The sequence below is a fragment of the Eumetopias jubatus genome, unplaced genomic scaffold (assembly GCF_037043125.1).
Source record: "Eumetopias jubatus isolate StellerSeaLion01/CBP00866 unplaced genomic scaffold, mEumJub1_p1.0 scaffold_1, whole genome shotgun sequence".
NCBI classification, from domain to species: Eukaryota; Metazoa; Chordata; class Mammalia; order Carnivora; family Otariidae; genus Eumetopias; species Eumetopias jubatus.
In genome coordinates this window covers 125,607,199-125,751,377 of record NW_028274807.1, presented here as the reverse complement: position 1 = coordinate 125,751,377, position 144,179 = coordinate 125,607,199, and the positions used below count along the sequence as shown (strand labels likewise).

The window sequence follows — 144,179 nt, the reverse complement described above, 5'->3', positions numbered from 1 at the left end:
GCATGGCCAGACATCTTAGATTCACTTGGACCGTGAGGCCTAAGCCTCCTTCTCCATTCAGATGTTTTCAAAATGGCTTGCCCTAGAGGGTCTCAGGTACTTGTCTAGAGGTTTCTCAGGACTCTTTTGGTAGTAAGTGACAAAGACAAACAAAAACCTGACTCATGGGGCTTAAGTAATCCAAGGGACTTTATTATATATTAACCCAAAATGTTGAGGGGCAGGACTGGCCCTAGAACTAGGGGAGAGCACTGGGACAGGGGGAGGGAGCATAGAAAGGGGGATGGAGATTGAGTGAAGAATACACCTGGAATCTTTCTGAACACACCTAAAGACAGAGACTATCAGAGTGCACAGAATAGGGGACTGGGGACAGACACCCAGGGCTCCAGCACTAGCTGTAGCTCACCAGCTTGGTGACCTCAGCCTCTCTTTGCCTTGCCTCCCACCATTTCCTATAAGTACCTGGACCCACCTCCTGTTCCATCCCTCATTTGCTGTGCCCTCTGCCTAAACATTTTCCTGCCCATCTTCCTTTTCTCCTGTGACACTATATCACCCTTTAAGGTCCTGCTCACAGCCCTCCTGGATCCCTGAGGGAGGGACTGGGGCTCAGTCTGCCCACGCTCCTATCCTCCACCACCATCCCTCTACTCCCAGCATCACCTGCCGTCTGTATTAGCCCTGATCACTCCTGTGGACCTTTGACGGTCTGCCTCCCTCACCACACCTAGCTCCTACAGACAGCCAGGATGCTCAATTCATCCCTGAACACTAAGGCTTAGCACATAATGAGGCACACAGTAGGCATGCATAGTGAATGGACAAGGTGTGCATCAAATCACAATTCTCTAATCAATAAAATGGATACACTGATATTTCCCTATCTCACAGGGTTGTTTCAATAAGCGGGAGACAGTATTTGTGAGTGCACAGTGTAGATTGGAAGGCATTTTTAATGATGACTAAATATGGGTGGGAGTGGCTTTACAGCCACTCCATGTTGGTTTCTGGTCCAAGGCCTCCTTTCATCTCCCCCAAATGCCCACACTCTTCCTTCCAGTCCGACTCTTGATTACTTAACACGCAAAGGGTGTTTCAAAGATCACAAGTCAAAGTCCTGGCTCTGTAACACATGAGGTCTAGAGCTGTAGAAGGAAGCGAAGATAGGAAAGAAAGTACAAACAGTATTTTTTATCCTAATTATACAGATTAATCAAATTCAAGCAATAAGCATGTGATGAAACCCATATTGTTACAGGGTCATCAACTATCAAAAACAATCAAGATGGGAGATGGCACTCTGACCATTCTTTACTTTTACATTAGCAAAACTCTTGAAACATCTTTGCTCACCCCCCAGTCCCAAGCTCAGAGGGCAGTCATTGTTCTGGCCAATAAATCTGGCTGAAGCAAATGTGGTAGAGTCAAATTAAGTGTGTGTGTGTGTGTGTGTGTGTGTGTGTGTGTGTACACGCGCATAACAGAGACAGAGAGACACAGAGACAGAAACAGAGTTTTCGGGGTAGAGACAAAGAAATTGAAGCAGACTCAAGGTAGCTATGTAGCAGGACACATTTGGAGAGATAGCATGATCTGGGACAGAGACAGAAATAGGGATAGAGATAGGTGAGAAAGATACACACACACAGCTCTTTACTAGGTTAATGTCAAAGACCACCAGGAACATACCGCTAGTTGAACAAAGTTATTGGTCTGTTGCAACAACAGAGACTACACCCTGATATGTGGTCTGTTGTGGAGCATGGGGAACCTTTGAGGCACTGGCCTTATTGCAACAAGTACGAATAAACACAACTTTGACCACAAAAGTGTTTCTGGCGGTCTTTGGTTGGTAGGAATCAATAACTGTGATGAGTTCTCAATAATCACAATAAATGTAATAGGGATAAATTCACCTATTTTAAAAAGCCTGTCAGATTATACTTTAAAAAAATGACACTCTTTTAAAAAATATAGCACACTAAAACATTGCAGGAAGTAGAAGTATGGGTAAAGATGTATCATGCAAATGCTTGTAAGAAGAAAGTAGGTATAGAGTATCAGTATCAGTCAAAACAGAATTCAAAGTAAAAATCACAAACTGGGACAGAGAAGCATATTTGATAAGAGGTATGATATGAGGATAATACCTCTTATTAGAAAGAAAACATGGCAGTCATGAACTCAACTGTAAGCACTAAACAATATGTTTTGCCATATATGAAATAAAAACTGGTCAATACAAAAGGCCCAGAAATATTCATTGGTTTCTCTCAAATTTCTTAGAAAGTGGCAGATCATGTGGCTTAAAATAAAAAGCAATGACATAGAGAGGTCAAAACGAAAACAGAGAATTTGTTTCTCTGTTTTCTCTGTTTTCAAAATGGCTTGCCCTAGAGGGTCTCAGGTACTTGTCTAGAGGTTTCTCAGGACTCTTTTGGTAGTAAGTGACAAAGAGAGTGGGGAGCGTGCAGCCAAAGTTGACCTTGAAGACCAATGAATATTCTGAGTTCTGACCAGTCAGAATGATAAGTCTGTCTCTTCTTGAAGGGCTAATAATTAGGGAGGAGAGGGAGAGGGTTAAAATCAATTCCACCTGATAACAAGAGAACGTACATTCTTCTCAAGTGCATGTGGAACATGCTCCACAAGAGACCACATATCAGGCCACAAAACAAGCCTTAACAAATTCAAGATTGAAATTATACAAATATCTTTTCCAATCGCAAATAGAATGAAACTAAAAATCAAGAGTAAAAGGAAACTGAAAACTTCAAAAATGTGTGGAAATTAACCCAATCTTAAACTACCAAAGAATAAGCCACAAGAGAAATCAGAAAATACCTTGACATAAATAAAAATGCAAACACAACATAACAAAATGTACAGGATACAGTGAAAGCACTGCTAAGGGGGAAGTTATATGGTTTTAAATGTTAAATGTGTACATTATGAAAGATTTCACTTCAAATCCTAAATTTATACCTAAAGAAAGCAAGCAAACAAAAAAACCCCACAACTAAACCCAAAGCTAGCAGAAGCAAGGAAATACTAAAGATTAGAGAAGAGATAAATGAAATAGAGAAAAGTAATTAAAAAAATAAATGAAATTAAGAGTTGGTTCTTTGAAAGATTAACAAAATTGACAAAATCTTAGCTGGGTTAACCAAGAAAAAAAGAGAGAAGACTCAAATAAGTAAACCAAGAAATGAAAAGGGGATATTAAAAATGATGCCACAGAAACAAAAAGGATTATAAAAAAATACTATGAACAATCATATACCAATGAACTGGATAACTTAGAAGAAATAGATTAATTCCCAGGAACACACAATGTATCAAGTCTGAATCATGAAGAAACAGAAAATCTGAGCAGAACAATAATAGGTAAAAAGATTAAATCAGTAATCAAAAACCTTCTCAAAAAGAAAAGCCAAGCACCAGATGGCTCACTGAAGAATTCTACCAAATATTTATGGAAAAATAACACCAATTCTCCTGAAACGCTTCCAAACAACTGAATAGGAGGGAACACTTCCAAGTTCATTCTATGAAGCCAGCATTACCCTGATACCAAAGCCAGACAAACCCACTATAAGAAAAGTACAGACTACTATCCCTGATCAACAAAATACTAGTAAACTGAATTCAAAGGCACATTAAGAGCATTATACACCATGACCAAATGGGATTTATGCCTTAAAGGCAAGGAGGATGGTTCAACATACAAAAATCAATCAATGTAATACATCACATTAACAAAATGAAGGACAAAAACAACTAAACCCAAAGCTAGCAGAAGCAAAGTATCCGTTGGTATCTCAACTGATACACAAAAAACACTGGACAAGCTTGACACCTTTTCATGATAAAAAAATATGCAACAAACTAGGAATAGAAAGAAATTACTGAAACATAACAAAGGCCATTTATTATAAGCCCACAGCAAACATCGTACTCAATGGTGAAAAACTTAAAGTTTTTCCTCTAAGATCAGGAATAAAGCAAGCATGCCCACTCTGACCACATTTGTTCAACACTGTATTGGAAGTCTTAGGCAGACCAATTAGTCAAGAAAAAGAAATAAGAGGCATCGAAATTGGAAAGAAAGAAGTAAAATTATCTTTGTTCTCAGATGATATGTATGTTTTTATGTGTAGAAACCCTAAACGTTCCATACACATTGCCCCCAAAAGTTAGAACTAATAAACAAATTCAGCAAAGTTGCAGAATACAAACCCAGCACACAAAAATCAGCTGCATTTCTATATACTAATGAACTATCCGAAAAGAAATTTAAAAAACAATTCCTTTTACAATAGCATCAAGAAGAATAAAATATCTAGTAATAAACCTAACCAAGGAGGTGAAAGACTTGTATACTGTAAACTACAAAACACTGCTGAAAAAGTTAAACATGACATAAACAAATTCATGTTCATGAATTAGAAAACTTAAGATGTTCATACTACCCAAAGCAATCTATAGATTCAATGTATCCTTACCAAAATCCCAGCAGCGTTTTTGGAGAAATAGAAAAATACATCCTAAAACTCATATGTAATCTCAAGAGACTATGAATAGCTTAACAATTCTGAAAAAAGAAAAAGCTGGAGCTCTCACAATTCTGATTTCAAAACATATTATAAAACAAAAGTGTGATACTGGCATAAAGTCAGACACATAAATTAATGAACAGAGAAGCCAGAAATAAATGCTCATATATATGGTCAAGTGATCTTAGACAAGGGTGCCAAGACCAGACAGTGGGGAAGGGGCAGTTTATTCAACAAATGGTGGTGGAAAAACTGAATCTCCACATGCAAAAAAATAAAGTTGAACCCTTATCTTATGTCAGATAAAAAATTAACTCAAAATGGTTTAAATACCTAAATACCTAAATACCTAAAACTAAAAAAATTCTAGAAGGAAACATTAGGGAAAAGCTTCATTACATTGGACTCAGCAATGATTTCTTAAATATGACATCAAAAGAACAGGCAACAAAAGGAAAAATAGACAAATGGGATTACCTCCAAGTTTAAAACTTTTGTGCATCAAAGGACATAATCAACAGAATGAAAAGACAACCTACAGAATGGAAGAAATATTTGCAAATCATATTATCTGATAAGGGTCTAGTATCCAGAATATATAAAGAACTCCTATAACTCAACATGAAAAAAAATCAAATAACCCAATTTAAAAATGGGCAAAGAACTTGAATAGACATTTCTCTAGCGATAATGCACAATGGCCAACAAACATATGAAAAGATGTTTAACATCATTAATCATCAGAGAAATACAAATCAAAACCACAGTGAGATATCACCTCATAGGCATTAGAATGCTGACTATCAAAAAAAGAGGAAAAAACCAACAGAAAATAACAAGTATTGGTGAAGATGTGGAATACATAAAGAACTCCTACAACCCAATACCCCAGAAACAAATAATCTAATTAAAAAATAGGCAGAAGACATGAAATGAACATTTCTCCAAAGAAGACATACAGATGGCCATTAGACATATGAAAAGATGCTCAACATCACTCATCATCAGGGAAATGCAAATCAAGACCACCTCACACCTGTCAGAATGGCTAAAATCAGAAGCATAAATGTTGGCAAGGATGAGAAGAAAAAGGAATCCTCATGCACTGTTGGTGGGAATGCAAACTGGTGCAGCCACCATGGATAACAGTATAGAAGTTGCTCAAAAAATTAAAAATTGAATTATCACATGATCCACTAATTCCACTACTGGCTATTTACCCAAAGAATACAAAAACACTAATTCAAAAAGATGTATGAACTCCTGTGTTTATTGCAGCATTATTTACAATAGCCAAATTATAGGAACAGCCCAAGTGTCCACTGACAGATGACCAGATAAAGAAGATGTGGTATATATATACACACAATGGAATATTACTTAGCCATAAAAAAGAATAAAATCTTGCCATTTGCAACAACATGGATGGATATAGAGAGTATAATGCTAAGCAAAATAAGTCAATCAGAGAAAAAGACCATACGATTTTACTCATATGTGGAATTTAAGAGACAAAACAAATGAACAAAGAAAAAAAGAGACAAAGCAAAAAAATAGACTGTTAACTATAGAGAACAAACTGATAGTTACCAGAGGGAAGGGGGGGTGGGGGGTGGCTGAAATAAGTGATAAGGATTAAGAGTACACTTCTCATGATGAGCACTGAGTAATGTATAGAATTGATGAAATCACTATATTGTACACCTGAAACTAACATGATACTGTATGTTAACTAAACTGGAATTAAGATTTTTTAAATAAAATAAATAAAATTAAAAAGATAAAGTAATGGCAAAAAGAAAGATAATAACAGGATGTGAAGAAACTGGAACCCTCATATATTGCTAGTGGGAATGTAACATGATGGAGTCACTTCAGAAAACAGTTTGGAAGTTCTCCAAAATGCTGACCAAAGAGTTACTACATGGCCCAGCAATTCTCCTCCTTGTGTATCTACCCAAGAGAAATAAAATGCCCACAGAAAAACTTGTACACAAATGCTTGTGGCAACACTATTTCAATATCCAAAAGTGCAAATGTCCACCAAAAGATGACTGAATAAACAAAATGTCATATATCCATAGAATAAAATATTATTCAGCTATAAAAAGGAATGAAATACTGATACATGATACAACATGTATGAACCTTGAAAACATGTTATGTGACAAAAGCCAGTCACAAAAGACCACATGTTGTATCATCCCATTTATATGAAATGTCAAGAAGAGACAAATCTGTAGAGACAAAAGTAAATGAGTGGTTGCCTATGTGGGCAGGAGAAAGAATGGGGAATGACTGGTAAGGGATATAAGGTTTCTTTCTGGAACTATGAATATGTTCTAAAATTAGATTATGGTAATGGCTGCACAAAATCATTGAACTGTTACAATGTTCATTATTTATTTATTTTTATTTATTTTTTTTAAAGATTTTATTTATTTATTTGAGAGAGAGAGAGAATGAGAGATAGAAAGCACGAGAGGCAAGAGGGTCAGACGGAGAAGCAGACTCCCTGCTGAGCAGGAAGTCCAATGCAGGACTTGATCCTGGGACGCCAGGATCATGACCTGAGCCGAAGGCAGTCGCTTAACCAGCTGAGCCACCCAGGCGCCCATGTTCATTATTTAAACAGATGAATATTATGTTATACAAATATCTCAATAAAGTTGTTTAAAAAATCAGTATTTATATCAGCAATAGTTAGCAAATTAAATTTTAAGAGAAGATACATTTACAATAACATGAACAAATATCAAGTGCCTAGGAATAAATCTAACAGAGTATTTGCAAGACCTCTCCATAAAAAATGACAAAAATTTGTTAAGAGAGTATCAAAAGACCTAAAAAGAAATGTCATGATGACTGGCTAAAAACTTCTATTGAAAGGATGGACTTCCAGTTTCTGGTTTGGCAGAAAGTTTAGAAGTTATCACCCCCATCTTCACACAAGAAAAAAGTTGAACAAGCTGAAAATCAACAACTGTTCTTAGATCCACAGAGAATTGAGGTCATAGGATGAATGGCTGCCCTGAAAAATGGAGAAACAGATACAGAGAACCATAGCCTCCCAGAAGAATCCCAGCAGCAAAAGTCCATAGCTGGATCCAGGACTGGTAGGAACACTTAAACAATAATTGACAAATTCCTGGAAGCTCGGCACTGACAAGCTGGAGAGTTAAGAACTCTAGAGGGGGCAGTTTTGGTATCCCCACACAGCACTTTCATGAGCTTTACCCTTAGGAGCTTATCAGGCTCTCACTAGGAACATTGGAGAAGGGTCCCCTTGTGCTTCTGGCAGTGCGGAGGGGAAAAGCAACCATTCTGGAATATGCCCAGAGTTCTCTGTTCTCCTTAAAATGGTCTGCCCTCAAGGGAAACTATTTTGCTAGAGCCTAATGACTTGAGTTTTGCCAAAGCCTAACTGACGTGGGGAAAGGGAAATACCCAAAGCCAGTCCCTCTACCCTTCCTGTCTCACTTAAGGTGTAAGGGAGCTAAGATGCACTTGTGAAGCCCAGGACCACAGACCTACTAAAAGACTGAGAACGAATCATAGGACCACAAGGGTTCTCCCTTTCCCCACACCTTACCACTGCATCAACAGAACCCCTATACAGTAAGAGGATTACAGCTAAAAGACTGCAAGCCTCAGATCCTCTTGAAGGAATCTCTAGGGAAACCCAAAGACAACAGGGGAGACAAAAACAAGAACACTAGAAGAAATTTTATCCTCTGACACCGCAAGTACAGCAAGCAGTAAATACAGCCTAACTCTTGGCCATATCAACATAACACCTCATTCTAATGCCCTATCATTTCCTTTTACACAATGCATCACGTCCGGCTTTCAAAAACAATTCTAAGTCATGGTACAAGGCAAAAAACACAGTTTGAAAAGACAAAGAAAACATCCTAACCAGACTCAGATATGGTAGAGATTTTGAGATTATCAGACTGGAAATTTAAAATAACAACGATTACTATGCCTAAGGCTCTAATGGAAAAAAAGGATAACAGGTAAGAAAAGATGGGTAATGTAAGCAGAGAGATGGAAACTCTTAAGAATCAAAAGGAAATGCAAGAAATCAAAAACATTCTAACATCAGTAGACTGGACATGACCAAGGAAAGAATCAGTGAGCTTGAAAATATGTTAATAGAAACTTCCGACACTAAAAAGCAAGAAGTAAAAAGAATAAAAAACAAAGCACCCGAGAATATCCAAGAATTGTGGGGCACTCATGAAGGGCATAACATACGTGTAACGAGAATACCAGAAGGAGAAGAAACAGAAGAAATATCTGAAGTAAAAGGATGCCATTCTCTCTAATTTGATCTCTAGATTCATGTATCCCAATCAAAACGTACAATATGTTTTTAATTTTCTTTGTGGAACTTGATAAATTGACTCTAAAATATATAGAGAAATACAAAGGTCTAAGAGCCAAGATCTCTTAAAGTGGAAAAGCTTGCCCTATCAGATATTAAGATGCTAAAAAGCAATTGTAGTACAGAGAGTGTGAACACACAACTCATTAACACTTATAAGATAATAGTCACCCTGAAGAACAATGAGAACGAATGGCCTTTTTGATAAATTATTGTGGAACTATAAAATACCTATATGAAATTCCACTCCTGCATCAAAACATGCACGGAAGTCAATTCCAGGTGGACTATGGACCTAAATGTTAAACTTGAAATGAAGATTTTAGAGGATTATATAGAAAGAATATCTTTTAACTGAAGGATAAAGATTTTATTTTAAAATAAGGCAATAAAGGGGCATCTGGGTGGCTCAGTCAGTTAAGCATCTACCTTTGGCTCAGGTCATGATCTCAGGGTCCCGGGATACAGCCTCACACTGGACTTCCTGCTCATACTCTCAAACTCTCTCATATAAATAAATAAAATCTTAGAAAAAAATAAGGCATAAAACCACTACCACAAAGGCAAAGATTGATACACTTGACTACATTAAGGAAAATAATTTGTTCATCAAAAGATGCCTTATCAAGGCAGTGAAGAGGCAAGCACAAAGTATGAGAAACTATTTGTAAAATATGTAACTGACAAAGAGCTTTATATCTGATATATAAAGTATTCTTAAAATTCATAAAGAAAAAGGCAGATAAATAATAGAAAAATGAGCATAAGGGTTGAACAGGTATTTAGAAGAGGATACCCAAATGACCAATAGTTAAAAAGGTGTTCAACCTCATTAGTAATCACCACAATAAGATACCACTATACTCCCATCTGACTGGTTGAAATATAAGTTTCACAAGACCAGTGAGATAGAAAGATCACCAGTGTACAGCAGAATATGAAAAGGTCAAGTTGCAGAGCAGAATACATATTAAACAAATAAACAGTAATAACCTATGATGGGAAATATCAAGGCCATGCCGGAATAACTCATTGGCTTATAGCCAGTCTGCCTAACAACTGCAGAGAGCCAGTTATCCCACGTGAATGCAAATTCAAATGTAAACAGCACTTCGAGGAATTGGTCTAGTTCTTGGGAACAACATCTGAAGGCTAAGGTGAAGAGCCTGAAATTCCCTCCCATTGATTCAGCCTCCATGAAGAGTATAAAAAGTGCCCCTGACATGGGCACCAGAGAAGTTTTCCTCCTTTGCCCCAGGCACTGAGATGGGCCTTTCACAGGGGAAGGCAGATAGGACAAGGTAGCCTTTTACGACTGTGAAAACCAGTTAATAAAGACTCCTGCTCAATATGTGTGATGAATTAATGATTGTTGCTAATTGAAATATGAGAGAAGGGCTGGCTATGGTTCCTTTAGTTATGCCAAAGCAATCTGTAAAGAAACTAGTGGAACCAGTTTTTTTGCATTTTAATCCAAATAAACAACTTGTCATGCATTTGGAACATTCTTATCTCTTCCTAAAAGTGGGGGGAAACAAATACTCTGAGAGATTTCCTACTTTTGGAAGGGCCAAATGTGGGCTTCCCGGCAAGGATTTGGACCAATAGGAGGCCCAGAATTCTAGAACAGGTAAGAGAACAGAGAAATGCCAACTGAGGCATTGGTTAGAGAGGGCTTCCCACAGCATGGGATGTAATGAGCAGTGATAATGATGGCACCGTGGTCCCGAGGATGGGGGTAGTGTGGTGGGTGGTAGTAGAACTGATAATGGTGATGGTTCATGGTGCTAGTGGAGGAGACAACATTGATGACAAAGATGGTCGGGGAGTGGAGCAGGTTAGGGGAGTGGAGGCCAGTGAGGGTAGGTGGTTGGTGATGGTGGTGGCGGTAGCACTGATGGTGATGAAAAGTCCTTGATCCTCTATGGAAAGAATGTAGCGGGGCCCATCAAGGCTATGACAGCTGGGACAAAGAAGCCCAGAAAGACCTATGATACCCTGCCACAGCCAGGGAGCCAAGCACAGGACGGGAAATTTGGTTCCAAGTAAAGGCACAAGTTGTACACTGCAAAGTTAATTATTCTCATCAGGTTTTAAAAGAACATGAAAGTGGGATTAATGTGCAACATCCTCAGGATTACTATGAAAACCCTCTGGGCAAGAGTGGATGAGCAAGAGAGGTTTTCCAACACTAGCCCTCTTTCCTCCCTCATCCAATCCACCCCACACCCTGCAGGTGTTCCTTCCTCATGCCTTCTCCTGTCTCACTTCAGGCTCCATCACTGCTCACACTGGTACCCGGCTCCCCGTGGCAACCCTCCACTTACGTGGTCCAATGTCCTCCAATCTGCAGTTTTCTGCAGCTAGAAACCCAGCTCTCTTAGCCAGAAGGGAGCTTCTGGAGAGGGAAAGGAACTCTTTGCACTGAGATCTTAGGTACTTGCCTGGGGAAGAAACATGAATACCTCGTGCCTCTTCTGTGTCCCACCACGAGTCACAGACCTCATAGCCCACAGGGCCTGGGAAGAAGCCAGGTGGAGATTCTAGGGTCTGGCTAGGCCCTGCCCCACACGGCCATTACCCCTTGGGGCAAATATACCTTGTGGTAACTCAAATCAGCCTCCATGCATGGCTCCCAGGAACCTAACTCAGCCTTCCTAGGCCACACAGAGCCAGCCTGCCTCTCTCACATGAGCACACCACTGCAGCTGAAAGGAACAGCATGAGTTTGGTCCCAGGGCTTGGTGGCTGGCAGATGCGACAACATTCTCATCACCAGGAAATGAAACTGCCAAATTGCTCCGCAGGCCCAGTACAGGGAGGCCATGTCAGCCCTAGGAGGGCTGGGAATCCTGGGTGGGCAGAAAAGGAGATCTGTACCATCCCCTAAGGTCTGGCCATACCTCTCTAGGAAGCCTAACTGATCCACCCAACTGGGCACCTGTTCCGCTTTCGCAGGGAACCCTGGTAAGTCTCTCACTCTCACACCTTCTCTCTTTTGGGCTGTAGCAATAAACCCGTCGGCCAAAGGCATCTGGTGTTTTGTGGCTTACCAAGCAAGGCTCTCCCATCGCTCAGCTTCCTAGACTGAGCTGCCCATCCCCCAGGGCCCTGTGCCCCTGCTCCATCTCTGTGCCCAGGGCATTCTGACATCAGTTTTTGCTCAGAGATTTGAGAGGGGGCAAAATTAGGTAATACAATTTTTTTAATGTTAAGCACAGATGTAATATAAAGCAAAAGCAAACTTCCTTGAATTTAGATAGAGCAGGAGACTGTCCCATGCTTTCCAGGGACCCTCACTCCACGGGGTACTCAGGTGCTCCCATGGAAGAGTGCAGGAGTGTTGTTAGACATCATCACACTGAAGTCTATCAAAGCCCCAGACCCACTATATTAGCACCACTATACCCACTCAGGCAGACACTTGGGGTGGCCATGGGATTTTCCCAAAGTTCCAGAGCTATCAGGAATCATGAGTGTGTGTGGCTCCCAGCCCAGCCTCCTTCCAGCAGAGCAGGCCCCAGTGCCACCCACAGTCAGGTCCCACATCTGGCTCATTAGCTGGCCCATCCGCTATTCTGGCATCTCCTTTCCAGGTCACGGATGAGCCATGGCAGGCCTCAAGTTCCTCACATCCACAAACCGTCCCAATCCACCCAAACAGAGACAATCATATGACAATGGAGGTTTTCTCAGTATTTTGTATGGTAGGACTCCAAACGCCTTTAGAAAACTTGGGCTATTTTGTGGACCTGTGAGATCAAGGAAAGTAAAGGGCATCTGCTCTGTGAACCCAGTTTCACTACAAGTGCCCCGGTTCCCTTCACCCAGAATGTAGCCCCCAGATATTCTGGCACTGACTTGGGTGGGGTGTCTCTAAGCTTTGCATACAATGCTCTCTCTGGCCTGAAAACTCCTCCCAAATCCCCTTCCCCTGACCAACTCTGCTCTTCACCTCACAACTTAGCTCCTGGGAAGCCCTCTGGGCACCTCTGTGCTGAATTTGGAGTCCATCCTTTAGGCTGTTCTCTCTTGGAGCTTGACCACACCGTTTGTGCTGGTGTGTCCTTCTTGTCCCCTGAGATCCACCATCACACTCTGTAGTGCTGTTTGTTGAAAAAAGCAGAAAGAGAAAAGAATGTAATGGTCCTTTATAAATGGCCATGAGAATTTACCAATGTGAGGTTGGCATTATCTGTAGTAAGAAACAGAGGGGAGAGGCAAGGAATGCAAGCTGGAAATGGAAGAGGCGGGGTGGGAGAGAAAGGGAGAGTGGCGATCTGGAGACAGCAGGTTTGTGGAGGACAGAAGGTGAAGGGCAAGCTCCCCAGATCCATAGCCTTCCCATGAGAGAATGCAGAGTGGCTGGGGGTCAGCTGCTTCCTGGGGCTCCTACTGACAGTAGGAGGAAAAAAGAGGGAGTAGGGTTAGAAGGCTGATCAGCTTCTCTTTTTCTGCTCCTCACTTTCCCTCTTGCGCACTGTGGCCCTGGTCCTTCTAGGGCTGGCCTATAGGCAAGTGGGTTAGGATTCTGAATAAGACTATCTCCAAAGAAACTCTCTCAAATGCTGTCTTCCTTTTTCTTCCCTCATATTCTTGAAATGGAACACTCCCTGCACATTTTCTTTATAAACTCTGCATGTGGTGGTCTTTATAAACTCTGTATTCCTAGTCTTGCTAGGAATCTATCATACCGGTGATTTGCTCAAACTGAATGAGACAAGAAGAGTCCCATTTTAACACTGACCACACTAGTTTAAAAATGGCAAAAGGAAATAAAAATCACAGCGCTAAGCATGGGAGAGGGGGCCACCAGCAGAGTCTGAATACAATCAGATGGAACTATCCTGATGGGCAAAGAAGAGCAGAGGAGGTAGCCATAGAGGCAGATACCTAGGAGGTGAGTGCCACTGCTCATGGTGGGTCTGGGGAGACTCTGTGGTCAGAAGGTACAGGCACAGAGGGCAAGAGACGGTAGGAAGAAATGAGGGGGAGTCCTAGCTCTACCTAGAAAGAGCTATGTCCAAGAGCACATCCATCATATGCTTTCCTCCCTTGTGTAGGCAGAACAATAGGCCAAGATGGTATCCACCCCAGCCTGAACCAGAGGGTACCCTCTAAAAGAAAGTAGACAGGATCTCTGGGAAGGCTGAGGGCCCTAGTGCTTGTGTTGGCATCACAAGAAAAGGCTTTCTCATTTTATCAGGGCAAGGGGTAGATGGTATCCTGGCCATGACCCCTAAATGGCATCCTGCCAGTCAACACGCCTACGGCTCCCACTTGGAGGAGAGGACTGTTGAAGAAACAGAGCCACATGATGGTACTGAAGACCAGCACCAACCACTTATGTTAAACTATAAATCCTTCATTCACAGACATAAATGGATAGCCAATGATTCCTAGATCTTTGAGTAGAAGAGCCCACAAAGGAACCAAGATAAACAGAACAATAAACCCAGGAGAAACAGAGATAGTTTGGAGAGTAGGAAATAACTTAAAAAAATCTACTTAGTATTCTCAGTGAGATTCTAGGTTTTTCTTCCATAGACAAAAAAGAAAAAAAGGTCACTGGAAAAGAGAAAATAGAAAATGTTCTTGGAAATTAAGAAATGTAACTGTCAAACAAAAAAAGATGCAAATAAATGAAAGAAGTACCTGAGAACAGTGGTTCTCAAAATGTGATCACCAACCAGCAACATTAGCATTCCCTGGGAACTTTTTAAAGTGGGAATTTCTGGGTTCCAGCCTGAAATTACTAAATCTTAAATTAGGGGGTGGGGCCCAGCAATCTGCATTTTCACAAGCCTTCTAGGAAGACTGGGATGCACCTGAAGTGTGAGAACCACTGACCTAAAACATAAAACAAAAATACAAAGAGGTGAGAAACATGAGAAAAAAATTTAAGGACCTAGAGAACCAGCTGAGGAAGAGCTATGGAAAGGGAAGACAGAGACTTATGGGGAGTACATAATCAAATAAGTAATTTCAGAAAATGTCCTTCAACTTAAGAAAAAAACCTTTAGATTGAGGAGCCTTTTTTTTTTTTTTTTTAAAGATTTTATTTATTTATTTGACAGAGAGAGACACAGCAAGAGAGGGAACACAAGCAGGGGGAGTGGGAGAGGGAGAAGCAGCCTTCCTGCTGAGCAGGGAGCCTGATGTGGGGCTTGAGCCCAGGACCCTGGGACCATGATCTGAGCCGAAGGCAGACACTTAACACGACTGAGCCACCCAGGTGCCCTGAGGAGCCTCAGTTTTATCCCCTCAGAATTGCTGGGCCAATTCGAGCTAATAGATGTAAAAAATCTCTCAGGGCCTAAGGCAAGCACTCAGTAACTGTTATTACCCTCATCACTGTTTTGTTTGGCATGTATCCTTCCAGACCTTTCTCTACACCTGTATAAATACAGTCTTGTTTGTGGTTTTTGTCATAAAGTTAATCTTACTGTACATAGTGTTTTGCAACTTACTTTTTGTATTTAAAAGGAAATTCTCCCGTCATTTTCTCTATTTGCTTAAATTACTACATAGTATCCATACTTCACCTGCCTCTGTTGATGGCTTTTTTTAAAATTATAAATAATGCTATACTAAGTTTCAGTCCTACCAACAGTGTGTGAAGATACCAATTTCCCTCATCAATAGTTGATATTATGAGTTTAATTCTTGATAAATGTTAGTAAAAATAAAAGAGCCCTTTTGCTACATTTCACTGCTTCTGACTTCAGGTGGGGTGTCTTCTTTCTTGTGTTTGTTGACCATTTATATGTTCTCTTCTGTAAGTTTTCTGTTCCTATCCTTGGACATTTTGGTTATTATTAGTTTTTTGGAAGGCTAGTGATTTTGTAAGTTTTTCTGTACTAGGCCTCTTTCCTTTGTTTTTTGCCTGTTTTTGCTTTTTCATTAATTCTAAGTTTGTCTACAAGTTTTATTAATTCTGTCACTGAATCGCCTGTACTTTCTAGGTACATTATGATATCCTCTGAAAATAATTATAATCTTTGCCCCCCAATATTATTTTTTATTCATGTCTTACTGTCCCATGGGATTTTGACAAAGAAGGCCAAGCAGAACATGAGATCACAACCCAAACTTACAGACCACATGAAAACAGAAGACACTATAAATGAGAGTTGGTAAAGGACTAGCAGCTTTAGACTGCCAAGAACTTCAAGAAGTGGAACTAATGGCCTAGATTATTAAAAAGGCATGTGTATAATGGTTAAAGAAACAAAAGATACAATAAAAAATATAAGCAACTACTTAGGTAAAAAGAGATCTATTCTTTTATAAGAGAAAAGAAAGATTTTAGAAATAAAAAAATACATCCATTGAACTTTAAAACCCAAATCCATTAAGTAGCAGAACCACAACTAAAGAAGTCAGTGAATCAGAAGGGAGGTTAAAAAAATTATCCATAATGCAGTATGGAAAATTAAAATAAAGGAAAAAAGTATAAAGAGATTAAGAGACATGGAAGATGGAACAGGAAGAGGCAACATTAGCCCTCAAAAAGATCATTTTTCAGGGCACCTGGGTGGTGCAGTTGGCTAAGTGTCCGACTCTTGATTTTTGGCTCAGGTCATGATCTCAGGGTCATGAGATCAAGCTCTGCATCGGGGCCCCATGCTCAGCAGGGAGTCTGCTTAAGACTCTCTCCCTCAGGGCGCCTGGGTGTCTCAGTTGGTTAAGCGACTGCCTTCGGCTCAGGTCATGATCCCAGAGTCCTGGGATCGAGCCCCACATCAGGCTCCCTGCTCGGCCAGAAGCCTGCTTCTCCCCCTCCCACTCCCCCTACTTGTGTTCCCTCTCTCTCTCTCTCTCTCTCTGTCAATTAAATAAATAAATAAAAATCTAAAAAAACAAAAACAAAAACTCTCTCCCTCTCCCTCTGCCCTCCCCTGCCCCACGCACTCTTTCCCTCTCTAAAATAAATCAATCAATCTTTAAACAAACAAACTGCTTTTCCTTCCTCTTATTTTAGGGTTTAATTAACCCAACTACAAACTAGTCCTATACCCATCACTTGGCATTTTCTCAGACAACAGGAAGCTAATCAAATGCTTACTATATAGCAAATATACTTGTTATAAAAATGTATTTTCCTTAGATCTGCAAAAATAATTTCAAGGCCATTTGCTAGTGTCCTGTGCCTAAATGAGAAAGTGTATTTGTAACAAAAGTACTGCGTACTTTCTAATTCCACTGCATAACAATTTAAAAAAAAGATCAAGGAACTGAATTCCTGGGACAGGAAGGAGTGAGGGAAGGCCATATGTCATAAAGTCACCACGGCAGTTACCGGGGCCTCCCTTTCACGGTAGGCCAGCCAACGGTGTCAACTCTTCAGAATGAGATTCTAGGTGATGTTTGTGCTGGTGAATTAGAGCAGAGAGTTGGTGATGCTAGGTCATGGGTCATTTCCTTAGTGGCTCACAGCCACAGGCTGCAGCCCAAACCCGGTAGGCGCCCTGTGGTCTCAGGTCTGGGTCTAGAGGTCAGGTCCATTGGGCCAAAGTTGTTACCATTGCTGAAAGTAACTCCAGGGACTTTAGCTGGATCATGTACATGCATAAATGTAGGTTGACTGTATACATGAACATATGAGCTAGACACTAAGCAATACCATGGGGACATAGCTGTGGGAAAGGCAGCCCATCAGTGAGGTTCATGTAAAAACTCCCTACACGTGGCCATCTTACCCTGAAGACCAACATTAACAATTAAGTCCACCTCTCTCTGTTTCTTTCAGGAATGTGTGTCTTAGAAAGTAACCTTGTCTTTGGCATAACTTTCTCCAAGCCTTTTGAATACATTTAGGTTTTTTTTGCCAGGAGGATCTTTTCGAATAATGAATTCCATATGTGTGTATTTTTCAGCGGAAGATGGAAGGATTACCTTTATTTGTCAGTAAAATTACTCTTTGCTCTAAGAAATCATTTTATTTAATAAAGCCTAAGTGCTATAAGAAGTTACAAAAGAGGGGGTGGAATGGTCCTTCTTTCTTTGGGGGGCTTACAATGGAACAGATAAGAAAAATACACATCTTTCATATTCACATGATTCTATGCATCCAAACATGTTAAAGGAAAATATTTCTCCTAACAATTTTTCAATGTCTGCAATAAATGTTTGAGTGATTTTCAAAAAAGAAGGTATCTCTGGCAGCCAGTATCACTGGGAAGAAAATGGGGGCAGGAGGCCCAAACGGGATGTTATTGCCAAAGTCGGAGGGAAGGCATGGAGGGGATAGGAGGGTCTGGCCCAGCCTTACCCTGCAGACACTCTCAGGGGGATGGGGGACTGGGGAAGCCTTGTCAAAGTTCTTCCCCTAGATAACTCAGTACCAGTAGGGGTGAAGATGGCTCCCTGGGGAGGCCCTGGGAGAAGGGCTGAGAAGGGCTGAGTTCTGTGTTGGTTATGTTGGGGTTGAGATGGCTGTAAGATATGCTGGTGGGGGATATCCAGAAAGAGATAGGCAAAAAGGCCTGGACCAGAGATCTAGGTATGTGCGTGCTGGGCACAGAGCAGTTAGTTATCTGAGCATAGATGGAATCACTGAGGGGCAAGACGGAGAAAGAAGGCTGGGATAGGAACCTTAGGAATTCCTCAATTTGGGGGAATGGGAGAGAGGTGTAAGCCTGTGTAGAAGGTAAGAGCAAGAAAAGGTCCAGGAGAGAAGTGTTGATAGAAGAGGCTTTCAAGCAAGGTGACGTGGCTGGTAGGGTCAGGAGAATGAGGACTCAGAAAAGGCCACTGAATCTGGCAGCCCTGGGAGTCTTAGGACCTGCACAGGGAGCAGCCCCAGAAAGTAGAGTAAATACACAAAATACAGAAGGAATGCTGGTCCAAGACTAGGGAGGGCTGACACTCTGGGCAAGCCAAGATGGACCAGGGAAGGTCGAACCATCAGCTCTTCCAGGAAGTATGATGGCACCAGGCAGGGGAGAGAGTGAATGGAGAGAAGAGGGAAGTCATTGTCCAGTTCAAATAGAGGAGGAAGCCACCAAAGATGGGAAAATCAGAGGGAAAGAAGGCCATAAGCAGAACACAGCGCCTAGGGGATCCAGGGTGGGAGGGAATAGCAGTGTTGGCAAGAGGGACAGTAAGATGAGAAAGCTCCTCTGAAAGAGGGGACGATTGTTCCAGGAGCCCAGGATGCACTTGAGAAAGAAAGAGGAGCTGCTGAATAGGGCTGAGTCAGGAAAGGGCTAAAGATAAGGAAGAAGGGGACAGGAGGGTCAGAGTGAGACAGAGGACAGTGAAGACAGTCTGTGGGATACCAACTGGCCAGGCCACAGCACAAAGTCAACTTGGGACAAGCAAACAGCATTGCTTCTGAGAGGGCCCCTGGCCTAGTCTGCTGCAGAGAAAATAAGCCCGAGGCTATGTTGGGGTCGGTCCTCCTCTTTCCTGAGCCCCAGGGACCTCAAGGTCCCCAGGGGGACCACCCCACCAGCGGTGGCTTCTCTTCTGGGAACATTATCTACATCCCCAGCCTAGAAGTCCTTCTGTCTGGCATAACCACTTTGGCCTTGGTTTGTTTCTAGAGGTTTCCTCCCCTCACCCACAGCTTCCAGGGGAGGGAGGCGATGCTTCCAGTGCAATTCCTTCTGAAATTCCTGTCCAGGCTTATAGGGTTTCCAGCTGTTCTGGAAAATCAATCCATGCCACACTTGTCCACTATGAGGATGCAGACAGGCCCCTGGGTGGGAGGAGTTCTCCGTCACAGGATGGCTCAGGCAGCTGTGAGGATGGACTGAGGAGGCTAGAAGGCAGCCCCATTAGGAGGGGTCATAGTCGTCCAGGAGGAGTGATGGAAGCCTGGACGAGAGGGGTGGTGATGGAGGAAAGTGAAGTGGGGGGTGCAGGGACACATTTAGAAGGAGTGGGTAGAGTATGGGGTGAGGAACAGAGGAACCAAGGCTGGTCTCATACTGAGCGGCACTGAATGTTCTCCTCTGAACAGCAGACTTCCAAGTATACCACTTCCTGAGTTCCTGAGAGAAGTGTACCATTTTCCTGAGAGGGGGTGGAGGGTGGGCAGGGCCTCTGGACAGGAGCATGAGAGTGCCAATTCTCATGGCCTGCATCTACAGGGACTTCCCTGAAAGATCCAGAGCCAAAGTCTCTGAGCCAGCTCTGGGAAGGCAGTGGGAAGTCCAGTCTGATAGGACCACCTCAGATCTGACCCCCCAACCTCCCTCACCTCCTAGCCTGGGCACCGTCATGGCAGTCTGGGCCTGAGGGTCTGGCCAGACTCTTTTCATGAACCTGAGAAGAGGAATCACCTTTGATATAAAATGATATAGCTTTCCACAAGATGGGCATTTTGTTTTTTACCTCTGGGAAATAGAGTATTTGTTTTCCAAAAACACCAGATTCTTGGGTAGAAAGAAGGCGTGAGGGGTAGACAGAGCTAGGGGCCAGATGGTGAAGGGTACTGTGTGCTAAGTTGGGAAGTCTGAGCACTGTGCAGGGAACACCAAACATACTCTGTGAAACCTCCATCTCACCCTGTCAACCTCCCAAACCCCTGGCTCTACCATAGGTCCATCATCTCCCAGAACTAAGCGACCTTTAGACCCAAACCCAGATCCCATTCTAACCAGACCATGAACTCCTATTCGAACCACTCTCCATTAGTCTCACATCTATTCTGCAACCTCCTAGACTCTTGGACTCCAGGCCCTCAATATACTGGCCTAAATACCTTGCCGAGCTAGAGCTCAAATGGCCACCTGAACTACATCTCATTAACACCCTGAAGTCTCTCGCACTGCTATTCCCCTACCTGTCCAGAAAAACTCCAATTCCCTTATCAACCTCACACTCAGCATTCTCTTATCTGGCCCCCTATATTGGTTCTCTTCTTCCACAGTAACAGAGTTTTAGCTGAGAACATGGCTGCCCAGCTAGACCCATTTCCCAGACTTTCTGGCAGTGCCTAAGTTCTCACCAATAGAATGAGAGCAGAAGTAATGTGCACAACTTCTCTTTCACTTACCTAAAAATAAATGATTGCTTTCCACTTCTGCTCTTAGCCCCTTTCAGGAGTTGGAACACTGAAGTGACAGAGACCTAGCTTTGGCCATGCAGCCATACCAGCACAGCCTATAGAATGGCAGAACAAGACAGAAGGGATCTAGAACACTGAGTGGATCTAGAAAATGAGCCACTGCACTAACTTGGGCCACTTTCCTCCCTTTGGACTGTAATATGAGAGAGAAACAAACATTTATTTAATCCACTTCTTGTTAGAGCAGATTCTACTCTAGTCAAGTATGTGGAGAAAAATGCCATCCCCATTCAGGACAGGACCGTCATAAATCCCTTGTCTCCCAACCGCAGCCAAGTTCCACTTTCACTTGATATTGGTCAGTAACCTTGCAAATTCACACAGTGAAGGCTACACACACTCATGATATTTACCAGGCCTCTGTCCAACCTCTCACTTTCAACCAATAATACTGTCTCTTACAGCACTACAGACGCTAAGCCCACCAAACAGGGTCTCCCCCCATGTCTCAAGCACTCCTGCAACCCTCTGCTCTTACCCCAATGGTAGAGGCACCCTCCTCCCTGTGCTCTGGTCAGACTCCCTGGATTAAAATCACAGCTCCACTATATACTATCTGTGCGACCTAGCTCAGTCTCCCTTTCTTCAGCAGTAAAATGGAGATGATGACAATACGACCTGACAAGATGGTGAAGAGTAAATGAAATAATGCATATAAAGGAACTAGCACAATGCCTGGTATACAGTAAGCAATGACCACCTGGCCAATACTGCTAAAACAAAGGTGACCACATCACTACCTCATGGAAGCCCTTCAATCTCCATCACCCACAGAACAAAATCCAAATCTCTGTGAGGCCCTTCATGTAACATCAGCCATTTACCCCTTGAATCTTTTTTTTTTTTTTAAGAGAGAGAGTGAGCGGGGGCTGGGGATGGGGGGAGCAGTGGAAAAGAGAGAATTTCAAGCAGACTTCAGACCCAGCGTGCAGCCCAATGTGGGGCTTGATCTCACAACCCTAAGATCATGAAATGAGCCGAAATCAAGAGTTGGGCGCTCAACCAACTGAGCCACCCAGGTACTCCTACTCTCTGTCTTGAACACTATGCTCCAATACCAAACTGCCCACAGGTCTAAAAAATAAAATCAAATCAATGTTTACTCATTTGACAGATATATATATATATATATACATTTTTTTTTTTTTTTTGCCAAGATATATATATATATATTTTAAAAATGCCCACCTCTAGGGGTGCCTGGGTGGCTCAGTTGGTTAAGCAACTGCCTTCGGCTCAGGTCACGGTCCCAGGATCCTGGGATCAAGCCCCGCATCAGGCTCCCTGCTCGGTGGGAAGCCTGCTTTCTCCCTCTCCCACTCCTCCCGCTTGTGTTCCCTCTCTCACTGTCTCTCTCTGTCAATTAAATAAATAAAACTAAAAAAAAAAAAAAATAAAATGCCCACCTCTGCAGTAGCAATGACTACTCTAATAAATTCCCCTTCCTGAAAAAGAACACCCACTCCCTAAAAATCACCAACATGAGAAAGAGTCTATTTTTTATCTTGTGTCTGCGAAATGATACTAAATTCAGTTTCCTTCCTTGTAAAATAATATAGTTAGGTTACCTCCTTTTAGCTCTAAAATGTGATGCTATCCTAAAATGGTTGTGGGAAAAAAGCAATCTTTACATCTATTTTTAAATCTTATTATATTGTTTAAATGCACTTGAAATGTTGTATCCTGTGGAAAGGGAATGAGACTCTTTTGAGAAGGACAGATGATACATGAGCCAGATGGTGAGGCTGGCAACAAAGGGATGCTGAAAATGGAAAGAGGTCCAAAGTGGCCAGAGAGGACAGTAGAGACAGGGGAAGGTCCTCAGGGAGGAGCCAGTCCCAGGTTTGCACAAAGCCTGGCAGCACTGGGCTGCAGCCTCCTGTCTCTTCCTTTTCCTGCCTTCCCAGAAGAACAAGAAGAACCCTAGGGAGTACTTATCACAAGAGTCTGCTTAGCTGACCAAAAAGGAACGCTTGTCAGGTCAAATAAAGCTGCCCTTCCTTCAGCTAAGTCATCTGTAGGTATTTCTGCGGGAACAAAAAGAGCAAAGGCCAGAGGGGCACTGCCTAGAGATTCCAACACAAAACTTAAAACACAGGTCTATCAAGACATTGTATTTCCTGATGAAGAGATTTTGGGTAAGTCAAACCCATTCTGAGCAAAGTCAGAGTTAAAGGAACTTTATTCAAAATACTAAATCTGGTGCTTTTCTGGAGCCAGGACCTATGACCAATTCCTCAAGTCTATCACAGTATCCAGAGTATCCTGTTCCCTGACTTATAAAAACAACTTCTAGGGCATTCTTTAGGTGTATACTAAGTAACGCGGTGGCCAAATTAACTTCAAAAATTAACAAACCTTATATGAATGCAAATATACTAAATAAAGGCATAGAAAATATAGTTCAATAGATTCAGGTGATATAGCATTAAATAAATAAATGTTTATTTAAGCTCTTTTAATAAGACTTTTTATGGAAACATATAGCCAATCTCTGGCTTACTTCCAAAGGCCCTAGGTAATCAGACCATGAAGCTAGAGGAAAGGCACTTGGTAGGAGATACTGAGGAGAAATAAATATCCTTGCAAGCTCAAATCTATAACGTGGTGGCAGAATTATGGACTGATGAAAAACAGTAGGGCCAGAGACCAAAGTAACAGCAATCACCAGGGAATAGTAGGTTTTCGGGACACAGACTTAGAGGCTAAAATTTAGGTAATAATCCCTATCAGGCTTTCTCCTCAAACACGGCAGTCCTCGCCAACCTTAAAAGAAGCTGACTGGGCATTCCCTCCATTCATTAAAACTTCACAATCACTGCACTTCCTCTCATACTTGACAGAACTTCTGAAGCATTAATGATATTGCTACAGGAGACCAGACTCCAGTCCATTACTCCATTTCTGCACAGAGGCAGACATTGCTGGCTGCCCATCAGCAGCTAGATGGTACTTCCTTACTAATGCAAACCCACTCAGTTTTGCTCAGGGTAAGAATATGCTCAACAAAAAAAACAATTTCCTCAAATATTCATAAACTCACGAATGAATAGTATATATCCATACAATGGAGTATTATTTGGCAATAAAAAGGAATGAAGTACTGATACATGCTGTGACATGTTTTTGAACACTATGTTAAGTAAAAGAAGTTACACATAAAAGGCCACATATTTTATGATTCCATTTAGATAAGAGGTCCAGAATAGGCAAATGTAGAAATAGAAAGTAGATTAGTAGTTGCCTAGGACTGGGAGTGGGAAATGCTAATGGATATGGGGTTTCTGTTTGGAATGCTAAAAATGAATTCGATTGTGGGTATAGTGAAAATCGTTAAATTGTACACTTTAAATGTGTGATATGTGAATTATATCTCAATAAAGCTGTTGAAAAAAAGCCCAATAAAATCTAATTTCCCACAATGCCTAACTGCTGCCCATGTGCCATAGTTGTGGCCAGTAAAATGTTGGTGGAAATACACTATGAGAAAGCTAATAGTCTCATAAAAAGGACTCAGCTAACTCATGCCTTCTGCTTTTCATCCTTTTCCCCTCTTCCCAGGCCTAGGCCTTGAGGGGTTCGCTGAAAGCAAACACATGCTAAAGATGGCAGAGCAGCAAAAATGGAGGAGACCAGGTAATGGATGATACCCTGGAATCACTATACCAGCCCTGATTTACCTCTTTCTGGATTTGTAATGGGAGAGAAATTAACCTCTTATTTGGTTAAGTGACTACAGTTAGATTTCTATCACTTCTAGCCAAATGCTATCCCTCATGATGCATGCCTAATATTAGCCTGTGCTTATTCTTGAAGCCAAGAAGGCAAAAAGCAAAAAAGTATACTCAGAAGGATGCAAAAAAGTTGATTCCAAATGTAACATTCAGGCACCACGAAGTCAGCTTTCTTTTTTTTTTAAAGGTAAACGGTTATTTTATTTTCAAACTATACATGTTTTCCTCAAGCTTGATATATCCCCACGGGAGTGCTTAATCCCTCTCTAAAAATAAATCACTAAGAAATGCTTTAGTTTTGAAATGTGGGATAAACCAAGTATGAACAAATGGCATACTATCATTTGCTCAAAGAATAATTTCAAATATCAATTTCCATTTCTTTTTTTTCTAAATAAGTTTCTAACACCTGTTCTTTGAAGGCTTAAGAGACACTTCCCATTAAGCTCTTAAAGAACAGCACTCAGAGAGCAGAGGCCTGCAGATTCAGTTTACTTATATATAAAATGTATGTACTCAATACACTTATGTACGATGTTCATGTGTCCCAAAGAATTAAGTTCAATGCTGTTCTAAAACGTTATTCTAAGCACAAAAATGAACGTAGAAACAAAAATTATTAACTTCATAAGCAAGTATCTGTATTTTTCCTTTCTAGCCCCATAAATTTTATCACCACCTTTTTATTCTATGAGGTGAGGGTAAGGGGCAAACCTGGAAAACATTCTCCCATTAAAGTCAATGAATTACTTCATTTGGGGTAATTATTTTCATATACAACTCCTAATAAAGCTGACCTTGTGGACCTGTAAAACAATATGCCACTGGGTTAATTATTCCTGTGACCAAAGACAAAGCAGGGAAAATGAAGTGAAAAGGTGGCCAAGGGATTGGGGAGGAGGGTGCTTTTAAGCCACCACCGGGGTGGGATATAGTCTTCCCTATCAATCGGTCTCTTTATTTCATGCTGTATTGGTTTATATGACATAAAACTTAAACTCTTCAAAGTTGAACATAAACATCACATTGATAACATAACACAGTATTTTAAATAAGAGATAATGCTTTTAAAGAATCAGCAGGCTTTTTCTTAAGCCAAATTGTTCTTGTGCAAATAGATATTTTTACTCAATTCATTAAATATTCAACCATGCCAAATGTCAAGCACTAATTAGGTAAATGAGATTCAGACATGAATGACATGCAAATTGCTATCCTCAAGGAATGCACAGCCAAGTAGTAAAAATAAGCCTGCATCTTACCTTTGCCAGAGTGCAAACCCAGGAACAAGGCTGAAAAGCAACTACAAAGCCTGGAGGAGCAGAGTAAGGTGTCAGATCAGTCTCCTGGGCGATCTGGACTGGAGTGTGGCACTCTGAGAGGAGCAGCACATTCAAAGGAAAGGACACATGAAATGACACAACACATGCAGGCAGGAAGCTGTGAGTTGGTGAAGAAGCAAGAGGTGAAACTGCAGAGCAGAGCGGTTGACTTTGTGTACCTGGGAATTGGGAACTCTATCCTGAAGGCTTTGGGAAAGTGTTAAGGGTCTAAGCAGGGACAGCAGCTCTATGCTAGGAAGCATTACTCTAGCAGAGACTGCTGGCTGGGTGGGTTAAGGGCCAAGGCCAGTCCAGAAGTTATGGAGGCGATGGGGCAAAAGATGATGGTGGCAAGCAAGATGACCATGCTGGGTCTGAAGTCCTAAGGAAGTGAACTCAACAGAAGCTGATTTTCAAATAATGGAAACATTTAAAGTTCTGTGTACTACTTCCCCGCCCCTTCACATCCCCCCCCCCGCCACAAAATACAGCCTTTACCACAACCAAAGAGACTGGGGGCTGGAGTAGATAGTCTTTCATGCTTGTAGATCAAATGACAAGGAAAGTGTCCCATACCCCAAAGGGATTTCTTCCCTTTATTGGATCATTCCCATTAGCCTGTGGAACATTTTGCAGTACTGTATCTTTACCTGGAAAACAAACATGCACTCCTCCCAGTCCTCCAACCCACACCCCAATACTTCTTTGATCTCCTGTAGTTAACTGCTCCATTTCCCTTCACAGCAGAACTCTTCAATAGTGCTGACTATAGCAGGGTCTCCACTTTCCCACATTGTATTCATACTTCAGCGTGCTCCAATCCCTACTGCTTTTGTCAATAACCTCCATAATGCCAAATCCCATAGAGGCTTCTTTCTCCATTTTGAAATACTTACTTTCCTGGGCTCCCACGACACCTCATTTTCCTGTTTTTGTTGTTGCTGTTTCCAACTACAGTGGCTTCTTCTCAGTCCTTTTTTTGGTTATCTCTTCTTCCTTCACTAGAGTGTTAAATGTTGAGAGAGTGTAAGACTCGGTCCTAAAACCTCCTTCCATCTAAACTCTCTCCAGAGGTAAGTTTATCCAATACCATGACTCTAAATATATAGTCTACATGGCACACTCCCACATTAGTATGTTCAATGAGAACTCTTCCCTGAGCTGCAGACTCTCATCTGTCTACTCAGATAACCAACTGGCACCTCAAACATGGTCTACAACATGGCCTATAACTGATTCATTCCATCTGCCAAGCAAAATCATGTTCCTTCTAAAGTTTTTCCATTTCCATATATAGTTTGGCCATACAACCAGACGCCCAAGCCCCAAACGAACTAGTTATCCCTGACTACTCTCATTCTCTACCCAACCCTCCAACATCCAAAGGATCTAGGTCCTGTCTGTGACCTTCAAAACATGTCTCCAATCTGCCCCTTCCAATCGCCCATACTACCCAAATTGGTCCAAAACCACTGTCTCTTCTTTCCTAAACTAAGCAACAGTTTCTTAAAGAGTCTTATTACTTTCCCCCTTGCCTCCCTAAAATTCAATCTTTACAAAAGACCTGGCATAATATTTTTTAAATGACAAGTCAGATCATATCACTCCCTTAATTAAAAAAATCCTTGAATGAAAAATTCCATTTTATTTAGAATAAAGTATGTGCCCCCAAGGGTTACAAGGCCCTGCTGCTCTCTGTTCCTGTGTCTCCCAGACCTCATCTGGTACCCTTCCATCCCTAACTATATCCTAGCCACACTGGCCTCTGTCTTCTTCTTCAGCAGCAATAGCTGGAAGATGTGCAGGTAGGGCCAAGTCTAGAGGGCAGCTCATTTCTGCTTTAAGGTCTCTGCAATTGTGTCCCTTCAGCCTAGATCTTCTCATAGCTGGCCTTTTGTCATTCAGATCTCAGCTCAAATGCCACCTGCTCAGAGAAGCCTGGCTAAATATTACACCTAAAGTTCTTCTCTATGATATTGTTCTTGTTTTTCACAGCACTTACCAAATCTTACTTATGTTCATTATCTGCTTCTCCCAACCAGAGTGTAAAACCTAGAAAGGGAGGAACCTCATCTGTCCTATTCCCTGCATACTTGAGCGCCAGACATACAGTGGGCACTCAATAAGTACATATGTATTGAATGAATAACCCAATCTTCCTTACTTCTACAAATACAATTTCTCACAATGGGGGTGTTATAAGAAAGGACAGACTGTAATAGGGCTCTAGGTCATTAGAGCCAGCTTATAATACCACATCAGTGCCTTGTTAATTTGCTTCTTTCCTATAAAAAGTATATTTTCTGCAAAATCTCTTCAGTAACACTCACACCCTACAACAAAACAGTTGGAAGAAGACCAGCCACAGAAATCTTGTAACTGCCCTTTTCATCGAAGTCAATGACTCCAAGTAGCTCAGCAAGAAAAATCTATTGAAAGTCTTAAACCACCTACTAAAACAAATGCACATACATAAAATAAAACAGCTTACAAACACAAAAAGATAAGGTTAAAGGCATCACACATCCCAGCAAACTGAGAGCACCTCCGAGAGCAACTGCTAATTTGGGATCAAAGATGTCAGCACTTTTTCTTTTGAACTGATCTTATACAAAGAACTGTGATTTCTCAACAATGCAATAACCTGAACACAAAATAGAATGCACTGAATGCTGGAAGGGATGCTAGAGTTGAACCATTCTATGTGCATAATACATATAAGACCTAATAAATATTTGTTGATTGAATGCCTTCTAAGATTACAGGTTGTGAACAAAAACACTTGTAATTTACAAAGAGTTCAAAGAACTTTTAGAAAACTGGACATTCAGGGGGCTGAGTATTTCATAAAACCAAAGAACCAGTGTTATTAATGGTATCAGAAAAATCATGTTCTTGGCTTGCTTTTGACAGAGCATGTGTTGTGTGAGCTATTTTTCCAAATGTGCTGATTCACAAAACTTCTTTAATAATGGCAAAAGCCTCCAACTGCTATGCATTCTTCCTAATACACCTATGAGCATGGGAGTAGAGGCAGGCATCTGTAGGCCTAACTATTTAGGAGGCTCATTCAACTCTGCCTTAGGTCAACTACAACCAAGCATAAACACATACATATCCCTCATTTAATGGCTCTGGAGAAAATTTTCAAAGTTGTAGTATTTCCTTGTAATAATGATCCCAAATTATTAGAACTCAGAGGTTGAGCAGAGTCAGCTGTAACTGTGTTAGGGCTTAGGAGCCTGATTACATGGGTATCTATCTAGATGGCACATGTTCAAAGACTTATCAAACACAACCAATCATTCATTATGAACAATATTTTCAATACTATTAGAAAACAAATCCTTTAATTTTTCAAGTGTTTTAAGAAACAACTTTATACTTAAGTCAGCCTTGAAGCACAAAATTTACCAGTTTAGTTTTTTGTTTGTTTTTTACACTATCCAGAACAACTGAAGCACCGCCTCTGTGCATAGCACTATTCTAGGTGCAGTAAAAGGGATTCTTAACCCTAGAAACATGATTTCACTTTCTGGAATAGTATTATCTCCTTTCCCAGAGAGTAAAAAATAAATAAAATCGCCATTGTTTACTACTGACTAACCTGCCCGAAGCCTACTTCTGGTCATGGAAAATTTAAGTGTTTCAATGAATTTAGCTTCTACTTCCCCCAAAATAAGAAAGCAGAAATAATTTTCATTAAAAAAATAAAAAAGAAACAGTTTCCCACAAAAGGATAGTTTCTGTTTCTAAGGGTTTTTTAAAATTTTTGTCCCCTAGCTTTTAAGTTTTCTTCCTCCAATATTGCCTTTTTCTATACAAGGCAAATCAGACATCTTTTTATGCTGTTTTCCTTTTCCTAAGAAAAAGTAATGTATTTTGAAGACAAACCATTCCCAAGATTAGTGAAAAATATTAAAAAAAAAAAAAACAACTTTAAAGGTGAATCACCTACATTACCTTGATGAAGTAAAAAAATAAAAAAGCAGTTGGCACTAAAAGAGCTATTCCAAATATCTATGTTTAAACAATTTTTAAAACTGTTTATTTTGTAAGAATGTTCCCCTAGTCCAAAGTAACTATGTTTTAAAAAATTTGGGGCCAGAAAATTTACAAAAACCTTTTCAGTTCAACCTAATAAAAATGATATCTAGAAAATATTCCACATTATTAAGTCTGTCTTTAAAAGAGTTCAGATTCTAAAGCATTCCTAAGGCACGGTGTTCCGGAAGACATATGTGCTTCTGCTGGTGTTGCGTGACGTACAAAGCATCCATGACTGGTTCCAAGGGAGCCCCGACAAGCACTGTGCTCCTGATGCCATGGGACTATGAGAGGAGAGTCAGACATAGGCCCCCAGGGCTGCGTGGAACTCCGTGAGACACTGTACCAGCTGCTGGAACTTGGGCCTCTCCTCCGGGTCTAAGGCCCAGCAACAAGCCATCACAGCAAATCTGCAGTGACAAAAATGGGAAATTGGGCTAATGATGCTACAGTACTCCTAATCTTTTGCTCAATTCGATGCCAGTTGTTTTCTGTCTAAAGGTGGGCATATGGGGAGAATGACATATTAAAAATCAATGAATATTACTATATGTTGGCAGTTCTAAAATGAAAAGAAACTAAAACACATCTGAATTTTAAGTGTGGGTTTCAATTCTTCATGATATCATATCAAAATACATCAGCAAATATAGAGACTTCATGTAAATCCCTAAAACACAGACAAAATAACAACCTGTGTTTTCTGGAGAAAGAACTTGGAGGAAGAGGAAGATTAAGCTAAGCTCTAAGCACACTGGATCTACAGTAAAATCAGTGCAAAAGTTGCCACCTCACCATGGTATAGAAACCTTCAGGGGATTCAGAAAGCAAGACCACAGTCATCTGTGCACTCAATCACCCCTGAATAGCCTCCTGCCCACCCTACTCCCTTTATATGGGAAGATTACCTACATGAGGAAGGCAGGAAATAGGAACTATCTCAGCCTGGAACATTTTCCTTACATATCAGTTGACACCAAATGGCAAGGCAAGATGACAATGAGAAAAGCTTTCTATAACTAAGGCTGTATCAATAAAAGTCGGATACACACTCTACATAGAATAACTAACACAGTATTCAGTATTTTCTTACTATGTACATTACTAGTCTCTCAGATTAGACTAAGCACTACAAATATAAGAACCAAAAAATGTTCTAATGTCAAATGTATTAAAGAGTGAATGAGTCTGGCTGACTCTGTGGTTCTCTATGAGTCTAATTCAAGTCCAAAGAATCATTACTCTCCAAAGGAAAGTCTCTGTATGAATACAGACACCGGCTCTTCTAGTATCATAAATGGAATGAAACCCATGTCTTCAAGCTCAGAGAAACTCACAGCTCATCAGGACAGTTGATTGGCTGGGCTATTCGGTAACCATCTTTCAGGTACGCGGCCATCTCAAAGGGATCAATGTCCACATAGGGCGTCTGGCCCAGAGTCATGAGCTCCCACAGCGTCACTCCGAAGGCCCACTGAGGAGAGAAGGAGAAACACAATGAGGGAAGGGATCAGGTATGGATCAAAAATAGCACCCAACTCTTAAGGAAAGCAAAATATTATCTACAAAAAGAAGTCTACCATAGCTAGTTAGTTTCTCTTGCTGGGACAGAAAGAGCCTTTTAATGAATGCACCCCTTAATAGGAATATAATTATTATATATTCTAAAGTAATTAGATCCCTTGGAAAGAATGGTTTTTACTGTTGATTACAAGACCAACCAACCCAAACAGCTAATTAGGTCTAATATTTTCCTAATATGAAAAATCTGTTACCTTAAATAACTATAGCTAGTCTGTATAACTGAGAAGTGGAAAATGATTATAACTTTAGCCTAACTGGAAGGAAGAGCACTCTGAATAAGTTAAATATGTAAACTGTGTAAAATATAAGATGTCATGAATTTTTACTATATTCAAATAATTTAAATTAACAGATGAAAGCATCCTGAAAAAATATCTTCTAACCTTGCTTGAGTGAAAGATCAGATTTATTTAAAATCAACAATGTGAACTATTGGTAGGAACAGAAATCACAAGCAGTGACAGGAGTGTTCGTTCATGGTCCAAGGAGAGCTCCCGATTTTGGCCCAGCTGTGGTTATACTGGCTCGTAGGGATTGTGCAGAGGGCAGGCAACGTATCTACACAGAATTACTGCCTTGCAGCCAGAAAGGACTCAGAGTAGGGACTCCTGCTGATCCGCTGCCACACATGAACACTGAGGTGAGAACAGCTGAAGCTGGATGAGGAGGAAGGTATCATTTTTATGAGTCCCTTCTGTTCTAGACATTTTGAATCCTTTATCTCCATCTGATTTTCACAACAAACCTGGTAGCCCAATTTTACAGGTAAGAAAACTGAGGCTCAGAGAAGTAATCGGCCCAAAAAACAAAATTTTTTAATGAATGAAGGAGAAAGAAATAGAAAAGGAAAAAACACAAGTCAAAAACAAATCTGTTTACAAGATCTGAGCATAGTGCATTAAATTTTAAGTAATTATTTTTCAGTAATAAAATCCAGAAATACTCCCTAAAATAAACAGGTTGTTTTTTTAAAAAACTTGTATTAGTGAACAATGCTTTTATTTCTTATTATAATCTATGAAAACAAAACAAAACAAAAAACCCAGTGGACAGACATTTTTAGGATATTTAAAAAATTATCAATGGAGAATTCTATACCAAACCAAAATATACTTCAAAAATGAAGGCAAAAATACAGATTTTTTAGACAAATAGAAGCTGACATTTGGATCTACAAAGAAAATGAATTGTATTAAAAACATGAGTGACAATTAGATATTTTTTCTTATTTTCAAGTTTCTTTAATAGATTGTTTAAAGCAAAAATAGTAACAATGTACTGTATGATTTATAATGTATACAGTAGGTAAAATGTATGCCCACAATAGCATAAAGGATGGAAGAAGATGATAAATGGAAATATTTTAAGTGCTTATATTAAACACGAATGGTATAATATTATTTGAAAGTAGGGGGTATATCATAAACTCTAGGACAGGTTTCTCAACCTCAGCACCATGTATATTGTGGGCTGCATAATTCTTTGTTGTGAGAGGCTATCCCATACCTTGTGGGATGTTTAGCAATATCCCTGGTCTCTACTCACTAGATGCCCCAAGTGTAAAAACTGAAAATACCTCCAGGTATTACCAAATTACCCCGGTGGGGAGGACAAAATTGCCCCCAGTTGAGAACAACAAATTGCCCCCAGTTGAGAACCACTAAGCTAGATTAATCAAAGAAAATAAAGGACACAAATTACTGATATCAGAAATGAAAGAGGGACCATCCTTACATCAAAAAATACAAACCTGACTTTACAACATTAAGTTCAGTAATTTAGATGAAATGAACAAATTCCTCAAAAGACATAAATTACCAATAGACGTAAGAATAAATAGAAAACTTATGTAGCTTATATCTATTAAAAAATTGAATTCAGGGCGCCTGGGTGGCTCAGTCAGTTGAGCGTCTGCCTTTGGTCAGGTCATGATTTGGGGTCCCGGGATGGAGAGCTGCTCAGTGGGGAACCTGCTTCTCCTTCTCTCAAATAAATAAATATTAAAAAAAAAAAAAGAAAAGAAATTGAATTGTAGTTAAAAATCTTTTCACAAAGAAAACTGCATCCTGTTTCACTGTGAATTCCATCAAACTTGAAAGAAAAAAATAGGACAAATTTATATGAGTTTCCTTAGGGCTGCCATAACGAAGTACCACAAACTAGGGAGCTTAAACAACAATATGTATTATCCTACAGTTCTGGAATCTAGAAGTTCAAAATCAAGGTGTCGCCAAGGCTTTGCACCCTCTAAAACTCAAGAGGAAGGATCCTTCCTTGCTCACGCCCAGCTTCTGGTGGTAGCCAGAAGTCCTTAGTGCTCCTTGGCTTGTAGATGCAGCCCTTCACGCTCTGCCTCCGTGTTCACGGACATTCTCCCCTCACATGTCTGTATCTCTTCTTATAAGGGATACTAGTCATGCTGGATTAAGGTCCACCCTAACTGAGTATGACCTCATCTTAATATTATATCTGCAAAGACTTTTTTCCCAAACAATGTCACATTCTAAGGTACTGGGGATTAGGACTTCAACCTATTTTTTCAGGGGACACAATTCAACCTACAACATAATCTTACACAAACTCTTTCAAAAAACAGAATAAGGGGAGTATTTCCCAACTCATTTTGAAGCCAGTATCCCCTTAAATACCAAACCAAAAAGTTAAATCTTTGGAACTTAGTATCTTTTTCATTAACAGTTCATTAGGGTGGAGCAATGCCCATCCCAGAGGTCTGTGTTTTTGAAGGGGGTAGGGGGAGGAGAGGAAGGCAGGAACAGATGGGTACGGATGTATAGTTTTAAAATCTCCCTAGAGGGGCGCCTGGGTGACAAAGTCGGTGAAGCGTCTGACTCTTCATTTTGGCTCAGGTTGTGATCTCAGGGTCATGGGAGCCCATCAGGCTCTGCACTCAGCGCAGAATCTGCTTGGGGTTCTCTCTCCCTCTGCCCCTCCTGCTTGTGTTCTTGATCTCTCTCTGAGATAAATAAATAATTTTTTTTAAAAAATCTCCATACAGACAGAGCCTACTGGAATTTTCCTTAAAACTACTGGTTTAAGGGGCGCTTGGGTGACTCAGTCGGTTAAGCATCTGCCTTCTGCTCAGGTCATGATCCCACGGTCCTGGGGTTGAGCCCCGCGTCGGGCTCCCTGCTCAGTGGGGAGCCTGCTTCTCCCTCTCCCTCTGCCACTCCCCCAGCTTATGCTCCCTCTCTCTGTCAAATAAAAAAAAAATAAATCTTAAACAAACTACTTGTTTAAAAATGGAAAAATGATTTCAAATTAATAAAAGTTAAAGGAAGGTGCCTGCATACCTCCAGGTATCTGTCTATCTTAAAAGCATACTCTAGGTAAACTTTTAATAATGACAATGATTAGTAATGCTTAATTTTACAAATCGTGTCTAATTTCCATACGGAAGGTAGTTCACTACTCTGATGGAACAGAGCCCAAAAAAGTAAAATTGGTTGGGCGTTCCCATCCCTTTTTCATGAAATGAGATGGATCTGTTCTTGTTCACCAATTGTGGCAGGAGCTGTGAAAAAGGAATAATCAATCCAAACTAGATTTTGGAGGAAGAAACAATGGGAATTAGTAACAAATGGATACTGCCATTTTGGACACAAGGACTAACCCCTGGTTAGTGGACCAGTGGACCACTAACCAGTGTCAGTGGACTAATCCACTGACAAGGGAGGTACACTCTAACAACTTCCAACTGTAAGGGACCTTCACTTCACAGTAATGCTGCTGATATCTGAGATATGGAAGGTACAAAGGTACGAAAACAGTATAATCTGTATAAGCTGATTTAAAAAAAATTGCTTCTTTCACATTGTTTTGTTCAATTAACGCTAAGCATCCACCTAAGGTTCTCGTATTACATTGCAACACTAAAAAACACCAAAATGAAGAACAATAAAGCCAAAGGGTACACTGCAGTTTCATTTCCTTAAAAGCCAACAAAAGTGATTAATTACATGTTGGCTCACCAACTCTTTAAAAAAAAATCAAGACCAAATAGCACAAGGATGATTTGTGGAAAAACTGCTCTCTAAAGTCTTCCGATAACTAAGCCATTTAAAATTTAGACAGACTTATTCTATAATTTCCTTTTGTTTGACGTCGTTGGAAAGGGGGCAATAAGGTCAAGCTGTTTTTTCCAGAGTTTTACGAAAGGCTGCTGCTACATCCGTTTAAAGAACATTTAGAGAACAACAATGTTCTTTTATTCATCTTATTCCTCTTCTCCCAGTTTGTTATTTTATAGCTTCTATATAAGATATGAAACTTTTTTTCACTAACAACATATACTGGTGTGAGCTGTCAAAGTATATAAATAAGATTCTTTTTTACTCTTTAATGTAATATTAACTAATGCTGGGGCTATTAAGAGATTTCCATTCTGTTACTTCAGGAATTTATAAGGCAAGGCTGACCTCAGTATATTACAGACTGCTGAGAAAAGAATTCTGTCCATTTCTAAAGGGTCTCATCTGACCACAATAAATGCAGCACCATCAGGCGTCTCTGACTAGCCCTTCTGTTAATACTAGAAACCTAACGCTCCCTTCTCACACACGGAAATGGTATTCAGATGACCAAAGTGCAATTAATTTAATCTGAGTCAAGTGCTGTCCAAGCCTGACTAATGAGAAGAATCGTCTAGAGGATCCGTTACACGGACAGATTCCTCAGTCCTATCCTCGTAATTCTGAAGCCTGGAACTCAGTATTTTAGAGAAGGGTCTTTGTTCAGTCTTAAGTTCTAGCAAATTTAGAAATTAATCTTGGATGTGTTAGCAGTAGTGGTCAGATAACAAAGATAGTTTTTATTTTTATTTTCGTATGGCTGACATTCAATAAAATGCACATAAAGTGCTCAATTTGGTAAGTTCTGATATATGTATACACTCCTGCAACCAGTGCCACAATCAGGACAATGAACATATCCATCACCTCCAAAAGATTCTTCCTGCTCTAGAATCCTTTCCTCCTGTCCTCCCACCCCACCCCTACGGTTCCCAAGGAACCATTAATCTGCTTTCTGTCACTAGGTCACATTTTCTAGAATTTTATATAAATGGAATCATTCAAACAGTACTTCTTTGCCTAGCTTCTTTCACTTAGAATAATGATTCTGACATTCATCTATGACACAGCATGCATTGACAGTCCATCCCCTTCACTGTTGAATAGTAGTCTATTATATGAATATAGCAGCTTATTTATCCAAATGATGGACATCTGATTACTTCCAGGTTTAGTCACTGAAAGCTGTTATAAACATCTGTGTACAAAGTATTGGTATGGATATATGCTTTCATTTATCTAGGAGCAAAATGACTGAATATGGTAGATATATTTAACTTTTGGGGGCGGGGAGGGGAAGGGAGAGAGAGAATCTTAAGTAGGCTCCATGCCGGGCCTCACAACCTTGAGATCATGACCTTAGCCGAAATCAAGAGTTGGACGTTTAGCTGACTGAGACAGCCAAGTGCTCTGGATGTTTAACTTAAGAAACTGCCAAACTGTTTTCCAAAGTGAATGTACCTAGGTATTAGATTTCCCGCAGCAGGTAAGAAAGCTACAGTTCCTCCATATCCTTGCAAACACTTGTCTTTAATTTTAGCCATACATATGGGTGTGTAATGCTGTCTCACTGTAGTTTTACTTTGTGTTCTCCTAATGACTAATGAATTTGATATTTTCATGTGCTTGTCATTTGTGTATCTTCATTGGTGAAGCATCTCTTCAAATATTTTGCCCATTTTTGTTACTGAGTTTTAAAAAATTCTTTATATATTTTGTATGTATTTACCAGATGTATATGGTTTGCAAATATTTTCTCTGAGTGTGACTTGTCTTTTCATTCTCTGAATACTGTATTTCAAAGAGCACAAGTTTTTAAATTTTGACAGCCTGTTTTGTTCTTCCAGAGATCTTGATTTGGTGTCCTAAGAAATCTTTGCTTAACACAAATTTCCAAAGGATCTTCTTTGTTCTCTCCTAAAAGTGCTATGGTTTTAGATTTTACATTCAAATCTTTGATCTATTTTGAGTTAATTTTTGTATATGTGTAGCAAGGTTTGGATCAAAGTTCATTTTTTTGTAGCTGGATATCCAACTGCTCTCGGACTGTTTAAAAGATAATCCTTTCTCCACCAAATTGCCTTTGCACTTTTTTGCAAAATAATTGTCCACACATATGTGAGTCAACTTTTAGGTATTCTGTTCTGTTTAACTAGTCTACCTTCATGCCAACATTACACTGTCTTGATTAGTGTAATTTTTAATCAGACCTCCAACTTCTTTTTTCTCAAAGCTGTTTTGGCTATTATAGGTCCTCTGCATTTCCGTATCAATTTTAGAATCAATCTGTCAATTTCTACTCCAAAAATTAAAAGCCTGCAAATATTTTCTTTGGGACTATGTTAAAATCTATAGATCAACTTGGAGAAAACTAACATCTTAATATTAAGATTTCTGATCAATAAATAACAGTATAGCTCTCCATTTATACAGGTCTTTAATTTCTTTCAATAATGTGTTATAGTTTTCATTATGTAGATATTTCACATTTTTGTCAGATATAGTCCTAAGAATTTCATATTTTTGGATGCTTTTATGTTTTTATTTTTTTAATAAATATTTTATTTATTTATTTGACAGAGAGAGACAAAGCAAGGGAAGGAAAATAAGCAGGGGGAGTGGGAGAAGGAGAAGCAGGCTCCCCGCTGAGCAGGGAGCCCGATGCGGGGCTCCATCCCAGGACCCTGGGATCATGACCTGAGCCAAAGGCAGACGTGTAATGACTGAGCCACCGAGGTGCCCACTTTTATGTTTTTAAAAAACTTAGGGAAAGAAAACAATATGGAGGTTCCTCAAAAAATTAAAAATAGACCTACATACGATCTGGTAATTCCACTACTAGGTATACCCCAAAGAAATGAAAACAGTATTTTGAAGAGACAGGTGCATCTGCACCCCTATGTTGACTGCAGCATTATTCACAATAGCCAAGATACAGAAACAACCTAAATGCCCATCTACCGATTAATGCATAACAAAGACGCGGTATATGCATAACGGAATATTATTCAGTCATGAGGAAGGATGTCCTGCCATCTGCAACAGGATGGATGGACCTTGAATATATTATGCTAAGTGAGATAAGTCAGACAGAGAAAGACAAGTAATATATGGTATCATTTATATGTGGAATCTAAAAAAGTCAAACTCACGAAAAATAGAGAGTAAAATCGTGGTTACCAGGGGATGAGGGGTAAGAGGGTAAAACTGATGTTTAAGGGTACAAACTTGCAATGAGTAATAAATAAGCCGTAGTGATCTAATGCATAGTATAATAAATATAGACAATAATATTGTACTATAATTACATAACATGATACTACTACAACAGCAATCATTACAATATATAAATGTATCCAAGTAACATGCTGTAACCTTAAATTTACAAGGTTATATGTCAAATATATGCAAAAAGAATGATCCCAAATCTTTTAATTTCTGATTTTTCATTATTTGTATACAGAAATACAGCTGATTTTTATACATTGATCTAGTATCCTATAATCTTTTTAAACTCACTTATTAGTTTTAGTAACTATGTTGTATATCACACCGGATTTTCTTCATAGATGATCATGTCCACAAATACTTACTTTTTCCTATCCAATCTTTCCTTGTTTTTTTTTTTTTCTTTTTTTTCCCTTTTCTTGCCTTAGTGCACTGGCTAGAACCCCAAGTACAACACTGAGGAGAAGTGATAGAGAGTGGGCATCCTTGTCTTGTTCCTTTTATTAGGTAAAATAATTCAGTCTTTCAGCATTAAGTATAATGTTAGCAATAGGTGTTTTTGGTTTTGGTAGATGCCCTTTATCAGATTGAGAAAGTTCTCTTCTATTCCTATATTGCTGAGAATTTTAATTAGGAATGAATTGAGGATTTTTTCCCAATACTTCTTCTGCATCTACTGAGATGATCATATAATTTTTCTTTTTTAGTATATTAATACAGTATATTGCACTGCTTGATTTTCAAATTGTAAAACAAAATTGTATTCTTGGAATAAAGCCTATGTGGCCATAACATGATTTTTAAAACTATACTTTGGATTCTATTTGCTAAACTTTTGTTCAGAATTTTTGCATCTATGATCATGAGGAATAACGATCTATAGTTTTCTTTTCCTCTTCTCTCCGTCTGGTGCTACTTCAAAGTAGTGCTGACCTCACAGAATGAATCAGAAAGTATTCTCCTCAATTTTCTGAAAAAGAGTGTATAGAATTTGTATTATTTCTTCCTTAAATGTTTGGAATGCGAGTGCCCTAAAACTCACTCTGGACCCAGAGTTTTCTCTTTTAGGCAGGTTTTTAACTAAACATTCCATTTCTTTAATAGATACAGGGCTATTCAGATCATCTTCTTGAATGAGCTCTGAAAGTTATTTTGCAAAGAATTTGTCCATTTCACCTAAGTGTCTGAATTTACTGGGAAAAAGTTGTTCATAATCTTCTTATTACCAAATACCTGTGAGAATCTGTAACGCTATCAACCTTTCTCATTCATTACATTGTTAATTTGCAACATATTTCTTTTTTCCTGATTAGTCTGGTGAGAGATTTATCATAAATAGTATTCTCACAATTAAGCACTGGTTTCACTGATTGTCTCTATTGTTTTTCTATTTCATATTTCACTGACTTCTGTCTATATTATTTCTTCTCATCTACCTACTTGCAGTTTAATTTGCTCTTTTTCTAGTTTCTTAAGATAAAAACTAGGTCACTGATTTGAGACTTTTCTAATATTGATGTTTAATAATATATATATTCCCCTTTGAGCATCATCCCCCAAACTTCGAAATACTGTTATTTTTTTCATTCAATTCTAAATACTTCGTAATTTCTCTTTTGATTTCTTCTTTGGCACATGGGTTATTTGGAAGTCTATTATTTAGCTTCTAAATATTTGGGAATTTTCTAGATTCCTATTTTTGATTTCTAAGTTAATTTCACTGTGTTCACAAAACCCTATTTTGTATGAATTGAATCTTTTTATATTCACTGACTTGCTTTATGGCCCAGAAAATGGTCTATCTTAGTAAATATTCCATGTACATTTGAAAAGAATATGGATTCTGCTGTTGCTGGGTGGAGTGTTCTGAGTTATTTAGATCAATTTGGTTGATACTGTCATTCAAGTCTAAATCCTTAATGATTTTCTATTTTATCAATGAGGGGGCACTAAAATGTATTCAATTATCTTTTAAAGAGATTTAAATAGTAAGAAAAAAACATATTTATGCATATAGTTACCGTTTCTGGTGCTCTCTGTTCCTTCGTACAGATCCATATTTCCATCTAGTATCGTTGGTTCCTAAAGGACTTTTTTTTAACATTTTTTGTAATATGGGTTTGCTGATGACAATTATTTCAGCTTTGGTATTTCTAAAAAAGTCTTTATTTCCCCTTCATTTTTGAAAGATACCTTCCCTGGGTATAGAATTCTATGTTCACAGGATTTTTTCTTACAGTACTTTAAAAATGTTTAACTGTTCTCGCCCTGGCAGTGCTTCCAATGCGAAATTTGTTGCCATCCTTTTCTTGGTTCCTTTCTGTATTACCATGTTTTTGTGTTTTTCCCCCCCCGGCTGCTTTTAAGATTTTCTCTGTATCACTAATTTGAGCAATTTGATTATAATGCACTATGGTTTAGTTTCTTCTTGCTTCTTGGATTTGGGGTTTGTTCAGTTCTTAGATCTGTGGATTTAGAGTTTTCACCAAATGTGGAAACATTTCAGTCTGTATTTCTTACTCTTTCTGTCCCTCCCTTTCACTCTGTGAACCCCAATTACACATATATTCAGCAACATGAAGTTGTCCCAATGAGAGATCCTTCTTCAAGAATTTCCAGTATTGGGCACCTGGGTGGCTCAGTTGGTTCGGCAACTGCCTTCGGCTCAGGTCATGATCCTGGAGTCCGGGGATCGAGTCCTGCATCAGGCTTCCTGCTCAGCGGGGAGTCTGCTTCTCCCTCTGACTCTCCCCCATCTCATGTGCTCGCTCTCTCTCTCTCTCTCTCTCTCTCGCTTTCTCAAATAAATAAAATCTTAAAAAAAAAAAGAATTTCCACTATCTTCTCTCTCCTTCTATCTCTATCTTTACTCCCATCTCAGAAGAAAGGTATTCCTCCTCCCATGCCTTTAACCTTTAACCTGGCCTCCTGAGCCCATTCACCTATCATCTCTTGTACCTCCCCTCCAAAAACCACATGTCCAATCTCTTTCTCCCTGGCCTAAAAACAAAACCAAACGGACCCAATTAAAAAAAAAAAAAAAGGCAAAGTGGAAAAGTAACAAAATAAAGCCTCTCTTCATCCTGCCATCCTATCAAACTAAGATCATTTCACTTTTTCATAGCTGTACTTCTTTGAAGTGTAATATACATATTGCCCCCCCCACTTAACATCTCCCACAGAGCCCACAACAATCACATCTACCTTTAATGATTTACTAAATCCACTCATTCAAATGCCCTCTATGATTTCCTAATCCTTTCTGACCACTGCAGCAGGTATGTTTATAGACTAAAGTCTCCTTGAAACCATTTCTTTCCTTGGCTTCTATGACACAACATTCAATTTGTTTTCTTTGTTCATCTTTCTTTTCTCACTAACTGAAACTACATATTCCCTATATTCTTCCCTTGGCTTTCTTCTCTCTCTATATTCACTACCTCTGGGATCAAACCCTCCTGTTCATTCAATCCCCACTTTAATGAAGGTGATGTCCAATTTCGAATATCCTGCTTCTATGTTCTTCCAGAATTCTGGACCCACATTCCATCCATTAGCATCTTGAATTCAACATGCCTCATATCAAATAAATCATGTTTTCCCCAAACCAGATATTCTACCTGTTGTCTTCAATTGTGTTATATCTTCACACTGACTTAAAATTTACTCCAACAGCAGAACTAAAGAAAAGTACAGATCAAAGACTGCACTGAAGTTTTCAGAAACAGGGCCCCAGGTAGGAAGGCAGAGCAGACATCTATGCAATATATCTGATGGTTAAGAGGGGAGCCTTGGTGCACAAAGGTCAATTAATAAAGGTACTCATAAATAACAACTGTAGTCAAAAGAGATGGAATCTCTGAAGTAAAGTCTGAGAGTGAGACAGAAAAATGTGAGACTGGAAATGAAGAGGACAAGAGGTCTATGTGAGCCCTTCAGGATTCTTTTACACATTCAAGTACACAGCTCTCCAGGGATAAGATTAACATAGGTGGCTGTGAATGTTCTTAAAATAAATGACCCAAAATGTATACATACGTACATCCATTTCAATTCTGGAACTATGGACCACCTGTTAAAGGAAAATAAGTAAAGCAGAGCTTCCATTGCCCATTCTGGGAAGAATGACTTATACATAAAAATATAAGGCAGCAGTGGTAGGTGCCATTAGGTAAGTACAAAATTCTCTGGGACTACAAAGAAGACCAAATCAAAGGGCATAAAAGTATCTTGTGTCTTTGGATCCAACAGGAATTCCAGATTGGATGAAATGCAAAATATAAGGAAATGTACAATGGAAAATATAAAACTAAAAAGGGAAGATAAGGCAAGAAGCAAAGGCTCTGAAAACCAGGGGAAGGAGTATGGGTCTTTCTTTACCAACTCCCTGTAATTAAAAGTTCACTTTGAAAATTAACAACTCAGGAAACAACAGATGTTGGCAAGGATGCAGAGAAAGGGGAACGCTCTTACACTGTTGGTGAGAATGCAAACTAGTGCAATCACTCTGGAAAACAGTATGGAGGTTCCTCAAAAAGTTAAAAATAGAGCTACCCTATGACCCAGCAACTGCACTACTAGGTATTTATCCAAAGGATACAAACATAGTGACTTGAAGGGGCACATGCACCCCAATGTTTATAGCAGCAATGTCCACAATAGCCAAAATTGTGGGAAAGAACCCAGATGTACATTGACAGATGAATGGATAAAGAAGACGTGATATATATATATAATGGGATATTAGTCAGCCATCAAAAGGAATGAAATCTTTCCACTTGCAACAATGTGGATGGAACTATAGAGTATTATGCTAAACAAAATGAGTCAGTCAAAGACAAATAACCATATGATTTCACTCATATGTAGAATTTAAGAAACAAAACAGATGAAATAGGGGAAGGGAAGGAAGAATAAAATAAGATGAAAACAGAAAGGGAGACAAATCCTAAGAGACTCTTAACTATAGGAAACAAACTGAGGGTTGCTGGAGGAGAGGGTGGGTGAGGAGATGGGGTAATTGGGTGATGGGCATTAAGGAGGACACCTGATATAATGAGCACTGGGTGTTGTACGCAACTGATGAATCACTAAATTCTACCTCTGAACCTAGTAATACAGTAAATGTTTACTAAATTGAAACTTTTTAGAAGATTTTATTTATTTGAGAGAGTGAGTGAGAGAGAGAGTGCACAAGCTGGGGGGAGGAGCAGAAGGAGACAGAGAAGCAAACTCCCTGCTGAGCAAGGAGCCTGACTCCGTGCTTGATCCCAGGATCCTGGGTTCATGACCTGAGCTGAAAGCAGACACTTAAACCGACTGAGCCACCCAGGCACCCCTTAAATTTGAATTTTTTTGAAAAAACAGTTCAATTTGAAGATCAAAATATCATGGAGGAATATTCCTAGCAGTGAAAGCTTGAGACCACTTAAATTACTGACATTAATTGATTTTCACAAGTTTTCAAAACTGACATCTACTGTGCACAAGGTACAGGCTTTATTAGTATATATCCCTTCCTAAATATCCGATTTTTGAAGCTTTGATTATCTTATGAATTTTAAATTTTCAGACATAGTTTCTAGGCCTTTTCAATAACCATAACTGAAATATACATCTATAGGAAGGAGTATATTACTCTAAAAAAGCTCTACTACTTAAAATTTAAGGTATCATTAATAGATTTATATAAGTAACCCTTAAAGTGCACCATTCAGCAATTCTTCAAGGTTAACTATCACCTAAAAATCTTAATACTCCTGCAGATTTATCACTGTAGCAAATATTTTTTTATCCCAGCTTCAAATGATCCCCAATATATAATGACTATACATAAAATGCACTGACTATATCAGGTGTCAAATTTAGTACATGTTGCTAACTCAACCTCAAAAATCAGCAATCTTTAGGCACAGAATATCATACATGATTGAAAAGAGACCACTTCTGCTACGAATCTGCCCTAGAATCTGTGATCAGGAAAGGGAGAAGAACCAATATGGGATACCTACCAGGCCATCACATATATCTGCTATTTATAAGACTTTCCTCTACTGCACTAGATGCTTAGTTAGACATTGCTCCATCAGAACACAGGCTATTTGAAGGTAATGTTAAATAGAATGGTAAGGACAAGGAAGGAAAGGGAAAGGGATATTCACAAGATCTCCTGAGGAAAATATCTATTCTTAGGGAGAGCCTAATACAGAAAACACATCAAGGGCAATACCTGATCACAAGACAGCAACCGGCCACCTCTGAAAATATAACAACTATTCCTAAAGTAAATCCATTTATTCCTCTTTTCCAGAAAATACTAGGACTATTAAAATAATAATATTAAATACAACTAAAAAATACTTTCTTAATGTTAATAATATTAAACTTTCAATCTTTATTTCCTAATATCTGAAGATCCTTTCACCTCTCCAGGTTTTCTTTAATGTCTTTATATCAATTCCTCTTAATGCTAATTTTTATTTATTTAGTTATTTTTTATTGAAGTATAGTTGCCACACAATGTTACATTAGTTTCAGGTGTACCACACAGTGATTCAACAAGTTTATACATTATGCTCTGCTCACAAGTGTTAGCTACAATTTGTCACCATACAATGCTATTCCTCTTAAAATGTGAATTTTAGGTTTAAATAAGTCTAAGGTTGTTGATGTGTAAAATTTACAACCATAATGGAAAGGAATAAATACTGGGAACCTAAGCATTATTCTAAATTAACAATAAAGAAACAACATAAAACAAAATTTTCCGTAAGCATTCTCTGAAAACTATACCTTTCTCTTTGATACCACAGTAGTTCAGAAGACCACTCTTCATGGGTATATTATGAATGTTTCTCCTGCTCAAGTCTGCTCAGGGTGTGGCAATGACTTTCCATGACACTGGGCAAACAAGAGCAGTAAGAAGCACTCTGCCGTAGATACAGTATCTGGATAACTTTGCAGATTTCCTTTCTTCTTCTAGGTCATCTTTAATGTTCACAAAATAAATATTGTAAAGGCACAGGAACACATTTTAATTTACTCTACACCCTGAAAACTGTTCAAGTACCTTAAAGAGTCTCCTCATTGCTATAAGCCATGCTGATAAGATTAGCATGGAAATCATTTCCTTAACTTGTTTTTCCCAAGAAAATGTTTTTTAAACACAATATAATACTGTAAAGACAAAAAAGCACCAAGAAAGAAACTTAATTGTGCATTCCTGATTGCATTTAGTCTCTTAGTAGGATGTAGTCTCTTAACAGCGGAATTATGTTAGCTACAATAATTACCTAAATAATTGAAAGAAGAAATAAATCAAGAAATCTATTTTCAAATAAAGGAAAAGAAAGTTACAGGAAAAAAATCTATGGTGGTATCTACATCTGATGAAAACAATATCCAGAAATTCTTAAGACTGCCTAAGATGATGTCATAGCTTGGAATAATAAAAGAGATTTATAACTAGTCAAAATCTAGTTGTGCATATTTCCTAAGTTCAACAGTTAAAAGCTGATATTAACATTATAAGAATCTTGACATACTGAAGTACTGAATCCTTCCAGTAAAAACTGTGAAAACACAAGCAAGAGATGCAATGTATTATTTTTAAGATGGAAAACATTAATGTATTTCCAAACAAATCACATAGAACTTTCAACTATTAAAAAAATGCAAAAATGTTAAGGATCTTTTAAAGGACAAAGAAAATGCCCTCTCCAAGGCAGTAATACCATTTCTTAAGTGTTACATTTAAACCTGAAATATGTATTTTACATGTGTAGAGACTGGTGAGAGTGACTTTACATTACTTATTTTGCATATGACTATGTATAAACTTTCCCAGCCCCAAAGTAGCATATTAAGTGTAGTTTTTGAACCCCCAACTCCATCTATAAAGGAAAAACAGGAACAGAGAATAATGATTATATGTACATATTTTCAATACAAATGTTAAAAAACAATCTTTAACATTTGTGTTTTAATATAAGAATTCAAAAAGTAGGGGCGCCTGGGTGGCTCAGTCAGTTAAGCATCTGCCTTCGGCTCAGGTCATGGTCTCAGGGTCCTGGGATCGAGCCCCGAGCCCCGTGTAGGGCTCTCTGCACAGTGGGGAGTCTGCTTCTCCCTCTCAGTCTCCCTCTGTGCTCTCTCTCAAATAAAATAAAATAAAATAAAATAAAGAATTCAAAAATATTCAATCCCAGAAAACTGAAAAATGGATTTTTACACTAATATTTGTATGACAGTCATAGGAAACAGAACAGTGTTCCTATTCCTTTTAATCTTAATTATCCAAGGCAAAAGATATTAGGGGGAAGAAATACACACACACACACACACACACACACTTACTTTAAAATAAATGAATTACTGGGGCGCCTGGGTGGCTCAGTTGGATAAGCGACTGCCTTCGGCTCAGGTCATGATCCTGGAGTCCCTGGATCGAGTCCCGCATCGGGCTCCCTGCTCGGCAGGGAGTCTGTTTCTCCCTCTGACCCTCCCCCCCCATGTGCGCTCTCTCTCTCTCATTCTCTCTGTCTCAAATAAATAAATAAAATCTTTAAAAAAAATAATAAAATAAAATAAAATAAATGAATTACTAAGAATCTAAAGAAGAAAAATCTGAACATTTTAGGGGTTAACCATGCTAAATGTAAATCAATGGGTACTCTCACCATCACATTTTAAGTACAGCCAGAAGAATTTGGGTCACACAGACATTTCAAGTAAGTTTATGCCAAGACACACTAAAAGTAATTATGATTTTAAAGTAAGTCTCCTGTTAAGTTGCTCACCATTAAGTTCACAGAGATTTTTTTAAAAATAAAGCTGTCAAGTGCTCAAGCAGCAACAAGATATCTAGTACAACTACATTCTGACAGAAAACAAGTTCTTACATAAAATATGTGAACTCCTGCAATATTTCTAAAATACCATAACCATAAAAGTAACTAATTCTAAGTATAATTTTGAAATATTTGCTTAACTAAATCATGTATCCTCAACTAAGATTTTATCAGCTAATATAGGACAGTGTACCTGGCTGAAAAGATGTAGATCATATTACTGAGGGATGTATTATTAACTATAGTCTCACTGGTCGAAACTGTATTATCTAATTTAATTTTCACTTAGGTGTTCCTGTGAAATATTTAATCATAAATGTTGTAAAACACAATTCCTATTACTGCTTAAATATACAATGGAATGCCTACACAGAAATATACAAATACATTAAATTAAGCAATGCATACTTTGGGGGCTTCCATGTGCAAGCAAACAGCACTACCGGCCATCTCGTATACCCCCTTGAAATATGACCTATCAATCAATATTCCTTTTTCTAAGAGAATAATCATTTTTTCTGAGAATAATCAAACAATCCCCAATCTTTTGAAGTTACATGGCATACTTGTCATTTAAGAAACATCTATTTCCCGTCCATTAGACTAGTTTTGGGTTCAACACAATTGCCCCTTCATTTCTGCTAAGGCAATTATGCTATATTTCAATGAGTAACAAAATCATAAATTTCAAAAATCAACCACTGAAAAAAATATAAAGATCCCAAAGAGATGAGTGACTTAATATTTTAAATCAATAATGGAGTAAGATTAAAAAAAAATACCGAACAAAGTTTCTTTTACTTTTCTGCATTCAAAAACATTCAGATGTAGCCTTTCTACTAAAGGGGTAGATTTGAAAACCATATAGTTCTAGTTTAACTGATACTATGTTTGAAAGCTGTGTGCTAAAACCAAATTTTAAACTCATTTGTACCCCCGTGAAAACAGCTTTGCTTAATATAGAAGCTGGCAAAGAATTCCAGCTATAATTCAGAACTTCTAAAAAAAGATCTGGCAACGCCCAAAACTAGTATCATATCAATAAGAGTAAAATTGGTCCTTAATGATATTCAGTACAGCAGCTGTGTGGTAGCCTAAAATCAAACTCTGCTTTCTTTTTTCATATTATATGAGAAAACTCAAAATCAAAAACAAAATGCAACCCTTTCCTCCTCTCAAAAAAGCTTATCCTACATTATATAGGTGGGTCCTAAATGCAATCACACTTATCTTCATAAGGGAGAGGCAGGAGTTTAAGAAACAGACATACACAGAGAAGAAGGTGATGCGAACATGAAGCAGAGAGATGCAGCCATGAAGGATGCTAACAGCCACCCGAAGCCGGAAGAAGCAAGGAAGGTTTCCCCCTTAGGACCTCTGGAGGGAGCATGGCCCTGCCTACACCCTGATATCAGACATTTGACCTCCAGAACTCAATTGTGAGAATAAATCTCTGTTGTTTTACCACCAAAGTTGCAATAATTTGCTACAGCATCCAGAGGACACTAATACACTGGGGAAATGAGTAATATTAAGAGTAATCCTTAAAGCATACAAACTTGGAAGTAAAAGGGTAACCCTATACTATAAATAAAGCATATTGATGAGACACAAGATACAATAATATAGTAAGCCCGATTTTTACAACTGAAACTTTGAAGCAAACAATCTATAAGATTTTATATGTAACACTAACATTGTTGAGTGGTCATAGAGTGGGACCTTATAAGCAGAAGTTTCACCTAATCTCTAGCTATTCAGCTACAATAATAAACTGCAATAAGCAAGAGACAGGAAAATAAATCCATCTTTCAAATCAGACTAAAAAGTGAGAAATTAAAAGCAACTTAAGGGGTGCCTGGGTGGCTGTTAGTTAAGTGTCTGCCTTCGGCTCGGGTTATGATCCCGGAGTCCCGGGATCAAGCCCGGCATCGGGCTCCTTGCTCAGCAGGGAGCCTGCTTCTCCCTCTCCCTCTGCCTCCTACTCCACCTGCTTGTGCTCTCTCTCTGTCAAATAAATAAATAAATGAATAATCAAAAATAAATAAATAAAAAATGAGAGCAACTTAAAATATCTGCAAAATACCCACAAGTAAACACAGCTTCTGAAACTATTCATCACTAAGTATAAAGGATCCCACTCTATGATCTGCTCTGGTGGGCAGAACTACTCAGAAACCAACAAAAGGGAAGAGAGTGACATCTGGGGAATTATAAATTACACAGATCATAATGTTGGAAGAGGCTGTTTGAAAAGAAGAAAACAATAAATCTTTATGATCTGGCAACCAGTTGGTCATTCTGAGACTTAAATAAGAAAAGAAAAATAATCAGCTATGGAAACCTCTCTAAGGCTTGATATCCACCTTTAAAATTGGGATATTAGTGTCCAGCTACTTCATAGTGTTAACAGCCCCCTCACAGGGCTACTCTGAGGATGAAATGTGATTACGCACAGTAACAGATCATGGTTTGGGTCACAGCTTCTTTCCAGAAACTGAATGGAGCTTACTACGCTTGCTCTCTCATTGAAACATTTCAGGGAACAATTACTAGATTTAAAAAAACAGAAAAAAAAATTAAAACATAAAGCCTGCTGATATCCGGGAATCCCAGAACTTACCACATCACTAGCACTGGAGAACTCATTATTAACCAGACTTTCCAGAGCCATCCACCGAACTGGCCTGTTTTCGTTGTCCCCCAGACAGTGATAGTCCATGGGGAACAAGTCTCTGGAGAGGGCATTGTCTGTGATCTTAACTTGGAGTGTGTCATCAATGCTGAAAAGTAGAGACATGAACATCAAATACAATTGGCGTATTTAAAACATATGGATCACAGTTACTCTTCAATACCATACGATGCCCACTGTGACTCCTGGGGAGAGCCCCCAGTCCACTGAAATGACATGGTGAGCTCATGGCACCTACACACAGTTCCTAGCAGCCAGGTCTTTGTGGATAACTTCCCTTCTGGCCAGATAGCTCATTCCACAGGCAATCTGAATAGCCATGTGTACCAGGTCTTGTTGAGAAATTGCCTGTGGTTAGAAAAAAAAAAAAAAATGACGTTTGCAGTTAGCACAAAAATAATGATGGCAGTCAGCTGCTTATTTTATTCCACAGTCCTACTCCATCCCAAAATACTTCTTTACACCTACATATGGAGTTTTAAAAAGCTACTTCTTGGCCAAGAATATGTTCCCATAGCTCCCTAATATTTATATCTACTACAGCCTTACCATTCTGTAATGTAACTTACCATTTACTTTACCGCCTCTCTCTATGTCAGGTATAGCTCCCCAACATCCAGCACATGTAGGAGCTACTCAATAATTATCTGTCCCATGACTGCCAGACTCTCAAGGTAAAATGTCCAGTGCTTTTTACTCAATAACCTGTTCTCTTCTTTAGAACTCATAGTTTTTATTAGATGATCTCTGGGGACCATTTTCTAGCTAACAGAAGTCTACAGCTCTCACTACTGATGTGCTCCTCTTAGAGCCAGGATGCCAGTCTTGTGGGCTGAGGAATGAAATTCTTCCTCACGTGATGCTGATGGGCTACAGCCTGCAACAACTTGTTGGAACCCTGGCTTTAATCCTGTCAATTTATATATTAAGTCAAATACTCAGTGCAGCCTTTGAATCCACTTTCTCCTGATAACCGTAGTACATACATTATTATAAACCCTAAAACAAACTTAATGTGGCTACAAGTTACAATAGGCAACAAAACAACAGCTAGGCTTTACGACAACTACCATCATGCATCTGGAACGTAGCCAAATGCTTCATAGCTATGGGCACAAGCAGTGAAGAGAAGGAAACTCTTAGATGACTGACATCTTATAGCCAAGCATATTAAAAATAGATCCAATTATCTCCATAATCCAGACTTCCAGTCACCACCAGCTTTTGGTACAATATGGACCAAATGACTCAGTCAAGTGTGTTTCCATTCCTAGAACGGAGATCTAGTACCAGTGCCTTCAAAGAGTTATCAGGAAAATGATGGAGATGGTGTTAAGAGTTGAGGTGATTATAAATAAACACACAATGGAGAAAAAGGAAAAACTTCAGCATCAGTAAAGTGCAACCTTCAAGACAGGAATCACAAACCATCTTCCTCTAAATCAACAGGTTATAATTATCTTCTGGCTCATTTTCAGTTTCTTTTTGCAGGCTTTTACACAGTTTATATATAAGAAGGTTAACATCTACTTTCAAAAATACTATCAGAAGTTCCTGGTAAATAACTGATATCTGGGCAAATTTTTCTCACCTGTGGATTATTGGCCTCTACTAATTTGCACTGCCGTAAAAACAATTTAAGGTTCCCCCAATTCATGTAAGGCAGTATCACCATGGGTTTTTCTCCTTCTTCTATACACACATGCGTAATAGGAAGAAGGTTTCTACAAAATAATAAGAAATCAGGAAAAAGACAAGTGAAATCTAAAACCTCAAAGGCTTATTTTTAATAAAAAGTAATAAAGATAACCTAAAACAAAACACGAAAATCTCAAACATACTTAAAAACACGATTACCTTTAAAAATGCAATAAAATTAACAAATGCCCTTTGAAACTAGACTTCAGTGTTTTCCACATATGCACTTTCTTGGTAGGGAAAAGCTGTAAACTCGAAGTTGTTTCCTGTGGACTGGATTCTCTGAAGACACACTCTAGCCACACTAAATCTTTATTCTTAAAGGGTAATCAGAGACGTTTAAAAATGACTTGACGCGTTATGAGTGTATTATAACATACCCTTAAGTCCATCAACACATTAAAGAAGAAAAATAAAGACCCCATGCAGACTATGGACCAGAATATGATTATCAAGAAGACCTCAAAGAGGCTGCAACTGCCACAACAGCCAAGATATCCTTAACTGGTCACATGGGACTTAGAATCTGATTTCTAAATCCTGTATTTACCATTTATAGATACCATATCTCCTGGCCTTAGTTTCCATACCTCTAACATGGCATCACATCAACCATAAAATGCTGTTATGAATAAAGCCAAAGCATGTAGTAACATTCTTGTTTCTCTTTAAATTTCCATGGCACACAAATACTTTCATCCTTTTGCCTAATGACACCTCTTCCCACTGGTATCTGGAAATAATTTAATTCTCTCCAAGGTTATGTAACTTCATACATAATTACCTCATTTTCCCCACTATGCTGAAAATTTCTAGAACACAAAAACTAACATGAACTCTTATTTTTACACCCAATGCTCTGTATTCTGTGCTACAGAAAATAAGCATTTAATAAGACAACACAAGTAACATAGCCTGAAAAACATTCCTATTCCTTAACTTAGCAAATTTTTGCCTAAGGATATTTAATAAGGAAGTAATATTAAACATTAAAAAGCTACATGAACAAGGACAGTTAATGCAATATTAATAGCAAAAAGTTGCAAACGACTTCAATGTGCAAATGTAAGGCAAGAGTACACCCAAATCATAGGACAGTATATAACAATTAAATGGTCACAAAAAGATGTTAAGAAGAGTAAATGTTTATCTTATAGGAAAGCAAGATACAAAATTCACATATGTTTGCAGGATAATTCCAAACATGGAGAAAAACTAATAAAACTCTGCACAAAAATATGACAAGAATTAAAAGTTTTGTCTTTTGAGTTGCAGGGCTTTAGATCATTTCTACCTTGCTTGCTACCTTGCCTTTTCTGGATTTTCTAAATTGTCTCAACTGAGCATGTGTCTCTTTTAAACCACAGTCACACAATTCTGGCCCAACAGTGCCCAAGTAAAAGCTATGGGCTCCCTTCATGCTGCACAGGAGTTACTAAAAGGGAAAGCACTAACCCCAAGGAGCGGAAAATGAGGACTCAGAGATGAGTAAACTTGCACAAGGTAACCCCTCTAAGTACAGCTTCTGCTTTTATTACAGTCTAACAGTGCCAGTGATGATTAGTCCCACTTTGTGAGGAAACCCATACAGAGAGAGGTTAGATAATCTGCCAAGGACAAACAAGTGCATGGAGAAAAAAATTCAAAGCTTCATCTGATTCCAGAAACCCTTGTGCTTTCCCCTGGACCACTGGATATGCCCTCCCAGGAGAGCAAGAAAGAATACAAGGGAAGTGACAGAGCCTCTCTTCACACAAGTCGCATGCACACTGAAATGACTACAGCAGGTTGGCATTCAGGTTTAACTGAGCACACCATGATTTTAGAAGTAATGTGAGAGTTACCCGATCTCTCAAACCCCCCTCCCCAAAATTACTCCTCTGCTCCTCTCATGTCTGAAATCCACCGAGCAGAGTTAAAGGTATTTTAGTGCTTTTTGAGATCAAATCATTAAAAGCCCTCCAGAAGAGGTAACAAGCTGCATGAAGATGTCTTAAAGTACAAAATGGCTGGTCTTCATTCTGTCCATTTTATAAAGGAAAGGAGGATAAAGAGGGAGATCTGGGACCTAGATGAAGAATGGATGAGAGCAGAAACTGGTGCTGTAGACAAGAACAAGGCAGAGGAAGGGAAAGTTTTGTGGGGACATGAGACAAGAACTGCATCTAGTTCTCAGTCTTGCCCAGTGTGCTTGCAGAGGGAGAGCTGGGAGGCACTCAGGGTTAAGAAGGTCGCCATCAGGCAGTTTGGGCCAGTGGAGAGCCAAACTACAAGTAGAAATAACTCAAGAGTACTCTGTTATGAAGCACTTCTGATGTCGTTAAAGTAAGCTATAACTAAAATAAACTTTATTTCTACAGCTATTTTAACTTACAGTAAAAATTATTCTCACAAATTCCAGTGGAAAAAGGAATAAAAAGACTTTCAAAATGCTTTAAAATATGTCAACGCTTTACAATTCTTACTCGTGGAATGTTAAAACACGAAGTAAACATGTTTTGCACGTGGAATTATACACCACAACCAGTTCTAAAAAGTTAAATTCGGAAACAAGGCATCATTTCTTACTGAGTGTATTTCGTTTGCTTGATAAGCTCTGTAATATGAACATTGAAGCTCATTAAGTTCATTTTTATCCCTCAGGCCTAGGAGAGTTGCAAGTGCAAAACAGGCACTTCATAAATTAGAATAAGCGAATGAGGGGCGCCTGGGTGGCTTAGTCGTTAAGCGTCTGCTTTTGGCTCAGGTCATGATCCCAGGGTCCTGGGGTCGAGCCCCACATCAGGCTCCCTGCTCGGCGGGAAGCCTGCTTCTCTCTCTCCCACTCCCCCTGCTTGTGTTCCTGCTCTCGCTCGCTGTCAAATAAATAAATAAAATCTTAAAAAAAAGAATAAGCGAATGAACAAATAAATGCATAGACACAGCCATGACACCAGGGGTCGAAAAGAAAAGCATGGTAGGCCCTAGTCCCCTTAAAAGTGAAACAAACTGCAACAATGAGTGGAAAGAACAATAATGTACTTTCTACATATTGATAATATGTTTTGCTCATTAAAAATTAGGAGTCCTGGGCTCCTGAGTGGCTCAGTCAGTTAAGCATCCAACAGTTGATTTCAGCTCATGTCTTGATCTCAGGGTCAAGCCCTGCATTGGGCTCCACACTGGGTGTGGCTCCTACTTAAAAAAACTAAAAACAAAAAACCTAGGAGTCCTGGTATTACTGTATAGCCAGGAAGAACAATTAACTATGACTAAGCTACACAATCTGCTTCTAGACTTTCCCCAATCACTGAATGTCCAGTATCAGCCCCATTTAGCATGTGGAATTCCATCACCTAAGGGTGTCTTGGGGCTGCTAATTCATCCTGACAGGATGCTTGCTGGAAAACCCTACAGCTGAAAGGCCACATGAAAAATGCTCCAAATACTTGTTCCTGAACATTTTTTCAGCCAATCTTTGGGCTACAGTGGATATAAAACTGCTTCTTAGGAAAATCCTGGCTTTGTCTGGATTTGTCCAGTCTCCCACTTCTGTGCTGAAGTGACGCAGACCTTCTACCAGGGTAAGAATACCAGGTAGGTACCGAAATACTAGATTAACATTACATACTAGTATTAAACACTTTTGACCCTTCCCCCTAGTGTCAGCATAAGAGAACATCAAGCATTTCCAATACTTGCCAAGAAGTACATTTCCAAATGACCATTACTCGTTACTCAGAGGAAACAAAATGTGTTTTTTAGAAAATACAGTCTCAGGAATGAGTCAGCCATCCATTCCTCTCTAAGTAAGTTCTACACTTGGACTGAATCAGGCCAATGGAAGATGACTTTCTTCAACCACTTGACTTTAACCCTTCAATGGGACATCTTCCGTCCCTCACTACTGTGTGTTCAATTTTTTTCAAAGGTCCCTGGGATTTTTTATACTCAGTGAAACTATAAAGTTTATCTGTTCAGTTATATTAATCAATGCCCCAAGTAGATGATAAGCTTGATGAGGCAGCTGCCTCAGAATCTGAAACTAGAAAACCTTTCTTCCTCCCCCAAGGAATATTTATGTTTGTCTCTCTTCTAATACTGAGATTTATCAACTGTTAATGGTTCCTCAAGCCTGGCTGCCCAGAAGCTAAGAGATGTTTTATGTTCAATCACAGCAAAAATATTTGTATCTTCATTGTTGGCTTGTTTTCTCTTCCACCATCACAATGCCATAAAACTCAGTTTGATTTTCATTACCATTTTATTGATTTTACAACTGCTGCCTTTTTAGGTTCTCAAATTCTTTCAAATATGAACAAAAGTATAAATGACATTCAAAAATAGAACTCTGCATAGTCATCCTATTTTTTTGGCAGAACCCAAGTAACTGCTCAAAGTACCCAGAAATTAAAATGCATGCCGCCTTTTGCATGCATCACTTTTTCATGTGTTTTTTTCCCCCAGAAGTCCATAAATATCTTCCAACAGGGATGGTCACTGTCCCATTTTTGTAAATATACGCAATCAAATCTGCAATAGGCATACAAACGAAACTGACTTTACAAGCTGTTTAAAAAAAAAAAAAAATGAAGACCTTGCCCCATTACTGATACTGCTGCCCAGTGCAATACTATATTTAAGCCCTTTTTGTCTCAGAAGGTAGAAGCTTTCGTTATAGCTCTGTGAAGAAGACTTATAATCAAGCTTTTTTTAAAAAAAGTTCTTTATATAGAACTACAAGTATTTTTTTTAAATTATACTATGACCTAACAAGACACTAGTTAAATATAAAACATAGTACACCCATTCAATCAGCTGCTACATATCTTTTCTAAATGTGGACATGAATTCATAGTTACTTCTATGAAGAGTTAGGTACATTGTTTAGTTATATCAAAAAGCCTATTAACCTTATTAAAGATAATAATGGTGTTATGATTATTTAAGAAAACATCGTCATGGGGGCTGTGGAATTGCATGTTGGAAATGAACTGAAAGTGTTGAGATATCCATTTTACTTTAAAATATTTCTACACTCGTAAGTATCTATGTATCATCTGGATAGATAATAGACATATACACAAACACCAAACAAAAAAGGCAAAAGGTTCACTATCGCTGAATTTAGGAGATGCGATTATTGGTGTTAATTATGCTTGTCTTTGGTATTCTTTGTTAAAAAAATTTCATAGCAGGTATTTTTTAGTATATATCACTATCCTATTTTTCAAAGGAAAATACGCATACAAATTTGTAAAAACTCTCTTGAAAGCTTAGCTATGTTTATCCAGATGTGGACTTACATACTCTGCTTTATTTTCTTCTTTGTACTTCACTGCATTTTTAAATTTTGTGCACTAGGCATGCATTTCTCTTTAATATTCTAAAAAAAAAAAAGCTATTCCAAAAAGCTTTCAATTCAGAACATATCACAACATTATTAAAATAAAAATGTAGCATACAATGTTACCATGCTTATTAACACTTAAGCGCTGGGTGGTTTCTTCTCTCACCTGTGATGAAGACCTCGTAGCTTACAACTTTCAGTGAGCATCATTGTCACCTGAATTTCAGAAGCTTGATCTATATGAAGAAAAAGACTAATTTGTATATCAACAGTAAAAATCGTAGTAATAATTTATAAAGCTTCTGATCAATGCAACAAGAGAGAGAAAAAGAGAGAAAGAGTGGCAGAGCTAAGATCCACATCCCAGCTCTACCTAGTAAAATACTGAACCAAGAGTAAAATCCAGAACACTGAAGTCAGGCACTACGAGTCTGTCACATTTGCTCCTTAAAAGTAGAGCTATCAAAGCTAAGAAATCACAAATTTCATTTTCTTCTAAAACTAACCAGAATCACTCTCTCTTCCACACTTGGCTAGTTGTGTCCACTTTTCCAGACAGCTTCATTTAGTTTAAAACCTTTGTAGGAATGTAAGATGGGTGGACAAAAAGCCAAGAACTTGAAACACTTGGTACTTCTTTGGAAAAGGTGCTTCACACCAATGTCTGCTAGAATAAACTCTAGTTGTCTAAAAACTGCTCAAAATTTAGGATCATCTAGGAATGGCAGAATGTGCCTTTATTTCTCTTTCTGTAGTCTAAATAAATTTTAATTACATTATGGCCATGGGGCACCTGGGTAGCTCAGTTGTTAAGCATCTGCCTTTGGCTCAGGTCATGATCTCAGGGTCCTGGGATCGAACCCTGCATTGGGCTCCCCGCTCAGCAGGAAGCCTGCTTCTCCCTCTCCCACTCCCCCTGCTTGTGTTCCCTCTCTCACTGTGTCTCTCTGTATCAAATAAATAAATAAAATCTTAAAAATAAAAAAATAAATTATGGCCAGATGATTTGGGGACCAGTAGGGTCTTTTTCAGATTGCAATAGTAATAGCTGGAGGTCTGCACCCAGTTAGTAATTGTTTACTTTCCTGTCAAGGGTATTAAGAACCAAGTAAAAGTTAAATTTTCAGGGCATGTCATTTTATGCATAATTTTTTCAAATTCTTAATTTTAATAAGCATACTCTATTAAGCAAGGGACACTTGGACTGGATGATGATCTAAGAACACTTTGAGTTTGGGAAAAAATAATTTTATCCATTTAGTAAGAAAAAATCATTTTCCTGGATTCCTTTCCCAGTCTAGTCCAAGTCTTTTAATTTTAAATACTGAAAAGTCTATTTTAAGATGTATACATTTGAAAAAAAAAATACTCAAATACTTACATTCTAAAATATTACAAGAAAAAACAAAACAATAAAAAAACTTATTTCAAAACTGCAAAATATTAGCAGCTGTAAAATAAGACCCTAAGGCCAATAACCTCAAATTAATTAATTCTATGGAATTCAATTTCACAATATTCACTGTGTGAAATTCAGATTCCTAATTTTAATCTCTGTAAATTTATATTAGACTGTCCATTAAGCCTCTGTGCAAATTTATGAATCTTTTAAGAAGTCAAACTGCAATTTCTTGCTTATGCCTAAAGGCAAAGGGCAATAATCTTTTGAAAACTTTCTTCTTGCATTTTAAGCTGCACTTCTAATTGTGTGGCATGTAACAAAGCATACAGATTTGTGAAAGAACTTGATCAGCTCTACACAGCTTCAATTAAAAAAATAATAACATTCCAGGGCGCCTGGGTGGCTCAGTTGGTTAAGCGACTGCCTTCGGCTCAGGTCATGATCCTGGAGTCCCGGGATCGAGTCCCATATCGGGCTCCCTGCTCAGCGGGGAGTCTGCTTCTCCCTCTGACCCTCTTCCCTCTTGTGCTCTCTGTCTCTCATTCTCTCTCTCTCAAATAAATAGAATCTTTAAAAAAAATAAAAAAAAAACCCAAATTCTTAAAAAAAAAATAATAACATTCCAAAAGAGTAAATCTCAGAGATAACCAATCATGTGGAGTTATCTAATAATTTTGAGGCAAGGACTGTGGTCAATGCACTTCCTCTTTGTTTCTCATGCAAACCATGACATCTTGGCTAAGGACTCACTGTGCTTTCTCTTATTTCCCGCTAGCTCAGAAGGAACATTATAATTACAGTGGTAAGGCGTAGAAACAACCAAGTGACTACAGTTTCAAGTGTATCGGAAAGAGAAATCTTATCTTGTGAAACAGTCCCAGTATCCGCATTGTATTTTCTTATCACTATTATTTCCTTTTTTCCCCCCTTCCAACCCTCACTCAATCCAATTCTGATTAGAAAGCTCTTCTGCTAATTCAAGATTCATTCAGAACAAATTAGTAACAGCCCAGTTGTAAACTGCCCACAGATTATGTATAAACCCCAGAAGAAATATTAAAATTAGAGAAATATTTCCTTAAAAATGGGGGAAATATGACAAAAGTCAACAGTTATTAAACTTAGGGTTCAAATTTTACATTTACAAAGAGTAATATGTAAAATATCCTTCAAAATTAGTCAGGAAATCTAATGGACCTAACCTAAATATTACCCTTTAAAAGTGCTTTGGAGCTAGGAGAAGTAGGTAGATAAAATATATACTGAACAGTATAGTAAGTTAAAACACTTGTTTAGTGGTCTGTGTGGTGGTTTAGTGGTTTAGTGTCTGTGTGTGTATGTTTTTGCAGAATCCTCAAGCAAGCAATTTTGCTAAATTAAAAGAAATCAAATTCCACATTTTTCTGTTAGGTTAGTACAGCTTTTTAGAAACAATAAACATAAACCCTTCATACTTTACATGAATTCATTTAAGATTTAAAAACATACGTTCTTATAAACTAACTGAGAATTTCATAAAATTGTCACCTCCTACATATAAAACTGAATTTAATTTTCCCCTCTATTTCTACATCAAAATGCTAAATTTGTTTTTTTCAAAATTAACATCCTGTCATCTCAGTCTATATCAGACACTGTCAGACATGAGGCACCTTGTAAATTACCACATTTTTCTTCCTCTTAAAATGAGCAAACAGATTTAGCTAAGATTTAAACTTTTATAAATATCAATTATAAGGTGAAAAATTAAGCATCAAATTTCTCCAAAAGGCGATTATGTGAATATAGGTATTCTGTTCATGATAACATAAAGTAGTGCTACCCTTTAGCAAAACAATCAGACAGTATCTATCAAAATTTTAAATGTAAACATCTCTTGGGACAGCAATGCCAACTACAGCTATACCAATAAAACTAAGCCAAAAAGTAGACATACACACATGGATATTTTCTGCAGCATTATATATAACAGCAGAAAAAAGGCAGGGGGAGTGGGAGGAAAGTGAACAAGGCTATTCACATAAGGTACTTTTAGTCTGGAGGTCATTTTTTATTCTTTATAGACTGCAGTATTGGGAGTGGGAAAGAGGAAAGGAAGAAAAACTAATGTTTTTAAGAGGGAAAAAGCAAAATTTTTACCTAGGAAAAACACAATATTAGATACAGCAACAATGAAGTCAAATGGATGTAGTTTAACTACAAACCTCGGTAATAACTAGTGTTTTAACATCCTAAATTATTAGAACTCTATTTTCTATACCTTATGAGAACAACCCAAATTTCCTCAAAGTTAGTCCCATATCAGCTAAATTAACATGGACTGACTAAAAGTTAGGCACAGACTGAGAATTTGAGACGAAATTTCATTGGCATGATCCACCTTAGGAAAGCATTCTGGAAATAGTATGGAAAAAAAATCCTACCTTTAACTGTTTTTACAAATGCTTGTTTTTCTTTATTTGGATCTTTTTCATCTACTAAAATCCCATGAAAAATACGCCCAAAAGTACCTAAAGGAAAAATAATAATTAATGAGATCATTAATCATCCCCTGCATTGGGCTCCCTGCTCAGCAGGGAGTCTGCTTGTTTCTCTCCCTCTGCCCCTTCCCCCTGCTCATGCTTTCTCCTTCTCTCTCCAATAAAAAAAAAAATCTTAATAAATAAATAAATTTTTTAAAAGAAATTCTTTGTAAATAAGAACTATTTTAACGTGCTTTTAGAAATGCCATATTTAAACTAAGTATATGAGAATTCTTTCTGAATTATCCAAAATAAACTAATGTTATAGCCAGGAATACTGGAACTCAGTAATTGGGTATCAGTAGAGGCATTTATGAGTTAGTTTCTAGGCTTAGTTCCGGAATAACAAAGGAGAAAAATGGACCCCCCTCATGCATTCAAAAATAGACCCCCCAAATTTGCTTCTTTTAATTACTATTTGTCACTGGGGGCAGTTCAAGCCTCTCTCTTAGCTGTGATTGACCTATAACCATCTCAACCAAGAGATGAATTCAGAATGACTCATATATATTTAAAACATTCCAAACCGGATTGTGGAAAGAGAAAGGTAATTCTCTTTAACAACTTGAGCGGCTCAATGAAGTACTTTATTATTAATTTCTATACTCTTCTGTCAGCCATCTCCCCAATTAATACCCTAAAACTCAAGAAAGAAAACAAGGACCAACAAGTGAGGAAGGGAAGGGTAATAACATCTATAAAATATCTATTGTGTGTTAGTTCACTTAATGTACATCATTTCATTTGATCTTCACAACCTGGTTCAACAACAGACAATATAGTCTCAATTTATAGGAGAGGAAATTGGACATGGAAGACATTAAATGATTTCTCCAAGGTCACACAGGTAAAAAATTGTGAGACTGGGATTGGAAGTTGGGTGTAACTCCAAAGCCCATGCTTGCTCTGTCTGCTAGAGTCCCCATACTATCTGTCACAGCAAACAGAATTGCTAGGTTGTGATATCATCTTTAAAACAAGAACGAAAATGTATTTAAAGGTAACAAACGCTAATATATAATATATGCTTTAATATACTTGAAAATCAAGAATTATGCCAAAGCTGTATTAAGGCAAATTAAAGATCTAAAGAAAGAGAAAATGAAAATCAGTTTTATAAAGGAAATAAATTGTGCACTTCTATCCTTAGACACAAAGAGATGAAATTCTTAAAATCTGAAATAAAAAAAATTTAAAGTGCTAACATTAAAATCTTCCTTGAGAAACGGGTTTTGAGATAATAAATACCTTCTTGGAGTACATCTTTTAAAGTTATCCTCTCCCTGGATATTGCTATATCCTTCACCTTAGCTTTGGCCTCCAAAAGAGTGACACTTCTCAGGTCGTTCTTCTCTATCCGCAATGTAGGATAACCTGAGGAGCCAACAAAGCCAGACCAAGAAATATAAATACCCTTATTATACCATCAGGGTCAACTAATTCAGTCAAAACCTCAGGACTCAACTCACAGGAATAAATAAATGTAAGAATCATAAAGGGAAAAAGGCACACACATGAACAGGGAAAATTACTTATAAAGACCACACTAAATTTTAAAGAAAAACTTTCACCTACCCCAAAATCTTAAAATGAGTAATTAAAACAATAAACACTAAAATGAATATTACCATTACCACCACTTCAACTGCCTTTCAGCCAAATGAAATAAGCTTTGACTCATAGTGTTTAATTTAATCCCTTTTATGGACTTTTCCCCAAAGATTTTCTAATATAGTCTCCTAACAAAAAAACTTTTCAAATGAACAGATGTTTGTAAAACTATCTTTTCTACCAAAACATCTGATCAGTTTAATCAATCTCATTTTATATAGCCTGGTCAAATCACTGTGAAATACATCTGTTTTTCAGCTCCCATATTTCCTATTCTTACTACAATTGCAGCAAAAACAAAATTATCTAGCCATAACTTAAACTTTTCATTCCAAGAAAAAAATGTTAGAATCAAAGAAGGATTCAGCGTCAGCAAGTAAAAACTGGAATGGTATCTCTAAGATATCTCTCCAGTAAACGTATGTGAAGAAAACTCCCTGAAGAGTTAGCAGACCTAGATGACCATCACCAATGGCTGCTACAGTATCTAGATGATAGGCTTGGGAGCTTTGTGACCAACGGATTAAGCTGACAACACCTGATTCCATTGATCAGCAGTATGAAAAGGATATACGCAGGTGTGTGTCTGTATTTGTATATGTTTAATCCTACCTGGAGTTGTTGGGAGTTTCTCGGATCTGTGGTCTGTTGTGTTTTGTTATTTTGGAAAATTCTTGGCCATTCTGTCTTCAAATATTTTTTTACTCCTCTCTTTTGTCTCTTTTTATTTATACACAAATGAATTTCCATTGTATTTTTAAAAAGTGTTTGTTTTTGCCATACATAATAAATGAACCATCTATCTCCTTAAGCTAATGTCCGTAAAAATAATACTTCTTATAGATAGTAACTGAAAATATTTTTAATAAATAATTTTGACTGACTTTTAAAAAGTATTTTCCTTTTAGTAGATAATAATTGAATCTCGGGGCACGTGGGTGGCTCAGTTGTTAAGCGTCTGCCTTCAGCTCAGGTCATGGTCCCAGGGTCCTGGGATCAAGCCCCACATCGGGCTCCCTGCTCCATGGGAAGCCTGCTTCTCCCTCTCTCACTCCCCCCTGCTTGTGTTCCCTCTCTCGCTGTGTCTCTCTCTTTCAAATAAAATCTTTAAAAATAATAATAATAATAATTGAATCTCTACTTCTTCAAGGTCATAGTCACAATCAAGAATTGACTGAGCAAAGCTTGACATCTAAACATTAAAAGCAATGACGTGTTTCTTCTGATAGTTTGAACTACTTTTGTAATTGTCATCATATCTTCTAAAGGGCATATAATTCTTTCTTTCATTGGCAGTGATGGTAACTACTGTCATGATTTCTTATAAATTTTACTTAATCTTGAGCATTCCCTCTTTCTCCTCTTCTTTTTCTTGCCACTCTTATTAAAGAAACCAGCTCAGTTATCCTAGAGAATATCCAGCATCTGCTTCTTCCAGTATCATTTAACTTGTTCCTCTATCCCTGTATTTCTTGTAAACTGCCAGTCAGTTCCACAGCTGTGATTAGGTCCAGGCTAACTCCTGGAGTGGGGAAGGGAGATTAAAAATACTCTATGGATGGTATATCACATGTGGGAGTACAAAATATCTAGTCCGACTGTTAGCAATGCAAAGTTTCAATAGTGGAGTGAGGCTGTGACAGTCTGATCCCTCAAATGATCCCATTTCCCTTTGTTCACAAGGTTTTAAACATTGATGATCTTTTCCTGAATCAAGTATTTTAACAGAGGTTGCAAATATGATTTTCTAATTCTATCACTCCTTCCACATTTATTAGGTAGGATTCTTCTGTAAAGAAGCATTTTCCCTCACCAACTAGCACTTCCTGGTCACTCTGAAACCACTGAGATATGAAATACAGTTCATACAGCCAGTCATCAGAATGAGGCATTACTGGTACCTTAGTTACCTCTCATGATCATGATCAACTTTTTCAAAAACGATTACAAACTCATGGATTTTACATAATCAGTTTCAAGTCAACGCAGTCACTCTTTTTGATGCTCAAACGTCCCATCTCAACATGTCCCAGGTTTATCTTGTTCATTCCTGACTTAGTCCTGAAATCATCCACTTTCCTAAAGAATCCTAGTTCTTTTTAACGGGAAACAGTATTGAAAGATCACAACAGGGGCGCCTGGATGGCTCAGTCGGTTAAGCGGCTGCCTTCGGCTCAGGTCATGATCCCAGGGTCCTGGGATCAAGCCCCAGATCGGGCTCCCTGCTCAGCAGGGAGCCTGCTTCTCCCTCTCCCTCTCCCTGCCTGCCACTCCCCCTGCTTGTGCTTGCTCTCTCACTATCCCTCTCTCTCTGTGTCAAATAAACAAATAAATAAATAAATCTTTAAAAAAAAGAAAGAAAGACAACACCAGGCCTGTAAGAACCTAATTAATCAATAGCACTACTGAATTTAGCCCTGATTCTGGTCTACTGTTTATCCTGATGATTATGCTGTTTTTTATTTGTGTGGAGACTGATTCCTCGTTACGTCTAAATTATATTCTAAGAATGATTATTTTCCCCAACAACAATATGTTACAGTATAAAAACTTTCATCAAAATCCTGTTTAAAGAGAAAGGAAATCAGATTCCATGTTCTCAATTCTAATGGCAGCTAGCTTCCTATCGTGATTAAAAAACAATGTGCCTGGCTGGCTCAGCTGGTTAAGCGTTGGACTTTTGGTTTCAGCTCAGATCATGATCTCAGGGTCCTGGGATTGGCTCCATGCTCAGTGCAGAGGCAGAGTCTGTTTGTCCCTCTCCTGCCCCCTCTGCCCCTCCCTCCCCACCGAGAGCTCTCTCTTTCAAATAAATAAAATCTTAAAAAAAAAACACAATGTAAAGTCCACAGCCCTTAAGATTATCAAACAATTCATTAAAATCTAAGACTCTGTTTTCATACAGCTCAATGGCTTGGTGTATCTAACTACCTGAAAATATTCCTCCTGACTTTCTATAGAAATCTTCCCCAAAATTAATTCTAGCATAAACTTAAATTTTTTTAAATTATTTTTACTACTCTAATTTTAGAATGTTTCACTCTAGAAAGCAGAAGTTGGGGATCAAGCCTAATTCTATGCACGTTAGATGCTATGTACACAGAATGGTACACATGCCCCAAAAATAACTAAGCACACTGGTGCCACTGGCAGGCAGACCACAGACAACGTCAGGAAATCATCTTTGGAATTAAATTAACTCTTACTGGTGATAGGAGTTGCATTGTTGGGTGTGTCGGCTCTCAGATATTGAGTCGTCTGGGTAGATGGCTGAGACAGCCCTTGGGAGCTACTGCTGGCACTGATGCTGCAAACAATTTTTGAGAGAAATAACTGGTAAGTCAGCTTCAATGAGAAATTTCCTTTTTCTATACATATAAAAATGCCTGCAGCCACTGTAACCAGCTTAAAATCCTGATGACCATCACAATAATGCATGAATGTCCATCAAACATTCCATGTTGAAATTTTCATTTCATAATGAAGAGCTATTTTTCTTTTCTATCTCCACCATCTCAAGCAGGTTCACCTTGTCAGTCATTCAGAAATGCAGGTATTAGTCCTCAGACACCATAGATAACAAGCCTGAACCTCACACAAAGACATGTTAGGGACCTATGGGTCTTCTCTTAGGAAGAGAGTCCATGCCATTCAATTAGATTGCTTTTTTAAAAAGGAGTAGAATGACAGACCTCTTTCACTAATGGTCCCAAATCAAATGGCCTGTATCAAATAAGGAATATCAAAGTAAATCAAATATACCAACATGCTCAAGGCTTGGGAAGGAGTATCATATCCGGTTCAAGTTTACTGAATCACATACATTTTCCTTCTTCCTCAATCCCACCTTTTTAGAATTTATGGACCTTTTCAGAATTCTCTAGTACTTGAAGCATTCCATTATATCACATTCTTTAAATAATATGGGAGATCCAGAGATGGTAGGCTCAAGTAACTGCTAACCCTGTACTCAAGATTACTACAAATTAATACCTCTTAAGCATGTATTTCTGTCTTTTCAGTGGGTAACCACACAGCACCTGTTTTTGGAGTTTTAAGTACTACTCAAAGATCAGACTAAAAATCAATGTTGTTAGAAGTCTAGAAGAGGGAAGAGAAACATTACCATCCCCAAAGAGGGGAAAATAAAGGACCTCAATTTACTTACCCATTAAATGAGATTAAGAAAACCTATCTCCCAGGATTTTTGAGAGGCTCCAGTTATATAATATATGTGAAACTACTACTTAAATAATACCTGCAACCAACATACCCTGATGGTTAAATGGCCAGACTCAAGATTATTTACGGGTTGTTTCTCTCCAGCAACTGAACAGTAGGTGGCACTCTTGTACCACCTCAGAATTCTTGAAAAGACTACAAAGATGTTGAGTACATTAACTAGCCATAAAGCTAGTAAGTAGAACAACCAGAATTCAGAGATGCTTTGGCTCCAGAGTCCATGGTCTTAACCACCAGGTTATACTCTGAAAACAAGCAATAATGTAAGTTGCTTTTATTCAATGTCTGGGAACCTATGCCTGAAAATGGAAAGAACTGAAATACCCAATGCATGAGTGGTAATTGATTATTTTAGCAGGCTGAGGTACATGCCCCATAGTATCTTGACAGTTTTTGCACAACTCTGTCCAATGTGCGTTCAAAGCCCTAGCACACATGTAAGCATTCAAGAAGAATGTCATGCTCCTCAGTGACTTCTTTATCTAAATGTTGTTACCTTACTTCCCATTCAGAAGCTTCCAAATGCCATTTCTTCCTCTGTAAACCCCAATTCTAACGTCAACACCACCATATACATGAAACCTATCCTGAAACATGTCACCCATGTATTTCTCTTCTCATTCTTACCACCTTCCTCTTTCTTCTCTACTCAGATAAAGTAAAACAGAGGGACAGAGAGTACTTAAGAGGTACTAAATCCAACCAGTTCCCTGTACCCTTGTGTTTTTGTTCATGCCACAAATACGCCTATCCACTGTGTGTATGACACTGTGTAGGCATGGGGATTCAGCAATGAGTAAGACATACTGCTCCCTAATCGGACAAAGCCTACAGCCTAAGGGGAGAGACAAGTACACAAAAAATTATTACAGGAGAAAAAAGTACAATAACTGCTACCAAAGAGAGACGGAGAGGGAAAGAGGGAGAAGGGGAGGCCGAGGGTAGGAGAGAGAGAGAAACAGAAGGGCAGTTGGGAGGCTTAGGAAAGACTTCATGAAAGAAATGGCAATGGGGAGTTGAAAGCTGAAGAAGGAACAGGTTCGGACTGGTGGAAAATGCAGGGACCCCTGTGGGCAAAAGGAACACATGAACTAAAGTCCTAAAGTACAGGTAAAGGCCCTATATATATAAGGCCAAAGTGTGGAACATATAATCATGAGACTGCAGCATAAGTAGGGGTACAGTAAGAAAGAAAGAAGGGTTCATCGAGTATGGGAGATAGCTCTCCACTAAAGGAGGGCTTTGAAAGCCAAGTCAAGAAGCTGGAAATCTTTCAATCACCAAGTGGGAATCACTGAGGAGGAAAATGATTAATTATGTACTGGGAAAATAAACCTGTCATTCCATCTTTACCTCTCACCCTATCCTGGCTATAAAGTCCTCCCTGTCATCTCTGACCCACCCAGGCTGTGACAAGCACCTTCTCTATTCTCACTCTATACTACACAAATCATAATCATCAAATTTATAAACTTTTATAATTATAGGTTAATGTCAAAGATGAATATTTGAAGCTATAAGGTATATCAATTTTTTTATATTCCCAGCACCTAGCATATCTCCAAGGCTACACATTAGAACTATCCAGGAAGCTTTAAGAAAAATAGTGATGCCCCAACACCACCCCAGACCAATTACATCAGAATCTCTGGAAGGTGGGACCCATGTTTTGAAAGCTTACTCATGACTATAATGTGCAACCAGGTTGAGAACCAATGGTTTAAATCACAGCAGGTTCTCAATAAATGTCTACTGGACGGAAGGATGAATGGATGGATGGATGGATAATGATGGAGGGATGAACTGGGAGGAAGAAACAGGGCTATTTTAAAAAGGTACTGGAGTCTGGAATTGAGTCACGTTAAAGGGGATGGGAACAAAAATGTGATTCTCACTTCTTACCCACCAAACTAATAAACTATAATTTCTGTCTTCAAAAAAATGTTTTAAAAAGACTCAGAAAAACACAATGACAGTAATCACAGAGACAGTAATTTCTCTTTTGGCAAGACCTGATCATCCTCCCTCCCTCCCCTGTGCACCGCAATGCACGGGTGTGTGCGGGCTCCCATGTAAATGCAAATAACCGCTTTAATTTTTTTCCTTTCCCAATATAGATATAATACCTGTCATCCAGTTCAATTCTTTTCATACTATGAAGGTGCAAAACAGCTAATATTATTGCTACAAGAAATATTACTGCACAGCAAACCCCCACGCTGATATAAAACACACGTGTAGAAGTGGTTGGAGCTGCATGTACAGGATCATCTGAAATAAAAATGAAAAGCACATTAAGCTTTTTAAACAAATATCATCAACTGCTCTATGACCCAATATAAACAATGAGTATCCTGTTCTTTGTAAAAACATATTTTCATTTCATGTGCCCACTCTTTGATAAGATCAGTTACCAGTGGTATGTTGATATAAGTTCTCACAATTTTTTAAATTTTTTTAATGTTGTTGGAGGAACTTTTAAAAAAGGGTTTTAAACAAAATTTTTTCATTAATGAGTACAAAAGTCACAAGTTTTACATGTATGTATGGCAGTGCTATCCAAGAGAACTCTCTGCAGTGATGGAAATGTTCTAGTGTGCTGTCCAATACAGTAGCCACTGGTCACCTGTGGCTATGAAGCCCTTGAAATGTAGCCAGTACTACTGAGGAACTGAAGTTTTCATTTTATTTCATTTTAATTACTTTAAATAGTCAGATGTGACTAGTAGTTACCATATGGACAGCACAGATCTATATATCCTTCATATTTCAACAGTGACACCTAAAGTGGAAAGATCAGACATCTTTTTGCCAACCACTGACTCACAGAAGGAATATAAAACAAGAGTGACCCACACATTTAAAAAAAAAACAATAAACTTTTAGGCTTTTTCTCTTATGAGAGTAACAGATTATTTTGCTTATTTATTTTTAAAGATAAGGGCAGGGTAACAAGACCCCACTCATGAAATCATGTTCAACTTTCTATTATTCAAAACAGAGAGGGAAAGAGAAAGCAAACCTTGGCAATGGGGGAAATAACTCAAAGACACACACACACACACACACACACACACACACACACACGAACACACACACAAACTGAGGAAGAGATGCACAGAGACTGAGATGCATGTAATCTGAGCAAGCACAGGGAAGACAAATAGAAACAGAACTGGTATAACTAACGCATCAAGTAAGTTTTGATGATGAGTACTCACATCATAATTCTACTGAATAAAACGAGGAATCTGGGTTTTATCCTACATAAGATAGGAAATCGTTATTAAGCAAAGGAATGATACACACGATGAAACTTGGAAAAAAACCAAGCTGACTGCACGCTGTGTAAAGAATGCTTTGAGGAATGTGCAAGACAGGAGCAGGGTACAAGTCAGAAAGTTACTACAGTAGTCCAAAAAAGAGACAGCAGTGGTGTGGGCAAGAATACTACTGAAGATAAATTAATGGACAGGAAGCACAGTCAACAGACCTTGCTAATGAATGATACTGCGATAAAAAGAAAAAGAAGAATCAAAACTTTGGCTTAAAGAATTAGGTGGATAATGGTACCTTTACAAAGATTGGGGGGGAAAAGGCAGGTTGGGGGAAGAGAGAGAATCAAGAGTTTTGTTGTATCTAAGAGTACCCAGTATACATCTACATGGAGATGTCAAGTTGACAGAAATACAAATGTGGAGTTCTGGGGATAGGTAAGGGCAAAAGATAAAAGCTATAGCTTTCAAAAACTTCTAAGACTGCTTTCTAAAATTTAAACTGAATCAAGAAACAATAAGTCAGAACAGATTAGAGCAAAGAGACCAAATAGCTTCTAGGGCAGCTAGACTTTACACAGCCTGAATGAAGTCCTGACTTTCTTCAAGGATGCCACAGGCTGTTCAATCTTGGAAGGGGCAGAAAAAGGAGGTCCTAAAGGCTGGTGGTGCTTGCAGTACCTATCCAAGCACACACCAGGATAGAGAAGAGGACACTACTCTGTTGGGCAGATCCCCCCGAATGTATCCTGCTTATTTACCTCCAAATTCCAGGCTTGTGTATGCACTGTTCCCATTCCTTCACTTTGACATTTCACCTGCCACCACCTAGTCACCCTTCAAGTCTCACATGAGATGCCACTCTTCCTCAGGAAGCTGTCCCTCACTCCTTCAGAGATTATATGCCCCTCCGTAGGGTTCCCAAAGCACCTTGCACTTGCCTGATACAGCTTGCCACACTATGTTACTATCATTGCATTAGTGCCTTGTCCATCTCATCCACTACAGTATAAACCCTTAAGGGCAGGGTCTGTTTTGCTCAGTTTAATCATCTGCTTTAATGATACCACCTGGCACATCACAGACTTTCAATAGATGCTGAATGCATGGATAGAAAGGGAGGGAAGAAGAGAGGTACTGAAGAAAAGACAGCCAGAGACCAGGAATATGCAATATTCTAGTTTCTCTGTGTGAAATAACATCCTACTAGCATAAAAGAAATGGGTAAAGTCACCAGAATTTTCAAAGTAAATTTGGGGAGCAGTGATATTTTTTAAGATAGTTTTTCTTTCTTCTTAGAGATAAATCCAAATGAAATATTCTAAAAAAGCAGACAATGTATTATATTACTTTACCTTCAAAAAAGGTCTATTTTGGGGGGGCACCTGTCTGTGGCTCGGTCGGTAAAGTGTCTGACTTGGTTTCGGCTCGGGTCATGATCTCAGGGTCATGAGATCGAGCCTGGCATTGGGCTCTGTGCTGAGTGCAGAGTCTGCTTAAGACTCTCTCTCCCTCTGCCCTCCCCACCCCGCTTGCTCTCTAAAATAAACAAAATAAAATATCTAAAAAAAAAAAAAATCTACTTTGGGATAGCTAGATACTCTTTGCCTCCTGAGGTGAAAAAAAGATAAAATAGGAAGCACATACTACCATCTATGAACTATTCTTGCCAAGAGTTGGTCCTAAATCTAATCATGTACAAAATCTAATTACCAGTTTACAGGAGAAAAAAAAGTATGTTAACACCACAAAAATGAAGATAGGAGAAATTCGATGGGATAAATACTCAATTTCATCAACAAAAAAGTGATATAAGGGGGGGGTGAGTGATTTCTGAGTAATATAAAATATCTGTCAACAAAATAGAGTGTGTGGACTTCATTTGGATCCTGATGTGGAGGCAAAACTATAAAAAGATATTTTTGAGACAATAAGGGAATTGTCTATTAGAATTTATTAAGGAATTATTGTTAATTTTGTTAAATGTAATAAATCAAATACAAGTGAATAGGTGTTGGGGGACTGTGGGTTATTTTTTAAATTACCTTTAAAAACAAAGATTTTATTTGTTTATTTGAGAGAGAGGGAGCACAAGCAGGGGGAGGGGCAGAGGGAGAAGCAGGCTCCCTGCTGAGCAAGCAGCCCAATGCGGGCTGAGATCATGACCTGAGCCGAAGGCAGACGCTTAACCAACTGAGCTACCCAGGTGTCCCTTAATTGCCGTTTTTTTTAAAGAAATCCATACTGGAATATTTATGGATGAAATGATATGATGCCTGAACTGTGCTTTAAAATATTCTACTCCTCCCCAACCACTTACCCATCCAGAAAAGGAGGAGGAAATCAATGGAACAACACTGGCAAAACGTTGATCATTACTGAAGTAGGGTAATGGTCACGTGCAGGTTCATCAGAGCATTCTCTCAACTTTTGCATATTTGAAATTCCTCCCCACCACAAATTTTTTCATCCTCTTAAGATAGTGCTATTAAAACTATCTCAGGAAGTGTAAGACTCAATATGTGTCCACATCAGAAAAGGAAAAAAGAAGTCTAAGTTATACCATCTAGACACAACCATTAACAAAAAATAAAGATCTACTTGGAGTTTCTGTTCTGTAGGTTTAAATACGTATCTTTAAGTATCCTTTAAGCTTGCATTTTCACCTGGATGAAATTAGCTGAGGGTTAACCCATCCAGGTCACTAGTCAGATTTTCTAACCTTCTGCTATTGAGATGAGGATCTTATACATGTTTTATGTTCATACTTTAATTATAACCATTTGAAATGATGTCATATAAATTCTTGCTTATAGATCATTTGCTATAAAATATGTATGAATTTTGCTTCACAAAAATGTCAATATTCTAATCATTTCCCCTGACTATATACCAATCTACAAAACATCAGTGAGGTAAATAGCAAGGCCTCACATATCTCTTGACAAATTGGACACTACAAGGCCTCTGAGCCTTATACAATCACATGCATTTGCAATCAGCCATTTTTCTTCCCTTGTGATGGAGAACAGTAACTCAGTAACACTTACAAATAGTTCTGCTAGTGTTTTTGTCCAAGGCTGAAGTTTTTACTTCTTCAAGTTCTGAATTTAAAAAAAGATAAAAAATGCTTTAGAAATTCTTCCTTTTCCATGAAAATCTTTAAATACTCTACATTTTCTGAGCTTTTCTCTAACATAGTTTTGTGTTCTTTTAGAACACTGCCTGAACTGAGGAAGTATTTGTTGCAAGACAATAAATGCTACATTACGATTCTGATAATCATCACTAGAGTCACCAATCCCTAATCTATGGGTGTTGCTTATAGATGCTCAATTAAAAGGGTTTCTGTGGTCAAGAAGTTTGGGGGGGACACATATTTTAACCTCCGTGGAGGTACATAATTCACATTAGCAGAGTATAAAGGCTCTAAGGAGTTCTTAAGTAATGAAATTTACCTGATCAAGCAGTCCCCACTCTCACATAAAAAAAGAACATTTTCTTGCCAAGTAACACCCATTAACATTCGATATAGTACAGATACATTTTCTGTTGCAATTTTTTAAATGTAGTAGGGTAGAAAACCAGACAAACACATTAGGATCACATATTAAAGAGCCATGAACTGGATGATTGGGGTGGCCAGAAGTATAACGACCAAATGAAAAGGGGAGCACTATATTAAACTTAAGTCTAAAACAGAGTAGAAAATTACACCAACTGTATTTTAATGTTAATTTTCACATACATATTAAAGAAAATGGAGAAAGTATGGGATCATTCTGAATGTCGGCTGATCCTTAACCTCAGTGGCTACCAAGTGGTGGACTCCATTGATCACATCACATTTGGCCATCATCCTGCCTTTAGACATTAGGCGAAGAACCATGGTACAGTCACTTAGTCCCTCCCCTAAGGATCAGGAACCAGGCCTTCTATACTCCTCACTGACGGTGCAAGCTTAGGCGGTCTCTCTAGGGCCCAGTCTCCTCATATCAATTATATAATGACTAGAATGAACAAGAGAGACTCTAAAGTCCACTTTGGCTTGAAAATTACATGAAAGTAGGTACATAACTGAGTATATTAGAACTGAAAAATGTATCAAAACACTGAAGCTAAAAGGTGCTTGCTAACTTTCCATTTAAAAAATGTCCATTCCAATGCAGTAGAGCTTTTTTATTGGCATGTATCTGGACAGCAGCCGTTCTAATTCACTTGCTGACCTTAGGTACTTTCATAATACTCAGCACTAATTTCAAGTAGGAAATGTTTGAGAGAGAGAGTTTAACAATGGAGCTAAGAGCACGAGTTTGCGTCCAGCTGTACCACTTAGCTGTCTGACCTTGGCAAGTTAGTCAGATGCCCTGAGCCTCAGCTTCCTCCTGAGAAATTGGAGGTAATGAGAGACCCACTGCCTAGAGAGAACTGGGTTCAAGGGAAGTAAACCAGCTGTCAACAGCAGGCACTCAATAAGTTTAGAGGGTTTTATTTTCCCTATCTTAGATAGTAACCTAAGTGGCCATGCAAAGTTAGGTTACTTTACCTTAGTGCAAGTTAAAGTGAGCGGGTTGGACTAGATAACCTTTAAGGAGAAACTCTAAAATTCTTTCATCTACAGGGGCGCCTGGGTGGCTCAGTCGTTAGGCGCCTGCCTTCGGCTCAGGTCATGATCCCAGGGTCCTGGGATCGAGCCCCACACCGGGCTCCCTGCTCGGCGGGAAGCCTGCTTCTCCCTCTCCCACTCCCCCTGCTTGTGTTCCTTCTCTCACTGTGTCTCTCTCTGTCAAATAAATAAAATCTTTAAAAAATAATAATAAATAAATAAAAATAAATAAAATTCTTTCATCTACAGCCTACGTGCTAGGAATTCTCATAGCCACTGTAATTTCTTGAGTAACCGATTATTCAAAACCAAAGCTACTAACATCTATTAAGTACCCACTTAACATCTATTAAGTTTTGCATAAAACATGGTATTCTAAGATTTAGGTTTGATTCAATTAATCTAAGAGGAAAAAAAAAGAACAACTTCTGAAACAGGTTATTATGCCCAGTTTACAAGTGAAAAAACTAAGACTTAGGGTAAGTGACTTGTCCCCATCTCAGGCCCAGTCCGTCTGGCCCCAGGCAATGCTTCTGCGCATTAGCACCTCTATGAGGAAAACACAGTGAACACTCAGTTACTCAGGGGCCCCTATCACAGTGAGGTGACCAGCCACTTGAGTACTATTTCACATCCCTAGTGGAAAATTAGCAATTCTGAGAAAAGATTTTGAGAACGCAGGGCCCAAGGGAGATTCCTGGCAACAAGCTACCTGGCGATTATCTCAGAATTTCATCTGTTAGTGCTCTTTCTTTTCGCACTTGCAACTATCAAGATTTGGTCACAAATCTGTAGAAAGATGACAAAATGTATTTATGACCTTATCACATCTATATAAAACACACACTCTGGTAAATAAATTCCTTACTTTTGTAGCACATTTTCCTTCGTTTAAAGTTTAAGACTGTAAAGTTTTTTGAAGAATTTACTGTCAAGTTGAGCTGCATTAGTATCATAACCTCAGAATCTACTTTGCCAGTACAGGAAAGCTCGACCCGAAACACTGTTTAAAGAGCAAAAAAGAAAAGATATTTTACTTTTCTAAAAATCAACATTAATACCTACTATTTTAGAATTCTTCATTTTTGTTGCATAAAACTAAAAATAATACATTTACATAATACTAAACAGAAATTTTCATAGAACTTACCTTCAGACTACATAGCTTTAGACATTAAGTATTTCTTCATTCATTATAGATATAAAAGTTAGCATTAAAGAGCAAGCTAAGACATAAAGGAAGAGATCATTATTTTCAACTTTTGCTCATGATTTTTAATAGATCACTTTGTCTCACAAGTCCTCTTATTATAATACAGTAAAGCTATAGAATAAGGCAAACCCTGCTACCTTACCAGTCACATCAGCAACAAAACAGCAATTACTTGATAAAAAGGAAAGACAATTTACCACCAAAATGCAATTATGTATTTCTTTTAATGAAGAGATTAAATATAAACCTGTAAACTGATAAACCTGATAAATTAATCAACTGAATTTAAAAAAAAACCCTTTAGAAACTGGCTTTAATCAATTACTGTAGCAACGAGATAACAGACTTTGGTGCAAATCATTTTTTTTTTCAATCTTTCAGTTTAAGATTCTTTTTCTACAAATTTAGAGTATCATTCTATCATCTGCATGAGCGTATAGAAAATATGGGCATTTCTGAATTTCTTTACTGCCCCATAAAAATGAGCAAGCCTCCCTATGCCTTCTTAAAGCTTAATGTATGTCACTAATAACAGATGAGACTGCCAGAAAGAGTTCCATGGTACTGCTATATTGTGGAAAGTACACGGCTTACACTTTGAAGTTTTAAGAAATTCGCTTTGCTTTTCTTAAAATCTCCCATCTTCAGGAGCCCTTCTCAAAAGGCTGGCTCAACAGTAGTTAAATTGGGGTATATATGACACTTAAATCATTTAGTCAGACATGTATCACATGACTGTCCTGTGCAGATGCAGTGCTAGGCACCAAGGGCAGATGGCTGAAAAAGACAGTTCCTGCCCTCAGGGTAGCCACAGGCCAGCAAGGAGAGACAAGCACAAAGAATTACAAGACAATGTGATCAGTTCAAAAACAGTCAAATTACAAGATCCTACAGAGTATGAAGAACAGAAGAAAGAGTTAAGACCTGGGGGGAGAAAGGAAGCAGAAAAAGGACAGTGGAGATTTTGAGTCTTGAAGAATATTTAGTATGAATGAGAGTTTAATAAGCAGAAAAGAGGAGAAGGGGGTTCCAAATACACAGACCGGCACATGCAAAGGCAAGGACGTCAAAACTGCACGTAGTACAGTGCCACTGGAATGCTGGGGCAAAACGCAGCAACAGGGCCAGACAGGCAGGTAGGGCAGAGGATATACAACAGCATACTGGCGGGAGAGTCTGCAATGTACTCAGTTGATGGGGGGTAGTGGGCCCGGATGGGCCTGATGTCATTTGGTCGGATATGAGTGTTCAGTGATGATCCATGCCACGGTGTGGGAATTTAGTCCAAGAGGAACAAGACCAGACACAGGAGGAAGCCAAGGCCAGCAATGCAGAAAAGGAGACAAGGAAGAAGTGAGCACAGACAGTTCTGGAAGGGATGGAAAAGGAATGGTTTAAAATACAGTGCAAATAATCAGGATTTTCAAAAATTACTTTTCAAAGTACTTATACATCTTAAGCCTATCAAGTAAGATACACTACACATCAATTATTAAACTGTTCTTCTTGGGATATGGGGGACACAATTGAAAACAGTATGTTAACTCTTTCAGGCTCACCTGATAAAGTGCGTGGAACTTCCCCCTGAGCAGAAATGTTGACCTGGGGCATGTCCATAGCCACAAAATTGTCTACTTGGAATCCCAGCTTATATTCAACCTGTAAAATGTAGAAACAAACAAACTGAATCTGTGGTAACAGAAAGGACACTAACAGTCTGACTTCACTGATTAGCTCATGAACTAGTAAATGCATGAGTCTTTCATATGTACAAATAATCTAGCTATAACAAAATCCAACTTGTCAGAAAGAGTCTCAGGAATTTTCAACTGGATAAAAAGTCAACCCAGTAAGCCACCCTCTATTTCATGTCTAGAACAGTACTACAACTCTCCTGTAAAATCTTCATTCTAGGATTCAGAAATCTTGCTGAGGACTACACAGCCACTGACAGAAAGGCCCTGGAGAGACAGATATGAAGAGCCAAGATGTTGAGATGTGTAATTTACAAACGACTGACTAGTCACCAATATCTTCTCTGATTGATAAATGCCAGGCTCTGAGGGCTTCCATGTGGCTGGTGGATGAAGGTCTGCTCTGCAGATCCACTCACTCCACAAGCAGATTACAAAGCATATCTCAAGAATATCTCTAGTCCAGCTTTCACCATAAAGAAAGTTTACGTTTGGAAGCCCATCTAATCTCTGAATCTATTTCTCAAGCAATTCAGTATACAGAAAGGAAAAGAGGTAATTACGAAGATATCATCAGAACACCAGTAACAATTATCAATATCTGGCCTACATAGGTGGCTTAACATAACCAAATAGCATCTGGGGCGCCTGGGTGGCTCAGTGGATTAAGCGTCTGCCTTCGGCTCAGGTCATGATCTCAGGGTCCTGGGGTCGAGCCCCCATCGGGCTCCTTGCTCAGCGGGGCGCCTGCTTCTCCCTCTGCCTCTGCCTGCAGCTACCCCTGCTTGTGCCCTCTCTCTCAAATAAATAAATAAAATCTTAAAAAAAAACAAAAACAAAAACCAGCCAGCATCAACAAATACAGACCTATTGCTAAACTGATGGTCATTGAAGAAACAGCTCAAACTGCAAAACAACAGCTGAAATTCGGAACAGCTGCCACCTTCAAGACCTTTAATAAGGCCTTACATTTCACATTACTCTTTGTACACCCCGCTGGGGTCTTGGTAAGAATGGTACTCCTCTACCACTCAGTGGTCACAAGGGTGGTTTTGGTGAAGAGCTAGAATCGGCAGGAGCCAAGGAGCAATGGGTTGGGAAAAGAGTGGTAGAAGAGGTTTAGAAAACCATTCTTTAAGAAACTTAACCAGGAAAAAAGGAACCAGGTTGGGGGTTGGGGGGGGGGTACTGATTCTGAGGCTTTTCTTTCTTTAATGAGAGGTATTAAAATGTGTTTATATGCTAATGAAAAAAGCCAATAAAACGGGACATAATAAAGATGAAAAGAAAGAGGAAGAGAGTATCATCCTAGCTTATAAGGAAAGGGATTGGCTGGGGCAAATCTGTCTACCCATGGATAAGAAGCATTCATGCCAATGAATTTAACTCCCCCTATGAGTGGGTCTCTTTTCACACGTTCATACTTGAATGTCCCTGAACACTGTATGGATATACAAATATCAAACTATTACTTTGCAGTTAAGATACACATACAAACAATTGTTAAAGGCTGTATCTGGTAAGTGCCATGTTCACAACAAAGAAAATGTTCTTGCTGCTGGGTATCAGGGACTTACTGGTACCTTGAGCTAGTCCGTACTCACGCTTACCTTAGCACACCACAATACTGTCACTGCCACCAGGGGGTGCTAGATAGCTAGCTACACCCTGGCAGCGTTTGGGCCAAGAAGCAGGCTTTTCAACAATACTGAGAATTCATTGCCTATATCCCTATATCCATGCTATCTTTGAACAGGACAATACATGAAGGGCAAATGCAAAACAGAAATAAAGCAAGAACTGGACTGGAACCATGAGGCTCTGTGACCCTTACTTTTCAGAGTTTCAGTTTTTGTAAAATGAAGGTACTACAACACATTATGAGGATCAAATAGGATAATTAATACAACACGCTCTCAGGCTGGCACAGGTCTGCCCGATAAATGCAGACCCCAGTGGCATCAGCAGTCATTCCAGAGTAGCTACCCTACTGCCCCAATGAACTTCCCCACAAGCACAGCTTACTACTGACCCCAGAGATTCTGACACAAGCTCCCATGCTCTGCCAAGAACATTGCTGCAGCCCTTCTGTTCTGTCTTCCATCTTGGGACCCCCACTATTCTAAAACTGCCTCCTACACTCTTAGGCTTTTTACAATTGTCTTCCCCACTTTCTCCCGCAACCTGACTTTCCTCAGAAGTCATTTCTTCCCCTGTCTATCATTCAGTTCTTACAACACCTGATCATCAGGGCCCAGACAGTATTCTTTTAGGATCATTAGGTCCTTTCTAGACATTCTCCCCTCATGCAAAATCCCCTATATCCTGAAGTTCACAAATTCTACTCAAGATGGTTATTTCTCACACCATCAACATACATCAACAACAGACAAAAACTTTGCAGAGGCCTTTGCCCTTGGCTCACTTTGTCTCCTGCCATCTTCCTGGTCACTTCAATATTAAGTATTCAGCATTGCTACATAATAATTACTCCAGAACCACAACAAATGCACAAATCCCACCCAATCAAAGATCCCATCGCTATTTCTGATTCCTACAAAACCAGTTGTCTCCACCACCCTGATTCAGCCAACATTTATGAAGCACATTTGTAAGCCAAGGGCTGTGCTCAGAGCTGAATGCAATGGCCAATTCAGCTATTTCTCTCCTCTCCAGCCCAGCCAGTGACTTGGTTTCACCTTCCCAGAGCTTGTGCTCCAAAGACGACTTAACGACACAGTCATATTGGCACCCTCATACCTCAGAGGGCCACACCAGCACCCTGACAATCTCTGACTCTACAGTTGCCCAGCACTGCTGGAGGGAATCATATCCCCAGAGAGAAGGGTGCTTCTACACAAAGATGACCCTCCAGGCTCAGAACAGGCCCTTAATCCTGTCAGCAAGCCCTTCTTCACAACTCCTCTCCTTCCCTAGTCTACTCATTCCAAATGTCACAGGACCTCACCACTTCACCACCTGCTGCCCTCACTACTTCCTCACTCTTCAGACAATGTCGTCATCTCCTTCAGCTAACCCACAGGAACCTCCTGTCATTCTTATCAGCATGAGAGAGATCTGTTAGAGTACTCAACCTCTGTACTCCAGTCCCAAGGAGATATATCCTCCTCTCTAAATAATGAACTTTCTTCTCCTAGTATATTAGGTTCTAGTCCATTTCACCACTGATAGGATCTCGTATCATCCACTTGTCTCTCACTCTCTTATACCTTCAAGCTCCCCCATATGCCCAATTACCTACTATATATATATCTATCTATATATATATATATAATAATCTTCTCTCTCTCAAACTTAACAGATTCAAAGCCACATGTATGTTTCCCCACATATGCTGTCTCTTTTATTCTAGGTCTCAGTTATTGTAAGCAGAGGCACAGCTAACCAAGGACCAGAACTTCTAGGAAAGCAAAGAATAGCAAATGGGGTCAAAGGCCCTAACGGCAATGCAGAGGGCAGGGGACAAGATTAGCACCCGAGTATCTCAGAAAGGCAAGGGGGAGGGAAATGAGCTTGTGAGTGGGGCTGGGTAGAAGATTTGCGAAGGCTGACCCTTTGGCTAGAAAAGTAGCCTTGAGGAATAAGGAGTATAAAGCACAGAAGCCTGCCCCTCTGCTGGCTCCCTTTTTGAGGGACTATCTAAACATGCCAGGCATTCACAAGGCAGTTCTCTTCTCTCTCTGAAATCCTTAGGATATTAATTTTTAGATTGCAGTTTCTGGGGTCAGAGAACAAACTGCCAATTATCACTGTCCAATTTTCTTTACTTAGCAACGTATCAATCTATGTGGACTCTCACTTGCCCATGATCCTTTGAAGAAACAGATCCATCCTAAAGCTAACATTCATAATCTACTGGAACAAAGGAAATCTGAACAGCAGTTGTTTATCAGAAAAAAGAATGAGCCAAAATGTTTCAGAAAAGAAGCTAGAGAAAATGTAAATATTTGAATAAGCTAAAAAATAAACATTTTTGGTAATCTTCCCTTACTTGGAAACAAATGGCAATTGCAAATAGGCAGCTGATGAGTAAAGCCATTTCCTTCTGGAACACAGTACAGATTTAACGTGAATACATTTGCCTACAGCCATATAGCCTTTTAATTTCTCTGAATTTACCAGAAGTTCCACCTTTTTCACAGAAATCCCACTCTGCAGGAGATACTGCCAGCTGGCCTGGGGCTGCTGTAGGAACTCTGGGCAAGCTCCCTGCAGACTCTCCTGACAAGGATGAAGATTTCCTGAAACCAGAGAACAGCTACAGAGTGGATGTAGTTGGGGGAGTATTCTGCTATATTTCAGTATATTTTTGCCTTCCAGCTGCCTAAAACGTCTACTGACACTTAACAGATGCAGTGGCATGCTTTTTTCCCAGATACTAGTGAATGTTCTGGAATACAGAAGAAACTATTTGTTAAAACCACCTAGTAGTCTTTGCTTTTTTTGACCATGTGGTCTTGCGAAAGAGAAGAAATAAGTTCTCATCCCACCTGCAAATGCAATTAACCAATGGTATTTAACAACCACTGACTAAGGCTATGTGACACAAATGTCAAGAATAGGATACAGCTTCAGTCTATGAGAAGACCACAGTCTGTCTGGCAAGACAAAACTACCAGGTAAACACTGAAAAGCAACACTATTAGCAAAAGCTTTGATGTATGAAAACTAATGTTAAAATATCTACAGTGTGAACAGATTATCTCAAGGAGAGCCTGGAGATCTTTGGAAGCAAATATTTTACCTCCTGGCACACCTTAAAAAGCAAGAACTGAGAATTTCTGATAAAGTGTTAGAGCTTAGGAGCTGTGGCCTTCCTCCAGAAATTTCATGATTGTATCCCTAGAGCCAACACGATCAGGTGAAGAACCCTCTGTGTCTTCTCAGGTAAAGAAGCCACATCTCTCTTACCCCCTTGTGTGACCTTCCCATTTCAAGTCACGTCTACCTCCTCTGTCTTCTGCTTCTACTACCTTAAGCAAGTCCCTTCCCAAATCTGGGTCTTAATTTTTTTTCTCATAACAACTGATCAATAAACCAAACTGTAACCATATAATGTATTTTTCAGTGATTTGAAAGAAAAAACATTCAACTCTATATGCAGTGACAGAGAAACTTTACCAGGATATGTTGTTCAGTGCTCTGCAAACTGCAGAAAGTATGCAGTATGTTACTTGTTAAAATACACACACACACACACACACACAAAGATGCTTATCTGTGTACCGACTACCTTTAGAATGGGAGACAGGAATCACATAACAGTGGTTGCCAATAGAAGGGCAACTTGGTGTCTAGATTGGTTAGGGATGGACTAGCAAAGTATAGAGGACTTATTTTTCACTGTATACCCCTTATGCCTTTTGAATTTTGTACCATATGCATACATTACTCAAAAGATGAATTTTTAAAATAAACAAAGTTCAATTACTCAACTGTGCCAAAATTACCAAAGAGATTATGACCTAAAATTGGAATTAGGGGTTGCAATGTAGTCAAAGCCTGAAACTGGATTAACACAAACATATTCCTTAGATTTTTATTATAAAATATTTTAAGATAGAAGATGATTACTTTCCCCTAAATTCTAAATCCTGTTACAGATGAACTTGTGAAATTAGTTTAGCTATATATTCAATCTATGAATTCCATTCGTGTCTTCAAATTTGTAACTTTACTCACAGTGAAATAGCTGACAAATCCCAGGTGGACAACTGGTGTCAAGTGTACCCAGCCTATGTTTCACATTTCTAGAAACAGGAAATTCACCATTCCTAATACATTCCAACTTTAAAAAGCTCTAACCACTAAAAAGATCCCTGTTTGTTGAGCTGTGCCCTGTGGCTTCGACCTGTGCATCTCTTCTGTGGTCAGTAAAAGAGCACCTGTAACTAAGTACCAGGTGCTATATACCAGGCAGAGGGAACACAGAGACAGATGAAAAGGAGTTCCTCCTTTGAAGTGCTTTGCATCTAGGAGGGAGACAGAAAAGAAGATCAACCATTACAATATTCTTAGAGTATGACAAGGGCTATGAAGGAGGAAAGAGAAGGGTGCCGTGGTACAGAAAGGAGCACTTGGCATAGCCAACCAAGAGGTGACACCAGGTCTGAGATTTATGAGATGAACAGGGGTTCAAAAGATAAAGAATGGAGGGTGCCTGGGTGGCTCAGCTGGTTAAGCGACTGCCTTCGGCTCAGGTCATGATCCTGGAGTCCCGGGATCGAGTCCCGCATCGGACTCCCTGCTCAGCGGTGGGTCTGCTTCTCCCTCGGACCCTCCCCCCTCTCATGCGCTCTCTCTCTCTCTCTCAAATAAATAAATAAAATCTTTAAAAAAAAAGAGAGAGAGATAAAGAATGGGGAAAGGGCATTTCTAGCAGTGCAAACAGCAGCAATGTAACAGAGTCCAAGGCATTCAAAAAATTGCCAAATAAAATGGCACTGAACAACTAGCTGAAGAGGAAGTAGAAAAGGCAGAAACAAGATCATAAAGGCTTCCTAAGAAATCAGAACTTTATTCTGGTGGCAACTGAGAGACCTGGAGTAGTTTTGGGGGGCAGAAGGTGGGGCGTGAGGTGCAGCAGCAGTGCAGCAAGAAGTCAGTCCAGAGGCAAGGAGACCAGTTAGAAAACTATTTCCATATCTTGTTAAGAAACAATGAAGGCCCAAACTACAGATGGGGCATCAGGTCCAGAAAGACGTAGGAGATGAATTTAAGGTATAATTATGAGAGATAATCAACTGGACTTGGTAGGTGTAGAAGTATACCCCACCCTCTATGATTCTGGCTAGATGTGTAAATAGGTGGTGTTGCCCTCCAACGAGTCAGGGAACTTCTTTCTGCCTTACCAGGAATATCATACCAGCAATAGTAGCTCAAATGTGCACTGATGATGGTATTTAAAACCTGCCACAGAAGTAGTTTAGAAATTATTCATAAAGAATTGAGAAGGACCACAGAGCTATACCAGGGTGCCTCCTGACCCAAACTGTGCCCAGGCAAGTACAAATATATATATTCATCTGAACCCTTTCAAATATGTATATTCATCTGAACACTTTCCTCTCTCTACTGAGCCCTTTCCACTCCAACTTCCTCCTGTGGCAGGCTCCTAAAATTCCTCAGACATCCACTATCGGCAATATCAGATCCCTGAAACTCACTCCAAATAAAAACATCCAATGTATGTGTATTTTTAAAAAGTAAAGGTTAAGAGAAGGTTTAATTCTGTTCAATTACAACTGCCACATGCCACACTGCAAGTCACTTTTATTCACAAGTCACTACCCATATAATTGCCCAGGAACCACTGGCATGATCTATCATCATTTTTTCCTAAATGGGCCCAGAAATAATCACACCCTATTCAAGGTCAATAGAATAGTAGATTCTCTATTTCATTACATTTTTCACTACTTCAAAATATATGTATTATTTGGTTTTATATTCATCAACATTAACAGTAGGAAAAGTAACAAAGGATTAAGTATCAATTTCTTGGAGAATATAAGAAGCTTCTCTGCCTGAAAGATGTTCAGAGAACACTGGATCTCAGAGTAGCAAGGGAACTTAAAATTCAAGACCAGCTACTCCACAAATGCTTGAGTTCCCATTCCTTCTACAATACTCCCACCTAATATTTACCGAATATGGATCTGACCTCTTCCAGTGAGAGGGAACATACGAATCTCTTTGACAGCACTGGCTAAAAAGTAAAAATTAATTCTAAACACAGATGCAGAAACTAGCAGTTGAAAGCATGATAAAGAATAGAATTTTTAAAATATAATTTCACAAAATCTCCCCACAATTACTTACTCATTATAAAGGAGAAAACTTCACAGTGGAGAAACCTAGTGAACTGAGTGAGCAGAGATCACCAGTAATGTGGTAAGCTGACATCATGTGCACTGTAAAGGACAGCTTTTTTGTGGTGTTCCTAGCAAAGAGACATTCCTGAATCTAATCACGAGGAAACCTCAGACAACTCAAATTGAGGGACCTTGTGTTTCAAAAATGTCAAGGTCAAAACATACGAAAAGGGGCCAAAGAAATGTTCCAGATTAACAGCGGACTAAAGGTACATCAACCAACTGCATGCATGATACTGAATCAAATAAAAAAAGAACTATAAAGAAGATCATCAGGATAAGTGATGAAATGTGAATACTATACATTAGATAACAGTATTGTATCAATGTTAAGTTTCTGATTTTGATCACTGTACTCTGGTTATGTAAAGAATGCTCTTATTCTTAGAACATATAAATTGATGTACTTAAGGCTAAAGACAGGATCCTTGCAATTCATTTCATACAGTTCAGGAAAAAAAGTGTGTGTGCCTGAGGGTGGGGAGAAAGAATGAATGATAAAGTAAGCAAATGAAGCAAACCAGTAATAATCAGTGAATCTGGGTAAAGGATATAGGAGAATTCTTTGTCCTATTCTTGTAATTTTTATGTTGGAACTTATATCAAAACTAAAAGTTACCCCCACCCCTAAATAATGTCACATAATGTTATATAAGAATACTGGAAGATGTGTTAGCGCAGTTTCTTTGAAGAGTTCAGGTGAATTTTCTCTCTTGACCTCTGTTTTTGCAGTTTTTACCCTAAAGATGAATCCACCACTAAAAAAGCAGGCCCATATTTGGATACCCCAAGGCAACACTGTTGGACAGCTGAGGTGCTGCAGACAACAAGGCACATGTTTTACCCAGAATCCAAGCTAAGTCAAATTTATTCGCATTACTGCAGCTGTATTTTAATGCCTATATGTATATGTGCATATAATGTTTCTGCAATGTATGCTTGAGTGTGTGTGTATATATATATATATACACATAGATATATATGTGTATATATATATATAAATGATCCTTGACACCGGTTTGAACTGCACAAGACCATTTACATGGATTTTTTTTTTTATAGTATAATACCGTAAATGGATTTTCACTTTCTTATGATTTTCTTAACATCTTCTTTTCTCTAGCTTACTTTATTCTAAGAATTACAGTATATAGTGTATATAACATATAAAATATGTGTTAATTGACCATAAGTGATTAAGTGCGGGGGAGTCAGAAGTTATTCATGAATTTTTGACTACAGGGGGGCATCAGTATCCCGTAACACCCATGTTATTCAAGGGTCAACTGTAATAATAATATGAATATATGGATAGTTATATAATCATTTCTACTCATCTGGTTAGCAAACAACTATACTTAAAATATTTAGTGTTAATAAATGAATTGAAGAAATAAGCACCCCTATTCACTTTGCAAGGAATGCTGGTTCATTGCTACCATCTTGGGAGAGGGAAGGGAGAAATAATTTGGCAATATCAACCAAAATTTTAAGCATGCACACTCTGACCCTGCCATTTCACTACTTGGTGATAACTTACTACTCAAAAATAATTCCACAAGTGCACAAAAATTTCTCAACGCATGTATACAGACACACATATATACCTACATACACATACACATACATACATACATACATACAGTTACACATTCGCACACGTTTTTTGTTTCTATATTCATCAATAACAAAGGTAGAAACATCAACAAAAGATGAACTACCAACTGTTTTCCCTATCCCTGTACCATGGATTTTGCCTGCCAGATGAAGTGAAGGAAACTATCTCTAACAGTGAAAGGAAGCATTGTTTGAAATAGTGAAATGCTATCAAAAATCCATGAGTCAATGAGGCCCTTAAGAAATAATCATATATCCATATAATATCATGCTATAAAGCCATTAAAGAGAACGAGTTAAATCTACAAGTAGAGAAATGGGAAGATGCCAAAGTACAGTATTAGTAAGGGGAAAAATATTGTACAATATAGGTATGATAAAATCCCCTTTTTGTTTAAAAAGATTTTTAAAAAATGAGTTTGAAATATACCAAACTATAAACAATGATTACTTTGGGGTGTAGATCTACAAAGTCTCAATAGTTGTAAAAACAATTCTATTAATACTTGAATTTTCCTAATATTCTTTACTGTTTTCTAAGTAGATAAAAAGATCTATGTTAAAGTCATCAAATTTAAACGACTTTGCCACAAATATCAGGACATGCACCACTTTATAATACTTAAAAAAAAAACTCGAAGAGATTTTAGTAGCAAAACCATTTTTATTTCCCAAATAAAATCCTATTGTTTATTATAATGCTAATAAAAGAAATTAAAGTTGATTGGAGGAGGTGGGCTCTACCCTCAGCCCCCACTCTTTGACCCATGAGAAAACTTACCATGTTCACGGAGTGTCAGAGAAAATGTGAAGAATTTAGCAACAAGTAAGCCAGGCAGAAGGTCCCTTACTATTAAAGGAGCTTAGCCTCAGCACACATGGGTGCCTGCATCTGTTGTATCCCACTTTTACCATTTCTCTATAAATGGCAGACCTGTATCCGTTATTTCACACATGTCCAAAACACCTATCTCACTTCCCCATCCTCTACTGCTATCAGTTCACAGTAACAGCAGTCATTAGCAGGTCCAACTGTTCCCTCTTCCAACTAGATCTGCATCCCTGCTTGAAAAGCCTGAAAGGACGTTAAGTGTTCTGTCATTAGCTAGTCACATAAATGATGGCTACCTTCATTTTAAAGGACTTGAGAAAGTCTAACAGAATAGGCTAAAGAGGGGCGCCTGGGTGGCTCAGTCAGGTAAGCATCTGCCTTCGGCTCTGGTCATGATCCCAGGGTCCTGGGATAGAGCCCCACATCAGGCTCCCTGCTCAGCAGGGAGTCTGCTTCTCCCTCTCCTGCCACTCCCCCTGTTGTGCTCTCTCTCTGCCAAATAAATAAATAAAATCTTTAACAAAGAAAAAAAAATAGGCTAAAGATTTAAAACATAAATCTGAAAAGACCCAGTACTGCTACAGCCCACCACCCACAGACCCTTTTATACAGACGGCAGCCCATCCCTCAGATACAGCCCTTGCATTGGCCTCTGGGCCTGAGTGGTCCTGTCTTGGCATCTCTGGTTGACCCGTCTCTTACCTTGGACTTTGCATGCCAAGTGAAGTGCAGGAAATTTGTCTCACTGGGTACTAACAGGTTAAAGGATAGAGCATAGTGACTAATAAGGTCATTTCTCACATAATAAAGTTCTGCATCAAGACCTAGGGAAAAAAAAAAGAGAAAAAAAGAATTAAACACCTAAAATGCACTCAAAATCATTAACCATCAGTATTTCAAATACTTTAGTAAGAATGAAAATAATATGGATGTACAAGTGTACATCATAAATGTCTCTTACATATGCTGTCTAATGAAGCAGGTAGGACACTGGGCTTCACTATCATCAATGAAGAAGAAGAACCTGGGACTCAAAACAATTAAGTAAATATCCAACTAAACAGAGGTGTGCTAGATCCAGAACTCTGGGAGCCACTGTCTTCTGAGGATGAACGTGACTTCCTTTTGGACACAGTCCTTCTCAAGAGTAATGTCGACAAACGAGAGTCCCTTCTCCCACCAAAACTGATGGAGATTTAGGAAGAGAGATTAAAAATAGAAGGGAGAAAGATATGTAGTTTTGTGAAAACATGAGTTTGAGCCACGGCCTCAAGACCCCAGCCAGAGATGATCTCCCCTTCCTCATGGGCAAAGACATCCTGGCCGCTTGCTCTGACAGCATTTACCATCATACACTCACACTAGTAGCCACAGCAACACATGTCCTCTCCCTCACCTTATACAACAAGGTGGAGAACACCAGATTTCTCCTCATATTCTCAGGACACTTCTCTGCACAAAGCAGACGCTCAGGAAACACCTGTTAAACAAGTCAGTTCTACAGATAAAGCAGAAATAACTGAGATACCTGAGAAATGCTGGAGAAGCAACTCCCAAATTTTACTCACTCCCATATCACCTTTTCCATCAGGGCCACATCCAACCTCCAACACATACCACATTCACCAATTCTGTCATCCCCCGTTTTCAGTAGCAAAACTATTTTTATTTCCCAAATAAAATCCTATTGTTTATTATAATGCTAATAAAAGAAAGTTGATTGGAGGAGGTGGGTCCTAGCCTCAGCCCCCACACTCTTTGACCCATGAGAAAACTTATCATGTTCACAGAGTCAGTCAGAGAAAATGTGAAGAATTTAGCAACAAGTAACATTTAAACATATTTAACATTTTTCTTTAAAATCGATTAAATTTTTTAAAACAAAAATTTTAAAGGCAAAATTTAGTCACTCTCTTGAGTGGAAAATTAGGAATCATTGTGAAAAAATACAAGGTAGCAAAAAAAAAAATCACTTAAAAGGAAAGCAAAATATTACTAAATTCTAGCTAAACACTGGTACCTAGCAAGGCAGTGAGTGAGCTTGAGTCCAGCTCACTACTTACAAAAAGGAGGGAGGGTATTAGCAAGTATTTGAAATAAGAATCAAATAATCCAAAAGAACCAAATGAATAAAAGCAGGGTTACTGTCTCTCAATTGATTTGCTGTTATTTTAAAGTTGTGCCTAGGTGTCCCCCTAGTAATGCATAACATATATATTCCACACATTGGAGACAAAGGGTACAGGGGAGATCAACCATTAGTTGGAGATCATCTCATTAATGAGTCTATACTGTGAGCCTGAAATCTTACGGTATGCAGAGGTCAAGATGGAGATCTCACAATCATAGTTGGAGACTAATACCATTTCAGAAAACAAAGGATCAAAACAGATAAAAATTTAGTGTGGATATTCTGTCACCAGCTGGACTCCAAAATCTGACCTTTACTACGCACCTGCATGTACCCACCGACCTTTTCCCACATTTTTAAGCTCTTCTTTCCAGCTTATCTTTTAACTCAAGCAAAGAACCCCATAGACACAGCATCCCGTGAGGGAAACCAAAACTACCCCTCAAGCAAAAATGACAGCCCAGACCACCCAGACCAGTTTGAGCTCAAACCCCAACTCACACCTGCAGACAAACCACTGAGTGACAGTTACATTTACTTCATTATAATGCTAAAATCTTTGCTCCAGGAGAAGCACAAGCCTCATTAACATAACATGCAATGTATGTATAGGCCTGTTTCCTTAACTTTATGCTCACCTCTACATACAATGACAAAGCTCCCCTTTTTTAATATTCATCCCAACCCTAAATAAAAGGAACCCATTCACCCTTTCTTGGGGAATCGCAGCTTTGGAAGTTATTCCCTGTGATCTCATTTGCTGCAAATAGTTTCCTTCGTGTGACAACTCCACCTGGCGTAGTCTCTTCTCTCCCTCACCAAGGTGCGAACTCAAGTTACTTTGGTTACGATATTCTTTGAACAACATAAGTATGGGACATGAAACAAGGGGGTTGTAGGGGCTCTTTTAAGCAACAGGTTTGAGCAATGGACACTTGGGCAAGGCAAAAGGGGTCACAGAGACCACAGAGCTGAAAGCACACAGGCTCATTAAGCAATCCACCTTGAAATAGCCATAGGCCCTAACTGACCAATTACAAACAGGCACTGTTCCTCAGATTACCAAAAAGGGAAAATTTCACTTGTCCCCACACTCCCTCACTCTGCCCTCAACACTGGCCCCTTACCACTGCCTAGTGGCAGACAGTTTTCTGCGGTCCTGCCCGGCGCTTCCCTTGCAGTGTACTCAATAAACTTCTATCTCTTTTTTTCTGCCTTAGGTGAATTCTTTCACTGCCCTGCTGCCAGCCTCCACCCAATAGGGACACCCTACAGTTGGTGCCCCCCCATCCGATGAACATTCATGGGGGTGTTAATCATGAGTTAGACCACACACATTTTTTTAAAAAATGGATTCTAACTAGACATAATATAGGTTACCTTCTCAACCAAATATTATAATAAAGAAATTAATTATAAGATAAGGGTAAAGCCAAAAGATATTTGAAAAGTTAATGAAAGTTAAACCCTTTGCAAAACTGATTAAGAAAAAAGACAGAAAACACTAATTATCAATATTAAGAATGAAGAGGAAACATTGCTACAAATCCTACAGATGTTAAAAAAATAGAATCTTAGTATGAATAACTTTATGACAATAAATTAATAACTTAGATAAAATAGAAAAATCCTTGCAAAACACAATTTACCAAAATTGATAAGTTAAAAATCCAAATAATAAAAATCTCCCTCCAAAGCTCCCCCCAAAGCTATCAAACATTTAAGACATAATACCAATCTTGCATAAACTTTCAGAAAATAGTCAAAGAAAACACTTCCTAAATCATTTTATAAAGCCAGCATCACACTGATATTAAAACCTGACAGAAACATAAGAAAATAACAGATTGACATCCTCATGAACATAGACATAAAATTCTCCATAATAATTAGCAAACTGAATCCAGCAATATACAAAAAGGATAATTACATCATGATTAAATGTGTATGAGAAGTTAACCTTGAAAAATCACTAATTCAAAGAAAATCACTAATTCACCACATTAAAGGAATAAAAGATAAAAACCCAGATCATCTCAGTAGATGCAGAAAAAGCACTTGGTAAAATTAACGACAAAAACTGTCCACAAACTAGGAATAGACATAAACTTTCTCAGTCTGGTAAAGACCATCCATAAAAAAACCTACAGCTAACATCATACTCAATGGTGAATTATTAAATTCTTATTTCTAAGATCAGAAACAAGGCAAGGATGTCTACTTCCACCACCTCTATTCGGCCTTGAACTGGAGATCCTAACCTATGTCTAAGAACAAGACAAAAGCATAAAAGTTGGAGTGGATGAACTAAAAACTCACAGATGATAGAATTATGGGTGTAAAAAAATACCATAAAGTCTACTAAAATACTACTAAAACCAATTTGTGAATTTAGCAAAGTCTCAGAATACAAGGCCAATATAAAAAAAAAATGAATTGTATTTCCATATATTAGCAACTGGAAAATATAATTTAAAATCAATACTGTAACAAAAAACACCAGTACCTAGAAATAAATCTAACTAAAGATATGTAAGACCTCTACTCTACACTAAAAATTACCAAACATGGCTAAGAAAAATGAAAGATGACCTCAATAAGTAGAGAGATATCATTCTTTTAGATAAGCCTCAATAGTCTTAAGATGTCAAGTTTCTCAAATTGATCTACAGATTTAAAGTAATCCTAGTCAAAATCCCAACAAACTTTTTTTAAAAGACAAATTAATTCTAACATAAAATTGAAATGCCAAAACCACCTTGAAAAAGAAAAAACGTTAGAAGACTCACATGACCTGATTTTACAACATGATTAAGAACTACAGTAATCAAGACAATTCAAGACATGATTAAGAACTATAGTAATCAGGGGCGCCTGGGTGGCTCAGTTGGTTAAGCAACTGCCTTTGGCTCAGGTCATGATATCAGGGTCCTGGGATCGAGCCCCGCATCGGGCTCCCTGCTCTGCGGGAAGCCTGCTTCTCCCTTTCCCACTCCCCCTGCTTGTGTTCCCTCTCTCGCTGTCTCTCTCTGTCAAATAAAATCTTTAAAAAAAAAAAAAAAGAACTATAGTAATCAATCAAGTAATCAACTAATCAGGTAATAAAAAGACAGACATATCAATGGAACAGAACAGAATCCAAAAATAAACCTGCAAATATAGGTCCAATGGAATTTCAACAAATATACTAAGGCAATTCAATTAAAGTGATGCTAAGGAAACTGGTAAAAGTAAAGGGAGAAAAATCTTGACCCTTATTTTACATATCACACAAAAACTGATTCGGGATAGATTAAAAACCTAAATGTAAAAAAAGTAACAGTATAAAGCTTCTAGAAGAAAATGTAGTGAAAATCTTCACAACCTAGGGTAAATAAAGATTTCTTGGACTGGTCACACAAAACATGAACCAAAAGAAAAAAAAACAGATGAACTGGTCACCATCAAAATTAAAAGCTTCTGCTCCTCAAAAGACATTGTTAAGAAAATGAAGTTCAAGTAAAAAACTAGGAGAAAAGATTCACAGCACGACTTTCTTAAAAAAAGGACTTGTTTCTAGATTATATAAAGATCTCCTACAAACTAGAAAGAGAAAATACAATTAAAAAAATTGGGCAAAAGATGTGAACGTACATCTCATAAGAAAACGTATGTAAATGAAAAATAAGCATATGAAAAGGTGACAAACATCATTAATCATCAGAGAAATACAAATGAAAACAATAATGAAATATCATTTCCACCTATAAGAATTACTAAAGGTTGGCAAACATGTTGGAACAATTTATTTCTCACACATTCCTGGGAGTATGAAAATGTTAAATTACTTTGGAAAACTGGCAGTTTTGTATAAAGTTAACATACACATACCCTATGAACCCGTAGTTCCATTCCTAGGTCATTACCCAAAAGAAATGAACATATGTCCACAAAAAAATTTATATGTGAATGTTGATAACACTTTTATTCAGAAGAGCCAAAGCTGGAAATAATACAAATGTCCATCACCAGATGAATTAACAACCAATTATGGTATATTCATATAACAGAATACTATTCAGCAATGAAAATAAACTGTTGAGACTTTGTAACAAAAGGGATGGATCTCACAGTCGTCGTGAGCAAAAGAAGCTACACATGAAAGACTACATACTATATAATTTCATTTATATAAAATTCTAAAGCAGACAGAACTAATTTATGGTGATAGAAATCAGATCAGTGTGGTTGCCTGGGAAAGGGGGTGGGAGAGAGACTGGTGAACTGATTGCAAAGGGGCACCAGGGAACTTTCGTGTAATAAAAATGTTCTATCTAACGGGGGTAGTGTTTACATAGGTATATGCATTTCTCAAAATCCAATCAACTGTACATTTAAAATTTGCGCATTTCATCGTATGTAGAGTTAACCTAAACTTTTCAAAAGAGGAAGAAAAAAGTCAACAGGTTTTACCTCTTTTTTCTAATCTCAGAAAGCTTGCATACCATAGTATGTCACTAGCACTATGATAAAAAGTTTTAGAAAAAAAATAATCTTAAGTGATCAACAACTTCCGAATTTAAACTTAAAACATCTTTCACACCTTTTTCCAGTCTCCTGCCTGATCACATTCTCTCCCCTTTTTTTTCTTTCTTTCTTTCCTTTTTTTTAAATCCTCTTCTTTATTTTTTCAAACACCTTCTGATCGATTCCTCTTTTAAAATTTTTTATAATTTTCATTTTTACATTCATATTCCATCCCTTCATCATATCAACCCTTATTTTGTACATATATAAGTCTTTCTTTCTTTAAAATTTTAGGAGGCACTTTCTTCTAACAGACCAAAATACACCCAAAATCTAGTGTGTGGCACTAATCTATGCACCAGCCTGATCATATTTGATCATATTCTGTTTTCTTTGTTTTGTTCTGTTTTTGTTTTTATCTTTTTTTTTCTCTCTCTTTCTTTTTTCTTTCTTTCCCTTTCTTTTCCCCTGGTTTCAGGTATTTTCTGATTTGTTTAGAGTATATTTCTGGGGACGTTGTTAACCTGTTAGCACTTTGTTTTCTCATTCATCTATTCTCCTCTGGACAAAATGACAAGACGAAAAAAATCACCTCAACAAAAAGAACAAGAGGTAGTACCGCCTGCCAGGGACCTACTCAATACGGACATTAGTGCGATGTCGGACCTAGAGTTCATAATCATGATTTTAAAGATACTAGCTGGGCTTGAAAAAAGCATGGAAGTTATTAGAGAAACCCCTTCTGGAGAAATAAAAGAACTAAAATCTAACCAAGTTGAAATCAAAAAGGCTATTAATGAGGTGCAATCAAAAATGGGGGCAATAATTGCTAGGATAGATGAGGCAGAAGAGAGAATCAGAGATATAGAAGACCAAATGATGGAAAATAAAGAAAATGAGAAAAAGAGAGATAAACAACTACTGGATCACGAGGGCAGAATTCGAGAGATAAGCGATACGATAAGATGAAACAACATTAGAATAATTGGGATCCCAGAAGAAGAAAAAGAGAGAGGGGCAGAAGGTATATTGGAGCAAATTATAGCAGAGAACTTCCCTAATGTGGGGAAGGAAACAGGCATCAAAATCCAGGAGGCACAGAGAACCCCTCTCAAAATCAATAAAAATAGGTCAACACCCCGACATCTAATAGTAAAACTTATGAGTTGCAGTGACAAAGAGAAAATCTTGAAAGCAGCTCGGGACAAGAGATCTGTAACCTATAATGGCAGATACGTTAGATTGGCAACAGACCTATCCACAGAGACCTGGCAGGCCAGAAAGGACTGGCATGATATCTTCAGAGCACTAAACGAGAAAAATATGCAGCCAAGAATACTATATCCAGCTAGGCTGTCATTGACAATAGAAGGAGAGATAAAAAGCTTCCAGGACAAACAAAAACTAAAGGAATTTGCAAACACGAAATCAGCCCTACAAGAAATATTGAAAGGGGTCCTCTAAGCAAAGAGAAGAGCCTGAAAGCAGCATAGACCAAAAAGGAACACTGACAATATACAGTAACAGTCACCTTACAGGCAATACAATGGCACTAAATTCATATCTTTCAATAGTTACCCTGAATGTAAATGGGCTAAATGCCCCAATCAAAAGACACAGGCTATCAGATTGGATTAAAAAACAAGACCCATCGATATGCTGTCTGCAAGAGACTCATTTTAGACCCAAAGACACCCCCACATTGAAAGTGAGGGGGTGGAAAACCATTTACCATGCTAATGGACACCAAAAGAAAGCTGGCATGGCAGTCCTTATATCAGACAAATTAGATTTTAAAACAAAGACTGTAATAAAAAATGAGGAAGGACACTATATCCTACTTAAAGGGTCTATCCAACAAGAAGATCTAACAATTGTAAACATCTATGCCCCTAACATGGGAGCAGCCAATTATATGAGGCAATTAATAACAAAAGCAAAGAAACACATTGACAACAATACAATAATAGTGGGGGACTTTAACACCCCCCTGACTGAAATGGACAGATCATCGAAGCAAAAGATCAACAAGGAAATAAAGACTTTAAATGACACAATGGACCAAATGGACTTCACAGACATATTCAGAACATTCCATCCCAAAGCAACCGAATACACATTCTTCTCTAGTGCCCATGGAACATTCTCCAGAATTGATCACATCCTAGGTCACAAATCAGGTCTCAACCAGTACCAAAAGATTGGGATTATTCCCTGCATATTTTCAGACCACAATGCTTTGAAACTAGAACTCAATCACAAGAGGAAAATCGGAAAGAACTCAAATACATGGAGGCTAAAGAGCATCCTACTAAAGAATGAATGGGTCAACCAGGAAATTAAAGAAGAATTAAAAAAATTCATGGAAACCAATGAAAATGAAAATACAACTGTTCAAAATCTTTGGGATACAGCAAAGGCAGTCCTGAGAGGAAAGTATATAGCAATACAAGCCTTTTTCAAGAAACAAGAAAGGTCTCAAATACACAACCTAACCCTACACCTAAAGGAGCTATAGAAAAAACAGCAAATAAAGCCTAAACCCAGCAGGAGAAGAGAAATAAGAAAGATCAGAGCAGAAATCACAAAATAGAAACCAAAAGAACAGGAGAACAGATCAATGAAACTAGGAGCTGGTTCTTTGAAAGAATTAAGAAGATTGATAAACCCTGGCCAGACTTACCCAAAAAAAAAAAGAGAGAAATGACCCAAATCAACAAAATCATGAATGAAAGAGGAGAGATCACAACCAATACCAAAGAAATACAAACAGTTATAAGAACATATTATGAGCAACTCTATGCCAGAAAATTAGATAACCTGGAAGAAATGGATGCATTCCTAGAGATGTATCAACTACCAAAATTGAACCAGGAAGAAATAGAAAACCTGAACAGACCTGTAACCACTAAGGAAATTGAAGCAGTCATCAAAAATCTCCCAACAAACAAAAGCCCAGGGCCAGATGGCTTCCCAGGGGAATTCTACCAAACATTTAAAGAAGAATTAATACCTATTCTTCTGAAACTGTTCCAAAAAATAGAAATGGAAGGAAAACTTCCAAACTCATTTTACGAGGCCACCATTACCTTGATCCCAAAACCAAAGACCCCATCAAAAAGGAGAATTACAGGGCGCCTGGGTCGCTCAGTCGGTTGAACGACTGCCTTTGGCTCAGGTCATGATCCTGGAGTCCCGGGATCGAGTCCCGGGATCGAGTCCCGCATCGGGCTCCCTGCTCAGCAGGGAGTCTGCTTCTCCCTCTGACCCTCCCCTCTCTCATGTGCTCTCTCTCATTCTTTCTCTCAAATAAACAAATAAAATCTTTAAAAAAAAAAAACAAAAACAAAAAGGAGAATTACAGACCAATATCCTTGATGAACATGGATACAAAAATTCTCACCAAAATACTAGCCAATAGGATCCAACAGTACATTAAAAGGATTACTCACCATGACCAAGTGGGATTTATCCCTGGGCTGCAAGGTTGGTTGAACATCCGCAAATCAATCAATGTGATACAATACATTAACAAAAGAAAGAACAAGAATCATATGATCCTCTCAATAGATGTAGAAAAAGCATTTGACAAAGTACAGCATCCTTTCTTGATCAAAACTCTTCAGAGTATAGGGATAGAGGGTACATACCTCAATATCATAAAAGCCATCTATGAAAAACCTACAGCAAATATCATTCTCAACAGGGAAAAACTGAGAGCTTTCCCCCTAAGGTGAGGAACACGGCAGGGATGTCCACTATCACCACTGCTATTCAACAAAGTATTAGAAGTCCTAGCCACAGCAATCAGACAACAAAAAGAAATCAAAGGCATCCAAATTAGCAAAGAGGAAGTCAAGGGGCGCCTGGGTGGCTCAGTTGGTTAAGCGACTGCCTTCGGCTCAGGTCATGATCCTGGAGTCCCAGGATCGGGTCCCGCATCGGGCTCCCTGCTCAGCAGGGAGTCTGCTTCTCCCTCTGACCCTCCCCACTCTCATGTGCTCTCTCTCTCTCTCAAATAAATAAAATCTTAAAAAAAAAAAAGAGGAAGTCAAACTCTCACTCTTTGCAGATGATATGATACTTTATGTGGAAAACCCAAAAGACTCCACCCCAAAACTTCCAGAACTCATACAGGAATTCAGTAAAGTGGCAGGATATAAAATCAGTGCACAGAAATCAGTGGCATTCCTATACACCAACAACAAGACAGAAGAGAGACAAATTAAGGAGTCGATCCCATTTACAATTGCACCCAAAACCATAAGATACCTAGGAATAAATCTAACCAAAGAGGCAAAGGATCTGTACTCAGAAAACTATAAAATACTCATGAAAGAAATTGAGGAAGACACAAAGAAATGGAAAAACGTTCCATGCTCATGGATTGGAAGAACAAACACTGTGAAGATGTCAATGCTACCTAGAGCAATCTACACATTCAATGCAATCCCCATCAAAATACCATCCACTTTTTTCAAAGAAATGGAACAAATAATCCTAAAATTTGTATGGAACCAGAAGAGACCACGAATAGCCAGGGGAATGTTGAAAAAGAAAAGCAAAGCTGGCGGCATCACAATTCCGGACTTCCAGCTCTATTACAAAGCTGTCATCATCAAGACAGTATGGTACTGGCACAAAAGCAGACACATAGATCAATGGAACAGAATAGAGAGCCCAGAAATGGACCCTCAACTCTATGGTCAACTAATCTTTGACAAAGCAGGAAAGAATGTCCAATGGAAAAAAGACAAGTCTCTTCAACAAATGGTGTTGGGAAAATAGGACAGCCACATGCAAAAGAATGAAACTGGACCATTTCCTTACACCACACACAAAAATAGACTCAAAATGGAAAAGACCTAAATGTGAGACAGGAATCCATCAAAATCCTTGAGAAGAACACAGGCAACAACGTCTTCGACCTCAGCCGCAGCAACTTCTTCCTAGAAACATCGCCAAAGGCAAGGGAGGCAAGGGAAAAAAACGAACTCTTGGGACTTCATCAAGATAAAAAGCTTTTGCACAGCAAAGGAAACAGTCAACAAAACCAAAAGACAACCAGCAGAATGGGAGAAGATATTTGCAAATGACATATCAGATAAAGGGCTAGTATCCAAAATCTATAAAGAACTTATCAAACTCAATACCCAAAGAACAAATTATTCAATCAAGAAATGGGCAGAAGACAGAAGCAGACATTTTTCCAGAGAAGACATCCAAATGGTCAACAGAAACATGAAAAAGTGCTCAACATCGCTCCACATCAGGGAAATACAAATCAAAACCTCAATGAGATACCACCTCACACCAGTCAGAATGGCTAAAATTAATAAGTCAGGAAACGACAGATGTTGGTGGTGATGCAAAGAAAGGGGAACCCTCCTACACTGTTGGTGGGAATGCAACCTGGTGCAACCATTCTGGAAAACAGTATGGAGGTTCCTCAAAACGTTGAAAATAGATCTACCCTACGACCCAGCAATTGCACTACTGGGTATTTACCCCAAAGATAGAAATGTAGTGATCCAAAGGGGCACATGCACCCCAATGTTTATAGCAGCAATGTCCACAATAGCCAAACTATGGAAAGAGCCTAGATGTCCATCAACAGATGAATGAATAAAGAAGATGTGGTGTGTGTGTGTGTGTGTGTGTGTGTGTGTGTGTGTGTAATGGAATATTATGCAGCCATCAAAAAAATGAAATCTTGCCATTTGCGATGACATGGATGGAACTAGAGGGTATTATGCTAAGTGAAATAAGTCAATCAGAGAAAGATAAGTATCATATGATCTCACTGATATGAGGATTTTGAGAAACAAGACAGAGGATCATAGGGGAAGGGAGGGAAAAATGAAACAAGACTAAACCAGAGAGGGAGACAAACCATAACAGACTCTTAATCTCAGGAAACAAACTGAGGGTTGCTGGAGTGAAGGGGGTGGGAGGGATGGGGGTGGCTGGGTGATGGACATCAGGGAGGGTATGTGCTATGGTGAGTGCTGTGAATTGTGTAAGACTGATGAATCACAGACCTGTACCCCTGGAACAAATAATACATTATATGTTAATAAAAAATTTTAAAAAATATCCATAAGCTGCTGACAGTTTGGAGTCCTGTGATCTATATCTATAAACACTTAATGGCCACCAAAATAAATTGGAAATTTGAAATTTACTACTCTAGATTAAGGTATTTAAATTCTAATGTGATCACTAAACAGAGTTGGTGTTTTCCGACTACAGATTTTGAAAACATTTGTTTTGAAATAGACATTTTTTATTAACCAAGATTAACAGTTAACAGTTTTCCTAGTTTGAAAAGCTTTTAACTTTTTTGAAGAAACCATTAAAATGAGATTCAAATTTCTGCCCAACGAATTAGCAAAACAGTCTGTTTTGTCATAAGACAGGTTCCTATAACACCAATTAGCTTATAAGTGGTTAGTAAATAAAATAACAATGCCAGTATAACACAAAAATTACAATGGTTCACGTTTGAATTTTCCCAGGCAAGGGGAACTGGGTCAGGAGGTAAAAATTATACCTTTCTGTGAAAAAGGAAAAGACCCTCCCTAAGGCTCAGCTACTGCCAAGCAGGAGCCCTCTCTGGCCTATTTTAACTAAAAATGAGCACCTGCACCCAGGGCTTCCTGCTCAGAGGGGCAGAGCCAGCCTACACAGTTGCTGGAACATAGCAAGCTGTACTTCCTCTGGTGCCCACCTCTACGGCAGCTCCACTGGCTTAGACATCTACTTACATCTGACTATCTCAAGACCATGCAGGCCAGCAATTTCCATCCTATTACATTTTAATATCCTTTAACTCTCCTCTGAGGCAGCCTCAGCTGTGCTAAGTGGTTTGACTGGGCTGTCCAAGTTATCTCATAAGGTACCAATTACGCTTTTGTTAGTACTTGGTCTGAAAACTGCAGAGGTCTTGAGTGGTCCGCCTTTAACCTTATTTTTCCCATTAAGTCCTATTATTTTTAGTGAACAGGGAATCCTGAACGGTTTTTTTAGGAATGCATTTGATGTTGTAACAGAAACGTTTATATTCTTTAACTATAATACTGAATGCTAGGGTATAGCAAGCAAACAATTTGTGAATATAGATCAAAGTTTTACAAATATTTATACTCTTTGACCCAGTCATTCCACTTCTAAGAATCCACCCTAAGGAAACCAAATACAGATTCAAATTTTTATATATAAAGATATTAATCAAAATAATATTTAAAATTGAAGAAAACAAAATAAATGACCAGCAATAGAGCAGCAATCAATAAACTATAATACCGTACATCCATAACAGAAAATAGCTTTCAAGAGTTTCTCCTTCTTTGAAGAAGGAAAGAGGTGGTACCCCAAGCCATTACACCCCTTCATTCAAATCTCTCCCTGTTCATCTATATGATATATTGAGCTTCCCCTTTGAGGACATGTTTTAGTGCAAAGTCATGAACAGGACTGTTACACATACATTTTAATAAATTGGGTTTTGTTTAGACTGCAAACATAAAATAAAAACAGGAAAGATACAAACCATATACAGCACATTTTTAACAATGCCTGGCACCTAGAATACACTGTCCATGTAATAAGCGTTCGATAAATGTTCAGTGAACTGAAGTTAAATGTATAAGTTTATGCATGTGTGTGCTCCACTTCTCAGAAAAGAAGGGAAATATCAATAAATATTAATAGCGGTTGATTATAAATGGTGGATTATGAATTTTTCTATTGTATGCTTTCATTCTTTTTCTTTTCTTAAATTTCCTATGAAAGTTAAACTGGAAAAAACATGGTTTTCAAAAACATGTTTAAAGTAATATACACATATCTGCAGCAATTCACTGAACAAAAATCCAGTTACTGCCTAAAGTAATCCACGAAGGCCAGTAAGAGCTAGAAAGAAAGGCCTCAAGCAATGAAATTGAACAAAAACCACATTGGCAAAGATAACATCTTTGATATAGTAATATTAACACCAGCAATGATAAATTATTAGTGACTAATACACCTTCCTCTAACTTTCCCTTAAAATACCCAGGTATACCAAAAGGTAAAATCTGGCAAAGCAGTAAGAACTGGAAAGAGAAGATCAAAGAATTTTCACATGCAACACTAACAATGGGGCTGAAATGAGAAGAAAATTCTTAGAATACCCATGCTCACTATCTGAATGACAATAATACGGGAAACTGAACATGATAGGGAATGCAATAAAGCAGTATTTTTCAGGGGCTGGAATTCTATTCCCAAATTTTCATCATATGTAAAGACAACAGATTCTGAGAAGCCCTCAGAGAATACACCAATTATATATTCTTCCCCCCAAAAGTTACTCTAAAAACATTTTGAGACATTAATAACAGTTTTATTTTTAACAGGAGATTAAGAAGCACTGTATACTGGGCGCCTGGGTGGCTCAGTTGGTTAAGCGACTGCCTTCGGCTCAGGTCATGATCCTGGAGTCCTGGGCTCGAGTCCCACATCGGGCTCCCTGCTCAGCGGGGAGTCTGCTTCTCCCTCTGACCCTCTTCCCTCTCGTGCTCTCTCTCATTCTCTCTCTCTCAAATAAATAAATAAAATCTTTAAAAAAAAAAAAAGAAGCACTGTATACTGAGAAAAGGTATAACTCATGATGAAAGTATTATAATCCTGAATCTTTACAGCTCTAAATCAAAATGTCGAGTCCAAAAATCCCCAAATATTAGAAATACAAAGAGATCCCAATGGAAGTACAACCTTCCCCAAATACTGGAAATATGGAGAGAACCCAATGTAAGTATAATCATGGTACAACACTATTAGTCTATGACTGATACTAGCATGTAGAGTATATAATTTACATATATATGCATATATATATAGCTATAATTAATATGATAGATATGTAGACACATCAAGATAGCACTTTATAGGAAATTCAATTCTTTCAAAGCATCTGTAAGAGATTTACAAAAAGTGATCAGCCATAAGGAAAGCACAATTAGTTTCTTAAAGTAGAAAATGTATACGCCACAATCTGACCACAGGGCAATGAGAAGGAGTCAGGGAGGAATGGAAACCTTAACACTACAAATTTTGAAGTATTCCCTACCTCAAAAAGTCACCTATATTCTTAACCATTACATAAGAGTTCAACTACATTTTTAAAAAAATGAGAACACGGGTGCCTAGGTGGCATCTGCCTTCGGCTCAGGTCATGATCTCAGGGTCCTGGGATCAAACCCCACCTCGGGCTCCCTGCTCCGCGGGAAGCCTGCTTCTCCCTCTCCCACTCCACCTGCTTGTGTTCCTGCTCTCGCTATCTCTCTCTCTGTCAAATAAATAAATAAAATCTTTTAAAAAAATGAGAACATGGAAAAATATCGGAAAGTTATTTACCAAAGATTACCAAGGCATGGTTAAATAATGTATATTTTTCTCCTTTATGGTCTTATATGGTTTCCAAATAAGCTAAATAAGTATGTTTTTACCTTGATAATCAGAAAATATAATTAATAAAATAAAAAATTTTCAACCAGCTGATTTTTGGGAAAAGATAAAATCTGTGGAGAACATCATGCTTTATTTTTGAATATACTCTGTTTCCTTCTCCATCATATGCTCACAAATTTTTTTTAATATTTTATTTATTTATTTGAGCAAGAATAGAGGGAGAGGGAGAAGCAGACTCCCCACGGAGCAGAGAGCCTGACACAGGGCTCCATCCCAGGACCCTGAGATCACGACCTGAGCCGAAGGCAGACGCTTAACTGAGCCAGCCAGGCACCCCTCACAAAAAAAATTTTTTAAAGTAAAAGACAGGGGTGCCTGGGTGGCTCAATCAGTTAAATGGCTGCCTTCGGCTCAGGTCATGATCCCAGAGCCCTGGGATCGAGCCCCGCATCAGGCTCCTTGCTCCGTGGGGAGCCTACTTCTCCCTCTCCCGCTTGTGCTCTCTCTCTCTCAAATAAATAAAATCTTAAAAAAGAAAAGAAAAAAGTAAAAGACAAACGAAGATGGGATCTAGATAATTCACTCTTTTCTAATTGCTATCAATTATTAGTTTGTCAAATATGACAATAGTAATTAAATGTAGTCTCAAAGCAGGAGTAGCAGATGACAGGAGTTATCATTGTCTGCAAGTGATGTGGTAGGCTCCACAGAGGTGAAGTGGGTAACGGGGAATGGTTAGGTAGGCAACAAGGGAAACAATCTATTCAGTAATGCTTTACTGAGCCAGTCTGTAGCAAGCCAGGAAATATGTAACTCTTTAGGCAACTAGGACACAGCGCCTGGTTTCAGCAGAAAGGAGTGATTGAGAAAGAAGGCTGGTGTGTCCTGGTGAGAAAAAGGTAGTTCCAAGGCCTAAGAAATGGACCAAGTCTAAAGTGGCCATTTCAGTAAATGTCTTATTTGGAAAAGAGACCTGGGAACTAGAACACCAGTGTGGTCAAAGGAGTAATAGCTGAGAAAACAATTAGGGCAGGTTTTAATACCCTTTGGGATATAGGGAAATAAAAACAAGTCAGGGTATGAAGTTATGAAGAGCACCTTACAGAAGTCAGGTGATTCCAACAACCCTAATGGGTCAAAGATCATATAAGTAAATATCACTGACATCAAAAAGGAAGATGATGCGGAGTCACTGTCTTGGGGCAAAACAATCAAAATAGGAAAGGAAGAATATAATGCATGATAAAAACTGGTCCCTAAATAACAATCCAAAAAGGAAATTAAGAAAACAATTCCATTTACAACAGCATCCAAAACAATGAACTACCTTACAATAAATATGAAAAGGCTTAACAATGAAAACTATAAAACACTGCTGAAAGAAATTAAATTAGACCCAAATAAATGGAAAGTCATCCCATCTTCATGGATTGGAAGACTCACCGTTGTTAAGGTGGTAATACTACCCAAAGGTATCTACCAGTACAAACTCTATCAAAATTCTAACTACCCTTTTTTTTTCCAGAAATGGAAAAGCAGATTCTCAAATTAATATGGAATTGCACATAGCTCCCAACAGCCAAAACAGTCTTGAAAAAGAACATAGTTGAAGAATTCACAATTGCTGATTTCAAAACTCACCACAAAGCCACAGAAACCAAAACAGTATGGTTCCAACATAACAGACATGTAGACCCATGGAATAGAACTGAGAATCCAAAAATAAACCCATATATTTCTAGCCAGCTGATTTTTGACAAGGATGCCAAGGCCATTTAATGAGGAAAGAATAGCCTCTTCAATAAATTATGCTGGGTTAACTAGATAACCACACACAACAGAACAAAATTAGACCCCTACCTCATACCATATATAAAAACAATTCAAAATAGACGAGCAACCTAAATATAAGACCTCAAAATATAAAACTCTTAGAAGAAAACATAAGGGTAAATCATTATGATCTTGAATTTGTCAATGGATTCTTTGATATGTCACTAAAAGCATGAGGAACAGAAGTAGATAAACTAGACTTCATAAAATTTAGAACTTCTGTGCATCAAAACATTATCAAGAAGGTGAAGATAACCTACAGAATGGAGGAAATATTGCAAATTATGTGTCTAATAAAGGTCTAGTATCCAAAATATATAAAGGACTTACAACTCAACAAACAAAAAAAGCTCAAAAAATAGGCAAGGGACCTGAGTAGACATTTCTTCAAAGATACACAAATGACCAATAAACATATAAAAAGATGCTCAACAATCATTAGTCATTAGGGAAATGTAAATGGAAACCACAATGAGGTATCATTTCACACCCACTAGGATAGCTTTAATTAAAAAAAAAAAACACACAAAAACAAACAGACAAACAAAAAAACCAGAATAGGAAGTGTTAGCAAAGATGTGGAGAACTGGAACTTTTACACATTGCTGGTGGAAATGCAAAATGGTTCAGCCACTGTGTAAAACAGTTTGGTGGTTCCTCAAAAAGTTAAACATAGGGGCACCTGGCTGGCTCAGTAAGTAGAGCATGCAACTCTTGATCTCAGGGTTGTGAGTTCAAGACCCATGTTGGGTGTAGAGCTTACTTAAAAAAAAAAAAAAAAAAAAAGGTTAATCATAGAAATATCCTTACAGCCCACAATACCACTTCTAGGTATATATCCTAAATTGAAGACACTCAGTCAAGTACATTTATACACGTTCATAGCATTATTCATAATAGAAAAATGTGAAAACAGCCCAAATGTCCATCAACATATAAATGGGTAAATGAATTCTGATATATACATAGAATGGATTATTCAGCCACAGAAAGGAATGAAGTACTGATACATGCTATAATGTGGATGAACCTCCAAAATACTATGCTAAATAAGAGAAGCCAGACAAAGTCTCACATTTTATCATTCCATTTATGCAAAATATCCAGAATAAACAAATCCATAGAGATAGAATGCAAATTGGTGGTTGCCAGGGACTTGGGGGAGGGGGAGGAGTTAATGGGTGAGGAGTTTTTACTTTGGAGTAATGGAACTGTTTTGGAGTAAGAAGTGGTGGTTGCACATTGTACATGTACTAAATGGTACTGAACTGTTGTTCACTTTAAAATGGTTAGTTTTATGTTATATGAATTTCACCTCAACAAATTATTATTTTTAAAAAAGAAAAAGAGCCGGCCTCTGCCCCCATAAATGGGGAGGGAGTATAATAAAATTGGCTTTCAGTGACTGGAAAGAATTATGAGGAAACTATCACTTACAAGAGAAAATCAGGTCTCAGTTAAGCTGAAGAGATAAAGACATTATGAAAAGAGTCAGAGAGGACCTCAAAACTGAACTGGAGCTTCTCAAGATAAAGTGAAAGGGCCAGCAGAAAAGAGAACAGAGCAGACAAAGTAGAGTGGGTGGAGGGATATAGGGGCTCTGGGGAAGGTGGAGAGAAGCAAGAGTGGACAGCCACAGACTGAAGAGGCAGCATTTTGTTATTCAAGTATAATTTTTTTGTTCTAAGAACGAAAACCATTTCAGTTGTTCAATTACAATAACTAGACTTAAATTTTTCACTGCCAATTCCAGCAAAGTAGGAATGATGCTCTTATTAGAAATTATGGCATTTGTTCATAATTTTATTTTTAAACAAACCAAATTCGAAGCCAAGAAACCAAAGTTGTTCCCCAAAACTCTCAATTCTCATCAAGAAAATTTCATTTTTTCCTATACAATCTTAAGTCCAAACTTTATTTTTTTTTTTTAAGATTTTATTTATTTGTCAGAGAGAGACAGAGCACAAGCAGGGGGAGTGGCAGAGTGAGAAGGAAGAAGCAGGCTCCCGCTGAACAAGGAGCCCGCGGGACTCGATCCCAGGACCCTGGATTCAGAACCTGAGCCAGAGGCAGGCGCTTAACCGACTGAGACACCCAGGCGTCCCTTAAGTCCAAACTTTAATTCAAGGCCTGTGTCCTACATGATCTGGCCTGTCTACCTCAAGTTCAAATAATTCAATAGTTCAAAAAATTTTCCAAATGATTTTAAAAGTTAACTATTGGTTTCTCAAGGCAACAACAGCTGAATAGTACCAAGGAGGAAACCATCTCCCTTTATAAAATGAGCTACCTTTAATAGCACTTAACAAAATATATTGCAGGGAGCTGTTCACGCATCTGTCTTCCCTATTACCCTGTACACCTCACAAGCAGGGCTGGGGTCGTAGAATATTTGTAGCTATTCAAATGTTAGATGCATGAATGGCAGCCTGCTGATAAAAATCAACTACATCAAAGATGAATTTTAAGGGAAATGATATTTTAAAGAAAACGTGAGAAATCAGTTAAGGCAGGAAAACAAAAATGATCTCGTGGAAACAGAACGAAAGCAGATTTTTTACAAGTAAGTGAGTGAACTTTGGCAATCAATTATTTAACCACTTTCTCTAGGCATCAATTTTCTCAACTATAAAACAAGAGAGTTAAACCAGATGATGTTAATGTCCCTCCCCAGCCACAAAATTCTATTATTCTATGATATCATCTATGATTTCCAAATGTCAGCCAAACCTCTACTATATTCTATGATATCATCCAGTTTCTAAATGCTAGTCAAAACTTAAGTAAAAAATTTATTTAGTCAAGATAATCTAAGTTCTGAGTATAGTGAACTACATGAGCCAGAGGAAAAAAAAGCCAACATCACTTTCTATGTATAAAACCACTAAATACTCTATATTTTAATCAATGCTAAAAGAAAATAAATAAGGTGATCTTATTTCAAATATTCCTGGTTTATGGAAACTAATAAGCTGACATAGATACAATAAAATAATTTGTCCATCAGAATCTAATAAATCTAGCTATGGTCAAATTATAACTAGAAAATTAGCTGAGACCTAATATTTAACTACATCATAAGGAATTTAGAAATTAAATTAGACTATAGGAAAGGGGCATTCTTTCCTCATAATTAAAAAAGAAAAAGCACAGGCGCCTGGGTGGCTCAGTCGATTAAGCATCTGCCTTCGGCTCAGGTCATGATCCCAAGGTCCTGGGATCAAGCCCCGCATCAGACTCCCTCCTCAGTGGGGAGCCTGCTTCTCCCTCTCTCACTCCCCCTGCTTGTGTTCTGTCACTCTCTCTCTCTCCCCCTCTCTGTCAAAATAAATAAAATCTTAAAAAAAAAAAGCACATAAATCTTCAATCTCTGTAACTGTGTAAACCATAATCTTATAGATTAAATAAGATTTTTCATGTAATCCTCTACCAATTCATCATTTTCCTCCAATCTTTCTCCTACAACCTTAATTATCTCCAAAGAACTCAATCAAGAGCATATACATGTACACACAGAGAGTATAAAAAGAATAAAAGTGAGCTTTGAAGAGAAAAACGGTATGCCTGATTGACAATAGAAGACAACAGTAAACATGCCCCCTCCCTCCACTCCCTTCCTCCAGGTTGCCTCCTCATCTCCTGCCTAAAACTGGCCTCCTTGAAGGAAAGGCAAGCAGGTCCACCCTCTCGGTCCCTGAGATGTACAGCTAAGGAGTCAACTTGAAGGAAGGGAATCTCCTGGGCCTCACAAGGAAAAGCCAGGCATCTGCAATCACAGAGCACCCTTGCTTACTTTGCCACTTCAGGAAGAAAACATGATAATGTGGTCAAAATCAAGTTTACTTAAAAAACAATCCACTGAAGTAGCTATTTGTTACCACTGATTTAACAGATCAAGATAGATCAGAACAGATCTATCTTCCAAAGATTACATTTCAGAAAGTAGATTTCAATGTAATTCCATGATCCCTGAAAATGGAAGCCCAAAGCTATCCATCATAAATACTGTGCTCAGGTTTATCTCTCTAGTACCTGTGATGATATCACCTGTGTGGAATCAAAAGTAGAGTAAGGGGTGCCTGGGTGGCTCAGTTGGTTAAGCGACTGCCTTCGGCTCAGGTCATGATCCTGGAGTCCTGGGCTCGAGTCCCACATCAGGCTCCCTGCTCAGCAGGGAGTCTGCTTCTCCCTCTGACCCTCTTCCCTCTCATGCTCTCTCTTACTCTCTCTCTCTCTCTCAAAAAAAAAAAAAAGTAGAGTAAGGTCACTTTTGATTTCAAATGGATGACTCAAATGATAACTGTCACCTTCGCCATCTGAAAATACTATAGTAGATGGATAAGAAATTATAAAGAGAGCTAGACACTAAAATAGAAGATAAAGAACAAGAATTTTGGGTGTAATCAACATATTTGTCATCTAAAAAAAAAAATCCATAAAAGAATGCCCCCAAAGATGTTCTGTGCCACAATTGCAGAGATGATAAAAGTGCTTCCCAAATCCTATCGAAGGAAAACAAGTGACAAAAACAACCCATAATCTCCAGCACTATAGCATAACATATGAAGCATGCCCTGCCTTGGCGCTACAATGTTCCAGTATCTGGTCAAAAGATACTCTGGAAAGTAATTTGTCATTGGTTCCTGTCCTATCTGAAAAAGAAAATAATCTGACCAGCAGCTCAAACATGCATTGCAGGTACAGCTCTGTAATAGAGATGGAATAAGTTACCATTTGATGTGATCATCATTCAACTTCCTTCATAGCCAACTCCTAATAGGCGCATGATCTCTGAACTCAGTCAGCCATGGAGGCCATTAATAACTTAGAGTTGACTGTTATGTCCAGGGGCTCAAAGCACAATGGAACTCACAGACATCACTTCTCCCTGCCAGCAACTTGCATTGCAAAGTGCTAACCTGAAGTCCAGTTCCAAAGCTACATTCTCTTCTCAGGCAAGTCACTTAGCCCTCTGCTAGAAGTCAGTTCCATGAGGGCAGGGATATTTGTCTGTTTTATTAAAATATTATCTATTTATTAAAATATATTAAGCCTCTAAAATAAGGCCTAGTAAACATTCAGTAAATAATTGTTTGGAGCATGAGTTTTAAGTGTTGATAATAAAGACAATCGATCAACCAGGTTGATATCTAAGTGACCTCTCTTTCAAACATTCTATAATTTTAGTTTTCATCCAAAGCCATGCAAATCTCCCACCAATAACTAAAATAAATTGTTTTGAGGATTATGTAGCATTTTCACATACATTATACCAACTGTGGTAACAGACATCCTGTTGTAGTTGAAAAGTATCTCGTCTTAACATATGAAGAAACCAACACTTATATTGATTAAACACATATGCCTGCCATAAGATGAAATTGAAACTAAAAAATGCAGAATTCAGTACTGTCCCACCATGTTATCTACTGTATTCCCACATTTGTGTACATGTGCATGCACACATATACAAAACCATAAAACTTTTTTCTTTAAATTGGACTAAATTCTCTCCTTTGACAAATAATTTAAGTTAGAAAAGATGCAATCATAAAGATAATCCTTGACTATTTCCACTTCTAGATAAGATAGAATAATAGGACCAGACTAACTCTCTTGTCTGAGATAGCCAAGAACCATACAAAATATGAGAGTTCAGGAAGACAGAGACAGCTAGGGTATGCAGGATAAAGTACCACAGAGGAGAAAGCAGCACAGAAAACTCAAGATCTGCAGATGGTTGCCCTCCAGTCTTCAGCTAAGTACTGACCAGAGGATGGACAAGGAAGCTGCACAAGGACAGAGAAAGGAAAAATGTACAATCCTACTTACCTAGGATCTAGAGTATCACCTATTTCCACCAGCGAGACTGGAAAATCTCATGCTTCACACAGGTCACCAGAGAAAGTACAAAAAGGGGTCTTAACTCAGTAGTGGGGAATAATTAGCCCTACACTGAGCATTGCTCCTGTCCTATCTAACAAGTCCGAAAAGCAAGATCAGAAGGATCAAACTGCTGCCAAGTAACTTAACTGAGTCCCAGAACAAAACCCAAAACTATTTATAGGAATACAAAAATATTCAGCACTTAACAGAGTAAAATTCATAATGCCTGTCATTCGCTCAAAAACTACCAGGCATGCCCTGCCCCCCACCACAAAAGGAAAATAAATAGATAGATAGATAGATAGGTGATAGATAAATTAATTGAAACCAATCCAGAACTGGCACAGATGTTAGAATTAGTAGACAAGAACATTTAAACAACTATTATAACTGTATTTCACATGGTCAAAAGTTTAGAGACATGGAAGATATAAAAAGACATAAATCAATTTTCTAGAGGTGTAAACTACAATGTGTATGATGAAAAAATGCACTGGACAGAATTAACAGTAGCTTAAGCATTTCAGAAGAAAAGATGAGAAATTGCACTTCCCAGCTTTTAATAACTGGAAATAACTTTAATAACTTTTAATAACTTTTGCCAGAATCTCTTTTGAATACTTTCCATCCTTCAACTGTCCTGCAGACCAACAGTCTGCTGGGAGCTGCTAGTCAAGTCTTGGGGTGGCCTTAGTGCAGTATATGGAAAAGACAGAATGTGATGGGTATAGTGACACTGATTTGTTTATACAGAGTGTAGAGCTATGGAAGCCAAGATGGGGGACACCGTACCCAGAGAGAGGGGTACAAGGAACAGAGATGGGAAAATCAGGCAACCTCAAAGAAAATAAGGTATTAAAAACTAATTTATTTAAACTCCCATTCATAAATATAAGTAAGTCCAGCCCAACTCCCTTCTTGGATAATAACTCAGCAGGCAATGGGAAATGATAAAGAGAATGATGACCCCCATAAGGCATAAGATAGTGAATCTTCCCTAAAAGAAGTATGATTTATTCATTCACTGAACTTTTACTGAATGTCTACTACATGCCAGATATTGTTTTAAGTGCTGGGGATATAGAGTGGAACAATATAAAAGGTCTTTACTCAAATAAAACTAACTTTCATATAGGGGGAGACAGAAGCAACAAAAGTATCACGTGTTTAAAACAAAACAGGGTGGGGGCGCCTGGGTGGCTCAGTTGGTTGAGCGATGCCTTCGGCTCAGGTCATGATCCCTGAGTCCCGGGATCGAGTCCCACATCGGGCTCCCAGCTCAGCAGGGAGTCTGCTTCTCCCTCTGACCCTCTTCCCTCTCGTGCTATCTCTTTCTCTCTCTCTCAAATAAATAAATATCTTTTTTAAAAAATAAATAAATAAAATAAAATAAAACAAGGTGATAAGAACAGAGTGGCCCTGGGGGTCAACCCTAGGAAGGCAAGGCTCTCTGAGGCAGTGACATTGTAAGGGGGATCTGTAAGGCTCCAGTCCTGTAAGGATCTGGGGAAAGTATGAGGCAAAGCAACCATCAAATGCAGACCCTAGGGTGAGAAAGAGCTTGGCACCAGAGGAACTAAACACATGGGAAGAGAAGGGGGATAAAAGAGGAAAGAGGTGGCAGGCAAGAGTCTCCATATAAACATTTTTCTATAAATCAGAAAGATCCAAACAGCACAGATACTTGATATTTATGAACCGTTAATTTCTTAGGCGTGGCAATGGTTATTATATATTTTTAAATCCCTATCTTTTAGAGATACATACTAAAAAGCTTTTGCAAAATTATGTGTCTGAGTTTGCTTCAAATAATCCAAGTGGGGAATCAGGGCAGTGAGAGCAAAGGAGTAGACTGGGGAGTAGAGAGATACAGACCAAAAAAAAAAAGGCCATTAGTTGACAGTTGTTGAAGCTGGATGATGCGTACACATAGGTTCATTATATTATTCTATTTTTGAATCTGTGAGCCTTTCCAAAATAAACATATTTTTTAAAAAGATTTTATTTATTTATCTGACAGAAAGAAACACAGCAAGAGAAGGAACACAAGCAGGGGGAGTGGGAGAGGGAGAAGCAGGCTCTCCGCTGAGCAGAGAGCCTGATGCAGAGCTTGATCCCAAAATCCTGGGATCATGACCTGAGCCGAAGGTAGACGCTTAACGACTGAGCCACCCAGGCATCCCCAAAATAAATACGTTTTAAAAAGCAAATTTATTTAAAATAAATCAGGGGATCTTTGGGGGGTGGTAAATTTATCCTATATGATATGATGGTGGATACATGACACTATACATCTGTCAAAAGTCATATAACACAATTAAGTGAACCTTAATGTATGCAAATCTTTAAAAATTCATGTAGGAGGTCAGGGAATACCAGGATGAAATACAGAATGTAATATGCCCCCTTCCAGAACCAGCTTTTGTGGGACACAAGATGCATCCATAAGCTATCATCAGAGGTCCCTACAAAGCTCCCAAAGTCTAAGTCAGCACAGTATGCAAAACATAATATGGCTGGGTAGCCATGCCTTTGTCTAGGGAAAGGCCAAAAAACTTTCGCAAAATAAGGTTGAGAATCACTGATCTTTCTTTTGGCAGCACTTCGTAGCTGATAACTGAGTTACCATTGCTTGTAAACCTAATGGTAGTATCTCACTGCCATCATTTGCTTTCCTTGCAAGGATATTACTACACAGCCATTACCACAAGCAAATAATAAATACCACCAGTGAATTTTACAACACTGAACGAGAGTTGTGAGAGGTATCTCCCCCACACCTCCAAAAAGGAAAGGTGGTAATCCTTTTACAATACCGTATTTCGTTTAATCTAAACTGCACCATTATTTTTTGTGCCACTAAGAAAGATAAAAAAGAACTGTCAATTAACTGATGACTCACCTTTCGTTGTAAAATGGTTCCAATTTCAGAGATGTTCAAACGTGGGAAAACATAATCAATGAAACATCTTATAATCAATGAAACATGGCATTCAAAAAGCTCACGAGTTGGGCCCGATCTCTGATCTCCTAAATAAATTGCTCAGGATAGGTCTAGGAATCCATATTTTGTTTAAGCCCCTCAGGTGATTCTGGTTAGACAGACTAAGTAAACTGCTAACCTTCAGAGGCAACAGAGAGAGAAAGTATGTACTTTGGAGTCACAAAGCCCCAGACATCTCTGTGACCTCCTGTGAATTCTGTAATTTCCCAGACCCTCAACTTTATCTATTAAAAGTCAATGCCACCTACTTTGTATGGTTGATAAACAAAAAGAGAACACATGTGAAGTACTTGGCATATAGCAAGAGGTATACTAAAACACAATATTCAGAAATATTCTACTGCTCAGCAGTAACACTTGCTGGGCACAGTAAAAAGAATCACTCACTAAGTATTATGTAACTCAGCAATATACACATATTTGTTTGGCACATTACATCTTAAAAGGTCCCACATAAATGAAAGTTGTTTAATAACATTTTGATCAGAAAATATTGTACTTGATTTGCATCAACAAGGATAACACAAAAAAGCACTTTTAAGTGGAATATAACTTCAGAGTAGCTAAAGCTATACATCTATAGCTTTTTCATGTTCAAGTTTTTGTTTTGTTTTGTTTTGTTTTAGTATGTATAGTTGGCAAGTTTTTTCACAACACTGGCAAAACTGCATTAAAACCACAAAAGTAATGCTATGAAACTTCTCAATTGAGGATGCTCATAAAAATACCCTCAGATTTCATTTGTTTCCAAAGTGACCCTTAAAATCCAAACAGTATTTTAGGCAGCACCTTCAGAACTGACTAGTCAACTCAGGATGTGACTCACAGGGGACAGGTTTAGCCATAATTGCATAGAGTTCTCCCACATGTGTAGCATGAAGATGGGGAGAAAAAAACTCAAAACCCACAATTGCACAATGTCTCAGCCTTGCTCTCCCAATGAAGAACACATGGACTCAAATTAATGCTGCACCAATGCCACCAACCCCACCCAAAATGCCCCGGGTTAAGAGTTTGCCGCAGGGTGCTAACCAACTCCACCAGCAAGCACCCCACAACCTCTCAGCGTATGCCAGAGACATCAGTAGGGAGGACACTCTCACTTCCCTCCCCCACCAAGCACTTGGCCTAAAGTTTAAGAGGAAAGAGAGGTGCTGGGAGGAGAGGAACACATGGCTCATCTTATTTTTCTTTCCCTCAACCACCTCCCAAATGGAAAGAGTTCCTCAGTTCAACAGCCCAAATCTGAAACCCCAGAGTCCTCTCTGACTCCTCTCTTTGCTTTAACGTCAGGTCTCCCCCACTAAGTCTTTTGCAAACTCCGTGCACATTCCTCACAAATCTATCCCACTCCTTCAACTACCCTAGTTGATCCCTCTTATCAGCACAAGGCTGACTCTGTCCCATTTCCCAAATCCAGCTTGTCTTTCTCCAAGCCCCTTCCCACTGGAGCCAAAAGTCAACTTTTCTGTAACCCAGTCCTGTTTGTGCACTCTCTTTTCCTAAATTCATCCAACAGCTCCTCATTTCCTACAAGATGAAATTCAAATTCCTAATCCAATCTCAACCTACTTCCCAGCTTTATATTCTGCCACTCCCTGGCTTTGCCAATTTTTCTCATTTTAGCCACATTAGATTTTTCCTATTTCATGATTTCACACCCATCTACTTCCGTACATCTATAGCTTTTTCATGCTGTTTTCTCACCTGACAAGAATCGCTCCTCTTTTCTGCCTATCAAACTCATCCTCAAATGTCTCCGTTCCTGGAACACTTTCACTAAACTCTCTCTAAGGCTCTCTCCCCTTCCCCTTTCTAGAGTCAAAAGTATTCACTCCTACAATAACTTACTTATGTCAATCAGCACTATGACTCTTATCTCAGTGTTACAGTCCTCAATAAAATGGTTAGTCTCCCCTCTGAAATTCTGAGTTCCTCCAGAAAAGGAATTTAATAATTTTGAGTCACCATTTTCTACCACAATATGCGGTATTTGGTTGGGCTTCAAAAAATTTTACTGGACTGATCTGGGGAGCACTGATCTCAACTTGTATTTAACTGATTTTAAATAAGATGTGAACAGTGCTTAACTCTTCCAGAGGGTATTTACTTTAACAGAAAAGCAAGTTACCCAAAGTGCATTTCTAATTGGTGGGAGGCAGAAGCTATTCTTAGAAGACCCCTGGTCCTCTAAGACCCCTGGCAGAGTCCCTATCTCTGCCACCACTGCTACCATAACCCGTTTATACAACAGCCCTCACCCCTCAGCACGCTGCTAGGAGCAGACTCCTAGCACTGCCCCAGCCACATACTAGTTTCACAAGCCCGGGATTTCCAGGGAACTCAACACTATTAGAATTATTATTAGGATACACAGAACTATGTATCATTATCTAATACAATTAGAGAGAGAACATGGGACAATGCAGGTAACAGTCAAGAGCACAAACATGTAGTAGCAGGCTTTCAGATTCTACTTCTTGAGTGTTTTCGGTTAATCACAGCTCCTCCAGAGCTGACAAAGAGGCAAGATGGATTCTGGATTCAAGCAGGACTGAGGCAAGACCAGACCCTTTACTCACTGCCCAAAGGGCCCCAAATCAAAGTCCTCACCGGTAAAAATGGGGAAATGAATGTCTACATTGCAGCCTGTTAATAAGAGTAAATGAGAGCAATGAAACTGGGCTTGGGGATACAGCGATGCCACATGGAGAGTAAAAGCTCCTGAGGCTTTTGGAGTCTCTGTACAGACAGACTTCCATCAGGACTATATGCCCCACAACCAAGGAACTGGGTTAACTACATACTTCCTCTAAGTTTGTTTCCTCTTCTATAAAATGGAAATAACAGTATATACTTAAAACAGGAATTACCTTTGTGCCTGACAAAGGCAAAAGATTGCTACATTCCAGCAGCATTCTAAAAAGTATCAACCACTACTCTTCTAAACATTATTACAAAAAAACAAAACAAACCTGTTACACATCAACAGCTCTTCAATAGTCAAAGCCCAACCTTAACTGTCATTTACATATTGTGGAATGACCACTGGCCTTGATCCCCATTTCATCCCCAAACTCCTTTGAACGATACTAATGAAATCACAAAGACATTAAACCACAAAGACAAACAGAAAGGGAAAGAAGACAACAACACATCATTTCAACAAACTTTTCCAAGAGGGATGCCAGATGAAGAAGTGGTCTCTGCTCCTCAGGACCCCTGAGGTACCAAAGGCCAACCTGAGGCTCAGGCCTGACAAAGTGGGTGCCTCTACAAGGGGTGGGCCACCAGATCCAGCAGGAGACCTTAAGTTTTTTCTGAAGAAACTGAACCATGGAGGCAGGAGAACTGTAAAGAGGAGCAGTCAAAGTCTACAGCTTGAATGGTGGGTGGCCTTTGTCTCCATTCCATCCCTCCTCAACCAGATAACCCAAACCCAGGCAGCCAGTGTATTACCAAACACATTAGCGGCAGGCTATTCGAAGTAAATTCTCTGCAGACACTGTGCTCAAGGAAGACGTGAAGGTGCCGATATGTGGAGTAGATGGGCAATGAAAAGTCTACCTGTACTCCAAAGGAAGTCACTAGACCACCAGCACACATACTCTCTCTCCTAATCAACTTTTCAGCATCTCACTCTTAATTGCAGACAGCCAAGGATGACCAGACATTTGTGATCTAAAGAACCATAAAAAGAACCCTGAAATGAACAAGCACACTGGAGGAAGCAGAAGAAATATTAAAAACATATTAAACATACAGAAAAAATGAAAAATATAGAAAAAATTACACATACCTCAAAGATAATACATCCATAAAGAATAAAATGGAAACAGAAAATGAAAATAAATGGAAATGAAAACAGAGAACAAAAAGAGCTTCTGAAACTTAAAAACATCATTAAAATTTTAAAAATAAAAGTTTAGAAGACATAATTGAGAAGATTCCCACCCACACACTTTCCACCTCCAAATACAAAGATATAAACAAGAGGCAACATAGGTTAAGAGTATCTGAAGATCAATTCCAGGAGATTCCAGAATCAAACCAATAGATGTCTCAGAAAAAAACAAAAAACAAAGGGTAGGAAATCATCAAAGTAACAGACATTTTTGAAAACTGAAGAATATGAGTCTCTAGATCCACAGGGCCTAACTAAAACAAGAGAGACAACAGGCGAACAGAAGTAAGGACCCACACAAAAGCTTACTAAAATTTCAGAATGCCAGGGGTGCCTGGGTGGCTCAGTCAGTTAAGCGTCTGCCTTTGGCTCAGGTCATGATCTCAGGATCCTGGGATTGAGCCCTATCGGGCTCTCTGCTGAGTGGGGAGTCTGCTTCTTCCTCTCCCTCTCCTGCTCTCTCTCTCTCTCAAATAAATAAATAAAATCTTTTTTAAAAAATAAATTTCAGAATACCAGAGAAAAAGACCCTGAGCTTCAATAAAAACAGAAAAATAAAAACAAACAAAAATCAGATGGTTTTGAGTTTTTCATCAGAAACCCTTAAATCCAATCCAAAATTATGAGGAAAAAATATATTTTCAGCCTACTATTCTAAAGGTAGCCAAATTATCTATAAAGGACCTATAAAGCACCTATGGTAGACACCTTCAGACATGCAAGGCCTCAAATAATTTACCTCCCATGCATCCCTTCTTAGGAAGCTACTCAACATACCCTTTAGCAAAACAAAGCAAACCAAGAAAAAGAAAACAAGTGATCCAGGAAACAGGCTCTAAGGCAGGAGAGAAGGGAACAGAAATTACAAGAAAAACAATCCTACTGTCCAGAATGGAATAGGAGGATGGAAGGCTCCCAAGCAGGGATTCTCTACGAGGAAACCAAGTGGGATGAGAGACGACTTGTGCTACCTGGAAAAAAAAAATCAAAGGCATTGAACATATTTCTTGGGGTATTTGAGGAATGTAGCCATAAATACATGAAAAACTAACCAAAAAGTTGAAGGCAGTTATTTGCTCCAGGGGGGAAAAAAACCCCCATAATCTGGCATCACTATTTAACTCAGAAGTGAGCAATAAATATATATGCAATAATGTAAATACTGATTGGTGGTTTTACCAAAAATTGTTATGTAGCTATATCGAGGAACTGGGGCAGAGAACAGTGCAAGTGCTCAATTATGGTATTAGGCAATCGAATGCTTATTCTATATTAATTTCAAAATATGACTGTAAAAAATAGGAAAATAAATAAATAAACAGAACTAGTATGAGATTGGTAGCCTCCACTGGAAAGTAGGACCTGGAGGATAAAAAGACCAAGGGTAGGACACTGCTGTGTTTTCTGTTAAGCCTTTTAGCACTATTTGATTTTTATACTGTGTGCACGTATTAATTGAATTAAAACAACTTATTCTCATATCAAGGGCAATTAGTTCAATTTATAAAGCTGTCACTATCAAGTTCATTTGTAAGTTTCTTACTTGGAATTCCAAACTCATCATCTTGGAAATATTATAAAATGATGACTAGTTTCCCAAGTCAGCTTTCAGAGGCATTTAACCCAAAACGATACAAAAATATAGTACAAACTATTATTTCAAGTAGTCTTAAACACCGTTAAGAGTTTCTATGAGAAACTTCAGTCTGAGAACTCAAGATGCCGGGTACACATCTGAGTCCTACCCACTTGTTCTTCCCCACCCAGGAACAGCCAAGGAATACTTTAAAGGTAGGGTGCATGAGGGAGATGGACCTAGATCTGGCAAGAAGAGTCAAAATTTAACAGGTCAACTCTATCTGCATTAGAAAAAATACCACTGGAGATCCCTCTTACCCCAGAGATTGATCAGTGAAGCAGTCCTCCCTCCCCGCCTCCCAACAGCTCATTCCTGGTCATAAAGCTGGATGTTCATCGGTCAGGTGACAAATGCATATACATTATTTCAAGTATTAATTAGCACTGACTTCTTTTCCACCATGCCATAACAAAACTTCTATATAAACAATATCTTAATTAAATTTAATATAACTTTGTGGCCTATGTCAACACTGTTTATTTTTTTTAATGATTATAAATTGTGTGACCTTGAAAAGGTTAAAGCCTCACTTTCTTCAACTCTAAAATGGGAGTAATACTATCTACTCAACTGTGTCACAAGAAAATTAGAGGAAATGATGTGTATAAAACATGTAGGGGCCGGTAAATGGCAGGCACTCAATCACTGTCAGCCTCTGGTTGTTCCTAACCCCTACCCCCACCTGGCTGGTTTCTAACATGTACTCTTATATGTAAACAAAGTCACAAATTATATACAAGCTTTTAACCAAAAAAACCTTTAAAACCATGCAGTATGCATTAATATTTTTTAAATAATTATGTGATATGAGTCTATTTGTAAGCATTCATTATTTTTCCTAAACCTTAGTCTTATGCTCCAAGTACTAACCTAATTGGCAGTTTTAATTCATCTCAACTAAATTTAGCTAATTCAACTAGACTAAAAAGAGGATTAAGAAGGGCAGGACATTACAAAAACACAGCATTCTTCTTTGATTAAAGACGACAAACCCATATATGTAACAATGTCTAAACAAACTGCTAAAAGCAATACCATTTCAACATTGAGTCGACTTCAAGAAAGTCTTTTAAACTTAAAAAAATAAAAATAAAACTGACAGATAATGGATGATTAAAAAAATAATCCCCCCCTTCACTAAGATGTACCACAAACCTGAGATTAAATAAAGAGGAGGGAGAAATGTTATTTTGTGCCACAACACACAAAAGAAAGTCTAACACACAAAGAATGTCTAGGTATCCTTAACTACCAAAGACTTCCCATTTGGGGCCATTTTTATCAGACCTTCCTCTTAGGGCTCATTTCCAGAATCCACAGTCTCAGCACAAAAACACCATTATTTCTCAAATTAATTCCCCAAACGACAAAGCTAATTAGGTGGAAAGGTACAACCAACTGACCCAAAGCTAAGTTCTCCTTTCCCTACAAGGTATTCAGAGCAGGAGAGTGGCCCTGAAATACAGATCAGTCCACAGTCCAGCATATCCAAGACAAGAACCAAAAAGATACTGAAGAAGCTAACAGGGTCCGCTACCCGGAGATTCATTCCCCATTTAAAAATATGCTTATCCGTCACAAGATTTGGAGACTGCCACGAACATGTAGTGCCCTTCTAACCTCTCCCTTCCCCCCCCACCTCATTTTTAAAAAGTATGATAACCAGAAAGTAAGAGCACAGTATTGTGGCCTCTATTGGGGCATCAAAACCACAGCCAGGGGTTTGCAGGTTTGGTCTAAATAAAACGTGGACTTCGAGATATCCAAAATCCAGGGCCCTACAATGACACGAGGGATCAAAGAAACTTGGTGCATCAGGGAAGAAAAGTTTGGGCGCTTGAATAGGGAATAGGGCGAAAAGCCGAAAGGGCTGTGGGGAAGACGGAATGGGGTGGATCCCCGTTCTTTCGCGGCGGGACAGTGAGGACGTAGGAGGTAGGCCGGAAGGCTGACCCGGGGCGGGGGCCGGGCAGGGACCACACCTCCTGGCCAGTAAGGCAGGCAAAGGCCAGGGCCCCGAGACGACCCCCAGGCGCTGGGACGCGACCTGGCCCCGGTCCCCGGCTCTGGGGCTGGGCCGCGGGCGGCCGGAAGCAGCCGGGGTCGGGCCAACCGCCCACCCCGACGCAGACGGCCCCACTCACCGATGAGCCGGCGCACCTCGTCCTCGCTCAGGTAGAGGCTCACGCTGGGCCCCGCGGCCGCGGGCGACAGCGCGGGAGGCCGCGGGGCCGGGGCGGCGGCGGCGCCGGGCGCGGGTAGCAGCGGCAGCAGCGCGAGCAGGAGCAGCAGCGGCGGCGGCGGGGCCCTGAGGCCGCGGGTCCCGGGTAGGCGGCCCCGGCCCCGCGGCCCCGGCCGCGCCGCCCCGCGCATGGCCGCCGCCGCCGCCGCCGAGGAGGAGCGCTGGCCGCCCGCCGCGCCGCCGCCACCCACCCCCGGCCCCGAGCCCCTCACAGCCCCGAGCCGGGGGCGGCCGCCCAGCTCATCGCGCCGCCGGCCCGTGGCAGCCGGACGCCGCTTCAGACCGCCGGAGCGCGCCGCCGCCGCCGCTTCGGCGGCATCGTCCACAGCCGTGGGCTGCCCGCGGAGGCGCGCACGTGCGCGCCGCCGCCGCCCCGAGATCGCGCACGCACGCACCATCGTCTCGGTGCTGGCCGCGGCCAGGCTAGGAGCGCTTTGGTTTTCAAGTGCTGCCGCGGGCTGAGGGCTCCCTGGGCACCCTTTAAAGGGACCCCGTCCCCGTCCCACGTTGTCACCAGCCTGATGTTTGCTTGTCTATTGTCTGTAACACCCCGGCTCCCCGCGACACAGTCCAGTCAGGCAGGCCCGGGCCGCAGCTGCCACTGAGTAGCCTCCCCAGATCCAGGATGATGCCTGATGCGGCCGCTCTGGTAGCAAAAGAGAAACCTGCTTTTTCTTACTGAGAAAATGGTGAAAAATAGAAAGCATCTTTTATACCACCGTCGGAGGTGAACCTTAACATTTCTGTGTCACTTCCCATGGATAAATACAGTATGCATTTATTCTCCAAAAAGATCCTGCTCAGCAAACTTTAGTAACCTTATCCTTACACGTTAGGAATTTTTTATTTTTTATAATCGTTCTGCGTCCCCATTATCAACCCTCGTCTGGGGTTGTTAACCTGTGGTGTGCCGAAGTGTGTGTCTGTGTTTCTCCGCGTGTGCTTGAAAACACACAGAGAAGTGCTAGGTACGTTTCGTCATTTGCTCTAGCGAGTCCCGGCCCGCTGAAGAGGTTAAGAATCGCGGATACACCTCGGCTTTTCCAAAGGCTGCCGTACAAGCCCGTGCGCGGACCTCCAGGTCTCCGGGTGCATTTATATGAGCCCCACCATCGCGCTCAAACTTGCTCCAGGTGCCCCCTCTCTCGGTTGAGACTTCCCAGCGTCCCTTCCCGGCCGGGTCACCTCGCCGGTGCGGGCAGGTCCGCTCCCTGATCCCCGGGCCGCCCGCCGGCCCCGCGCGTCACTGCGCATCTGCTCGCAGGGCAGGCCCGGTTTCCGGGCGCCGTTGCTGCTCCAGCGTGGAGGCCCCGGGAGGAGGCTATTTTTACCCTCTGGGAAGGGCGGGGAAAGAGAGCGACTGATGAGGCGGGAAGTCCTGGAACTTTATTTCCCCCCTGTCTCGGGAGAGCGATGGATTCCATTTAGAAATAGGCTAGCCTCGATTTGTGAAGCTTCAGCCCCGGAGTTGTGTCCATCATCCTACAGGAGGAGGCTGAGAAGAAGGTGAGAGCTGAGGAAACGTGCTCCACCAGAGAACGGCAAAAAACCACAAAGGTCAGCAAAAAGCCTTATGTTGGGGGCAGCCGCTGCTACCTATTAGGGGACCAGCGCTCTGTCAAGAAGACCTTGGGGCTGGAAATGTGCTGTGTGAACAGGGCTCTCAAAGATCGCATATTCCCCGCATTTTTCCAAAATGGCGCACAGTCCCCAAGTGAAGAAGTTCCTGTCTTCAAGGCAATCTCCTGGTATCAGTGACTTCTTGACGTAGCCTGTGATGTAAACACAGCAGAGCGGTCAGTCAGGCCTGGCTGGGCTGTGGTACTTGTTAATGGTGTGACCTTGGGAAAATTAAACCCCAAGATTCATAAAATAGGGGTGATAATGCCAGACTCACAGGGCTTTCACAGGAATTAATTGGAGAAGATGTGAGTAAAACGCCCAGGCGGAGTGTCACACCCATTGTCATTGTTATTATAATGAATCCCTTCCCTATAATGACCATTTCCTGAAAAGTTTAATCACCACTTACCTCCAAACCATTCAAACCAGAGATGCTCAAGAACTTCATTCAGTACAGCACCATGCCTGGCCCAGAGCTGAGCTCAGTGCATCATGCTTGGCACAGGGACACAAGGGTAAGCAAGGTGCTCTCTTGAGGAAGTATGATAAACACATGTTCATTGCACATTGTCATCAGTGTTGTGAAGAAAAAGTTGGTAGTTCTCAAAGTATGGTTCCCAGACCAGCAGTACTATCACCGGGCAACTTGAAGAAATGCAAATTCCTTGGTCCCACCCCAGACTAATAAAAGTACCAACCTCAGTGGGTAGAAACACCGAGAAGTGGTACATTCATTTTATTATTTGTTCTAAAGAGTCCCTGTCTCCCAAAGAGTATCACAGGCTCTCCAGGTGATGCTGGCCACTCTGTCAAGAAAATCTTAACTCTACTAGCTCTCCTTTGGACTGTTGTAGTTGCTGCCTCACTGGCCTCCCTGCTTTCCCCTTATTCCTTTACTCATTTAGTCTGTTCTCAACATAGCAACCAGAACTATCCTATAATACACAACCAAATCATGTTGCTACTTTGGCTCTTAGACTGCTAACGGCTCCCTAATTCATCTAGAATAAAAGGCTAGGTCCTTACAAGCTATCAAGGCAGTTCTCATTCTCCATCTTCCTCCCTTCCCTTCTGATCTTATCTCGGACTTTCCCTCCCACAAAGACTTCTTTGTTGTACAACACACCAGACACAATCCTACTTCAGGGCCTTTGCCCTGCTGCTCCTTGGACCTGGAATACTCTTCCTTCTGACTTTCACTTGGCTTCATCTCTTACCTCTTCAAGTCTATATTCAGATGTTAACTTCTAAATAATAAAATTGTGAACGTCGCAGCACTTTAACTCCCCAGAGAACAAACCAATTCCCAGTCTCTCGTGTCTCTACAGGGTACTTGGTCTCACACAAAGTTCATCATACAATCCCATCCCATCCCTTGAGAAGGAATCATCTGCCACCCCCCCACCGCCCCCCACACCAAAGTGTGGGGGTAAACTTTTGAAATGTCCCAATAAGTCTCAGGGTAAAAATGCTGGGAAGCCCTAACCTCAGCCTCCTGAGGTTTCTCTGCCTAGAGGAAATGAAAACTGCAATCATCACCATACTCTACACACTGCCTCGTTCTTGGTTTTGCTTGTCGCTGTGGTTGACCTTATTCTACTCTAGGACACAAAGTTCAGAGGCCTGGAAAACACTATCATCAAGGCTTCTTTCACTATTCCTAAAAAAGGCTAGCCTTGGGTTTGAGATTCAGCAGGGTGGGTGAATGGGAGGCATGGGCCACCCTGCATGGGGCAGTGCTGGGATGAGGCCTCCCAGATAATGGAAATGACTGGGGTGTTCCATACATGGAGTCTGATGCTCCACTCAGAGTCCCAGCTTATGTCCAAGAGAATAGATGCCTGCCCACAGAGCCCTGAGAACAATTCCTCACCCCGGCCTTGAGTTCACTTAGCTAGGGGAGGGCTCTAGAAAGGGGTGGCTCTAAGTTTTAAAAACACCCCCTTTCTTTTCAAGGAGCAGTTGGGAATGCTGGTCTGTCTACTTTAGAGCAGTTTACTTTTTAAACGTTCTCCATCCACAGCAATATATTAACCCATTGTGTTGTGAAAGACTGAAGCATCACAGAAGTACACTAAGATAACATCCTCCTTGATACAAATCATCATCTCTTTCTTCCCAGTTTGGTGTATGTTGTTATAGCCCTTTCTCTCGATATTTACACACACGCACACACACACACACACACGTATCTGTATATGTGTTTAGACATGCAACTGTGTGTTTATGCGTACTTTCAGTTTTATAGAAATGAAATTGTACAGAGCGCCTGGGTGGCTCAGTCGTTAAGTGTCTGCCTTCGGCTCAGGTCATGATCCCAGGGCCCTGGGATTGAGTCCCACATTGGGCTCCCTGCTCTGCGGGAAGCCTGCTTCTCCCTCTCCCACTCCCCCTGCTTGTGTTCCTGCTCTCACTGTGTCTTTCTGTCAAATAAATAAATAAAATCTTTAAAAAAATTAAAAAAAAAAGAAATGAAATTGTACGAAAGGTAATGGTCTGCATGATTTGTTATTTTCACTGATCAAAATAAATTGAGATCTTAAGGATGCTTGCATGACAGAGCATACAGAGGTATATCCATGGTATTCTTTTGGTTGGGATGGACCATGATAGATTTCATGGTTCTGGTGATAGACTACACATCCTTGCACATGCATCTTTATACATATTATATATGTTAAAAGGGTAGATTCTCAGAAGTGGAATTGCTAAATCAAAGGGAGTTACTTTATAATGTTGATAGATTCTTGAATCGCCCTCCTAAAGACCAATATACGTTTCTGCAGCTAGTCCTAGTTCTTTAACTGGTGGGGGTGACCCAAATCTTCTTTCCTAAAGAGTCTGGCCATTACTGATCCAATCTGGATTGAATTGTCATAGTTTGCCATTAACCTTAATCACAGGGCATGATAAACTAAGAGACCCCCCCTAAGGGATCTCATGTATTCCAGACATACTCTTCCTTACCTGTCTTCTGGTTTCCATTATTTCCATCAGAAAGTCAGTTGTAAGTCTAACTGCCACTTTGACACATTATCTGTCTATTCTCTATAGTTGTTTTAAGTTGTTGTTGTTTTTTTTATGGTGTTCTGCAGTTTAATTGGGATATATATGAATGTGGCTATCTTTCCATTTACTTTGCTTGAAATTTATTGAGATTCCTGGATCTGGTGTCTTTTGAAAATTCCAGGAAATTCTCAGTTCCATTTCCTTTATCCTTAATAGTTAGTTAGATGGATAGATAAATATGCATTTTTCTGAACCATTTGAGAATAGATTGGAGACATAATGCCCCCTTCCCCCAAATGCTTCACTGTACATTTTCTAAGAAAAAGGACTCTCTCTTTCATAACCACAGTGCAATTTTCAAAATATAGACATTTCACATTGATACGATACTATTTTCCAATCGATGGTCCATGTTCAAATATCATCAGTTGTCTCAAAAAGGTCTTTTATAACTGTTTATTCCTGGTCCAGGATCCAATCCAGAATCAGACTTTGCATTTATTTGTCATATCTTTTTAGGTAGTTATGCCTTTTTGATAGGAATATCACTGAAATGATATATTCTCAGTATATCATATCAGAAGGCACATGATGTTGGGGCACCTGGGTAGTGTGGTTGGTTAAGCATCTGACTCTTGATTTCAGCTCAGGTCCTGATCTCAGGGGCATGATCTCAGGGTCGTGAGATTGAGCCCTGCGTTGGGCTCTACGCTCAGCATGGAGTCTGCTTAAGACTCTCTCTCCCTCTCCCTCTGCGCCTCCTCCCCATGCTCTCTCTCTCTCAAATAAATAAATAAAATCTTAAAAAAAAAAAAAAAAGAAGAAGAAGGCCCATGATGTCACTCTGGCCCATTACTGGTGATAATATCTTTGACCACTTGGTTAATGTGTTATCTTATACCTTTCCTTGCTAGTAGTAAATATATAGTATTTAGTAAATAGTAATAGTAGAAAAATAGTAAAGTTACTATTTTTCCCTTTGTGATTAATAAGAAATTTGGGGGGAGATACTTTGAGATTATGTAATTTTGTAAATTATGTAAATTTCTGGTTCCTCCTCAAGCTTTTTTTTTTTTTAGACAGCATGGTAACTATGTTTTTTTTTATTAACATATAATGTATTATTTGTTTCAGGGGTACAGGTCTGTGATTCATTAGTCTTACACAATTCACAGTGCTCATCATAGCACATACCCTCCCCAATGTCCATCACCCAGCCACCCCATCCTTCCCATCCCCCACCACTCCAGCAACCCTCAGTTTGTTTCCTAAGATTAAGAGTCTCTTATGGTTTGTCTCCCTCTCTGGTTTCGTCTTGTTTCATTTCCCCCTCTTCCCCTATGATCCTCTGCCTTGTTTCTCAAATTCTTCATATCAGTGAGATCATATAATTGTCTTTCTCTGATTGACTTATTTCACTTAGCATAATACCCTCTGGTTCCATCCATGTCATTGCAAATGGCAGGATTTCATTTTTTGATAACTGCATAATAAATATTCCATTGTATATATAAATACCACATCTTCTTTATCCCCTCCTCAAACTTTTGTCCACTAGTTTGATCACCCACTGATGATTTTCTAACTTAACTATTCCTTTCATATTTATCTGGCATTTAACTTAAGGGAGGCCTTTTTCTTTTCTCCTATTTATTTTTTTCATTTATTTATATCAGTATGGATTCTTGTTTTATTCAATGGATTATAATCTGTACTATCATTATATATGTTCATCCTCAAAATGTATTTGGGGATATTTGAGATTTGGCCAGTGGGACTCCTTCAGCTCATTCCTGTGTTCTTTTGCTAGGTCTCTAGCATTCATTGAACATTGCCTTACTTTATGAAGCAACAAAATATTCCTGTCTTCTCATGTACATTTCTGTCCCACCCTGGAATCAGCCCTTTTTCTTAGGAGCCCCAGTTCCTTTTAGTGGAGAATGGTATTTAGAAACCAAGATTTGGGAGCTGGCTGTGCTTAAATTGCTACTGTGATATAATTGATTCTAGGCCCTCTCAGGAGACAGAGTATGGAAATAAACATATTTATGCGTGTATATTCTGTGTACTTATATGCCTACATACACATATAGATCTGTAAAATCCATGAGTTCATATCAATACCCCTGATTCCAGTCCCACACCATTCCTTCCTCATTACCTATTTGTAACTCTCTTCTCTGACAGTAAGAAACCTGACTCCCATTATCCGCAATGTATCTGCTTATTTACTCAGTCCTTCCATTGTTAAGCAAACTCTTGGCCCTGCTTGCTGAAAGCTAGCCCCAGACACACCAATCTCCACCCCAACTCCCTATTCCCAGGCACGCCAGCCAAAACTTTGCCACCAGGCAGAGCAAAGGGCAGTGGGGTTGAGGGCATAATGGGAGGGGTTCTAGAGCAGCACAGAACAGTCCAGATCTTGAGAGGATATATTAGACACCTCTAATCTTTATGTGACATCCCCACTCCACAATAGCCTAATTCTCTCCAGCCACCCACTGAGATAGTAAGCTGGAATCTCCCCATCCCCAAGGCTTTCCTCAACTTTCTTTCCTTTCTAGATGCCTTCCAAACCCCTAATTCCAGTTTATTTCCTCTGCAGAAGAGTTTAGCTATCTCTTTGTGTTATATTCTCAACTGTTCACCTTCTGCATCCACTCAGGTGTTTTACCAAACAGAGCCCTGTGCTCAGGAGGAATGCATGCCTTAGGGGATGATGCAGCTGTAGTCAGTTATGATTTTAAATATTTAGCTTCTCTCCCTCTTTGCTACAATTATAATTATTAATGAAATATGCTTAGGAGAGATGTGACAGACAGGCATGTTAGATACATCATTTTGGTGAAGATTTAGAGGATGGACTGGAGGGAAAAATGGTAAGACCAGAGGCTGGGAAGCCAGGCAGCCTGACTTTTCAATACCTAGGTGAGAGGGGATTGGGACTGAGCTGGGAAGGCAGGGCAGTAAGGATGGGAACAGGAAACCTGATATGAGAGATATTTATGGGATAGGATCAGTAGGCTTGATGACAGATTGTGTAAGGTTGGCAGGGGGTAGGGAGGTGTAGGTGTGAGTGGGGGGCAGGGGCCTGGGACGAATCCTGGGTGTTTGGACTGGGAACAGGTTATGGCGGTGCCTAACCCTCCTCACCATCCTCCTTCTCCTTCTGCTACTACTAATGATGGGGCCATTTGTTGAGCATGGACAGTATGTCAATCACTCTGATGAATGCTAGACATATGTCATAGACATAATGAGACCATTTGATCCTATAGGGAATGTGTTATCATCCAGTTTGAGCCCTGCATTGGGCTCTATGCTCAGCATGGAGACTGCAGTAACTTCCCCCAAGATTTCACAAAGATTGCAAAAAGCACTTTGTGCCAGTTTAGGTTCTGAAATAACGATTTTGGCTTGGGGCATGCTGAGTTTGAGGTTCCTGTGGAATATCCTGGCAGAAATGTCCTGCCAACAGATGGAAATGCAGGTCTGAGCTCAGCAGAACAACTGGGGTAGAGATATAGCCATCCACACAGAGGTGTCAAGAGAGACCAGGTGGTTAGTATGGAATGAATGGGGGAAGCTTATGGACAAGGAGGGGAAAAGAGGGCTGAGATGGAACACTGGGCACAGGAACATCAAGGACGGGAGAGGAAGAAAAACTCCAGCAGAGAAGGAGTGGCAGGAGAGTGAGGAGATCCAGGAGAGCAGTGGTGCAGTCCAGGAAAAGTGGTTCGTCAGGGAGGCAGTGGCCCATCGTGCTAAATAGTGTCAAGTAAGCCAAGAACTGCAAGATGCCCAACTCATGTGTCCACCAAGTGGACATCAGTGAGGGAGACTGGTGGGCGGAAGCCTGAGTGCAAAGGTCAAAGCAGTAAGGAAGGGCAAGGAAGTGGAGATGATGAGCACCAATGTTTTCAAGAAGCCCAGGGGAAGAGTAAGGGGAGAAAGAGAGCGCAGTATCTAAATGGGGATTTACAGAAATTCTTCTGAGGTGGAAACATTTAAGTTGTTTCTAAGCTGAAAGGAATGTGCCAAAACAGGGAGAGAGGTCAAACAAAGATGCAAAGAACAGGAGGAGATAAGTCCCAAAGAAGCAGGAGGAGCTGGTTCTGAAAGCCACAGTGTCGTCAACACGGTGTGGGGGGAGTGACTCTGACAGCTTCAGAAGCAGAGCCTGTTACAGTGCTGGAGCCTGTTCCAGTGCTGGCCCCAAGTCTGCTGAAGATGGGGGCTTCTGATGGGCTCAGACACAGATTCCTTCATGGGGTAGACAAATAGGGGAAGGAAGTTAAGGAAATCCACATTTGGTTGCTTCCGTTTTTTCCCTGAAATCTGAAGGAAAGCCATTTCTGGATTAAAGCACAGAAGAGTAGGGTAGAATTGGGGGGTTGGTGCCTGCAATTGCTGGGGAGGTGGAAAATGGTATTGACCAGGGACCTTTAAGCTCCTCTGGGCACTGTTGAGAGTGAGGCTGAAATTGAAAAGTGTGGTATCTGAGGTCATAGTGATCTGTGTGTTGATCAGTCTGTTTGCAAGAGGAGAAAAGATGGCCTGTGGAATAATTCCCATTCGGATGCAGATCCAGAGCAGTGGAAGGAAAAAGGAGCTGGGTTGTAGAGGATGTTTAAAGTGCTACATCATAGCATCTAGCTTGGATGGTTCCCAAGTGAAACCAGAAAGGACTAAAATAGAATGAAACACTTCTGCTTGAAGATGGCAGATTGAACACAGTTTTTATCTCTTCAGTCACCCCAAACCCTACGAAAATGGCAGAAAAGGAATTTTTTCTTAAGGGTGTAAACCCAAATAACAAAGGGAAGCAGTGGTAGGGACAGCAGTAACTACATTTTGGAAGCTGATGGTGGATGATCAGTGGCAATTGACTTCCCTAAAAACTAAGTCAGGAGTTGAGGCATCAGATAGCTCAGAAAGGGGGAAATGCAGGGCGGGCTAAGAACAGGAGGACTGATTGAGGAGCATATAGATCCCGGGGTCTTTTCCCCAGTCTGAGCACAAAACTAAAAATTTATGATCTGGGAAGGATAAAACAGAGGTCTTTGGATTAGAAGACGTGAGGCACTGATGAGAGCTGAGATACTGTACTAAAAACAGGAAGATAAAGTCAAAGTCTGTATATTGACCAGAAAAGACACCCCCCCACCATCCCGCTCTCTTCTCCAGCCCTCTTCCTACACTCAGCTCCCACAATGCTGGCTGGAGATTGGAGATCTTTCCACAGGGAATCTGAGCAGTCCAGAAGAAACCATCAAAAGATACTGACACCTACTGCTCCCTTCACCTTTATTACTCCAGGTCAAGATCACCAGTCAATAATCAGATTTTTAGCATTGCGCTCCCAAACAGGAAAGGAAAGGCAAGGACCACTAGACACTTGAGGCAGTTCTTCAACTGAAAGACAAAGACCAAAATAAACAGAAAAAAAAAAAAAAGAAAAGGGATCTGTATTGATAGAGACAATGCCAAGAATGAAGAAAATATTTTAAATATGATAATCATATTCCCAGAGAAATTAAAGATAACATAGAATCTGTGAAATAGGAATAGGTTGCTTTTTTAAAAAAAGTCAAAAAGCAAAGAGCAGTCAGAAAATAAACTATGACAATAAAAAAACGTATAAGCCAATAGCGAAGTTGAAATAAAAAGCCAAAGAAATATCCCAGAAAGTAGAGCAAACATATAGAGGTAGCAAATAAGACCGAGAAGATGAGAGAAGAAATAAGAGATGGGAGTTGTGTTATAGGCCAAGAAGGCTGTGGTCCAAAGGGTTAGGTGGAAGGATCTGGGAGCAAAGTCCTCAAGCAGATGACAGGAATTTAGATGTAAGTACACAGAAAACTAAGCGGAGGAGGAAAAGGGCATTTATGAGCTCCAGGGAAAACAAAATGTTGTTTAAGAAGGGAAAGGCAATTAAACTATACCATCCGGCTCACCAGGGACTAGCATTTATATCGTCAAAACAAAGTAAACCTTGAGTATTGGTGGAGGGAGGGCAAATTAGTATGTGTGGAAGTCTTTAAAAGAAATGCAATCTTCATCTCCCTACTTGGAAATCCATAAATAATGCCTATAAATCAAGCAGTAGCAATGTGATCCCAAATTGAGCAATATAGAGGCAAATCAAAAGAACCAGCTAAAGGACTAAAGGGAGAATGGAATGGAGGACAGGAGAGGAGCCCAGAAGACTGGTGCTTTTCTAATGTTCTAGAGGACTATTTGACTTTTAAAATTATATGTATAACTTTGATAAAATTTAAATGAAAAGATTGGAATGGGAAGTAGAAGGGTAGATGGGAGCCCCATGAAGCGGGTTCTGCCCGCTCCGGGAATTGAGCAGGCTGGTAGGCCTTCTTTGCAACCACAGTAACCTGGTAAAAACCTGTGTAACTCACAAGACAGGATAAAACATGAAGTATTAATTTGTTGCAGACTGATAGCTGAGACATCAAATGGCAGGTTCACTCCTCTCAGCCACCACAAAAAAAAAAAAACCCAAAAAAAACCCTGCTAACAGGAATGGCAGACTCCTTAGCTTATCATTTCAAAGAACTTCTGTTCTCTGGTGGTAGGGAGACAGTCTGGAAAGTATGCACAAACTCAGAGAACTGGTTTCCACTGTGTGTGTGCATGTGTGTGTGTGTGTGTGTGTGTGTGCATGTGTGTGTGTGTTTGTGCACATGTGTAAGTCCCTTCCACCTATATAAAAGGAGCTTTGTGCTGGGGAGGACAGAGATGGAGGAGCGGAGCTATAAAGGAAGGAACAAGATGATAAGTGGTGGGACACTCCTCTCAGCATGAGTTTTCATGAGAGGAGAAAGAGGAGGGAGAGAAGGGGCACCGTCCCCAAGGGAAGGGGGATCTAACGGGAAGGAAGACGTATGGGTTCAGGTTCCCAGCAGCGCTTGCTCAATTGGGTCTCACACCTCTGATAATAGGAAGCAAGAGGGATAATGGCATTGTCCATTTGGACATGAGAGGGCCCCAGTTTTTCACAGAACCAAGTATGGCTTGGAGAGCTTCTATGAGCTTGTAGTGAGCCACAAATTAGCCAGGAGTGAGAGACAAGCTAGCCTGGCATGGTGTGGGGAGTGAACTCAGCTTGTCCCACGAGGTAAGAGGGACAGGCCTGATCTATTGGATGAAACTGAATGTGCCACTGACTAGGGCTGCCACCTCTCTCAGAGTTGTCATCTCTGAGAGAGCACCACAACCATAGGACATCTGTAGCTGACAAAAAGCATGGGTCCCAGAAGCGTAGGAGACCAAAAAAGGGACCCAGTTCTCCCTCTACATGGTGACTGTGCTGATGAGTAAAGTTGTCAGATTATGCTGCACCAGGGAGGAGTGCAGAGGAAATAAAAATGGAGCTCTGAGCTCCAATTTGATGATCATCCCAAATGTGGCCAAGAAATCTTGGGGTGGGACTGCATGCACCAGGATCAGGTTGTCCTCTGGAGTCCAGGACAGAGCCACGGGGTCAGAAATTAAGGCCAGGTCAAGAAATTACTAAGGTTCCAATTTGCACCCTTGAGTTTTGTGCACAGCCATAACTGGCTATTATTTCTGTTAAACCTGTTTATAGCCTTTGATGTGAGAAGCCACGGAGGCCTGAAGACCTAGCTGTCATAATAGTGGATGAGCTATTGTTTATTGAGTGCAGTACTAAGGGCCAAGAGCTTTATACCCAGAACCTCATTAAATCCTCGCACACCCAGTGGCATAGCCCCATTCCAACCCCCATTTTACAGGTGAAGGAGCTGGGATTTCTTGAACCTACTACCAATGTTGGTATTAAAGGGCAGAGCCAGAATTTGGGCTCGGTCTGTACTGATTCTAAGACCTGTACTGACGTTGAAGAATAACATGTTTAGACTGCACTCAGCCACAGAGCCTGGTTTTCTAGAAAGGAGAAAGTGTCTGGACATCTGACAATGAGCGCACACATTCACTTTCTGGGGGTCTGTGAGCACTCCAGAGCGGTGGTGTCAGAGCAGGAAGGTATGGTCAATGGTGTGGAATGGTTGCCAGGTGAAAACCCTGGTGTGTGTTTAGGTGCTCAAACCCAGTAACAGTAGCAGAAGCTAGTATTGAGAAAGAACCCTGAAAGCCTTCAAGCTCGAGGCATGCTTCTTCCTAAAGTGATTTTGAAACAGTTGAGGAATTTCTTAAATTTGGAATGGGTTCAATAAATGTCTGTTAAGTGAGGTATTCAGTTAAAGTTCTTTAAACTTGTGCCAAAGAGCTGTCAACTCAGATCACAAAAGATCGTAACATTAAAAGCTCTCTGTTCTGGCAAGCCCTGTGCATTTCCCTGTTAAATACTTCCACATCTGTCCTGTCTTTCTCAGGTCCCCACACTGCCTTGCACCTTTATCACATCCAGCCTAGGACACTCATTGTCATAGCTTTATCCATTCAGCAGGTATGGATTGAATACTCCTCTGGGTCAGGCAGGAGGTTCAATGCAGGGATGATAGATGAAGAAAATGTGGTTCCTGTCCTCAAGGAGCTCCTAGATTCAGAGGAAGATGAGCATCTGTGGCACAGACTGCTACTGCCCGCCCCGAATCCCTTTCTTCCCTAGGGATAGAATTACTGTTCCATGTGGCTGTCCAGCTGGACCACAATTCCCCAGCCTCCCTTGGGCTTAGGTGAGGCCATGTGACCAAGTTCTTGACAAAAGTATGTGAAGGAAGTGATATATACCACTTCTGGGGTGGAAATTTCAAGTCTGCCTTCTTTCTACCTCTCTTCCCACTTCCAGACTGGCCAGAGCCTGGATGTGCTGGTGACCAAGTTTCAACCATGCAAGTTAGTGACATTGCCTAAGGGAATAGCAGAGCAATGACTTAGAAGGACCTGTGTCCTTGAATGACCATGAGGGGCAGGTCTCCTCTGAAAGTTGTTATATGGGAGAGAAAAATAAATATCCACATGATTTAAGCCACTGTATTTGAGGAACTCTTTGTTATAGACACTTAACCTTTAGCCTAAGCATAATAGGAGTGTTAAGGAAAAAAAAGTATAGCCCAAAGTATTCCTGGTGCTACGACAAAAGCAGAACAATCAGTTCAAGTAAGGCAGAAGGTAGGAAAATTAGAGAAAGCAGAGGAGGGTGCCTGGGAGAGAGCACCCTTGTACTGAATCTTGAAAGATGAGTGTTTTTAGCAAATCTACTTGCATTTCTCATCTACCCTTCATTCTTTTGATTGGTCATTTTTGTCCACATTACTTCTTTCATCTCTTATCCCTACTCTCCACCTGTTAAAGCCTACCCAGAATTCAAGACTCAGATTAAATCTCATTTTCTCCAGGCAGCCTTCCTTGATCAGCTCCCCATAAGTGATTATCTTCCTCTTCCAAAATCCTATGGCACTTAGTCTTTATTATTTATTGATCACATATTTTATATCTTCTCTATCAATATCTGGCACTTTTCAGTAGCCTCCCCAGCATCACACTGCCTAGAGTTGTTCTGGGTTCCCCCAAGGGTATAGGTATACCCTAAATGTCCATTGCTTTGTAAAAAACCTACCTACCTCAAAACTTAGTGGATTAAAGTAACTATTTTTATTGCTCGCAGTTCTAAGAGTTGGCTGGGTCTCGGTTGGTTTGCACTTAGGGCCTTGAATGCTGTTGCATTCAGATAACAAGTGGGGCTGGCGTCGGCTGAAGGCCTGGCTGGGCTAGATACTCAAGACAGCTCACCCCTGTGGCTTGCAGCTGATGCTGCTCTCAGCTGGGAAGTCAGCAAGTCCTATTAACCAGAGAGCCTACATTTGCCTTCTCCATGTGACATGGGCTCACATAATTATAGCTGGATTCCAAGAGGATCGAGCAAAACCCTTGTGACTTAGCCACAAAAGACCCAGAATATCACTCTCATCACATTCTATTGGTCAAGCAAGTCACTAAGGCCAGCCCAGGCAGGGGAATTAGACTCCACATCTTGATGTGAGAAGCAGCAGGTGCATTCAGGGAGATAAGGAATTAATGACAGCTGTCCTTGGAGACTATCTTATCATACTGTGTAAACCTGGAATCTGGAGTGATGGTCACTCCCAGATCAAAACAAGTGGCCACCCTGTATTTCCTCATCTACAAATCAGAGCCCCAGGGAGACGGTGGTTTCCCTCCTCCCAGAGTCAATGAGAAGAATTTAATGTTAGTCTGGCATTAACCTGGGATGGGGTAGACATTCAAATGCCAAGATGTCCACCAAAATCTGAATGGCTCAGTTGTTTGTGAGCCAAGAGGTTCCCAGGAGAGGATGGAAGTGGTTATGGAGAGAAAATGTCTCTGGATTAGAGATCAAGTGTTTGGAAAAAAAAAAAAAAAAGATCAAGTGTTTGCTTATCAGTGTTTCTTCTGAAAATCACTTGCCACCCATCCTGGCCCAACCACCCCTAATATGGCGGTAAAGGACAAGAATTGCAGCAGAGTTAAAATTGAGAAAGTGTTGGTCCGACTCTGGCGTCTTTGCTGAGGGTCACATTGAGCTGCAAGGGGATGCTGTGATGTGTTTAGAGTCAACACCATGGCAGAAGACATCAAGACCAAAATCAAGCAGACTGCACCTTTCAACAGCCACTTCCCCAACCAGAACCAGAGCAGAAACTGCTGGCAGAACTACCTGGACTTCCACCACTGTGAGAAGGCAATGACTGCTAAAGGGGGTGATGTCCCCATGTGCGAATGATACCGGCATGGGTACAAGTCCCTCTGCCCCATATCCTGGGTGTCAGCCTGGGACGACTGCCAGGGAGAAGGCATATTTCCTGGGAAGATCTGAACTGGCTCTACCCACCTCTCCTCTGTCCTCCATCCTTCTCCCAGGGTGGTGAAGGGGGACCAGGGTGCATGGTGATTCCCACCCTGGGATTCTGAATCATGGCTTAACTAATAATAAGTACTCATTGGAAAAGTAAATAAAATAAAATAAAATAAAAATAAAATTGAGAAAGGGTTGCTCGATGCTCAACTTGGAGGAAGACTTTAGCTAAGCCCTTAGCCACCCACTTGAATTGAGTTTAGGGCCCAGCACAACATCTCTCCTGTATAACCTTTGGCTACAGGAAGAGGAGACCATTCCCTCACAAGCTACCACAAGGCACACTGGCCTTTAAACTTTGTGGTAGACAAAAAAATGGTCTCCCAAAAGTATCCATATCGTTAATACCCAGAAACTGTGAATATGTTCTGTTATATGGCAAAGGAGAAATAAGTTTGCAGATGGCATTAAGGTTGCTCATCAGCTGAAGACAGGGGGATTATCCAGGATTATAAGGGCAGAGCCAGGGTATTTAAATGGGTCCTTAAATGTGGAAGAGGGAGACAGCAGAAACAGCCAGAGTCAGATAAGGAGATACAGGGAAGAAAGCAGAGGTCGGAGTAATGTGCTTGATGGCTCTGAAGATGGCGGGGGGTCAAGAACCAAGGAATGTGGCAGCCTCTAGAAGCTGGAAAAGGGGAAACCCAGATTCTCCTCTAGAGCCTCTAGAAAGGGTCACAGGCTTGCTGACACCTTGAGACCCACTTGGGACTGCTGAATTATGGAACTGATGATCGTAAATTTGTGTTGTTTTAAACCACTAAGTTTGTGGTAAGTTGTTACAGCTACCATAGGAAACTAATCCAAACTCCAAGGGCCTCGGTGATTAAAATGAGAGTCCTGTCACGGGGGACAGTGGGGCCTATACCCCTGTTTTGACTGGTAATATTCAAGAGCAGGAAATCTCTGGTCAGGACCAGCCAGGACTGCTGGGGTGAGGGGTGGAGAGGAAGCTAGCAGAAGCTGACAGCAGGCCTTCCCGAGAAAGTGAGGAATAAGAGAGGGCAGTGAGGAGCCAGCGGCCAGAGGAGGAAGTGAGGCCATTTTATGAAAGAGACAACTTCTCTTCTCAAGAGGAGGGACTGGGAGACATTGCTATGGTGGATGGCATAAATTTTTCCCTTCACTGCCCCTTTGGGGAGAACATTCAGTAAAAGCTCTCTCACTCTACAAGCTTTTAGAGGTGGACATGTGTGTTTCTGGATGTACCTCTGGGCAAAGTATGGCCACAGAGCAGCCAAAGTTGCTGACTACACGAATGTTGCATTTCCTTGTCTAAAGTACAGAAACGTATGCCCGTCTGAGCAGTCCTTGCCCAAAGTCTGAGAAGGAAATGTAAAAAGAGCCACAGATAGGGGCACAACAAGCAGCACTCAGAGAGGTCGTCATATTTTATAGTACAGTTTGTTGAAATGAGGAACGGAGTCCTCCCTAATCCTTCAGTATTAAGGAGAGCATACTACCTGGTGTCTTGGGTTTAGAATTCAAAACCCTCAACAAGTTTCTTTACCTCTCAAAGCAGGCAATTTCTCCCTTTGAGCTTAATTAAAAATAATGGATAAGAGAGACGAGGTCCATGGCTTTTTAAATGCATGTTTACTGTTCTCCTCTCTCCATCTGTCCTCACTGGAGAAAAGGTGAATCGGGGGGGTGGGAGAGAAGAGATGCAACCTCTACTGCTTCTATTGGTGAGGGAAGGAGCCCCCCATGGTTGACTGGAGCTATCAGGGACAGTTCTGGCTTTACTCTTGTGGGAAAGTGAAGGGACAAAGGTGCACTGCTCACAGATGCTGATGTGCAAAGTGTCACTGAGGCTGCTCCCTCTCAAGGCTGCTCTAAAGGTTTGTCCACTCAACGCACTCACTACGTGGGTGATGGTAGGCAGATCCCTGTCTCAGCTATCAGATGCTCTGCTCAGGAGTGGGGCTCAATTTCCCTCACCCCTCCCTTACCTGTACCCTAGATCCTGCCTTAAGAAATGATTTTTTTTTCTTTAGAGAGAGCATGTGGGGGGTTGGGAGCAGAAGGAGAGAGAAAATCTTAAGCAGGCTCCACGCCCAGTGCAGCCTGACACAGGGCTCGATCTCATGACCCTGAGATCATGACCTGAGCTAAAATCAAGAGTCAGATGCTTAACCAACTGAGCCACTGAGGTGCCCCAAGAAATGATTCTTGCTTTTAAAAACTCAGCCCCTGGGGCACCTGGGTGGCTCAGTTGTTAAGCATCTGCCTTCTGCTCAGGTCATGATCCCAGGGTCCTGGGATCGAGACCCGCATCGAGCCCCGCATCGGGCTCCCTGCTCCAGCGGGAAGCCTGCTTCTCCCTCTCTCACTCCCCCTGCTTGTGTTCCCTCTCTCGCTGTGTCTCTGTCAAATAAATAAATAAAAGAAAAAAGAAAAATAAATAAAAAGATAAAAACTCAGCCCCAGATTTAGACCTAATGTTTTTTTTTTTTTTTAAGATTTTATTTATTTATTTGTCAGAGAGAGAGAGACAGAAAGAGCACAAGCAGGGGGAGCGGCAGGCAGAGGGAGAAGCAGGCTCCCCGCTGAGCAGGGAGCCCAATGTGGGACTCCATCCCAGGACCCTGGGATCATGACCTGAGCTGAAGGCAGACGCTTAACCGACTGAGCCACCCAGGCATCCCTAGACCTAATGTTTTTAGGTAATGTCCTTCTCTGCCATGGTCATAGTTGGTTAAAAGCTAATATATTAAAAATATGTGCAATGGGTGTTATGCACAAACAATGAATCATGGAACACTACATCAAAAACTAATGATGTAATGTACGGTGATTAACATAACAGTAAAAAATTTAAAGGAAAAAAATTCTGTGCTACAAGCTATTGCTTGAATAAAGAGAAAAAATGCTGTAAATAAATAAATAAATAAAAATATGTGCAAAATGTGAAACAAATTACTTCCTTTTTATAATCTTCTCACAGAGTACTCCATACTCATGAAATCAATCTCTACAGCTTCCTGAAACAGAGCTGTACTCAATACAAAATACTGTAAGTAATAGTAGAACTGAGGGTTGTGGATTATACCCCAACTTGATTCTTCCAAGCCACCTCTCTGTTCTCCATCCTTGAAGAATTGCTTAAATGCATTATCAGATTCACTGTCTTCATTTCCTTGCCTCTCTGAAACTCATTTGTCAATTCATTCCAAATCTGGCGTCTGTCTCCCTACTCAATGGAAACTGCCCACATCTGGGTTGCCTGTTATTACACCCAATGGTTAGTTCTCTTTTTTTAGTTACTTCACTTCTCAGCAGTATTTCACACAATTCTTCTTTAGGAAATGTTTTCCTTATTCTCTTCCTACCTCGCTGATGGCTACTTCTTGGCCTCGTTTCCTGGCTCCCCCTTCTTACCTGACCATTAAGTGTTGGTGGCCCCAGAGATTAGATCTGTGCCCAGTCCATTTTTCTCTTGACACTGTTTCTATAAGTGATCTTGTCCAAATTTGTATCTCTTGCTCCTCTCTTTCTACCTGTCTTTGTGAGTGGCTTTTTCAGCTCTGTGTGTATCTTTAATAAGCAGTTCACACTTAATATGGTTCAAAGTCAAACTTGGTTTCCCTTGAATCCTGTTCCTCCCCAATATTGCTCACCTCAGTTAAAGGTACCCCTGTTCACCATTACTGAAGCTGAACCCAATCTCCTACCTTTCACTCCCCTCTTCTTTCTAAGCCATTAGCAAGTCATATCTTTTCCATCCTGAAAACATATCCTGAATTCCCTCTACTTCTCTCTAGTTTCAGCAACTCCTTGGAAAGCTCCCTGATTCCCCATCCTGCCTCCACCATCTACCACTATCCACATGCTCACATACACATACACACTTTCTCCTAATCTCTCTCTTCTCACTCCCTAGCGCTTCTCTACCACACTTGCCTTTATAGTGTTCATCCCATTCTGCTATTGCATTGCTCACCTCTTGACGTCTGTGTTTACATTTAGTCTCCCAGAACCACTAGTGTGAGTTGAGTGAGACACTTGCCTTGGGCCCAAAACTAAAGGAAAACTCCATGATCAAGATAAGTAATATTTTTATTTTATTTTATTTATTTATTTTACAGAGAGAGACATAGCGAAAGAGGGAACACAAACAGGGTGAGTGGGAGAGGGAGAAGCAGGCTTCCTGCTGAGCAGGGATCCTGATGCGGGGCTTGATCCCAGGACCCTGGGATCATGACCTGAGCCGAAGGCAGACGCTTAATGACTGAGCCACCCAGGCACCCCAAGATAAGTAATATTTTAATATAATATTTTAGAAAGTCAAAATGCAAAAAAATCACGATGAGCAAAGCAAATTCCAGCATCATACAGTTTAATTTTATCCATAAATTCTTCAATATGTATCCTTATAGATAAGAACAATGAAAACGCAACACAAATTCCATTACCACACCTAATGAAATCCATAATAATTCTTTAATATCCTTTTATATCTAGTTCATGTTCTCTTTTCCTTGATTGTCTCACAATGTCTTTTACACACGGCTTCTTGTTTGAATTGATTTCCAAATAGGGTTCATGTGGTGGTTAATGCTGTGTATCAGCTTGACTAGGTTAGGGGATGCCCAGATGGCTGATAAAACGATATTTTTGGGTGTGCCTGCGAAGTTGTCTCCAGAAGACATTAGCATTTAAATCAGTAGACTGAGTAAGAAGGTGACCTTCACCAGTTCAGAGTGGGAATCATCCAATTCACTGAGGGCCTGCATTGAACAAAAAGATAGAGGAAGGGCAAATTTGCTCTGTCGGCTTGGACAGAGACATCCATTTTCTCCTGCCCTCAGACGTTGTCACTCGTGGCTCTAGAGCATTCATACTGAGACTGGGACTTATGCCATTGGCATCCCCCGGTTCTTACGCTTCTAGACTCAGACTGAATAATATCACCAGTTCTCCTGGGTCTGCAGATGTCAGACACAGGTCATGGGACTTGTCAGTTTCCATAACAGTGTAAGCCAATGCCTATAACAAAGCTCCTCTTATATACATCCTGTTGGTTCTGCTTCTCTGAAGAACCCTGACTAATATAGTCCACACATCTCTGGGGTTGATATAGCTCCTAATTTTACTTTTGCACTCTTTCAATCCATTTGTGTTTTGAAGAAATCAAGTCACTTATATATAGAGTTTCCTACATATCCTCTGTATTTTCCTGTAAACTTGGAGATGGGACCTGATTTCAAGTTCAGGTCTTTTCCTTTCCTTTTCTTTTTTTTAGCAATAATACTTCATAGATAATGTCGAAGACTTCTAATTGCATCATGTAAGAGACATGTAATGTCTATTTGTCTCTCTTTTTGTGATGTTAAGATTGATCAGTGGATGAAATGATGTAGTATCTGGGATTTACTTCAAAATACCCAGTATGGTGATGGGATGAGGGGAGTTGGGTGCTGTTATGGATGAAATAGGACTGGCCATGAGCTGATAACTGTTAATGCTTGAGTGATGGGCATATAGAATCCAGCCTATTAATGTCTATACTTTTTATATGTTTGAAATTGTGCATAAGAAAAAATTTTTAAACAAAAATTTAAAAGCTTTTTTTTTCAAGAT

The 144,179-nt window shown here is 39.6% G+C and overlaps 1 protein-coding gene and 1 pseudogene across 2 annotated transcripts; one reads left to right on the top strand and one right to left on the bottom strand.

The window, feature by feature from the left end:
• Positions 1-30,105: 30,105 nt before the first annotated feature.
• RYK (receptor like tyrosine kinase) lies at positions 30,106-123,240 on the bottom strand. 2 transcript variants are annotated; one of them, XM_088026176.1, is made up of 15 exons: positions 123,012-123,240; positions 89,214-89,335; positions 78,033-78,132; positions 76,129-76,263; positions 73,705-73,758; positions 69,506-69,650; positions 66,344-66,444; positions 62,775-62,909; positions 61,428-61,514; positions 57,769-57,838; positions 52,167-52,299; positions 50,814-50,923; positions 50,504-50,663; positions 31,469-31,605; positions 30,106-30,541 (listed from the first exon to the last, which is right to left on the bottom strand). In XM_088026176.1, exons 1-15 carry the CDS (start codon positions 123,238-123,240, stop codon positions 30,430-30,432), a joined length of 1,830 nt encoding a protein of 609 aa, XP_087882302.1. In that variant the 3' UTR covers positions 30,106-30,429. The 2 variants fall into 2 exon arrangements, with proteins under 2 accessions (XP_087882302.1, XP_027954880.2); XM_028099079.2 differs by having other exon boundaries at positions 62,775-62,900.
• Positions 123,241-138,246: 15,006 nt separating this feature from the next.
• On the top strand, positions 138,247-138,557 carry LOC114205536 (cytochrome c oxidase subunit 6B1 pseudogene; annotated as a pseudogene).
• Positions 138,558-144,179: the final 5,622 nt, after the last annotated feature.

Coding starts and splice junctions, on each gene's coding strand:
- RYK (XM_088026176.1), bottom strand. CDS start 123,240: ATGCGCGGGGCGGCGCGGCCGGGGCCGCGGGGCCGGGGCCGCCTACCC. Junction 66,445..69,505: donor AGAATTGAACTGGATGACAG/GTATTATATCTA, acceptor AATTGTTTGCAG/CATCAGTGCCAGCAGTAGCT. Junction 50,664..50,813: donor CTGGCTGCTAGGAACTGTGT/GTAGGTGCCATG, acceptor TCTACTTTTCAG/CATTGATGACACACTCCAAG.